Genomic DNA, 127,215 nt, shown 5'->3' with positions numbered 1-127,215 from the left:
TACCTGTGGTGCCCATCCGCATACCTGCTACACATTTCACAATCCAAGCTAGCATCCTAACCATTCTCACCTCTGCCCCATGCCCCTCCCGATCCCGGTTTCTCTTTCCCCAGCTACTCAGTCTCCTTATAGCCCTGGTATCCTTACCATGTTTCCTCTATTCTCTGACTCCTGCTATTCTTCCCTCTCACAGATAGCCCTGACCACGTTCTTCCTGTAACTCTTACAGATGCTTCTGGCTTTTCTCTCTCTACAGTAAAAACCTTCCTCTTAGCCTCACCGAGGAGCAGTCATGTCAGTTTAATCACAGATACACAGTGGGGCAAGGAATGGCTGGCTGTTCCTGAAGGCTAAAACTAGCCCAAGATAAAGTAGTTAGCCTGTGAACTTTCAAGATAGGCTCTCCGTGAGTTCTTGGGTTCGCGTTTCCCAGTATTTGAGTGAAGGGCTTCCCCAATTCGGGGGTCTTTCAAGTTCACAAAGTCAACAACCAAGTCTGTGAGGCCAAAAAGCCATGGAAAGGGGAGGAGGAGCCTGCAGCAAGAGTGGGGAAAAGGCATATCCAAAGCCTGGACATCTCATCCTGAGATCAGCAGTATTGATGCCCCCTGCCCAGGACCTACAAGACCTGGTACATAGCCCTGGGCCCCAACCTTTGCCCCACTGGATAAGGTCACACCAGGTTAAACTTCCTCCTCTTCCTTCATAAGGTCATTTGTTCAGCAGCACCTGAAATTCCTCTTTATACAAATGAGGCATCCCCAACACCCTGGTCCCAGCCAATGATGTATGCTCACCCCCATATTCCCTATTCACCCCCAAAAGTTTAAATAGACTTTGTTCCCCTGATTAAAAAGAGCTGTTTCACCGAAACTGCCTCCCAAGAGTCCGTTTTCATCAAGCGCCCTGCTGCCTAAGGCCTCTCAGTCTCTGTTCTGGCTCAATTCTCCACTCAGGTTCCACCAGTTGTGATCATGGTCCAGATGCTACTGAAAGACCCCCCGAATTGGGGAAACCCCTCACTCTAGTACCAGGAGAATTCGAACTCAAGAACTCACAGAGAACCTATTTTGCTGCAGGGGGGGGGGGGAAGACCAGAGCTCTGGGGGCCACACATATCTCACAAAGGAGATAAGGAGTCGACCCCGAACTCAATTAGGGGGACATATTTATAGGGAAAATTACATAAGCAGCAACAGGCGCATAGCAATTTCACTGGTTTATTCAAATTGGCATTCTCTGCTTTTGGATAAGATTCAACTCCAGATCACCCTGTTTTGGGGCACACTGACCTTCATACTTGTTTTTCTCAGGACTGCAGACCCAGACCTTATAGAGAACAGTTATAAGAGACCTTATAGTGGTCTGCAGTTTTTGTTCTCAGCCTTGAGACATACTTGTCCTCAAGGCAGGGTTAGTGGAGCCAATTTAAAATTTTAACTCTTTGACTACCAGTAGGAAAGTGTAGTCTGAACAGCAGGAGTTCAATGACATGTGCCTGTAATCCCACCCTCAAGGAAATAAATGAAAGGATCACTGGGGGGTCTCTGGCCTTTGAATTTGGCATAATTACTAAATTCCAAGTTCAATGACACTCCTTGTCTAAAACAAACAAACAAACTACACTAGATGAAGGGTCACAGGATATTCTTGTACCCAAGTAGCTCTGGCAAAAGAAGTGATTCTCCTAATGATTGAAGATATATTTCTAGTCATATATTTCATTTCCAATGGGATCATTATCCATGATTCTAGCATTTTGCCAGTACTTACCCAATATCTAGATATGTACTAGTGAGTCACATTCCTGGGAGTGTCCAGACCTGTTATCCTGGCAATCCAAAACATAACTTTTACCTAAATAATAAGGGTTGCTTATTATGAGCCAAATGTGAGTGACCATTGCACAGGAACAAGATCCCAACTTGCTCCAAATAATATGTTCCAATATGGCAGCAGTTAAAGGAGTACTTATTGTCACAGAATAAAACAAATTCACTAATCAACATTTTTCAAATGTTCAGATGGAAACTATCAGGTTACAAGTGAAGCCTGGGAAACCCTGTTATAGGTTTTAGATCTCAAGGTAATGCATTACAACCTGACATTTCTAAGGTTGTTAGGTCAATACAGAGGTTGGCTATAGAATAGCTGCTAAGGAAATGAATGATAACACAGATAACTTGGCTCTAGATCTCCAATATTCCAACTCTCCATAATTATGGAGCTTAATGAACCATGTGGAATCTTTAATACAATTGTTTAATTTTCCTGGAAATTTCTTAAGCCTCATATTTCAGAAGGATTTTCATCTGTATTTTTCTAGTATTCTTAGAAGTTTCTTCATTAGTGACTGATTATGAAGAGAACTTTAGATAGTAAGTTAAAAAAAAAAACAACAGTGGGAGGCTTAGTTAGGTATTCTGTGAGACATTGTCCTCATCTGCCATGAGCCCATTCGTAAGCTGAGGGAGATGTTTCTTATCCTCAGAGACTCAAAGGCTAACTAATTTCCCAGCCTGTTGCTAAGGTGGGTTTGGTTTTGCTCCGGGGGTTTCTTTGATTTTTTTCTTTTTTTTTTTTTTTCCCCCCGAGTCAGGATCCCGTGTAGTCACACTAATCTTATTAGATAGCTGAGAGTGACCTTGATTTCATGTTCGTCCAGCTTCCACCTCCCAAGTACCGTATTGCCAAGGTTCAAAGAGTTATGATTGGAAAAAGCAACAACAAACACCTGGTATTGACCTGAAATCAGGAATCCATGGTTCAGATAGCTCATGAATCGATAAGAAGAAAAGTAGAAGATGAGAATTAAAAGAATAAAAGAGAATTTGTTTGGGCTAGAGGGAGTTGTAATTCAGAAGTAGAGTCCCTACTTAATAATTTGCATTTGAGTCTAGAATTTCGAAAAATAAGTTATTTTGCTCATAAAAAGATAATAAAAGGAATCATACACCACACCATATACTTAGAAGTAAATACTCTAACATCCTAGAAGAAATTATTTTGATCATTTTTACTACAACACGATAATAAATGTTTGAAGAGGTAAATATGTTTATCTCACTTAAATATGGCACAATGTATGCAAGTGTGATAATCACATTGCCACACTAGCATATAAAATATTTATGATGACTAGGTATATAACTCAGTAGCAGACTACTTGCTATAAGGCCCAAGGCTTGAAACCCCCCCACTGTAAACAAGCAAGCAAACAATTTTCTATGTAAGCAAGATAGCTCAACAAGAAAAGGTTGCAGAGTCTGACAACCTAAGTTCAATCCAGAACCCACTTAGACGTGGGTGAGAAGTGAGTCCACAAAATTGTCCCTTGACCTCCACATAAGCTGTGGCAGGTAAGCCCTGTCCCCTCACAAATTAGTATAATTAGTTTTTTTTAAGGCCAGATAATGGTTGTGCATGCCTTTAATCTGAGTATTCAGAAGGCAGAGGCAAGTGGACCTCTGTGAGTTCAAGGCCAGCCTGGTCTACAGAGTGAGTTCCAGGACAGCCAGGGTTACATAGAGAGACCCTGTCTCAATCAAAATATTTTTAAGTTGGAAAAAAATAGAACTGATAGTCAATTTTAGTAAGGCTCTCTAATGAGGTCTTTTTTTCAAATGAGTCAATGCCTAGTAACACAGGATGGGTTACCAATACCTCCAGGAATTGGAGGGAGCCCTTTATTCAGCTTCCAGTAAATGCAATCCCCAGGTTGAAAGGAATGATATCTTTTTCTCAGGAGCTCTCCATTAAAAACTTGGATTTTTTTTTTTTTTTTTTTTTTTTTTTTTTTTTTTTTTTTAAGTTTAGATCTCAACAGAAGTAAAAAAAATACCTCCTCGGAGCAGTTTGCTCATGTTTCCTTATCCTAGGCAGATGGGCCTCCCTGTTATTATTTCTAAGGGGGAAAGTTTGATATTTTGCAAATGGATTGGAACAAAGGTTAACTAAGCAAAATCAACAAAGTAGCCTTTGGCCAGTCAAAGTTAAAAACTGCTGTTAACAACTGGGATTTATTATTATATTGTGTCTTCCACCCCTCCTTACCATCTAAGAGAATTCACTACATGTTACAAATGGACTGAACCATTTCTCTCACGAAACTAAAATTCAGGACCTCCTCAGAAGAGAGCAGTCTTTTCTGGTAAGATTTCCACTGCATTTTTGGCCATGGCTCTACAGCACAGAAATACCCCAATGCGCCTTTAAACCGGCAGTAGGGAGGTAGGCAGATCTCTGAGTTTGAAGTCATCCTGGTCTACAAAGTGAGTTCCAGGACAGCCAAAGCTACACACACACACACACAAAACCTTATTTTAAAAAGAAAAAAGAAAAAGAAATATCCCAGCCTAATAAGGAAGCAGTTTATGTGGTTCCAAAGAATTAACACACTAACATGTTGTAAGAAGGTAGGCTGAAGCACTATGGGAGAATTGGTTTGTTCTTTGTGCTACACCATAAGTTAGTTTCCAGTAAGGGTCTACCTGAATACAGTGGTATGTACCCACAATAGCAGCACTGATTGTGTGTGTATTATGTAATGCCTATGTGTAATGTGTGCATATGTGTGGTCTATGAATATTGTGTGGTGTGTGTGTGTGTAGTGTAGTGTGTGTAATGAATGTGTGTAGCATATCTGTATGTGTATGTGAGGTGTGTGTAACTTGTGTGTGTGGTACATGAACTCATGAACAGTCAGTGAAATACATCAAGTTTGAAGTTTAAGCACTGCCCTCTGGAATGGACTCACCCACTCATTTATCAAGAAAATGCCCATAGGTTAACCACAAGCAACCTGGTGGGGACATTCCTCAGTTGAGGTTCCCTCATTTTTAATGACGCTAACCTGTGTTAACTTGACATTTAAAAACTAGCTAGTACAGCAGTTAAAGCTTATGATTCGTTTTTAAAAGGACATATCTGGCTTTCTTTCTCTTGAAAGACTTTGTGAGTAATTAGTTTGGAAGGGGTTGGTCATTTGAGTAGGGGTAGTCACCAAATTAGATTGACATTTTCCATCTTCTCTTCCCTTCCCTCTCCCCCCCCTCCATGCCTGTGCAGTTCTCCAGATATGCATGTGTGGAGGCCAGAGCTACCTATTGGATGTCTTCCTGTATCATTTTCCATCTTATTGTCTTAAGAGTCTCTCACTGAACCAGACAGAACCTGTTTCTAGCTAGTGAGGTCTCAGGACCTGCCTGTCCCCACTCAGGAAGGTTAGGGAACAAAGTTACTGCTCAGGTTTTAAGGAGTTGTTTCCTGATCTTTTGTGACCTTATCTCCCTCAAATTGTCACCCTTGGGTTGACTTTCTCATTTCAGAACCCCAGTTACATTGCAAATGGGTGTTCAAGGTAACTAGCCTTTCTGTAGACTTTTCAGCTGAACCAAGGTCCATAATTCTTTTATGTAGGCAATTATTTCTAAACAAATTTTCCATAGAAAGGGTAGGTGCTGTGGCATCAGAAGCAATTGCTGTAGTTCATAGACAAATTATTTTTCTGTCTGTCTGAAGACTGTCTCAAATAGTAAAGAACCAAGTCTAAATAAAAGATATGCACTATATACAAAACATTGCCAGTAGCTTAGTCTCACTCTAACCAAATATCATAGTTTAGCTATTAGTGTATATGAAATGAAGACGTCATATGCAGTTTCTGTGTGGCCCTAAACAACTACTCCCAATATTCCCAGTCTTGAGTTATCTATAGGTTACCTTTTGTTTCGGGAATGTCACTTCTGTCATTAGATTATCAAGATTCTAGCTATGGTCCAGCTAGCAGTGTCTCTTGTTGCTTTTGTTGTTGTTATGTTGGGAAATAAAGGACAGCTTTTTATGGCCAACAGGTCATTAGGATTTAAGTTCATCAACCAAGAACCCTGAAAGTACTCAACAACAAACATAAAGCTTAAAGCCTGGTTTCCTTGGCTTCTACGTGGAGATGACAGCCTTTGCTGACACACTGGTTGTAGTCTCAGAAGAAACAAGGATTCAGTTAGCACATGTCCGGTTTTGCACAACAGTTAGGTAATGTCTGGAACAAGTATACACACACTCGTTTGTAGTGAGCTTCATACAACCCGTCTTTTACAATTTTTTCAACTGTATTGACGATTTTATATGTGTGTATATTTTTTAAGCCTTGGACAGGATAATATACTGTTTAGATACAAACACTCAATGGTCACTTACTAACACCCTGAGCATACATGTGTGTGTATACATACTTATTTCAGTTATATATGGAACTGAACCCAGGTCCTCTGTGTAAATGTAACAAGTATCCTTAACTGTTGAGCTATCTCTCCAGCCCCTGGGTAAGTCTTAATCCTGAGCAGCTAAGTTCTCTCTTAAGACATGTAAGAGGGAATCCTCTGAAGACCTGAAGGGGGAAAAGTACACATCACAAATATTTCTCTATTCATTTTATCACTTCATAAAATGCAGTGCTGTAAGCACCAAGGAACCTACCTCCCATTTATGCCCAGAATTATCTTTGAAAAGAATTTATCTTTAGCTATGTCTCTACCATCATTTGCGAAACTGCAGTGGATAAAAACAAAATTAATTGTACTGCTGTGTGGTGATATATTACCAGTAAAGCAAATGCAGCTAGTCCATAAGGAAACCACAACAGCAGCATATCTAAGGAAATGAAAACAATAGTGATACAATGGGAAACCCACGGATCTGTAACTGTCCAGTGGAGGTGACTTAGACACAAACATAAGGATAAAACTGCCTGTTAGTTTGAGCCGTCAACTTCATGCACAAAATATATTCCTAAGGGAATGGTGAATCTGTTGTGAGATCTTTAATAGCACTTACTTGATAATAAAAAGAAGGAAAATTTCAAATAATAGAAAAATGCATATTTAAATAATGAAATATTAAAATTTCTGAACAATACATCCCTTTTTGAAAAAAAATAAAATGCATCTTTACATACATCTCAATGCAGTATAAAACTAAGAATTTTTTTTTAATTTAGCAGGATTACAGTCAATAAGATGTGTGTATGTTTTACTAAATAAATGTTTATTTCTTTTATATTCAAGAAAACATTAAGGTCTATAAAAAATTTAAAGAAAAACGAAATATGTAAACCACTATTTAACAGGGTTAAGTGAGATGTTTTATGTTAAGCTGTACAAATAAAAGTTATAAAAAAGACAGTGATAAGAAACAAAGGTATTTACAATTTACCATCTCTTACATTCTGGAAAGTAAACTCATGTTTTAAGTAAGACCATAACCATCCTTTTCTCAAAGATACCTATTCTTGCTTTTCAAAATATAATAAAAATTGTACTTAAAACTACATGCTAGATTGGATGGATTAACAAGCCAAGTATTATAATGGCACCAGGATGATTTATGTTTTACAATTTAATTTTGATATAAAAAATTAATATCAATTCAATACAAGTGAAGCATTGAGTACATAAAAGAACCAGCAACAAAGTTTAAAGTTCAGGTACACACAGGAATTTGTAATTTAATACTTAGTAAGGTACACATCTCCTATTTACATTTCCTCACTCCCTTTTGATATTCTACAAGTTTTTCCCTGTATTAATCTAAACACTCAAAATCTTCTTCCCCTTAGTGGAAACATTTGTCCTTCTTAGATTGTTATATGGCAATACGTGAGCAAAACCCTTGGTTCTCCATAATGTCAAAGTTGAGAACATTGCTCACCATTTTACAGTGTCTTTATAAAATCATTTCTTCCATAATCAAAATGAAAGAACTGGAGCTGGGAATGTAATCCAGTGAGTAGACCTTTCCCATCATGCACCCGGGTTTGGTCCCTTGTACTGTAAAACAAATAAAAGCAAAAGGCACACACATACACATAGAACCTAAGTACACTTCTTAAGAAATGGGATGGAGCTGGGAGTGGCTTTAATCCTAGTACTCAAGAGGCAGAGGCAGACAGGTTTCTGGGTTCGAGGCCAATTTGGTCTACAATGAAGGTGCTAGAACAGCTAGGGCTGCTCAGAGAAATCGAGTCTTGAGAGACGAAAAAGGAATGAGAAACAGTGCTGTCACAGAGGTAATAAATTGTTGAATTAAAGGATGTCTTCTCCTTTGTTTTAGTGGCTATGACATTTAGAAACAAATCTATGGCTCTCTAGGAAGCTGTACCAAGTGCTCTGTGTAGATCGCAGGAAGTCCTCTTGCCTTTATGTTCATTTTTGCTCCTGACTATAATTTATTCCATTCTTTTGAAAACAGAAGCATAATAACCACCTTTCAAAGACAGCTGATTTGAGAATTAGATAGCAATATATATAATGTAATATCTGGACCATTCCAGGGACTAAAAATACTAATTTCCCATGACAGTTTTTTTTTTATTTTAATGTCTGAGAAATGGTGCTTGCACAATTGCCTAGTAAAACAACTTCCAAATATTCTCTTTGAAATAATGAAGATGACCAAGTACATAACCATATCAAAACTTAAATGAAAACTGAAATTACTTCAAAAGTGAAGGATAAAAGAAATGATCTAACTTTTAAATAATGACCACATATAATCAGATATCAAAACTAGAAAAAATGAAGTTGCCTCATACAGTGAAAGAAACTCCTAAATCATAATCAATTAAGGCCTCAGTTGTTTGAATTGATTTGTAACATCACAGCTTACCAGTTTTTTTCATGTAAAACTGAACAATGAAAGATGATACTTTCTATTTACAAATGGCTCAAGAAATTATTGTACATTTATCAATTTATAACAAACTTAATTAAAATTATGTTTCAAGTAAATCCTAAAGGACCTTGAAATGTCCCAGGGCTATTGAAAGAATACAACAGTGAAAGTGGAGAAGCTAACGCACAAAAGAGAACAGTTAACTCAACAGGATGTCATACTAAAACAGAAACAGGTTATATAACCTGTGTTCTCCTGAGTGCTTAAGGTGAGGAAGAAAACACTGTTTTAACTGTGCTGTTATTGATTATATTGATTATAATTATTAATGTTTCTACACCCTTGAAAATCTAGTCCATTACACAGGAAAACCTCACAACCATCAGTGCAAAAACTTTATTTATAATAGTTTGTTTCTCCTCAACACAATTTTACAAGATAGGAACTTATGCAATCAGTCATGTAAAATGTGGGAAAAACAAAAAAGAAAAAACAAACAAACAAAAAAAAAAAAACCCACCACCCCTCAGCTTCCTTTCCCCACAGCTACAGCAAATTTAAGATAAGTCTACAGCATTCGCTCACTTTAGCTGGCTCTGATACGGAGGCATACTTTTTTATTTGAGAATCAACACCTAAAGACTTGGCTAATTGTATAGCATTTGAATCATCACTGATAAGTGTCCCAAGAGCCACAAGGAGTCTAAACGTGGCTTCTAGGTCTTGTACAACTTCCAAGATTGTGCTAATTACTGACAAGCATTGAGCTTTCCCTTCAATGTTATGGTCTTTATGGAAACAGACAGAATAGTTCAAGGTCAATGTAGCCAGAGCAATATGAATGTTTTTATTGCTCCCGGATTTCAGTTCTATTGCATGTGACATCAGTGACTCCCTCTGGGACATCACAAGCTTTTGTCCTGCCTGACTAACAAAGCAATTGCAAAAAGTCCTAAGAGCAAGCAGTTGATTTGCTGGCTTTCCTTTAGGGTTCAGAAGGTTGATAAGGTGGCTGCTGAACTGGTCTCCTTTTTCATTGCAGAAATTCTCATTCACATTGGGATGCTTAATCGATAGCCGAAGAATATCAAGTGCAGGAAAGACAATGTCTGTTAAAAGGAAATATTCGTTAATGTGTATGAAAAAATCTAGAAAATTCCTTATAGCTATTATTCAAACTTACTTTATTTTTCCACTACCAAAGAATTATTTTTAGAATATATAAAAAATGCTATTTTTATATTTGCATAGTGTTGAGATTTGATCTGTTGCTATGTATTGTAATGCTAACTACTGGCCCTCAAGATCTGGTTGTCCCTAGTGAGGAGATCCTCATGTATACCAAGTGATGTTTTGAATTAGGCTCCTTAACTTAAAACTACTTGTTGAATAAAAATGCCTATAGCAGGGCAGAAGAGAGGTATGCGAGGCTTTGGATCCCAGGCACAGAGTCTGAGGCAGAGGTCACAAGGAAGGAAGGAAGAAGTCTAACAATATCAGGGGGTAGATCATGAAGCATGGCCATGAGGGATGGCCAACTGGAGTAGAAGAAGCCCAGGAGGAACAAGGCAAGTTGTATCTCAGGGATATTGACAGGAAGTAGTATAGGGGATTGACATCTGTCCAGCTCTAGCACCTTAAGGCTTAGTATAAATAAAGGTTTTGTGTCTTTCATTTGGGAATTAAATAATCTAAGATGGAATAGAAACCCCATATAATATTTACCACAATACAGACTAGATTTATTGCTATATATTTCAAAATGGAGGCAACTCTCTACATTGTCAAATAGTTTGACACAACTATCAGTAGAGTTGAATGAATGCTGCAAGAATTTAGTCTTAAATATCCCATAACTAGGCTGAAGAGTTAAAGGAAAGCTATTTAGAGAAGAATTTCAGTTAACAAATGCTGAAAGTATTCTCATAGGTTGGTAGAGCTTTGTATGAGGGAAATATAGATGTCATCTAAACATCTACTGAACAGTCCTACTGTGAGTCTAAGAAAATGTGACATCACATGCTCCATACAAAGACAAAAGGCATCATCATGTATAAAAGATCTTCACACAAACCAGAATAAAACAGCACTAATACACTAAAGTCTAATTGCCACAAGGGAAATACAGAGATAAGGGAACACAATAAGCAGTCAACTAAATCTTTAATGTGGTTTGTTTTGTAGGAAAGAAAAGCAACCTTTTTGCCCCCAATTAATTACTGACATTAAAATAAATCACAGGCTTGAGAGATGGCTCACTAACTTAGATCACTAGCTACTCTTACAGGGGATTGAGGTCCAACTTCCAGGACCCACAGGTGGCTCTCAACCATCCTAACTGGAGCATCTGGAGAATCTGTTGCCTTCTTCCAACCTCTACATTCATCAAGCATTCATGTGGTACACATGCATACTTGCAGGGAAACAGCCATACACATAAAATAGGCCAGAGGGTCTGAAAGTGCTCAGACACTCTGACAGAGTTCACAAAATGCTGTGTGTACAGGAATCACTGTAAAGTATAGGCTGACAACCCCAAGTACTAAAATCCCAAATGTTTTAGCATTAGATATCTAATTTGAAAATCCAAAATCAATCAGTAAAGTAAATGAAAATATTTTAAACATTGAGAAACTCCAAATCCTAAAATATTCCTGGTTCCTACGTTTCAGTTAAATACCAAACATACACCATTAGATTCTCATACATTATAGTCAAAGCAAAGACCATGAACTGTAGTGATGTGGCAAAGCCTTTCTATGCAACTGTCTATAATCTCAATGAGAAATATGCAAGTTAATTTCTATTTAATCTAGAAATATCAGTAATTGGCAGAAATAAAAACTTCCTGGTTAAGTTCTAAAGACCACTTACTTACCTTCAGGCCAGTTGATAGCTTTCCACAAACTCTGAAGTTGCTGGGTTGTTGGCTTTTCTGAAGAATTATTACAAATCAAGGACAGGATCTTTTCAAGAAGTACCAAGTCATCTTCAGTTAGTTTCTTCTCTTCAGGTGCCGTTCCATTAAGTTCCTTCAGTTTTCCTAGAAACCAAAACCAATCTTTCAAAATTCCCTAACTGGACTTAGACATTTTTCAGGAAAACTCTCTGCACATTCTTCTTGGCAATTATCAAAGACCATAAACTGAAGTCTATGAGTACTGAATTGTATGGTTAGGAATGGTGACCACATTGGCTTTGACTTTACCTGTCATCCCAGATACTCAGGTACTGTTCTGTAGCCATTCTCTCTTCCAAAGCAGTAGTGCATTATGTATTTTTAAGTGTGAAATCATCTCCTATCTTCCCCTAATTGACAATAAGTTAAAACATTCATCTATTACTCTTGGGTATGGTGTGCACGTGTGTGTGCGGATAGACACTCTTAAGGCATCAAGTCTCTCCTTCATCACATACATTCCAGGGAACAAACCCAGGTCACCAAGCTTGCACTTCTACTTGCCGAGCCATCTTGCCAGTTCCAGACTTACCAGTCTTTTAACAATCACAAATGGACTTTGGACCTATATCACTTGTATTTGGTACTACAGTTTTTAAGACTTGCAAATTATCAGAAACAACATTTAAGCAATGTTAAGAAGCAAGAAATCTCTTAGATTTGTAGTAGAATTAACAAATGTGTAAGTGTACATACACTTTTTGGTTCAAAGTATTATGGCCTATCAATGTTCCTGGTAACAATATAAAAAACAATAATGAAAAAAATACTTGCCTCACATCTATGTCTAGATACAAGCCTTATATCAATTGTCACCATCAGCTTTGTGGCTGAGAGATAAAGTAATTTATAGTCACAGATTTTTCTCTTTTTACTTCAATTTAAGAAAAACTAAAAGACAAGCAATCAAAGGGAACGTACTGTTTGTCTCCCACCAGCACCGCTCCCTAGCCCCTTTCTCATAGATGGTCTCAATACACATGTCAAGCTAGCCTTAAAGTTGGACTCCCGCTTCACCCTCCTAACTGCTAAGAATGCCTCCAGTACCTATTCGTATTCATCACTGTAAAGGCTTCAGGACCTCCACACATGCAGGCACAGGCTTCACAATAAACTGTTGACTCTGGACAGGTATGGAGGCCAAATCATACCTATCATTTTCTCTCCTCCATGTGGGTCCCTAGAACTGAACTCTGGCCCTCAGGTATGGCAACAAGTATTTTACACTGTCTCTGTCTACAGGATATTAAGTTTTCTTTTAAATTGAAAACATATTTTAAAAATAATGTATTCTGATTATGGTTCCCCTCCCTCAACTCCTCAGATCCTCCCTACTCTTCCACCTACCCCAATACCATATAAGTCAGTAATAATAATAACAACAGCGATACAACTAGATGAAAAGAAAAGCGATACAAATGACAAAACAAACAGAAAAGAGATGAAATAAAAGTTCAAGAAACATTTGGAAACAAGGATGACACATTTACAAATCCAAACACAGAAACACAACTCCAGGAACCATAATACATCTGAAAAAACTTATAAGGTTAAAGAAAAAAACAAAAACGCTGAGAGCGCATTATGAAACAAAGACCTCCAGAACAGCCATTGAATTCATTTTGTGTAGGACACTAATTTGTCTTTAAAGGTAAGAAGTGTAAAGCGGGTGTGGTGGTACAATGCCCGTAATCCTTACGCTCAGGAAGCTAAAGGAGAAAGATCAGGAGTCAGGGATCAGCCTGTGACACACAGTAAAAACCTGCTTAAAAACCAAAAAATTATGACCTTTATTTTTTTTAAATGCTTTATTCATTCACTGTCACTCCCCAAAACCCCAAACCAACCCACCAACCCCAAATGGCAGCAAGAGCTTGGGGGTAGGACTTTCATCTTTTATTAAGGATAAGACATTTTTCTTATATTGTACCAAGCTCCTGAGAATCCATTAAGGCCTATAGTCAGCACAGCTGGATAATAAACACCGTAAGGATATGGTGCTGGAGATGTGCGTGCAATAGTGAAGAGCACAACGGCTGTTCCCTTAGAGGTCCTGGGTTCAATTCCCAATACCCACACTGCAGCTCACAGCTCTCCGTAATCCCAACACCCTCACATGGAAATAAATGGAGACAAAACACAACATACATAAAATAAATTTTAAAATAAACATAAACTAACATCTCACTAGAAGTTTCTGTTTAAGTAGCTAAATCCTGCCATATGTCAGGTGGAAGAAGATTTAAGTCCTGAGAGCATCTCTAACGGTCACTGAATATGCAAAAAAAACCCATTAATATAGACTTACCTAATATTTGTGTAGGGTTTGCTTGGTCAAAGGTAAGAGCTTCTTTTTTGGGGAAATAGATATTCATTGTTTTAGATGCAGCTGATCGGTAGGCACTATTCCCTATTTACAGAAACCACAAAAATCATAAGGCATACTCAAAAGTAAGATTCTTCTAATCGTATGGCTACGTTCTTACAATTACTGACACACATAACACCTCAAGGCAATAACACAAAAACCATCTCCAAACCATTCACAAAATTCTATATGGTGTTTATATTTATTAGTGTAATAACTTCCGGGTCAGGAACCAGAAGAAGATTTAGAAAAGGTCTTTTTTCATCTCATACTTCCTAATTTGGCTCTTAATATTCAACCTAAGATATTCTGGTTAAAAAACAAAACCAATCATGAACCTTCATTCTTAATTTAATACTATGCTAACAACTCTTTTCTCATGTCTCTCATATCTATGTCAATGACACAGTGTGTTCCTTTTCTAGCCAAGTGTGATAGTGCACACCTTAATCCCCACACTCAAGAGGCAGAGGCTGGCAGAGTTCTGTAAGTTCCAGATTTCTCGGGTCTACATAGCAAGTTTGAGAGCAGCCAGGTTCCAAAGAGAAGTCCCAGAACTAACAAATCAAAATTTCAATATTTACTGGAAAAATGACTTCAAATTAAAATTTCTTAAATTAAAATTGTCTTTTGTTGCTACATAAGCTTGTGCACACCTTTAGTCCCAGCACTTGGAAGACAAGGGACAACAGAAAGAGACCATTTCTCAAATTAACAGAAACAAAACCGAAATTTTCTTGTGCAGCACAGGAGATCAAGTCAAGGCAGTGTTCATGCCAGGTAAGAACTCAAGAACTGGGCTACGGTCTGAGAAGTTTCAATGCAATTTAAATAAAATCTAAAAGAAGAAGAAATTGAAAGTAGCTACCTGTAAATGGATCAACTCCAGCCACGGCAGTACCCGTACCTGCAGAGCCTGGCATGTAGCGACCAGCACCTACAAGTGCAGTAATAATGAGCAAAGGCAAGTACATGTGGTAAAGCCTAACCCGCACCTTATCCTAAGGACGTCATCACTGGTCACATGTCCAAACAGCACGTAAGAAAAATGCCTACAGTGAGCTGCTTATTAGGAAGGTCCACTACATGTTTGCTAAAAAGTAATTCCTGGGGCTGGGTTTTCTTCCAGGGTACCTGGGCTTTCAATAAAATGGCTCATTAACAGCACCCACATGGTGACTCACAGCCATCTCTAACTCCAGCCCCAAGGGGTCTGCTGCACTCTCTGGCTGCCTTCTGAGTGTACTGCATACACACAGTGCATAGACATACATGCAAGCAAAGCACCCACGCAAATAATTTACAAAATAATACTTCTCAACTGACAAAATAAACACTAGGTATCTTCCATATCATAATTATAGTAGTTGAGTGAATTACAAAACTTAAATAGATTGAAAGGAAAATATGGCCTCTGGGATGATGTATGAATCCCTTATTCTAAGGGAAAAAAACAGGATTAGCAGCTGGCACGTAAGAGCATCCAAAAGACACAAGTGTCTCGGATGCTCTGACAATAGCCTGGTCACATCTTAGGTTGTACTTTTGACAGTGTTACTAAAGACAGACGTAGAGAGTCAAGAGGATTCTGTGATGTTCAGAGCCCTCTGTCAGCCAGAGGGAAGAAGGAAAATGAAAACTTCCCAAGTTTACATATAACCCGGTGGCACAAGCAAGGTATCACAGACAGTAAACGGATGTGTTGATTTCAAGTGTATGCTAATCAGAGTACTAAGTGCAGACTCACTCTAAAATCACCCCTTCATAGAAATAGGAAAGCTTACAAACAATGAAAATGACCCTAGAGTACAGCACTACCAACAGTATTTAATGGGATACCTTTGGTGAGGAATCAGGGCATAAGTTCTCATCACAGTAAGTCAGACTTGCAGGGGGTAGAAGACTGAAATAAGTAGCTTAAACAGGCTCCCCTGACCACCCTAATAAACATTACAAGTTTGACTGGGGCATAAATTAGTAAGGAAAAGAATTAAGACTCTTAAATTGTGAGCCACATAAGGAACTCTTTTAACCTCGCATCATGGCTAAGGCTGGAAGAGCAGCAGCAATACTAGCTTTAGTGGAAACTGCGTCCCACCTGTGAAAGGATCTGCAGTCTGTACTGTGCTGGAAGGTCCTGAAGTTCCAGGAACATAGCGACCACCACCTATGCATGCAAAACAATGGAAAAGCTGAGTACATGCAAACACACACTGCACAGTGCTCATGTGAAATAAATCCAAGCATGGGGAAAAGAACAAAAGCAAAGCGATCACGTGACAGAAACTACAGTCAAATGTCTTAGTGTTGCACAGAAACTAGAATTCCAGTGGTTTTCCAAGTATAGTTTCTTTCCTTTTTAATTTTATGTGTATGATATAGGCAAGGACATAAAAAATAATTTGGGTGGAGCGGCAGGAGGTAAAATTCTGATTAAAATATATTGCATAAATTTTTTATATGTATGTTTTTTCCCTACACTTATGTCTGTGCACCATGTGTGTGCCTAGGGTCCTTTGAGGCCAGAGGAGAGCATCAGAGTCCAGAAACTGAAGATACAAACCGTTGTGAGATGCCATATGGATGCTGAAACCAGAACGTGTTTATTCCAGTAAGTGTTCTTTACCACTAAGCTGTCTTTCCCATTCCTAAGCGTAGTTTCTTAACTCCTTTTTGAAATCTTAGCCCAGCACATAAACGTGGAAATAGCCGATATCAATATAACAAAGTTGACTCAACAATATACATATGTAATTCCTACCCTTGTTCCTGTACAGATTTACTGGGATTCCTGTGATTGCTGTTGCAGGAAAACCACAGGCATCAAATGTTAATCTTTTGGGGAAAGCACTGGGTCCCTTACCTCACAAGTCAATCTTCAGTACTGAGATTCTAGCCAGAATACTAACTACTTGTTACTTAATGATGCTACTACTTGACGAACAGAGGAAAAAATGCTATAGGAAATGTGTACACAAATGCAAATTCTTTTCAGTAACTTTGGAGGAAATAATTGAATATGCACACACACATGTCCCTTACAAAGTCAGAGTCTTAGAAGACCAAAGCAAACCAAGTATTTTGTTAATATTCTAGAAATAGCCAGGTGCTTAGTTTTTACAGTATTCAATATATTCATTGTTTTGTCCTATAACCTGAAACAACAATGAAAATATTCAGGCACGAAGCACACAGTCTCCCCCACCACTTCTCTTTGTGCTAAACCCAAGTATTTGGAGGGTTAAGCCATTTATACTAATAAGTAATTTTGAAATTTTTAATTATGATAATATATAGGTAAGATTAGTTCAAATATGCAATGTAATCTTACCCTAGAAGGAAAGAAGAGAATGTGAAGAACATACAGTATTTGTGAAGAAAAAGGGACCAGATCCACTTACTGTCTTAGTGTTTTACGCTGTGAACAGACACCACGACCAAAGCAACTCTTATAAGGACAACATTGAATTGGGGATGGCTAACAGGTTCAGAGGTTCATCGATCCATTATCACCAAGAGGCAGGCACGGTGCAGGCAGAGCTGAGAGTTCTACATTTGCATCTGAAGGCTGCTAGTGGAAGACTGATTTCCAGGCAGCTAGGATGATGGTTTTAAAGTCCATGCCCATAGTGATGAACCTATTCCAACAAGGCCACACCCAAATACTGCCACTCCCTAGACCAAGCATATTCTAACCATGACATCTACTATAGAATTTGAAAGAGGAAGGGGACATGAATTTTTATTAAAAAAAACAAAACAAAACAAAATTAAACTAAAAAGAACAGGAAAAACAAGGGTAAGAAATGAGAACGGGGCGTGGGGTTTGTTCCCACATGGCTGGGACTGGTGTGTGGAATGTCCCAAGCTGGTGACGACGTGTGCTGCCATTCGAGGCAAGACTCTGCTGCTGCCAGCCCGTTCAACTTCAGCCCAGAGCCATATGAAATGATGGTATGTTTATGTGTACTGTGCCCGCAGAATTCAAAAGAGGGTATTAGATTCTTCAGAACTGGAGTTATAGGCAGTTGTGAGCTGCCTGATGTAGGTGCTAGGAACTAAACTGGAGTCCTCTGCAGGAGCAGTAAACATTCCTAACCACTTAACCATCTTTCTAGCCCCACAAAGCTGTATTTCAAAAGATGGTAATTTAATTTTTAGATTTTATGTGCGTGAGTGTTTTGACTAAATGTATATCTGTATAATACATTCATGCTGGTGCCCAAGGAGGTTAGAAGAGAGCATCGGGCCCCCAGGTACTGGAGTAGCAGACGGTTGTAAGCCACCATGTAAGTGCCAGGAATTAAATCCAGGTCCTTTGGAAGGTCAGTGCTCTTAACCACTGAGCCATCTCTCCGGGCAGAGTAATTTTGTAATTGTTTCTGTAAAATATAAACTTGGTGTATACATTGAGGTTCACCAATTAGAATATGAAATAAACTCTGCCTATCCTAGTTTTTATTTAAAAACATAAAAATCACTAAAAGATAAGAAAAATTAGCAAGGGCTGGGTTATAGATTAGTGGTAAGAGTATGGATTTGCACATACATGACATTGGTTAATATCTCTACTAAAACAAAACACCCCACACACAATCCCCAATACTAATTTTAGTACATAAGACTTAGTACAAGTCTAAACTCACCTGTAAACGGGTCTGAAAAACTGGTATTCCCAAGTCCCAATGTTTGACCTTTTGTGTTATCAATAATAAATTTAGCCACCTGATCCAGAAACATGGGATTCAAATCATTTTTCTGCAAGAAGTTATATGCAACTAGCCAGGGATCATCACTGACATTATATGGTAATTTATATGATGGTCCACCTTCATTCACATCAATTGAGAAAACATAATCAAATTCCTGAAATGGAAACAGAAAATAAAAGATAATTTGCCTGTTCAAATATGTTGAAGACATACATAACATAATACAGGTGTTATACAGTTTTTAAAAATTCTAACCATTTCGATTTAAGACCTTTTTCTAAAATGCAACGATAAAGCTTTCTTTTTGGCAGATAAGGAACCAACGTGTGCATGTGCTGCAAAATGTCTCATTACGAGTGGAATAGGTGACAACTCAGGTGGGAACAGACTTATTAATTATTAATCTACTTTTTAATACTAGGTCCACACGACGATTCCCAGATGCCCGATCTTATGGTTAAAACTATGAGTTGTTAGGGTGCGCCAGTACCCAAGACATACTGGCATTATAGGCACAGTCCTGCAGCATCCCCCATGTGCCCCAAGTTTAGCAGAGACAGCTATTAAATGAAATGGAAGAAACTCCCAATCCAAAATGGCTGAAAATAGTTTCGTATGTGAAAATCTAAAAGACAGGTAACGGCTAGTTTGTCACATGCAGCTTCCTCTATATAGAAAGATCTTATATAGATATATATACTTAAAATACTTTATATCTTGATAAAATTTTAAATCTATTTTAAGACAAAAGATAATTTTCTTACAATTTAATTTGTTTTGCCAAAGAAAGTGTTATGAGCAGAGACAACTTTTAATTTTCTGTATAGTTTATAAAAAGTGATAATTAGAAAGCAGAAAGAGACATACTTTCCCTTCATATAAAACTTTTCCAGATGTTTGCTGATTAGCACCAGATGAGCCAACAACATCACCAATTTTTATCCACCTGCCGTCACTAACACTCCACTGATAGGCTTCAACTCTCTCTCCATCTCTGATTAGACGAGTCTGTCCTTCTCTAGTACCTTAAAACAGATTGTTTTGAGAGTCAAAGACTACAATGCAGAAATACTTACATACACTGTAACATGTTTTTTATAAATGCTTCCAAGTTCAAAATGTGAGAGCAAGAAGAACATGGCCTCTCTCATCAGTTATGTGTGACAGTACAAATCCTCACGTATCAGTATTCAACACTGAAAACAGAACATTAGCACCACATTTCCCTGTATTACTCCTGGTATTCCAAAAGGCAGTGTGGTGGGATTTTTAACTCCAATTGCATTATAATAAATAGTTACCTGGTTCGTTCAGATGTTCCCTCCCAGGAAGCTGCTCAGCATTAATGTCCCCCAAGTCACCAGTTTTGGAATCAATAGTTGCCTGAGAGAGCTCTCTCTCGAAAGCCTTGATTTCCTCAGCACTTGCTGCCCGCTCCTCTGACTCTGTAAACACTCTAATAATACCATCACTACAAGAAAAGCAGACTAATGTTAAGTCATAGCCACGGTTTACTAACATTCTATCATGTGAATAAAACCAAAATTATCTGTATGCATGAATATGAAAAAAATATCACTATGTACCGTGGAGAAGTAAGCTGACTATGACATACATTATTTCAGCTATTTAAACAAGTTGCTGGCAAAGGAGAGGGAAATACTTTAAAACACAATTTTCAATTAAAAAAAAATTTTAGCGACTAAACACAGCAGAAGTTTGTATCCATTAGGCTGGCGCCTCCCACTGAGTTATATCCTAACACTTGGTTTCTCTGAGACAGGTATTAGTAGTGAGCCACGACCAGCCTTAAAAATGATTTCCCCACCTCCGTCTCTCAAGCACTGAGATCACAAGTGTCACTGTGTGCAGCACAATTTTCAATTCTATGTTAAGTATTTACTGTAATAACTTAGAAATACAGCATTTACTTTTAAAAATCACTACCACACAGTTAAATACACTACCAAAAAGAGTTGGCTGGGCACTGGGAAATGTACAGTGAACCTAAGTCTCACAGCAAGACCCTATCTTTAAAACACAAAACTAAAAGAAGCAATCAATGTCTAATTTACAATCTTGTCCTAGATCAAATACCCCTTCATTTACTTTTTTTTCTGTAGAATTTCCCACGAAACTGTAACAACAGTAATAGGTAGTATGTCCTTCAGAATGAAACCATTGCTTTTCTACCGTTCCATTCTTGGACCACTTAGCGTTTTATGACACTCACATGAAGCTCCCTCCAGGCCTCTTTTCCACCTCCTTGAATTCTGACATCTAGACTCTTGTGGTTTTTTGGTTGCTGATGTGTTGTTTTTTAAGCCTACTGACCTTTCTATATCTAGAGTAGTTCACAAGATTCAGTTGCTAGTCTTCTGTCTTCTTTACTTGTCCACTTAGAGAAAGTTCTGTGTAAATCTTCAGTATCATCTCATACTGGAATTCAAACTGACTACTCAGGACCCACTGGCAGGGCGGTAAGACACTACTCAGATGCAGACGTCTTAAGCCAAAGGATTACTTTATGAAACTGAGACCAATTTAATCCACCCGTTTCTATTTTTATTAATTGGGATTACTACAAACTGTTCTTTAAGCTCTATCCTTTTTCTGTTTTCCTCTTAAGTCTCTCATTCACTTATCCCTTAGTGCTGTGAGGTCAGTGCTACCTCTAGGTGAACCCAATCTGCATAAGTTATAAATTCCACTTGAATCTGATCATGTCTTGTTCAAGATTTACAATCCTTTAATACTAAGCATCTAATCTAAAATAGACTTAGCTTGAATCTTAGCCACAGGAAGTTCAGCTTTACTATACACCAACCTTAATCCAGTATTTTCCTAATCTAAACAAAATATTCACTTCTAAAGGAAACTTATACTATCTCATTTATCTGAAATTCTAATTTCCATGACTGAACTTTCAAAATCCAGTTTTTCCATACAGATCTCTATTTTTTCTAATTTCTTTGGTATTCAGTGTTTTCACTATATAATTTATAATAAAGTACTATACCACAAAATAAGCACCAGTACTTGGAAAGTTATTATTGCTGTTTTACTTGATAACAAAAATGTGCAAGCAATCCTCCAATTCTGAAACTTCTATGGTTTACCTCTGCATACTCAAGTAGCTACCCACCACATGACACAAAACCGTATTGACGGACTAGAATATAAATACCTCGCACCAACCACAATGTCACCGTTGTCCAGTACACAGCAGCACCATATAGACTGAGCTGGAAGTCGGATAGTTTGTGCACATTCACCGTGCTTCCATATTCTTAGAGACCTGTCTTCTGCAGTTGTCACAAAATCTAAAGTTCATGAGAACAGAAGGATTTGTCAGAATAAAATTGAGTATAAACAATGTCTTTCTTCATATGTATACTAAGTTACAATTAATTTTAGATTTTGTAACTTTTTACAACTTCAAAATCATGTTTTTACTTATTTCACATTGTATACTCCACTCTTTGGACCAATTAATTATACAAAGTCTTTCCTCAATCACTAAAGAGCCTTTTTATTAATACTTGTAGCCATCTTCCCTGAAATAACGTGAAAAGAATTTCTCAAAAAATGGAATGTAACAGCAAAAATTTAAATATAGCATAAGGTAATCTTACCTCTACAATTTGGAAAGACAGATATGCTATAGATATAATTTGTGTGTCCATAGTACACTCCAAGACACTCTCCAGTGATCTGCCATCTTCTAATACTAGCATCATTTGCACAGGAAAGAAACTCTGTCTCACTTAGAATTGCCAAACCTCTTACACAGTCTTCATGCCCTAGATTTAAAAAGATACAGATCAATAAAATGCGCCACTTGGTTGACTGCACTATGCAGCTTCTTAACACCATTAAACTTATGATTATGAGTTTTAAAATCTAAATTTTCAAGTTATCAAGTTTATTTTCTCTTGTAGCAAGTGGCCTGGTAACTAGGACATTTAGCAATACACTCACACACACACACACACACAGACACACACACACATATGTGTGTGTGTGTGTATTTTTAATTTCCAGTCTTAGAAAGTTATTTTATATTTTTTTTCTATCTTCTTGACATGATTTCCTAAACTTTCAAGATATGTAGACCAGGCTTGACCTCCAACTCACAGAGAGCCACCTGCCACTGCTTCCTTAGCACAGGGAATAAAGGCATGTACCACCTTTAACCTTTAAAGAATACATAAAAAGGAAAACCAATAAAATTCACTCAAAATATTAATGGCCTGCAAAGAAATAAAGAATAGTGTGATATTCCTATCAGATAGTACAAGGGCTAATGATGTCATTCAGCAGTTAAAGGTATTGACTCAAATCCCCAAAGCTAAAAGTACATAAGTAAATAATCAGACAATGTACTCTTGACTATATCAGAAGCTAAATTTAACTCCATATCAAGAGTTACATACATTACAACATACACAAAATCAGACTCACCCAAATGACCTCAATTATACTGAGTTTTTAATTATCACTTTTCAGCTTCTAAACTTTTGAGGAAACAACTGAGCAGAAAATAAGCATATTGTACATCACTAAAGTTGTTAACCCTGACATTACCTGAAAAAGTCCTCTCACATCTTCCAGCCTTCCACAGTTTAATTGTTTTGTCTGCTGACCCAGTTAACATTAAGCCCTGTTCAGGTAAAATCTTCACTGCCCATACCGCAGCTGTGTGACCCTGTAAGTAAAATGGGTATCAACTTAAGATGCCACAGAATCTTCCCTTTCATTAATTATCTAAAATATTCACACAGAAACGATACCTGTAATGTCATCATGCATTTGTCATTCAGCCAGACTTTAGCAGTGGTGTCCCATGAGCCACTAAGTAATGTCCCAAATTTTCCAGAAGAAAGACTACAAACTAAGGGGGGAAAATGATTAGTTAGTACATTTTTATGTGAACAAATGCTCAACCTGGCAATCTTGTGAAATATTAAAAATGTTAAGTAAATCCATGAAGTGATGGTTTCTTAGCCAATAAAGTTCTAGTCAGTGGAGCTGCAAGGGAGCATAGAGATCAGGATTATAAGCTTTGGTGCCAGAATGTCTAGGGACAGGCCTAGCTGAGCCATTATAAACCGTGTGGCCCTAAGAGTCCAAGTGTTTTGAGATATTTAATTTATTCTTATTTTCATTGATATGTATACGCCTGTATGGGTATATGCCACATGTGCACAGGTGTGTAGAGAGGAGAGAAAGGCACTAGATATCCTGGGAGCTGGAGTTACAGGCAGCTGTGAGGCAGCCAATCTTCATGGGTGTTAGGTAAGAACTAGCAAATGGACCTTATCAAGGTTAGAATTCAAAGCACAAAAAAGACGTTACGCTTAGCAACTCAAAATACTCATTAGATAGCTGATAGTAAGAAAATATTGTTTGTTTGTTTTAAGTATAATTATGATACTATGGCTATTTCTTCCTATTAGGAAAAAGAGTTGGGACAAGGGAAAAGGGCCAGCCTGTAAAGTGTTTCCCTTACAAGGAAGCACAAAGAATGCAGTTCAAGCTGCAGAACCTATATAAAACTGCCAAGGGCTAAGAGAAGTCCAGTTTCTTATCCCAGCTATGGACGTGAAAACTGGCAGATCCCTTAGGCTATCTATCTAGCCAAGCAGCTTAGTTAACCTGACAAGCATCAGGCTACTGAGTCCTTTTCTCAAAACTAAAACGGTGAGGGTGGATAGAGGGTTCTATGAGGAGGAGGAGGACTGACTCCCGGGTGTTAGCCTCCCACCTTCCGTGTGCTGTGGTATACATCTGCTGAATATACTCCTACAGCAGTTTTATGGAGCCAGCCCTGGCTGGCCCCTAAACCTCTTCCAAAAGTGCTAGGGTTAAAGGATGCCACACCTGGCCCAGAGCACAAAAACAAACAAAGAAACAAACAAAACAAAAAAGTGATAGCAGTAGAGGAATATCACCCAAGGTTGTCCCTCCCTGTCCCCAGAGTCACTGTTTAGTAGGGTAAACAAACAAACAAACCAGCAAATGAATGTACCCAAACCACTGGCTTTTTTCACAACCCACAAAAGGCAACCGAACAATTTCACATTAAGCGGCAGGAGGATGTTAAAGCTATCTTTGGTGTTACATAAAAGCTACGAAAATACACATCTCAAGTGTCCATAAATATGATGATTAACTGTTGGAGCGGGTGCATAAGCCTATGGTCCCAGCCACCCAGGAGGCCAATGCAGGAAGATGACAAGCTGAAGGTCTGTGAGTCCAAGAGTACCTTGGGCATTTAGGACAGATCACTGATGAACACTTACCTATCACGTGAGAAGCTCTACAAATTTATTAAAAAAACAGACATTTTTGATTTATGCTTCTGAGTGAATTGAGGACTTATAAAAGCCATAAAATATTTAATAACTAACACCTTACAGAAAAAGTTTGCAAAGCTACATATTGAAGTACAGAAAAAAAATCAAAAATTTCATTTTAAGGGCTGGAGAGATGCCTCAGTGGTTAAGAGCACATGACCACTTCCAGAGGTCATGAGTTCAAATCCCAGCAATCACATGGTAGCTCACAACCATCTGTAATGGCATCTGATGCTCTCTTCTGGTATGTCTGATGACAGCAACAGTGTTCTTATATGTAATAAATAAAAAATCTTTTAAAAAAAGAATTTCATTTTAAAATAATACCATGGTAGAGTAAGAAAACTAATATAAGCCACAGATAATCCTTAAAGCTATGTAAATTTATGAAGGAGCTCTTTGTACTATTTGCTCTCATAAATAGTACACATTTATTTATAACTCACTATATAAAATACCAAGTCTATAATTTGTATGCACATTTAAAACTTTCCAAGACAAAAAAAGCATCATTCTGCATTTAAAATATTACATATACACAAACAACTTCACTCTTTACAGGAATTATCTTTGAGTGTTTATAAATCATGTCCCAAACATCTACACATATTAACAAAGTATAGGGGCTGTGAGATGCCCCGTTATTAAGAGTGCATACCACTTTTCCAGGGGTCCTGAGGGCTCCCAGACCTGCATCTAGTGGCTTACAACCCCAGAAGTGTTGTTGTCTCCGATCTCCTGAACACATGTGTATATACCCACAGAGGCACTCATACATCATTAGAAATAACAAAAATAAACCTTAAAATGATAAAAATGAGTATATAGGACCACAATGATTTAGCACATCATTTTATAAGGAAGCTGTGATATTTTTGAAGTATTTTCCCTTTAATAATATCAGATAGTTAAAACTATCTGATCCCAGAACAAAAGGGAAAAACTACTTGAACATAACAAGTCTCTAAATCTGCAAGCATATTCATAACAGACAATTTACGTAATTCAGATAGTCCAAAAAGGTTTTCACTAACAAACATAGCTAAAAATGAGGAGGAAAAATATGTGGGTTGTAATTCAAAGCAGTGAAACTTTTTCAAATACAAAATACCATTGTGTTATACTTACCAGTATCTTTGTGACCCTTTAAAATATAAAGTGGCATCGGACTGTCCAGCGTGAAAATACAAATATTGTGGTCATTTCCTCCAGTGGCAATTAGTCCATGAGGATACATGTCACTTGAGGGTATGATGCACACACAAGACACAAAATTAGAGTGTCCGCTCATACAGTGCATTTCTGTAAAGCCCCTGTTAGGACTGGAAAGAGAGGCTCATCAATACAGACACACTTGCCCCAGCTTACCAAAGGCATTAAACATAAAATGCATCCATTACTACTCAGTACGCAGGTTGAACCTTAAGAATATACACCATTCAATGGACATACTGTTCTTAATTAAACACTAAATAGCTATGCTGCATGAGGATTATACGTCAGATTGGGAAAAATCTGATTCGATTTCTCAGTAAGAGTATACTACTTAACAGGAAAACCAAGAAAGTAAAGGGCAGAGGATGACATTCCAAGTGCCCTTTTCTCAATCCCCACCATCTCTACCTGTCATGTACTAAGGAATCTTTAGGGAGCTGAAACAAAAAATGAGATAATAAAATGCATCTGAACTAAGAATGGCAATTATTTTAGTATGCAATAAAAACGAGCAACCAATGTACTATTTGGGGGAGCACATACATCAATAAGTGCCTTAGATTACAAATGATTGCCCACTTTTCAAATACATCAAACAATGATACCAGATACTATGTAGAAAATAAGTAGTAGCTAAGAGGCGCATGCAGTTATTGCATCTCTAGCAGTAAGAGTTTACAATCTAGGTGCAACAGCTAAGGCAAGTGCACATGAGATTATTCTCCTGAACAAACGTGAGCAGTGTCATTTCTTTCCCAAAGCACACTAACTAGTCCTCTAACTATAACAGCAGTTCATGGTTCAAGAAAAGCACTGCAGAGAGAATGAAGGTGAGCAAACAAACAAAAATACAATTTTCAATACTGTCAAAACCGCTGTGGAGTAGTAAAGGCCTAGACTTGTGGAAGATGACTTCTACAGTGGATGCACCAATCAGTCGTCTACCCAAAAGGACAAAACCGCAGAGACTGCCTTGGCAATCCTATCTGGCAGGAAGAACCAGGAATGTTTCTCCCCATTTAGACAGCAAATGCACTGCTTGTCAAACCCAGAGCCTTTGCACACCACATATCCACCCCACTGAAGCTAATTTTACTTCACTTCAGCAACTGGAACAGCTACTGATCCATCAGCTCTAACTCCGTGGTCGTTGACCCTTCACCTGTTCCTACAGTAGGACTGACTGCACACAGAAGCACAAGTCAAAGTGTGCATAAAAAGTGTCCTGTCCTCCACACAGCAGAGATCAGGTCTCTGATCATGGTTTGCTGTTCAAAAATAGTGGCCTTTGTTGAAATTTCCTGTCTTCCCTGTTGATGCTAACTGCCTCTCCAACTGGTGGTTTACAAGAAATTTAAAGGACGGATGGCCATTTTGCCCAGCATTTCTTTACTTATTTTTTGAGAGCCAGTAATAAAATCCTAGATACTAGTAGTCAGGTGTGGTAGTATATGTCTGCAATCAAACTCAGAGGATTTAGTTCAAAACCAGCTTTGGCTACACAGGTAGAGGCTGTCTCAAAATACAAACCACCTTAAAACAAGAATATTCAAAAGCCAATTGCATATACAGGGATGTTAGATGAATGTGTATGCCCAGAGAAAACACAGGTGAGGAAAGATCTAAGTGTACACATTAGGCTGGGATTTGACACAAGGACACTGAGCAACAAACCATCAACAAACTCTGGCCTATTCAAAGAAGCAAAACAAATCACTACAAGTGGTTCCCGAAAAAGGCCAAAAAAATCAAATGGCAGGCCTACTAGTCAAAACCAAACCAAACCAAACCAAATCAAAACAACAAAAAAACAAACAAACAACAACCCCAAAACTAAGAGGCATCTAAGAGACAGATCAGCAAGTATTGGTGCTTGATGATTTGAGTTTACTTAGGCCCACTTGGTAGAGAGCAGCAACTGTTGCAAGATGTCCTCTGACCTCCAGAGTACTGTGGAAAGTGTACCTTCCTATAGATACACAATAAATACAATGTAATGAAATATTAAAGAATTAAGATACCAGGCTTAGAAATGAAGTGGTGGCTCAGCCGACAAAGTGATAAAGTATCTACTGTGCAACCAGCACTGAGATGACCAAGTCTGGATCCTCAACATTCATGTAAAGCCAGGCAGAGGCCCATGTCTGTAACCTCAGCAATAGAAGCTAAAACAGGCAGATCCCTAGAGCTCAACTGAGCAGCCGAACTAAACAGATGAGCTCCAGACTCAGTGGGAGACTTTGTCTCAAAAAACGTAGATAAGGACTGAAGAAATCATCATGAACATCTACCTCTAGCTTCCACATGCACACAAACCTTACTCACAAAATGATGATAGGTAAGTTTCCCATGAGAAACAAAACAACAAAGCCTTTGGAGGTGTGGCTCAGCTCGAGAGCGCTCACGCACACACGCACACACATTTTAGAGCTTTCAGTTCCACCCCAAAATCAACTAAACAAAAGCCCTAAATAAAAAACTCTAATATAGAAAACAATAATAAGATGTATTCACTTCAAATATCAATGAAATAAATGCTCTAATCAGAAGACAGATTGGCAGGATGTCTAAAAATGTGATCTAAGTCTGAGCTGTCTTAGATCTAAACAAGAGTTTCAGTTTAGCTCCCCAAACACAAATACACTTGAAAAAAGATATTCCACGTAAACAATAAACCAAAAATAGCAAGGGAGAGCTATATAAATATTAAATCAAGCATCTTTGGTTAAAAACAGGTACAAAGTCAAATATATTATTACATATTAATAAAACTGCATAACAGGTGTGCTGACATATACCTGTGATTCCAGCAAACTGTAGGCTAGGTCATCCTAGATTACACGGCAAAACCTTGTACCAAGAAATTAAAACCAAAAAAGAATAACTACAGCAATAATATTCAATAATTATATAACCATGTGCCTAATATGATCACCAAAATGTAGCAAGTGAAAACTGACAGACTGAAAGCACAGTTGTGACATCAAATATCAAATCCCACCCGATAACAGGATGACAACACAAAGAGTAAGCCAAAGGTCTGGGGTACAGTTCTGCAGCAGACCATTTCTGCCCAGGTAATGCTGGGGGTCCGATGCTCAGCAAGGCCAAATTAAAAAAAAAAAAAAAAAAAAACAAAGAGCTTGAACAATACAGTAAGCCAATAGGAATAAGAATATATTCTATCCAAGAACAAGGCATTATAAAAGGCAGAGCAATTCTTCTAATCAGAAAATTAAGACAGAACTACCATATGATCTAGCAACTGCATTCTGATCCTATGTCCAACAGAATAAAAGCAGTCTCAAAGCGCTCCTTAAGCAATCATAATCATAGTAGCAATTTACAATAACCAAACCATGGAAGCCACCCAATGTCCACCATGAATGAACCAATCAGAAAAAATGTTTAAGTAAAAACAGAATTTTATCCAGCCTTAATGGGGAAATCTATGCCACTTTAAAATGTCAATGGATTAAGTACCCCAATCAAAAGACAGATTGGGGCTGGAGAGATAGCTCAGTGGTTAACGAGGACCGACTGCTCCTTTAGAGGTCCTAAGTTCAAATCCCAGCAACTACATGGTGGCTCACAACCATTCATAATGAGATCTGATACCCTCTTCTGGTGTGTCTGAAGACAGTTACAGTGTACTTATATATAACGAATAAATAAATCTTTGAATAAAGTATACTCAAAATAATAAATTAATCTTTGAAAAAATAGAAAAAAGATCAACAGAATGTCTAAAAATATGATTTAAGTGCTATCTACAAACAAGAGTATCACTTGTATGTAGAAATTCTGACACATGCCCCAACATGAACCTTTGAAGTTATTATGCTAAATGAAACTGGCCAGTTATAAAGTGAGTACTGTAGAGTCCACTCTATGAAGTACAAGTTACTTAAAATCAAGATCTTGCAGACATACAGAAGAACGGTGGTTGCCAGGAGCTAAGAGGAAGAAGGGAAGCTACTACTTTAACGGGTATATAGTTTCAGTTTTCCAAGAATTATGAAGAGGCGGCTGCTGAAGGTGGTACAACATTATGAGTGTAGTAAACACCACCAAACTATACACCTAAATTATTCAATTCTGTTGTTCTTTACTGTATTAAAAATTGGCCTGGAATATTGATGATGCTAAGTACACAAGCATAAGGACCTGTGCTCGGATCCCTTGTACTCATATAAATATATATTAGTCATATCTGTGAACACCTGCAATGTCAATGCTGCCTGGAGGGGAGTGGGCACAAGAGGATGTCTGGAGCCTGACTGCAAGCGATCCTGGACATGACACTCAAAGTCGTCTTTGGGTGACTGCAGAAGCATATGGACAAACATGCTTTGGTGGTTTGAATGAGAATGACTTATATGTTTGAATAAGTTCCCAGTTACAACTACTTGGGAAAGATTAGGAGGTGTGGTCTTGTTAGAGTTGGTATGATCTTACTGGAAGAGCTGTGTCATGGAGGGTTGCCTTTGAGGTTTTAAAAAGCCAAGCTTGTCCCCATCTTGTTCTCCAACTACAATTCGAAAATCAGAGATAAACTGAGACACTGCTCCAGGCCATGCTTGCCTGCCTCCAGCTGCGCTCCTCACCATGTCCCTGGACTCGCCCTCTGAAGCTGTGAGCAAGCCCAAACTAACTGCTTCACTGTATTCTGTAAGTCAGCTTGATCAGTGTCTCCTCACAGAATGTCTTTTTTAAAAAGCGGGATGTGTGGAACATGTTGAGGCTGCAAAAAGATCAAAGGTTCAAGGACAGCCTGAGCTACAGAGTAAGAAGAGAGGATTGAGAGGGTTATCCATTCAGTGCATCCCTTAAAACAGCAACAAAAAAGACCTTTGTAAGAAAGACTTTAAGATCAGTCAGAAGCGATCACAGAAAATGTTCTCCTAAGGTTATTTGGTAGTATGTAATCTTAGTTTATCTACTTTAATGGGATTTTAAAAATGTAATTTTTAAATAATTTTATTAATAAGCTTGGAGAAAGTTAAAACATTTTTTAAATGTCTCTGGGGCAGGAGTGACAGCTGGAAAAACGACTAAGACTGTGTTTGTTTCTGCAGCAGTGGTATAACAAGTTTAGCTCACTCAGTGTCTGGGCCATGCAACATCAATCCCAGCATAGCCTCCGGGGTTATGTACAACTGTTCCCACAGTTGTTTATTTGAGTTACTTACAGTGATCTATTAGGTTCTTAGTTGCAAATTTTGGTCTCATTTTCTTTTTTGTATCTTCCCAAGTTCCTACCACACTATTTTACAACGTAAGCATTAAGTCAATGACAAAATACATAAGAAACACTGGTGGGGGAGACAGTGACCCTCTTGTACCCCTTGAAAATCTGAAACGTTTGCTTTAGAAAAAGTCTTGAGGGAGGGAGGCAGAGCAGCACAGACACAAGAATCATTGAGTCTCAGAGTGCAAGGGCATTTATATCACAGCCTAAGATCATACAAAACAAAACACCAGAGGCCAGGCCAGCATCCTGTTGGCAGATCAGCAAATGAAACAGCTCCCCAGATAGTACTACTTAAGTAAAGTTTTCAGCCAACAAGCCCCACCCAAGGACATAGCTTCCCAGCTTTTCAGATTTTCATTCTCAGAACTGAGCACATAATAAAAGACTAACAGATACCCAAGGAAAACTTCCAGCTTGAGGTGGGAAAACAAAACTCTGGAGGAAGCAGACCACCAAGGAGAAAGTTTAACTTAAAAATTAAAAACCAGTACTGCAACCCTAGAGACACGCACGGGAAGGCACTGCAACTGTGAACCAGGACTTAAGCTCAAGTAAACTAGAAGGCAGCACAGGCGGGAAAAGAGGCACAGAAAACAAACTCAGCATCTGAATAAGAAGTTCCTAAGAGGACAGAAAAGAGGTGCAGAAAGAAACCAACCGATTAATTTGAGAACGTTTTGGGCAGGTTATCGAAATTAAAAAGCCAACTGATGATCCAGGAAAATGGATGAAAACAGACTCCGATTATGTGTACATGGGAGAGGGGAGGAAGGAGAACAGGTAAAAAAAAAAATCAGGATGGCTTAAGACTTCTCAACAACCTAACATCAATAAAAACAATGGAGCAATGCTGAAAAATCTGGATGGGAAATTACTTCAGGATTAGAATCATGTAACCACTACAAAGTCATGACTCTAGCAAGAAAGGAAAGAAAGTTTTCAAACTTGCAAGTCTGAAACAAAGACCTTTGTTATTGACAAACTACATTCAGGAGCGCATGGAGGATGTGCTCAAGTAAGGCAAGGGATGAAGAAAACCAAGTGAGAGCTAGTGTCTAAATAACAGAAATTGTATATATACTAGCAGTCTAAAGAAAGTGGCTGTAAAGTTACCCAGGACTACTTGTGCTCCAGTAACAGGTGGGAAAATTTCCCTGTTAGAAGACAGAAACCTTAGATTAGTCAATGTTTTTAAATATCAATTTAAAGAATTTGAAGTAGAATCCAGATAAATACATAGAAAACTCAGCAAGTGGAAACCCAAACCAGAGTGGGAAAAATTAGTCACACTGATTTAGTCAAGCTAAGCAAAGGTCAGCATACAAAAAAGAAGAGATGGAGGTGGTCAGAAAACAGCTAACACTAATCCCAATTGTTCCCTAGCAGAAACTAACAGATAATTCCTAAAGAAAAGAAAAAAAATTAACAAGGACTGGAGACGGCTTCATGGTTAAGATCACTGACTGCTCTTCCAGAGGTCCTGAGTTCAAATCCCAGCAACCACATGGTGGCTCACATGAAATCCAATGACTTCTTCTGGTGTATCTGAAAACAGCTACAGTGTACTCATATATAATAGATAAATACATCTTTTTAAAGAAAATCAATGCATAAATATTGCAACATTACAACTTACACTGACATAGGAATAAAACAAAACCAGCAGTTAGATAAACGTTGTCTCTGACTGAGGAAAGGGAATCTGGGATGGGATAGAAAAGAAGTTGGCTTTCCTAGCTAACCCCATAGAACCATCTTGATTTAGGACCCAAGGTGCTCAGTGTTAACCAGAGGGAGAAGTCACTTTTGTCCTAGCAGAGTCAATAAAGATAAAATGTAAGGTCACAAATTTAAAACTACATCTTCAAATATGGGGAGCTTTCAAGAAGCCAATCAATATAAAGACAAAGGTGCTGAAGCCATACCTCATCTCTCCCACCCCAGAAGTTTGTGGCATAGCAGTAGAAACCGATTTAGTGTGATGGCATTTTAAAGAGGTCTGAAGCCATGCTGGCTGGTCTAGTGCATAAGACAATGTTTTTCTGTTCAGCTGTACCTTTTGGTTTTTTTCAATGGACTTTGGCTAAAACCTGGCTGCTTAGTCCACCCTAAAATCCAGCTCTTTCTACCTCCTAAATTCTCCCACCCTTCTTCGTTCATCTCTTCACTTGGGATCATATCAACAATGGACATGGAAAAACAAATCTCATTTACTGCTTGATTCCCACCATGGTACAGTCCTTCATTAGCTCAATACTCCGTGAAACAAAAACCGTCAGTGTGCCTGCTACAGACTCCCGTTATGTCACGAAGTCTGTTGCTGAGATGCAGAGGCTAGTCACTGAGTGACTGAGGCAGTAACCTGAAGAGCTAGGAAGAACAGTCTTAGCTGCAAATACTGATCACTGTTAGTTGAAAATCCCGTAAAGAAAATTTGAAGAACAAAACCATCAAGAAGACCCAGTCAAAGAGAAGATCATTCCCGTCTTTAGTACCCAGGTGAAAACAGTGGTACCAGCTGGTCCACTCTGTCCAACCACCCTACAGAATGCAGTTTAAGGACAGCATTAACTGCACATAGGCACTCCGTAACACAGTGCTTTTGTCCTTGTAGACATCTGCCATGTACTGCATTTAATTTTATCTGTTGGGCACTGAATTCAGGGTCATATGGTCGGCTAGGCAGTGAGCCACATGCTATACCCCAATATTTCTGAAGTTAATTTATGAGAATGAGGACTCGATTTTAAAGGTACAATTGTCATTAATAATTATACTTAACTACATAAAAAGTTATTTGCTAGTTCTAGTAAGTGGTTTGGGATGTTAGACTCTTACTACTTGGAAGAGACTATGTGAAGTCATATCCAATTCAACACAGCAGTCTGCTCTGTAAGATTCCTCTTTACTATATTGCCCACTGGATGCACTGCAAACACCGTCAAACAAATCTACTTCCATGCTTTGCCTTTAGACTTTCCTTTTTTAAAAAAAGATTTATTTATTTATGTGTATGAGTACACTGTAGCTGTCTTCAGACACACCAGAAGAGGGCAACAGATCTCATTACAGATGGTTGTGAGCCACCATGTAGTTGCTGGGAACGGAGCTCAGGACCTTTGGAAGAGCAGTCAGTGTTCCTAACCACTGAACCGTCTCTTCAGTCCCTGCCTGTAGACTTTTCTACCCATGACAAAACAAGTTCTTAACGACTAAATTAAACCAAATCACTCCCCGCTTGAAACTCAAGTGTTTTTACTAATAAACACTACAGCCTGGCTCTTTGCTAGCTTTCAGGACCTGCGTTCACATCAGACTTTTTCTTCGGCCACTCTACCTACCTCTAAAACCGCCGGTTTTCCACTTCAAAGTTCCTCTATAAAACTTCCAAGATCAGTTCACTCGATCTAATTAGAGACGTCGGCTTCAACACACACACACACACACACACACACACACACCCCACACACACGCACGCACGTGGGAGGAATATCTATTTTTTAAAAAAAGCTTCCCACTAATGTCTTTTCCGGTCTAATTCTATATTCTCCCAAGAGATTGTAAGAAAATTCTGTAAACAGAGAGACCCTGTCAGGCTGTCGCTATCTTTCTTCCCAAGATATTAAAAAAAATTTTTAACATAACTCATCATCTAAACTCAGTTAACCTTCCTGAAAACAGAAATCCATTTACTGCCTTAAATTTTTCGACTAATCGGGACTTTAAACGCAACATATGATATTGATTTGGGCTGGATTCTAACTTTTTGGTTAACTTTTTCTTTTTTTCTTTTCTTTCTTTTTTTTTTTTTTTTTTTTGTGGTGGTGGTGGTGGGGTTGGAGGCAGAACTTCAAAGCAATAGTAATTCTTCCTCCTTAAGAAAATAGGACATTCCTACACAATAATAATTTGAGGAGGCCCCCCAACAGACTATAACCTGAACAACCAAGAGAGAAAATCATGTGTAACTAACTCTTTGCAAGGCAATTACTGAGAATTATAGTTTTCAAAAGCAAATCTGAGGTTACTAGAAAGCAACTCCCGAGATCGGGGCCAGGGGCAAGCCAGATGTTTTCACAGCACCGAAACTGGGAGGGCGCAAGCAGCCATAAATAGTAAAGTCTAAAGGAAACCTGAGCGGTGATCTGCCAACACTGAAGCCCCTAAGGGGCTTTTAAGAAGCTCATCCAAGGTCAAGTCACCCGTGAGTGGTCAAATTAGGACAGTCCTCCAATCCCACACTCATCCCCCCCGAAATCTTGTGGGTTTCGCGGACAGCGCCAGGGGTGCCTGGAATCGGCAGGGAGACGGGAGCGGTGCAGACTCCAGGAAGAGGGAGAGATCCGCGGCAGGGAAGGAGGGCCACTCCTCCCACGTGTCTGGAAGCCTGCGGTCCACCCGAGGGTGGCAGGACTTGCAGCGCTCACCTGTCTGGAGCCCAGAGGCGGGTGGTACGATCCCGGGACACAGACACAAAGGCTCCCGGCGGGTAGAGGCAGCACACCAGGCCCCTCACGTCCAGTTCGTGGCCCGGGAGCGAGCAACTCAGCCGGTATCTGGCGGCGCCGCTCGCCATGGCCAGCGTGGATCGGGAGCCCGGCTCCCGGGCACAGCGCGAGACTCGTCCACAGGCCCGAGCCGCCGTGCGCCAAGCTGCGGCCCGAGACCCGCCTGCAAGAGAGAGGCGCCGGAGACCGGAAGAGCCAGTCAGCCGGTGCGGAAGGGCCTCGGGGGAAGGGGCGCGCCCGGCGGACTGAGTGACACAGCAACCCTAACACACACACCGGAATTCATCATCCGCTGCAGCCCGCGGTGACGCAGAGTGTGTGCGTCGGGCTGCGAGGCATCACAGACCGAGGCTCTCTCCCGTTCTGCGCCCTGGATCGCGGGCCGAAGGGTCGGTGAGACCCGGAACGCTGCCTAGGCGTCAGAGGTCTGGGTCCTGTTAGGACCCGGATCATTTCCGAGAACAACCGAAGCCTTGTATTAGTTTAAGAGGTAAATCGGAACTACAAATCCCACAATGCCGCGTGTCCCGAGTGACTCGCCGGCGCTGAATCCGGTTGTTTTAAATCTGGGTGTTCGCCTTGACTACTCAAGAGTAGTAGAACAAGATTGCTGGTTTTCTTGGGTCACGATTTGTTTACCCATTTTTTGCATGTCTCTGGAGTCTCCTAAGATTTTCATCAGTTAATTATTTTTTCATTTAAAATGTCCGAATCTGAAGCCAAAGTGGGAACTTTCAATCAACTGGACTTCACCTCACGCTACCCCAACGTTCTTACCTATAGAACCATAATTTGCAAATAAATACGAAGGAAGGTCCAGGTCCAGTCTTCCCTAACGTGATCACTGCCCGAGGTTTGGCTCAGAAGTTCTACAGTGAGGCAGAGACTGCCTTTATTTAAAGGGTCCTACGGTAGGTAGCTCAGGCTAGTCTCAAAACTAGTGGTTTCTTGCTCCAATCTCTGAGAGCTGAAATTACAGGTGAGAATACGAAATTTTAGCCAAACCTCGATGGTGTTGCTAGCTGTCTCACTACATTGTATTCAGTGTCAGTCTACATTGTAGTAAAGTTAGCCTTCCGTATTGTTGGACATCATTCATCATACCACAAACCTTTGTTAAGTTGCCAAATCCGATTTCTGTAGTTTTTTTTATTCTTCTTAAAAACTTCATTCTAGTCTTGAAATCACTATTCGTTGTGTGTGTGTGTGTATGTTACTCTTAACTTTAGTTCTGAAATGAATTATTCCCTTTGTTAACCCCAAAGGGTTTTTTTCTTTTCTTTTTTTTTTTTTTTTTTTTTGGACTATAAATTTGAATTTTATTGTAGCATTCAGTACATAATGATTTTGATTAGATATTCTCTGTATTTACATTTCAGATGCTATCCCCTTTGCCCCAGTCCCATTCCCCCCTCCCTTCTCATTGCCTCCATGAAGGTGCTTCCTCTAACAACCACCCTCTCCCACCTCAGCACCTTGGCATTTCCCTACACTGAGAAAACAAGCCTTCCTTGGACCAAATGCCTTTTCTCCCATTGATGCCAGAGAATGCTACCCTCTGCTGCATATGCACTTGGAGCCATGGGTCTCTATGGGAACTCACTAGTTGGTGTTTTAGTCCCTGGGGGCTGTGGTGGGTTTGGTTAGTTGATAATTTTGTTCTTCCCATGGTATTGCAAACTCTTTCAGGTCCTTGTCTAGCCCTTTCATTGGGGTCCCTGTAATCAAACTTATGGTTAGCTACAAGCATCCTCCTCTGTATCAGTATGGCTCTGTCAGAACCTCTAAGGAGGCATCCATATCAGATTCCTGTCAGTAAGTAAAATTTGGCATCAGCTATAGTGCATGAGTTTAGTGTCTGCATATGGGATGGATCCCCAAATATACTGTTATATAAGGCCTTTTCAATTTTCCTAATTTATTTTACTGAGGTTATTTCCTTTAGGTGTGTGTTCGCCATGTTGAATTTCTCACCTTTCTCTAAACACATCAAGTTTTGTTTTCTTACAATTTTATTTTTAAAAAAACACACATATACACATTTTAAAAAGCATTTTGGCATAAAACTGTATGAATATATTTTGTCAGTACTTGATTTTTTTTTAAGGTTTGATAGTATGCATTGAAATCTTACAATGATTCTTACTGTGTACTTACAATGATCATAAAGTACATTTAAAACAAAATGTAACATGGAAATACTCAAATTTTTCTTGGTGTATAAAGATAAAACAATGATTTTTAAATACTCAAAATTGCCACAAGGCTAACTTCTTAGCTCTTGAGTTACTAATGATTTAAGGTCTAGGTGTACCCGAATCTGACTTATTGTTTTGTTTTGTTTTTCTGAGAAGAACTAAGACTTCCACTTTTGGGCCTTTTTTTTTTTTTTTTTTTTTTTTTTTTTGATCTTCATATGGTCTGTGAGTTGTTTCTTGGGTATTCAGAGCTTTCTGGGGTTAGTATCCAATTATCAGTGACTACATATTATGTCTGTTCTTTTGTGACTGGGTTACCTCACTCAGGATGATATTCTCTAGATATATCCATTTTCTTAGGAATTTAATAAAATCATTATTTCTAATAACTGAGTAGTACTCCATTGTATAAATTTACCAAAATTTCTGTATCCATTCATCTACTGAAGGACATCTGGGTTCTTTCCAGTGTCTGGCTATTATAAATAAGGCTGCTATGAACATTGTGGTGCATGTGTCTTAGTTGTATATTGGAGTGTCTCTGGGGTATAAGCCCAGACATGGAATAGCTGTATCTTCAGGTAGTACTATGTCCAATTTTCTGAGGAACCACCAGACGGATTTCCAGAGTGGTTGTACCAGCTTATAACCCCACCACAGTGGAGAAGTGTTCCTCTTTCTCCCCAGCATCTGCTGTCATCTGAGTTTTTGATCTTACCCATTCTGACTGGTGTGAGGTAGAATCTCAGGGTTGTTTTGATTTATATTTCCCTGATGACTAGGGATGTCAAGCATTTCATTAGGTGCTTCTCAGCCATTTGATATTCCTCAATTGAGAATTCTTTGTTTAGCTCTGTACCCCATTTTTTTAAAATAGGATTGTTTGATTCTCTGGAGTCTACCTTCTTGAGTTCTTTATATACCTTGGATATTAGGCCTCTATCTGATGTGGGGTTGGTAAAGATCTTCTCCCACTCTGTTGGCTGCCATTTTGTTTTCTTGACATTGTCCTTAGCCTTACTGAAACTTTTCAATCTCATTAAGTCCCATTTATCAATTCTTGATCTTAGAGCACAAGCCATTGGTGTTCTGTTCAGGAAATTTTCCCCTGTGCCTATGTGTTCTAAGGTTTTCCCCACTTTCTCTTCTATTAGTTTCAGTGTACCTGTTTTAATGTGGAGATCTTTGATCCACATGCGCTTGAGCTTTGTACAAGGAGATAAGAAAGGGTCTATTTTCATTCTTCTGCATGCTGAGTGCCAGTTCAGCCAACATCATTTGTTGAAGAGGCTGTCCTTTTTCCATTGAATATTTACAGCTCCTTTGTCAAAGATCAAGTGAGCATATGTGTGAGAGTTCATTTCTGGATCTTCTGTTCTGTTCCATTGATCTACCTGCCTATCTCTGTACCAGTACCATGCAATTTTTAACATAATTGCTTTGTGATATAGCTTGAGATCAGGAATGTTGATTCCTGAAGAAATTTTCTTGTTTTTGAGAATAAATTTCACTAATCTAGGTTTTTTTTTTGTTATTCCAGATGAATTTCTAAATTGTTCTTTCCATGTCTATGAAGAATTGAGTTGGAATTTTAATGGGGATTGCATATAATCTGTAGATTGCTTTTGGTAAGATGGCCATTTTTACAATGTTGATCCTTCCAATCCATGTCATGGGAGATCTTTCCATCTTCTGAGATCTTCAATTTCCTTCTTCAGAGCTTTGAAGTTCTTGTCATACAGGTCCTTCACTTGCTTAATTATGGTTACACCAATGTATTTCATATTGTTTGTGACTTTTGTGAAGGGTATCTTTCCCCTAATTTCTTTCTCAGCATGTTTGTCCTTTGAGTAGAGGAAGGCTACTGATTTGTTTGGGTTAATTTAGCCACTTTGCTGAAGTTGTTTATCAGCTGTAAAAGTTCTCTGGTAGAATTTTTGGGATCACTTAAGTACACTGTCACATCATCTGCAAATAGTGATATTTTTCCTTTCCGATTTGTATTCCTTTGATTTCTTTTTTGCTGTCTAATTGCTCTGTCCAGGACTTCCCGTACTATGTTGAGTAAGTAGGAGGAAAGAGGGCAGCCTTGTCTAGTCCCTGATTTTAGTGGGATTCCTTCAAGTTTCTCACTGTTTAGTTTGATGTTGGCCATTGGTTTGCTGTATATTGCTTTTATTATGTTTAGGTATGGGCCTTGGATTCCTGCTCTTTCCAAGACTTTTAATATGAAGTGGTGTTGAATTTTGTCAAATGCTTTCTCAGTTTCTAGTGAGATGATCATGTGGGTTTTTTTTGTTTTGTCTTTTTTTTTTTTTTTTTTTTTTTTGAGTTTGTTTATATGGTGGATTACATTGATGGATTTCCATATATTAAACCATCCCTGCATCCCAGGGATGAAGCCTACTTGGTCATGGTGAATGATCATTTTGATATGTTCTTTTTGGTTTGCAAGAATTTTATTGAGTATTTTTGCATCAATGTTCATGAGGGAGATTGGTCTGAGGTTTTCTTTCCTTGTAGGGTCTTTGTGTGTTTTAGGAATGAGGGTTATTGTTCCTTCAAAGCATGAGTTGGGTAGTGTTCCATTTGACTCCATTTTGTGGAATAGTTTAGAGAGTATTGGTAGTAGGTTGTCAATAAATGTCTGATAGAATTCTGCACTGAACCCATCTGGTCCTGCGCTTTTTTGGTTGGTACACTTTTGATGCCTGCTTCTATTTCTTTAGGTGTTATGGGATTGTTTAGATGGTTTATCTGGTCCTGATTTAACTTTGGTCTCTGCTATCTGTCTAGAAATTTATTCATTTCCTCCAGATTTTTCAGTTTTGTTGAGTATAGGCTTTTGTGGTAGGATCTGATGATTTCTTCAATTTTCTCCGTTTTTTGTTGTTATGTCTTCCCTTTCATTTCTGATTTTGTTAATTTGGATACTCTCTCTGTGCCCTCTAATTAGTCTGGCTAAGAGTTTATCGATCTTGTTAATTTTCTCAAAGAACCAGCTTTTGGTTTTGTTGTTGTTGTTGGTTTTTTTTGTTTGTTTTTTTGTTTTGTTTTTGGTATGGTTTTTTTTTTTTTTTTTTTTTTTTTTTGTTTTGGTTGATTTCTGCTCTGAGCTTGATTATTTCCTGCCATTTACTCGTTTTGGGTGTGTCTGCTTTTTGTTCTAGAGTTTTCAACTGTGCTGTCATTCTGTTAGTGTATGCTCTCTCCAGTTTCTTTTTGGAAGCACTCAGAGCTATGAGTTTTCCTCTCAGTGCTGCTTTCCTTGCATCCCATAGGTTTGGGTATGTTGTGCTTTCATTTTCATTAAATTCTAGAAAATCTTTAATTTCTTTATTTCTTTTTTGACCATGCTATTTTTTAATAGGGCATTGTTTAGTTTCCATGTATATATGGGCTTTTTGTTGTCTTTGTTGTTATTAAAGACCAGCCTTAGTCCATGGTGTTCTGATGGGATACATGAGAGTATTTTGATCTTCTTATATCTATTGAGGCTTGTTCTGTGACTGATTATATGGTCTATTTTGGAAAAGGTGCCATGAAGTGCTGAGAAGAAGATGTATTCTTTTGTTTTAGGATGAAATATTCTGTAGATGTCTGTTAATTCCAATTGGTTCATAACCTCTGCTAGTTTCACTGTGACTCTGTTCAGTTTCTGTCTCCATGATCTGTCCATTGATGAGAGTGGAGTATTAAAGTCTCCCACTATTATTGTGTGTGGTGCAATGTATGTTTTGAGCTTTAGTAGGGTTTCTTTTATGAAAATAAAGTTGGGATTAGTATGGCCCAAAGCTGTTAACTCAGGACAAATTTCGCCAACCTTAAAAAAAAAGTAAATTTAGCAATTAGTGGTGACATTTGGTGTTTCATTGGTGTGTACATGTGTATGAAATTATGGTAATAGAGTGTAGGTATGTGGGGAACTCTGGCCTCTACCCTGTTTGCTAGCATAAACTGACAAAAAAAGTATATGGGCTGCATACACAGAAGCAATCACGTAGTATAAGTAAATGCTCATGACCCCTGACTCACAAGTGGTCAGTATTTTGATGTCGTAAGAAATGCCATCTGCAAATCTATTGGGGCACATGGATGCTATCCTGTGGCCCCTGGGCACATGTTGGCCATACGTAATAGATGTTGATATACCTCATGTCTATAGGTACTTTGAATTTTTGTTTATCGTTTTAGGAGTTGGACCCAGTGTTCACATGAGCGTAGTAAGCACGTTCCCAACCCTCTTCATGTCTAAAGGGAAAAGAAATTTGGAGTTTTGGAAAATAGAAAGTGGCTCTAAGCAGTTTTTGTAAAAAGGAAGTTTGAAAACCATACAATGCTGGGACAAAGTCTGGCTGACTCAAAGAACAAACCTCCATTTGTGGGTGATTCTCTAAGGGACAGTTGTTTGTAACAAAACTACGTCCAGCTATGCTGACCAACTCTGGCCTTTTTTTTCTGCAATGTGAATTTAGTCCTCTCTGGTTAGTGAGACTTTTCAGAGTGGAGACTCAGGATTTATGTTCCTCTTGGCTGCTCTGGTCAAGTTGAAAGGTAACCCTGCTGAAAGTTTCCTCCTGCACTGGGAGTGGGGCAAAGTGCAGGAAGTTCAGAAGGACTTCAATTTTAAGGTGGTTTTAATTTAGCAACACACTATATTTCAAGTCAAAGGTGTATGGAGAGCTGTCTGGAGATGTCCAGAGAAAGCAGATCAGAGAGAAAGAAAGCAGAACAGAGAAAAAGCAGGCTGGCAAGCTGTCTCCAGCAAGCATAGGCCACCAGCTTTGACCCACGGTTTGACTTCAAGTCACTCATTTTCAGGCTCCCAGATACCTCTGAGGAACCCAGACCAGCTGAGGCTGGTCCTTGTTAAAGGCTGGGAGTGGACATTGTCAATGACCTGGTGACCTGTGCTATCTATAGTGCCAGACCTCACTGAAATCCCCTGAATGTTTATCCCAGGTGCTTCCTCCCTAGACCATTATCTATGGCCCTCAGTAAACAGAACTCTTCCTTAGGGGAGATGTCACCAGTACTTCATAGCCTGCAGACCTCTATGCTATCTCGGTCAGAGACCACAGCAGATCCTAGGCCTTTAACCTATATAACCCATCTTCATGGTAGTCACATGGACTATGCAAAGGAGTTCCTATATAGTCACGCATTAAATTTTATAGTACGACTAGAAGTGGAATGATTGTTGCATGGAAACTGTGTTTGAATATGCTGATAATAAGCGGCCTGGCAGCAGACTCTCTAGAAGGTTGATCCAGCTTGACTAACAGGTTGAACCAAGATCTCTTCCTTACTGCACACAGTGTCCTCCCCAGCAGTAGAGCTTGCAAGGACCCCTGCAGTGCTTAGTTCATTTTCCTATAACAAATACCGCGCAAATGAGTAACGCTGTAAGGTTTCTTTTTTACGTGTGTGTGTGTGTGTGTGTGTGTGTGTGTGTATACAGGCGCGCTAGTGCATGAGTGTAGTACCACTATAATCCAGAAGGAGTCAGACTCCCTGGAGTAGAGTACCAGGCAGGCAGTTTTGAATCTTTGGATAAGGATGCTGGCAACCTACCTCAGGATTTACAATATCTTTAATTTCAAGTGTTTTACAGAGTTGGTCAATGTTTTGATTTTATAACTCTTTAACATTATGTAAACAGAATAACTTTTTTGCATAAACACATTATACAAAATGGCAGAAATATATTAAGGGCCCTCATAGAAAATCTGTCCTAATTCCAGCCAAAATTCACTTGGCAATTTTTTTCTGAAATTCAAGTCATCAATTTAAACAATTTTTAAAATCAATCATTCTGATGCAATAAAATCTAATATACCAATTTGATGCTTAAATGTTTTTTCTCTGACTTAATTTTAATTTTTTGAAGAAACATATCATATGTACAACAACCCTGTTTGCATATTAAATGGCATTATATTGGAATGATCTGATACACTTTTAAACATAAATGGAGGAAAAAAAAACCCAAAACCTCAAGTTCTAAAATATTGTGCCCCCAAAACCAACTAAACAAAAACTTTAAAATTAGTCAGTGTAAAAATATAACCAGTGACTGATCATGCCTAATGGAATTCAAAAGAAAGTCCAGCTTTTAAAATCACTACCTCAAGGAAATAATATATGTTGGATTTTGTAGCTTGTCTTTTCTGCTTTGTGGGTTCGTCTTTCTTCCACCCTTCTCCACCCTTTTTTCTTCTACACTTTCAACCCCATAACACCAGATAAGAAGGAAAAATAAAAGGACAACAGAGAGAAAAGGAAAGAGATCCCTTAGTAAGGTCAGGGGTCAGAAAGGGGTAACATTGTTATTAGGGTCCTTCCTGCTGATTTGGGGCTTTGAGTTCCCTGGGGCAAGTTGGGCTTCCCTGTTAGGATACATAATTATTTCTTGTTTCTTTTTTGCACTTGACAAACCTTGATAAACAATGACCAACTAACAACCCACCCTGCCTCTCAGGGTCCTAGCTTTTATATACCCTCAGAAAAGTCCCCAGAATTCTAAATGTCACAAACTTGCAGAAATATCTAGAGCTGGCAAAAATCACACACCCCTGCTAGAGCATGAGGTAAATCATAGTCTGCTGCTGTGGACAATCTGAAGCAGCCCATAGCCTATACCTAAGATTAAAATAAAAACTTTCTTATATTTTTGTGTTTTTAAAAGAAACCAAAATTCTAGAATTCTTATTACAGGATTTTATTGGAGTGTAAAAATGGTTCTTGCTACTCCAGTACCCAGAAAGTTTGTGTTTTTATAAGACTAGAGAAATTATATAGCAAAGACATTACAATTCGTAGCATTCAGTAGCCTGAATCTGAGCCAAGGTGTTTCAGCTAGCACTGGTGTGCTATTAGCACTGGTGTGCTTTGACGTACTGGGAATGCAGATGTGTTTAAGAACCAAAGCTTTAGTGAAATCATGAGATGCAACGTGAGTGTTGCCAGAAGCTCCGGATTGATTACCATTTGTTTCTGATTTACTTTTTGTTCACTGAGTATTCAAAGTGTTTTTACTATTATAAATTTGAGGGGAACCCCCACATTCAATTAAAACCCATGAGAGTTCATGATCTACAGTTTAAGAAGATGAGGTCTTCAGACAGAAGAGAACTTGACACAATGTACACTTAAAAATACTCAGTTATTTGATGAAGCCTAAGTAAGTTCCTATTAAAAAATAAAACAAAACAAACTCTTGGACTGTGGGTGTTGCACTGTGGTATAGTGCCTAGCATCCAGTACCACAAAAAGCCTCAAACAAAGACAGGATGAAAATGACCAAAGTCAAATAAAGTAGATTCCTTCCCTCTGAAAGCTGAGAAGCTATTAAGTGAGATGCCCTGTTCTGTATTATTTTCATCACATAAGAGATGCAGGAACAGGAACACTTCTGACAATCCAAAGGATTTATAGTGACTTACTTAGTCTATTTAAAATTGGGTCATGAACAGCTGTCCTGCCAATTCAAACTGTTACATTTGTCAGAGTTCTTAACTGAAAGGCACAAACTGTAAAGTAAAAGTAAAGAAATGAACATATTAGAGTTTATTAAGAAGCTGGGTATGGTCATCGAAGTCTTTAACTCCAGTTTTTAGGAGAGGCAGGACTGATAGACTATCTAATATTAAAAACAAAACAAACAAGTAATAACAAAATGCTACTGAGGAATCTAGCAGAATAGGCTACACGTTTCTTGATAACGATATTGCAGCTTGCTGTTGATAAGCCTTCAATCTTAAAACCTGGACATAGTTACTGGGACTGGCATGCCTTACGGTTCACATTCATTTTCTGGGTGTGCATAGGGTTAGATTGGAGCTGGCAGGCCATAAACTCGGATTCCACTGTTGAGGACAACTGAAGGAGCCAGTGCAGCCACTCTTATTTCCTATAGAGGAGTTGGCCTGGGTGAGTTAAAAAAAAAAATCCGTCAAATGTTAATTAGTGAAAGAAACAAAAACAAACAAAACCAAATCCCCACTAGGAAGTTCCATGAATCTGGGCTACTGAGTGATTTAGAAGTCAGCGCCCTTATTTTAAAACAAATTCTTTTAAAGACATTCAAGTCACTTACATAGTGTTTCTCATTGAAAGAAAAACTTCTTTCTAGAAGTGTGCTGTGATTTGGGAAAAAGGATAAGAAAAGAAGAAAGAAAGGAGGGAGGAAAAAAAAAGTCCTCAAATCTCGCGAGACTTCCCCCTCCCTTTAAGTGTTGTGCCTGCTAATCACGAGGAGCGTTTTCCGCGCGGTGACTGTTGCTAAGATACGCGGCGTCGCACGGGACTCACAGGCCTAGCGCCCCTGCTGCGCACTGGTGAGTGGTGACGATCGCGTAGGCTCCTCCAAAAGAAGTTCGCGTGGTGGGGTCCTAGCGGCGCCCCATTCGCACCAGGCAAGGTGAGAAATCTCAGCTCTGTGCCTTCTCTCTGCGTAGGTTATGGTTCTGTGGCGACCCTGACTCTCTCCAAACAGAACGAACTCGAATTCGTGGGCTCTTTGGCTGTTCTATAACTTGGGGTCCGAGGCTCGGCCTGGGAAGTTCCAGGGTACTGCTGGACCGAGAGGATGCTCCAACCCGGGGAAGGATACAGAAGCCTCAGAAGTCACTGCTCTGAGGGAAGGGACTTAGCAACTTTTCACCTAATACAAGTCAGAATAGTTGGCTTAGGGAAGATAATGGTAGTGATAACAAGGAAAACAAAACGATGTGATGTTTTCCATGTAAGAACTAAACTTCACAACAACTCTGTAAAACAAGGACTCTTGGTCACGCTTTTGTTTTAGAGACAGAAAACACATCCCAAAGGCATTGTGTGTCAGGTTTATGTAGTGGTTAGTGTCAGGTAGACTTTGTATCCTAAACACTTGTATAATCAGGGATTGTGTGTGAGTACTGGCCTTCCGCGATGGTGTGAATATGGGCCGAAGAACCCAGAGATGGGGTATATTTGTTTTAAGAGTCCACCCACCTCCCCTTTCTCTTAACACAAGTGGGACTAACATGAGTTAGGCATTTCCCACTAAGTAAAGCAATGCTAAACATTTTTTTTAAATCTTGTATATTTTCTCAGTCAACAGGAAAGCTAGAGTAACAGTGATTAATTGTGCTGAGATTACTGGATTTTTTTTTTTTACTGCTTTTTAGGTTTGACTATAGGACCTTTCTTTGCATAAATACTGTTGATGTCTCTGTATAGTTCAGAACCATAGGGATATAGCAGTACTTGATATAGGAAAATTCTAAGGTTGACACTTTTTTTTCCCAGCATGAAGAGATAATGGTGTAGTGTAGGTGTCCAAATGGAAAATTTCAGTCAATAAATGAACATTCAGAATTGGTGCCTGGTTTGAATGATAGAATTATAGACATTTATTTATGAATTCTCACTACAGTTGAAACTAAAAAGTGTGTAAGATTGTAGAAGTTGATGCAAAGAAAAGCCAAGGTGCTGAACTTGAGGTGTAGACCAGTTCAGTGCATGTTTTGTTTTTAGTCACAGTAACCGCTTCCTTCCTTCTCCCTTCCTTCCATTCCAGGCATGTACCACCATACCTGATTTATTATTAACATTAAAATTGTAAATCAAGTTAAACATATATCTTCTCAAAATTTTGAAGACATCTTAATTTTTTTCTCTTAGTGGTGATGGAGGACAGCTGATCCCAAACATAGTATGCTTCTGTAATTGGGAATGCCTTTGATTAGGAGGGTATCAGGAGATACACAAACATAGTTTCTGTTTGCCACTGAATCAGATGCTAAAGATTAAAGATACGAACTAATTCTTGTTCTCAAGGGAAAGGAATATATAAGCAGATTTTTTCAGCTACTGTGATAGGTTCTGGGACAGAGATTTGCAGGATATACAGCAGCGTATACAGCAGTCCAATAAGCCCTCAAGGTGGAGGTGCTTAAGAACAGTCATGGAAGAATTCCAAGAAAAGCCAGTGTGCAAGATGTCCATTGGGCAAGGAGACTCGTTAAGAGGTTGATGTAATAGGGCCACCTGAACTGTGAGGCTCTACACTGGACACCAGAACTGTAACAATGGGAAGGAAAGTCTGTGTGTTATGCATTGAAGGAGTTAATAATTCCCACAATAGGAAGTGGGAGAGGAGAAATCAAGGACCACATTTCTGACTTGTATGAGTAGAAGGTAATAATACCAAGAGGAAGGGCAGATTTGGGGGATATGATAGATTCTCATTAATTAGATACATGTTTGTCTCTAAAACAATTAGACTACATCTGAGTGGAGAAATTAATTATTTGTATATAAAACCCTGATGTTAAGTGTTTCAGAGAGATAAGGAGTTATGAATCGGATCTTTATCTTATCTGCAAAAACCTTGAATATGGATGTAATGGTCCAAGCAGAGCTTTGAGAGAAAAAGAAAATGAGACTGTGGATAGCATTGTATATCACCTTTAGAGCATATAAACCAAACTAGTACTTCCTGCTTCAGGATCAGCAGCCAAGTAGAGGATGAGGGCTACTGAAGAGAAGGGTAGGCAAGTGCCATGTTGATAATCTCACATAGAGTCAAAGATGTCATTACATCCCTGTCATACTGACAGGGCAGTAACCTCAGTGGTAGAAATTTAAGGTTGTGGAAATAGGCGACTGGGGAAAGTTTGATTACATAGGAAGACTTTCTCCCAGGTCGGAGGAGTTTGCAGGACAAATTAGTTTCTGTGGTTAAGGAAAAGAATGAACCTGACCAGAGAATGAATAGTTGGAGCCGTGGGGGTAATACCTTGAAGGATATGTGAAGTGAATGACCCTGTAATGGGTTAAATGAGGCAAATCAGAATAGAGTTTACTCTCGAGTAACAGAGGGACTGCTACGGATACTGGAGCAGGATGAACTCGTCTGAATTATATGCTCTAAAGGCGATGGAGTTTTATGTCCTAATTTTCTCAGATTTCTAGGAAATCAAAGTATTTAATGAGTGATAGGAACACACGAGACATGATTAAGGATTGTATACACCAAGAAGAATTAAGAGTGTCTTGCCTGTGTAGAGATGGAATATTAAGGTAGGGATATTATAATGTTGAATTGTACATGTGAGGTCATAGGACAAGTTTGTAGTCAGTCTTTTTCTTCCACCTCTACAAGGACCCAGGAATTGAGCTCATATCACCAAGCTTGCATGACAAGTGCTTCTACTCAAATGAGCCATTTTACTGACTGCAATTCCATAGCTCTAAATAGACTGTTAAAATAAAACTTGAGTAAAATTAAAGTTAATTTTGACTTGCAGTAATATCTAAGAATGGCAGTGTGCAAGAAGAAAAAGTCATCTTGAACCGGGTATTTGAAAGAAGGATATAATGAACTACTAGTATTTTGGTGTATGAGACCTCAAAGGAAAATTGAATTATTTTTTGTTTCCAAACAGTGGTTGAAGTGAACAATGGCCAGTAACAAGTCTTCAGCCCCTCGCCCTATTTCTCGGGGTGGGATAGGACTAACAGGAAGGCCTCCTTCTGGAATAAGACCCCCATCTGGGAGTGTTCGAGTGGCAACTGCAGTAAGTTGGAAATCTGCAATAGCAGATTTTTCTTTATTGTTCTTTCATTCTTTAAATAATATCATTGAATGAAAAATGGTTTGGAAAGATGTAAAACTATAATGTGGAAGAATAAGGCCATTATTAAGGAATTATACTTACTGATAATCATATTTTAAAGCTATTAGAATTTGCTTTTGGTGGTGCTGGGATTAAATACTTGTACATATTAGGCAAGAGTAAGGCTAAAACTAAAGAGTAAAGAATAAAGTCTGGCTATCATCAAGCTGCCTCAGAACAGGGCCTCGAGGTCACTGCTCCTGATAGCAGCCCCGTGGCAGCAGTAGTGAAGGAGAAGATGACAGCTGGGACTTCAGCACTGGTGCTAGGTCTTGGGAAGCTAACTATAGAACGTACTCTAACGTAACAGAGGAGCTTCCACAACTCACCAATGCCAGTTTCCCAGTGGACCCACAGACGATGTCTGCGGAAGACCACAGAGCTCTGATTTGTGCTTTGAACACTCCTGGAAAGTACAGGTCTGTGTCAGCATCTGCTCCAATGTGCAACCCTGTGCTCTGTCCTTGGGGCAAAAAAGCTTCTAATGGATATTTTGGACCAGATCAGAGTAAATGGAAGGCATATGATGTGACCTGTCTCATGAAGTTTATCCAGGTTCCCAGATTGGCATATTAATTGGTTGAGGAAAAGATGAGGAGATTCTTTCAAATGGGCCTGCACAGAAAAGAAAAACCCTGTAGTTTTCAGGCTACAAGAAGGTTCTGACCATAGCTACTTCATCGAAACCTTCATCACCAACCGCAACAGGCATCATGCAAAGCACCTGAGTCCATGGGCAGCTTCAGACCAGAGAACCTCATCAGGATGATAAAAGTTGGAACCGACAGGATTGCTGACTAAAAGATTTTGGATTTCCTCTCAAAAGATCATGCTCCTGCAGTTCAGTCACTTTTCTGAATAAATATATTAAACTTTAAAAAAAAAAGAGTAAAACTAAAATTGTGCAGTGTGCTTTAGGATTATAATCAAATGAGATAAAATGGACAAGAGTCAGAATCAAGTTTTTGTAAGATTTTTATTAGTAATGTGGCATTTCAAATTAGTTAAAAAAACAAATAGAATATTCTTAAGACTCTGCTCCCAACCTAATGAATTCTTAAAGCAAATTATTGTTTCTTCTTGTGTCATTTATTAGGCATACAAAGAGTGTAGAAACTTGATGTTTTTAGACAGTTTATTTTTTAAACAGGTAGAGGAAAATATTTATAATTTATAAAAACTTAATAAGTCTGAGGGCTTTCTAATGGTGATAGTAAAACCAAATACCTGAAAATATTTTTAGTTTTTATATTTTAATTTTCAAAAATTAAAGATTCCATAAAAATAGAAAGAAATGATAAACTGCTAACTTTTTGTATGTATGGCTCATAACTTTTTAAAAATTGAGACAAAAGCCAGCAGTGCACACCTTTAGTCTCTGCACTTAGGAGGCAGAGGCAGGTGGATCTCTCTGAGTTCCAATCTAGCCAAGCTAGGATACCCATGGCTACACAGAGCAACTATGTCTCAAAAAACCAGAGAGGGGAGCAGGGGACAGGAGACACAGGACACACAGTGGGCTGGGGAGACATATATGTGAAAAAGTATGAAGTTTATAAACTGATCATTCTAAGATAAATAGTAACTTACAAAGATTATTACATTTTTATTATTAAAATATTTAAAGACTTATTTTACATGTTGTTAGAAATGGAATGAAGAGCTAAGACACTCTGGAGGCTGAAGCAGGAGAACCATGAATTCAAAGCCAGACTGGGCTACATAGGTTCCAGTCATTCTGGAAGAAGAGCAAGGTCTAATCCAGGCCAGGATTGGACAATAGCAGTACTGTGTCTCAGAAAGGAAAAGAAAGAAAGAAAAACCCACCCTTTTCTCTGTTGTTTATAATACGGTTTTGAGTAGCTGAGAAGTACAAAGCTCTGGTATTCAAGTTCTAGTAATAGGCTGATTATAGAAGAAGCTTAATACTGAGTTCTGTATTTAAAGAACAGCATCTCCCCCCGCCAACTTTTATGATTTATCTAGACTTTAAGATAATGGTATCATATCATTATAACCTAAAATGTAAATAAGTTTCTTTTTCTCTTGTTCTAGAAATAATTGATGTTTTTGGTGTTTGTTAATTAAATACTTGTAAGGTAATCTGACAGTTCATTGTTCAACTCCTGTTTGCCATGTACTTGTGTGATGTCTGTGGTTTTGAAATGAATAATGTTCACTGTAAAACAACCAAACAGTGGCTGACTGGGGAGCATCTTCGTATTCTAGGCATTGTCAGTTGCTTGGTATATTTTTATCAGACTTTTTTGTGCATTTACAGACATAAAACCGCATGTGCATATGTAGCTTGTAGTCTGATTCAAATCAGGATAGTATTCTATTCCTTGTTAGATGCTCTTGCCCCTTTCAGTAGTATCTTTTGAATATTCTTCCAAGGGATTCCATGGACTCACGCTTCATTCCATCTTACTTTCCTCTATCCCGGTCCGGCAAGTGAGAAAGGAGAGAGCTCTCCCAATTCTGCTTGCTTAAAGCAGAAGAAACCATTGTTTAGAAAGTTCCCAAAGCAGAAACTTATCCATATCTCTTAGAGACCACTGTGGGTAGCCCTGAAGTTTTTAATTTGAATTATAATCATTTCTGATTTTTCAGCATAGTCTTTGGAATCTGTGCCAGTGTTGGCAACTTATCTAAATAGTATGCAAGTAATTCTGAGTCACTTAAGAAGTGGTAATTTGGTAATAGTAAAGGCTACCAACAGAACAAAAATAAAAACAAAGTAAATGATAAAAATTTAATAATTAAAAAAATTTACCCTATATTTAATCTGCTCTTGTATACTAGTCTTTGGCAGAGGAAATTTTTTTTTAAAGGATAAAAAAGATAGAAGATGCAGAGAGATTTTGGAATACTTTCATAAGGAGAAAAATCAACTGTAATATCATTATGTAGAAATAACAATACTTTAATTTTTTATATTTATCTATTTATCTGGGTAGAAGTGGGGACACATGCCATGGTGCCCAGGAGAAGGTCAGAAAACACCCTGTGGGAGTCAGCGCTCTCCTAGTATGTAGGACCCAGAAATCTAATGTAGATCAACAGGGATGGCAGTAAGTGTTCCTATCTAACTGCCCGATTTGAAAAAAATTCTTATAGGTAGTTTTTTTTCTATGTAATCTAAGCTGGCCTTAAACATGCAAATTCTGTAGAGTTTTAATTTTTATGAAACTTCTCTTTATAATCTTATGCTAGTAGGTATATACTGGTTTTCTTTTCCTGGTTTAATAAAAGTGAAAAATTTTTTGTTGTTGTTTAGATGCCACCAGCAACAGCAAGACCAGGTTCCCGTGGTGGTCCCCTTGGGACTGGGGGAGTTTTGTCATCTCAAATCAAAGTTGCTGATCGTCCTGTAACCCAGCAAGGTTTGAGTGGAATGAAGACTGGCATGAAAGGTATTGATTTTAGAAAGATAAATATATTTTCTTCCAAAACTATTATAGCACATCTTAATAAGTGAGAAATGAAGCTTGTAGTTCTTACTTTTTGACTTGTAGAATTGTTAGATACCAGAATGCATGTGGAATACATTGTGAATTAGAAACCTATGTGCTTATGTATGAATGACATATGTATGTATACATATATATGTATATATATACGTACATATATATACATATATACATATATATGTGTGTGTATATATATCTGTATAAATATGAGACACACTTTGATCTTTTTTTCATGGAGTTTTGCTATAACTGGAAGAAATTTGAAGAAAAGTTGATTATTGAAAATTAGATTTTCAATATTATGTAAAAATATTTTGAAATTTGTTTAATGGCATTCAACTTAGAATTACACTTACTGGGCCTTTGAAATGGCTCAACGGACAAAAGCTCCTGAAGCCAGGACCTATGTGATGGAAGGAGAGAACCAACTTCTACAAGCTGTGTGCTGACCTCCAAAATGTTTAATTTAATAAAAATTTAAATGGTACTGTTAAAATATTTATTAGGAGTTAAAGACTATCTCAAAAATAGTGGTCTTCATGCTCCCTATGCAACTGAGGATAGTCCTGAACTCCTGTCTTCCTACCTGTTGATATTACCGTACTTGGCTTAAATTAGTTTCACAGATTCTTTCCTTTTTGGTATATTACTGGAGGTAGAACCTGAGCCCTGTACAGAGTAGGCGAATGTCCTACCACCAAGTTATTCAGGAATTTGGTCCGTGTCATGTATAAGGCCAGTTAAACAATAATTACATTTTTAAAGGATTTTTCTTGTTCTAATAATTTATGAGGCCTAAAGATAACCCTGAGTGACAAAGTTAATTCCAATTACAACATAAATATAACAACAGTGACATAAGTGCACAACACTGATAAGAAGTTGTCAGTCACCTGGGTGGTTTTAAGTGGTGTAAGGTGACATACACACATCTGTGAAAATGCTGCAGGACTGTAGTAGGGACTGGAACTTTGTGTCTGTCGCAGTCTAGTCTGGTAACCAGTTCCCTTTTTATACCAAGGAACAACTGTTCTTATTACTTATTTTATTATTATTATTTGTGTGCTTGTGTGTGTGTGTGAGAGAGAGAGAGACAGAGAGAGAGAGAGAGAGGAGAGAGAGAGGGTAGGGGGAGAGAGAGAGGAGGGAGACAGGAGACACACACACACACACACACACACACACACACACACGCACGAGGTTGGGGAGACACCTCTGAGTCATAGTGCATGTGTGAAAGTCAAATGACAATTTTCTGGAGTCGGTTCTTTGCTACTGTGTGTGGGTTCCCAGGATCAAACTTAGGTTGTCAGGCTTGTGTGGCCATTACTTTCACCCACGGAGCCATATTGCTAGTCTAACTACTTTTTAACCTTCCTGGCCACTGTACTTTAATAGTATGGTATTCCTTTTAGGAGACTTAATTTTTTTATAATTACATATTGCTTACCAGGTAGAAAAACCTTTGATTACTTAGAAGCTTTTGCTTAATTATTAATAATGTAAAAAAATAAGTCATTTATTATGTCTTTGGCCTTCACATGTATGTTATGACACATGTATCCCCATACATATTGTACAATCTAATGATAATGAAATAATATTTTTTAAAAAGTCCTTTTGTATTGCTCTGTTCTAGGCTTCCCTAGGTCTACTTTCTATTTAGTTACTCTGTCCTGTGGTGACTAGTTTCTTTTTTAAAATATTGTATTATCATTTTAAAATTATGTGTGTGTATGTGTATGTATGTGTGGGTTTGTGCCCAGAAGTACAGTGCCATGGGAACCAGAAGAGGCTCTCAGATTCCCTGTAGTTAGTTACTGGCAGTTGTGAGTTGCCCAGTGTGGGTGCTGGTAATTGAACTCGGGTCCTCTGGAGAAGCAGAGGTTCTCTGAACCACTGAGCCATTTCTCTAAACCAGAGTCTTGTTTCTCCTTTTTTTTTTTTTTTTAATTTAATTTTCTTGTTTTTACTTACTTTATATCCTTCTCACTGTTCCCCTCCTGGTCAGCTCCCCACAGTCTTTCTCCCATCCTCCCCTCTTTTCCCATGAGTAGGTGGTAGACTCTCTCCCTGGGTATGGCCCCACCCTGGCACTTCAACTCCCTGTGAGGCTAGGCGCATCCTCTCCCACTGAGGCCAGATAAGGCAGCCCAGTCAGAAGAACACATCCCATGGACAGGCAGCAGCTTTTGGGATCGCCCGCTCCCAGTTGTTCCAGACGCACATGAAGACCAAGCTGCACACCTGCTACATACGTGCAGGGAGGCCTAGGTCAAGCCTGTGTGTGTTCTATGCTTGGTGGTTCAGACTCTGAGCCCCAAGGGTCCAGGTTAGTTGGACAGCCTTGTTTGTTAACAGCCTCTTTTACTCCCATCTTCGAGGTCTACGTTCTTCCTTCCTTTTGTCATGATTCTAGGATACTAGTTTTCAGTTGTTAGTCATGTATTGTGGCATTCAAGATGGAGGTCTGAGAACAGTGGCATGTAATAGTGATTGTGCTTTGGATTTGTTATTTGTTATATTGGTTATTAATAATCACATCAAAACCATTTTTTTAGGTCCCCAGAGGCAAATTTTAGACAAATCTTACTATCTTGGACTTCTTAGGTATGTAAACTAAGCATTTTTTTAATGCATGACCTTGGCATTTTAGTTGTATTTATTATGATAATTAGTACCCTTTTGAATTCTAGGAATAATTATGTATTGTAACACAATTTCTAGTTAATAGGCTGCAATGCATGACAGTACAGTTAGATTGAAACTTGTGTGGTACAGGGCTGTGCATGTATGTGTGCGTTGTAGTATTCATGTCTGGACTGACACTCAAACACTGATGTGGGTGGATGTGGGTGCTGGAGGACAACCTTGAGTGTCACTTTTCAGATGCTGTCCACTTTTTGCTTTTGCGACCTTGGAGCTTACTAAGGAGGCTAGGTAGGATGCTGGCTATTGAACCTCGGTGACCCCTGTTCCTTCCTCCCAGGGCAGGGTTACAAGTATGGGCCATCAAATCCAGCTGTTTACATGGGTTCAGGGAATTGAACTGAGGTCCTAGTGCTTGCAAGTATGTTACCAACTAAGCTGTCTTCCTAGCCCTAGACTGAGATTTCATGATTTTATGTAGTTTCGTGTATGGAAAGCTATACGTTTTGTCTCAGTCTGTTTGTGTTGCCATAATAAAATACCCTAGACTGGTTAAGTTAGAAATTGCAAGAATTTACTTCTTATACATTATAAAAGTTGGGAAATTTTACAATTAAAGTGCTAGAAGGTTTGGTGTCTGTTTAGAGTCTGTTCCTTATAATTGGCACATTCTTATCTTTACATCATGGAAGAGAAAAATGAGACTCAATTTATTTCACACATGTGCATGTGTGTGTGTAGAGACTGGGTCTTTCTACATAGCCCTGGCTGTCCTGAAACTCACTTTGTAGACCAGGCTCACCTCAAACTCACAGAGATCTGTCTCCCTCTGCATAGTAAGAGCTAGGATTTGAGGTTTGTGCTACCACACTTGCTAAAGGGCTTGATTTCTTTAATACTGTTAAGTTGATTCAATTTCAATGTGAATTTTAGAAAGAACACAGACATTTAGATCATATATTCATTTTTTTCAGGAGCTAATAATAATCTTTTATGCTTTTTAGGGTTATTCTAAGTATATTATTCATATAATTGAAATACTACTGATTGTAGTATTAAGAAAGGAAGTATATATTTATAATACATTAATTATTACAAAACATTTATATAAGTATGTATTTGGTCATTTGTTACAAGCTTTTTTGATTTTAATTAGTTTATAAGTCTTTTTTGGGTAATTATTTTGATTCAGTATCTCATTGTATAGTTTCATCTGTCCTGGAACTCATTTGTAGACCAGGCTGGTCTCAACTCACAGATTACCTGCCTCTACCTTTCCAGTGCTGGGACTAAAGGTGTGTCCCCATGTCTGGCTTTATGCCTTATATAAGATCTCTAAATTGAAGACCTTTAAAAGAAATACACCATTTTAATTTTATGTATTTGAATGTTATAAATGCATATATGTAATTACGACACACGTATACCCTTTGCCTGTGGAACTCAGAAGATGTTATTAGATCCTCTGGAACTGTTCTTACCTACTAAGCTACCCCCAATCCCTCTATAAAGAACAAAAAATTAACCTCTACTTAATATCTTTCCTTAGCTGTCCTGGTGATGTATCTCTTTTTTTCTTTGGTTTTTGGTTTGACTTCTGTTTTTTGAGACAGTGTCTCATTCTGTAACAGTAGCTGATCTGAAACTCACTGCATGGGCTAGCTGTCCTCAGAGTTGCGTTGATCTTCCCTGCCTCCCCTGCATGCTAAGATCAAACTGTGTACTACAGTGCTTGGCCTGTTTATCTTTCTTAACTGGAGACTCTATGCCACTTTTATTTTCTTCGTTTGCTCAGTTAGATAAGATGAAATAGCTCCCATTCTTAGTCACACAAGTTCCAGAATTATTCTTTGTAAGTGAATTTGGTATTGTTAAACATTTAGGAAAAATTAATTTATTAGGCATCTTCTTAGTTAGATTCCTGAATTTCTTCTTTCCTTTCAATCAGGAGCAAAATAAGTGAACTTACAACTGAAATTAATAAGCTTCAGAAAGAAATAGAAATGTACAACCAAGAAAACTCAGTGTATTTGTCATATGAAAAGAGGTGAGTAACCTTATAGTTAAAACATACAGGATCTTTATTAGGAATGCATACCTCTGAATAACAATTCAGTATCAGTTCAGTATTATGAACATAATTTATTGAATATGTGTACACCATCCACACAGTTCTTAACATTTATCTGTTTATATATTAATAAATGCATTTGTTTTTGTTTCTAGGGCAGAGACATTAGCTGTTGAAATTAAAGACTTCCAAGGACAACTAGCAGACTACAACATGGTATTGCCTTTTTCTCAGGGAATCTCTCTTTCTTTCTCTTTCTCTCTTTTTCCTTTCTTTCTTTCCTTTTTTTTTTTTGCTTGACACTTAATATATTCTCTAAGGGGTCTGGAGAGATGGCTCAGCAGTTAAGAGTACTGACTGATCTTCCACAGGTCCTGAGTTCAATTCCCAGCACCCACATGGTGGCTTACAACCATCTCTTATGGGATCCACTGTTGTCTTCTGGTGTGTCTGAAGATAGTGATATAAAATAAATCTTAAATTTGAAAATACTAAATAATACATCAATATATTTATTCTTGTGAAAAATTGGGACTGTAAGAATACAGAAATTACATTATTCATTTCATTTCTCCTTTAATTCTTCCCCCAGAAATAACTTGACCATATTGATAGGAATTCTTCCAATTTTGTTTGCATCTTAAAAAATATTTTAAAATACTTTTATTTTACTTACAGTTTAATTATTTACATGTCTGTGTCTGACCTCCAGAAACATTCATGGGGGTCGGAGGACAACTTGTATGACTCACTTTTCTTCTTCTGTATGGGATACAGGAATCAAATACAGGTCACCAGCTGTAGTAGGCAGGATCTTTACCTGCTGAGCCGTCTGGCGCCCTACCCCGTGCCCTTTAAAGATGTCTATAAATTATATATAATAGTAATTTTTAAAAATCATTGCAATTTATTAGTTATGAATAATTTTGTTGCTTTTAAAACACCTTTTACCTCACTATGGAATGTGGTCATGAAACTTAAAATATTTTTGTAGCATACTGATTACCTCTGTTTTTGTGTTTACATTTGTGCACATGCTTTCAAAATACAGTATTTGTATAAAAATAGTTCCATGAAGGATGTTTTTCACTTTGGACGGTCATCTTGGTAATGCTGATAATGTTGGCCTGTCCTTGGAGTGAGACTACCTCCAAGGAAGTCCTAGTATCAGAATTTTCTTCTAATTTGTTTGGTACATTAAACAATTATAGTGCCTTGAGTTGATAAAGGGGCTAATTTTTGTCTTCGACTGTTGATTGGGCAAATTATGATATAACTAGTTGATACTGATAATACTTTACAATGAAATGTTGCTAATTAGAGTACACTGCAGTTCTTAAATTTGCTGAGCACTATATTCTATAACAAACTCAATATTAATTAGGATATTTTTATCTTCTATTTTATAATATTATTAATTGTGTTATAGCTCTTGTTTTACATTAATTATGTGTACACATATTTATGCACATGAGTGCAAGTACTCTCAGAGGTCAGAAGAGGATGAGGCTGAAGCTACGGGCAGGTAAAGCTGCCTGATGTGGGTGTAAGGAGCTGAACTCACATTACTGTAAGAGCAGTGCATGCTTTTAACTGTTGGGCTATCTTTTTAGCACCTGATGTTCTATTTTAAATGAGAAAATCAGAGATTTTTTTTTAAAGAAAACTTAATTTCATAAAATATTTAAAATTTTATTTATGTTGGAATCTATTAAGTAAATAAATATAAAATGTCAAAGAATAAATTAAAAACTAAAATAACATGTAAAAGATGGTATTTATGAGATTAATGGGCTAATCTTTGTTGAATGGAAAGAAGTTAGTGATCTGATATATCTACATCAGGTGTTTTAGGTCTTACTACCACTAATTTATATTACAAATACAAAAAAGAAGTATTACATTTTAAAATATAAAGTGTAGATTAGAATGTTATAAATATAACAATAAAGCTTACTAGTCTTTATCTTCATCTATATCTAAGTAGTTTTTGACTATTTTGATTAGTTTTTTTAAACGATTTTTAAATATTTATTTTATGTGAGAACACTGTTGCTGTCTTCAGACACACCAAAAGAGGGCATCAGATCCCATTATAGATAGTTGTGAGCCACCATGTGGTTGCTGGGAATTGAACTCAGGACTCTGGAAGAGCAGTCAGTGAGTGCTCTTTACTGCTGAGCCATCTCTCCAGCCCTTGATTAGTTTTTTTAGACTAGTTTGATCTTTAATTTAATAGAAGCCAACCAACCGCCCCCCCCCCAAAAAAAACCCATAAGAATCCCACAGTTAAAAACATTCCTTAAAAACAACAAAATTCTGCCAAAGTGCCTCAGTTCCAGTTCTCTGAATTCCAGACTAGCCTGCTCTGTATGGTAAGTTCCAGGACAGCCAGGAAGTGAGACCTGTTTCAAAGAAAAGTACACATGCACGCACGCACACACACATACACACACATACACACATACATACATACACACATACGTACATACGTACAAAATTAAATTCTGGCTCTGCTACTCATTTTTTTTTAAACTGTGAACTATACCTTAGATTATTGTGAAAACTGAACTAATATAGACACCGGTTCCTGAGCACTGTTGGGACAAGACAAAGCTGTGCTGTTACTCACTGATACAGTTTTTTTGACTTAATGCTTAGGCTTAATGTACTGTTCATTCTTTGTTCTATTGGGGGTTTTTCATTTTTAATTTTTAGAGTAAGAAAGTTGATATTTTCGCTATTATAAATTTGCAAAACAGTTAATATTTTCCAGAAAGAGGAAAAATACGTACAAGTGGCAGATAATTTCCAAAGCTGATTCTTTTCTGTTTTAGTTTTCTTTATAAACTTGGTCTTTCCAGAGCAGGCAAAGCTCTTCAGTGTATGGAATAAAAGCACAGTATTTCATTATTTCTCACTTTTCTACCCCAAACATTTAGTTTACTTATTGGCCAGATGATGAGTGTGTGTAGTTTTTCATTGTAACTTACTATTTTTTCTTAGAAAATAAGATATGTGAATGAATTAACACTAAAATGACTAGATAATTATGAAAAAGTATGTATATTAAAACTTACCTAAAACATTAAGGCTGACAAAATGGTGCTTTTTTTTAATGTATTTTTTCTTTTAGTTGGTAGATAAACTTAATACCAATACTGAAATGGAAGAAGTAATGAATGATTACAACATGGTAAGAAAATATAAAAATATAATCAGTAGCTGCATATAAATCATATCCTCTAATATAAAGCATTTATCTAGAAGTAATTCAGTAAAACTGCCTTCTAAGCAGTTATGACTCTGATCATAAATGTCACGATCATTAATCATCACCCTTCATTGTTCTCTTAAGTCCCTGCTGGTGTTAGAGTGAGTGTTTAATGTCTTTATATAAAGCACCATTTCAACTCATCTTGCACTAAGGAAGTTCCATCCTATATGGCTTGGATATATATTAGTTAACAATATTCTGGTTTTATTTATTTTTTTTTTAGTGTTTCTTTAGGTTTTATTACCTTACAAATAGAATTAAAACTCAATAGAAATACTATTCTTAAACATCTTATGTTTTTTTTAAAAAATTAGTTAATTATTTAAGGAGTGTGGATATCTGCATATATGACTTTGCCCCGTGCCCTCAGAGGCTAGGAAGAGAGATCGCATTGTCTGAAACTAGAGTAACAGATGGTGTGAGCCTCCGTAAGTGCTGGAAGACAAACACAAGTGTTCAGAAGAGCTGCCTCCCCACCTCTCACAGTTTTTATAACAAGAAGGAAAAAGAATGGATTTGATAGCTACTAATACTGTCTTTGGTAAATGAGAATTTGTGTTTAGTGCTCATGTTAATATTTTATCTAATGTATTTTCATTTTAAACATTGGATAAAGTATAACAAGATCTATAGCTTATTGTTTATTTACATGAAAGACTTCTATGAAAACAATATTTTAAAAAAATTTTTTTTCAATACATGGTTTTCTTATATAGCCCTGGCTACCCTGGAAGTTTGCTCAGTAGATCAGGCTGGCTTTGAACTGAGAGATCTGTCTGTCTCTGCTTCTTGAGTACTGAGAAAAATGATAGGCCTCACAACAGCCTACTAAAAACAACACAGCGCAACAACAACAAATTGTAAAACCCCACAATTTTTTAAATGACTATATTTGGGGTTCTAAAATAATTTAGTAAATTATTTTTATTTTCAAAAACTTAGAAATGAGTATTATTGCTAGAAATAAATAACAAAAACTTTGAAAAGTATTGGTCAGTTGTTTGTGGTATTTCCAGACTCAGGTCTGTGGATGTACAGTCAGCTAGGAGTGAAATCATAAAGGATTTAAAGTAAAATCGTATTGATTCTAAATTAGCATATAGCCAATCAAGTGTATATTTATTTATTTAATTATTTATTTAGTACTTATGAGTGCACTGTAGCTGTCTTCAGACACACCAGAGGACATCAAATCCCATTACAAATGGTTGTGAGCCACCATGTGGTTGCTGGGAATTGAACTCAGGACCTCTGGAAGAGCAGTCAGTGCTCTTAACCTCTTAGCCATCTCTCCAGCCCCTAATCAACTATTTTTTTGAACATACAGTATACTGCTGAACTGCTTCTTACATAAATTAAGTTTAAATTTAATTGGACAGATCACTAAAGAAAAATGAATTATTTTGGTGTGAGCTTATTATGATAATACAAGGACTAATTTATCTATTTGGTAGTGTTCTTTGTTAGAGGAAAGTTATATTTCTTTCTAACTTTTGTATGTGGCATTATTACTTTAGAGTAATCTTTACTGAGAGAGTCTGGTTTGATGTTTATCATTTTTTAATGAATAATGTCTTGTTAACTGTTTACACAGCTTAAAGCTCAAAATGATCGAGAAACACAAAGTATGGATGTCATATTTACTGAAAGACAATCGTAAGTTCATATGATTAAATGAGTTTTGGTAGGTGGTTTAACTTGTGAATCATTTCCTTATAAAATTTTAACTTTTTCTCTTATTTTGCTTTTTCTTAATTAATTGTTGATTACATTTTTACTTATTTTTATTTCATGTGCACTGGCATTCTGCCTGTGTATATGACTGTGCAAGGGCATTGGAGCCCCTGGAGCCACAGAGAGCTGTGAGCTGCCGTGCGGGTGCTGAGAACCGAACCTGTGGCCTCCGGAAGAGCATCCACTGCTCCTGACCACTGGACCATCTCTTCCTATGAGTCAGTATCTTACCCAATAGCATAGGGTATCTCACACTCAAAAGGTTGCTCTGCCTCAGCCCCCCAGATGCTGGGACTACAGACAAGAACCACACTGGCATCTTACATCTTATGTATATATATTTCTTAATGTACCATAACACCTTAATATAAAATTTATCTAAATGTCAAATATATACTGTCTTATTTACTGCCAAGGAGCTAAATTACATATAACTATACAAAGGAAAGGACTATCCAGTTCTATAAATATGATCTCTGCTTCTAAAGACTTAAACTCTAAGATAAAGTATGTCTTTATGTTTGCCACTTAGAATTCTAACTTGGGCTTTTAACAAGACTCGGTGTGGTCTTTTAGGTCTACTTTAAGGGGAGAAGTGATCGATCAGTAGGCTTTGTGCATTGTCATTGATGAGCAGTGTTTGTGAATTATGAAAGTAAGAATTATGTTAGTCTTTTTTTGTTAGAGGGTGTCAGGTTCATTCTTCTGAATATCTTTATTAAAGAGAAATTGTAATGTCAGAGCATTGTATACACGTGCATGTGTTTCAAGTTCTGTCATCACATTTCTAGCTGTGTTTCATCTTCAACTTGGCCACTAGTCCTTTCTATGTATGCTGATGAAGAGAATCAAAGAAAACGTGTTACCCTACTCTATCCAGTAGTGTAGTTGAGTGTTTTACAGATAGCCTCATTTCTTAAACATGCAAGAAAATACTTAAGTTTTTCCACACAGAGAATGATAAAATATAGATTTTGCTGGTTTTTAACTCCACTCTTTAAACTGTTCAGTTGTTAAAATCATATTTGCAGCTAAGCTATTATAAAAGAATTGGTAAGCATCTCAATTTAGATAGGCCCTTTTTATCTTAAGGCTAAGTTTTTCCAAAATGTGTCTTTTGATCTATTAATATGATGTGAACTATTAACTATTCTTCCAAGAAAGGCTTTGTTTATCAAATATTTTGACACGTGTGCGTGTGTGTGTGTGTGTGTGTGTGTGTGTGTGTGTGTGTGTAACACAGGGAGGGAGGGTGGAGGAAACCCAGTGAGTTATCAGAGAATGCCTGAGCTTAGTAAAATCTGTATAAGTACTAAGGGAAGAAATCTTTCACTATGTTTAGATTTATGTTCTTCAGTAATTTGACCAGGTACCTTTTTCTTTCTCTCTAAATGCTTGTCAGTGTCACTGTAGAAAATCAGTGTTTTAGAAAACAGCTTGGGAAACGTTGCTCTTTGTACTGAAACAGATAGATGTGTGTGAATTACTTAAATATTCTCAGTTCTAGCTCAGAATGATTTGAAACTTAATCTCTCAAAAGAAATAGAGAAATGTTTTTTTCTTTTAAAGAAAATTTATAATTAGTTGTGAGGACTAGGTTAGGAGCTATTGTAATATTAAATAGGGCAATTGTATGTGGAACTCTTCCTAACAGTCACTGTCAAATACAATAGTGATTAGTAGGGATTTTTCCAAATCATTGTACCCGTGCTTTAAATTACTACAAATTTTTGAGGAAATTTTGTTTCTTAAGTGTAGGCAGCATTAGAAAATATTCTCTAAATTTGTGAATTCATTTGTGAACATAAGACCAAATTACATAGTTAAAGCTTCCTGTTCCTCACTTTGAAGATCTGAGTCTAAAATTTACATTTCTTTATTGATTAAAATTTTTGTATAATTTAAGACATTGCAGCCTGTGTATTTGTCAATACCAGAATTTGCTCATTTTAGTTGATAATTGTCCTTTGACCTTGTTTTTAGCAGTCTGTAGTTTCCTGAACACTACAGACACTAGTAAATGCTGGTAGTATAGATAAATTTAGCTAATCAGTGTGTGAGTTATTGGATTTGGACTTTCTTGTGTAATGCAGTACAAATAATAAGTTATTTACATAAGGTACTAATTAACATAAAGGTCTGCTGGTTGTAGTTTTGTTTGCCAATAAAAATCTTTGTCTAAACTATAAATAGACTGAAAGTATTTTTCAAATTTTCAACACGCTAAAGTTACTTTTCTTCATGTACCTCATTGACATCTATGTATCTGTCTTCAATAAACCCATCATCATCCACCACAAAGGAATGCAGCTGTTCAAATATTATTGTGTTGTCTTCAGAGTTTGTATCTGTCATTTGTGAAAGAGAACTTGGGTTTCTTGTAAGGCCATTTTCATAGGTTTCTGCTTCGTGCTCTTCCAGGCGATGGTGGTTGTAACTCAGCAGAATACTGTACCATGCCGGGCACTTGATGGCCGTGAAGATGAGCAGTGACGTTAGCAGCACAGTGACGACAACACCAACCAGGAAAGCCCAGCTTTTCCCACGAGGCTCATGCTCTTAAATAGAGAGAGATTTTGTTAAGTTGACAGGAGTCAAGCAGTATTGGAAAGGATCATATTTTATAGTTTTCTGTGAATAAAATTAGTCATACACTAAAGACAAGTGTGGACAAGGAACATCATTTTCCAAAATGACTAAAGGTTGAGCATCCCTAATTAAAAAACCCAAGATGCTCCGAAGTTTGTAGCTAAACTTTTGAGCCCTACCATGATTTCACAAGTGGAAACTCATAGAAGGCATCAACAGACCAGTCACGGTAAATAGACAGATGCCCAAAAAGTATGGAATAGATTATCTTCAGACTACATACATGTGGTATTTTTGACACATAAGTGAATTTTGTGCTTAGACTGGGATCTCCTCAAATATGCAGTATTCCATATTAAAAGAAAACTAGGTATTGTTAAAATCACTAATTTACACTTGTGAAGTATGGTGTCTAGTAACTAGTTAGTTGATTAATATTTATATCATCTGCATGATATCTAATTGAGCATGGGTTAGAATCTCAATATTTTATAAATTTTTGTTCAGATGAAGAATTACTCTTTTACATTCTTCCTTGAAACTCAAAAGACCAAAAGAATAGTGTGTTTAGAACTGATACCTCAAGTAATAGTAATACTCAGAACCAGTACATTACCTGAGTTCAGTGTTAAGTTGTTTAAGGAGTTATTAAAATCAATATGAAGGTCTTCAGCGATGGTGGAAATAAACTTAGAATGGCATTCAGTTGTAAAGGGTGCCGACTTGATGCTGTAGTGCTTTAGGTCATCTGGATAGCTACACGTGGTAATGCTCTCATTTTCTGGTAAAGAAATAAAGATGTATTATAGACAATAGAGGTAGTTCATAACAGTGCTGATTTAGAATTTTTATAAGTCTGTTTCATTAGATGGTAAGACAAGCTGGAAAGATGGTTCAGTAGTTAAAGGCACGTGGTACTGTTGGAGAGAGTCTGCATTGATTTTTCTAGCTTCCACATGGTGGCTCATGATCATCATCTTTAGTCTAGTTCTGGAGGATCCAGGCCCCTCTTCTTAACCCTGCAGGCATTAGATATACACATGGTGCACATACTTGCAGGCCAAATACTTATACGTATAATTCAAAATAAATGAACCAATGATTTTATCATAAGAAAGCAATTCTTGATATATTTGCACGTCAATGTGAGTGTTGATCTATATTCCTATTATGTAGATTAAATGCAGTATGTGTTTATCATTTAGTTTTTATGTTGGGAAGTTTTATGATTATGATTTTTGTTATAATCTGGTTTCCAAGTGGAGCATGATGAGTAGTGACAAAATAAGACAGTCCATGGAGTTCAGTCCCCAGTGCTGGAATTAGGCACATCTTGTGTATTTAGTTATAAATTACCCTAAAGAATATATAGGAAGTTCTTGAACATCTTTGTTTAAGCTAGGGCCTTACTGTGTATTCCTGGCTAGTCTGGAACTCACAGAACTCTATCTCCCTCTGCCTCCCAAGTTCTGGAATTGAAGGTATGTCCTTTCACAACTGACGTAAAAATTAATGTTTTATAACGACTCTTCATGTTTAATACCACCTTTCGTGCATATATCAATCTTTAAATTATCACCCCCTACAATATTCTGAAGTTTATTTCATCAGGTGGTTTTGATTTTTTTTTTTTTTTTGTTTTTGTTTTTGTTTCCCGGAGGTGGCGGGGGGGGGGGGGGTTGTTGTTTGTTTGGTTTGATTTTGGTTTAACTGTTGTAGAAATGTAGTTCAAGGCCTGTGTCTACCATTGAGCAGTACTCCCAGCTTAACTGTTTCTTTTTATGTTCTGACAAACCATTGAAGCTCAGTCACATTATCTTATGCTTGACTTGGAGTAGGGTAGCTTACCTAATGTCACATTAGATGTGTTCAGCCAGTTCTGCAAGTCAAGTAGACCACAGGTACAGTTCCATGGATTTCCATCTAGAGTTAGTAACTCCAGATGAAATAGCTGTGGTGCGTCAAAGAGGCTTATCAAATTGCCTTGCAGATTCAGAACTTTCAGGTTGCTTAGAGGCACAAGTGTATCGGGATTCAGTTCTAATATTTTGTTTTGGCAAAGAAATAATTGTTTTAGTTTGTTTAAACCAACAAATGAACCCTGTTGAATTACACTAATTGAATTTCCACAGATATTTAAAATTTCTAGGCTGAATAGATTACTGAAAGTGCTGTTAAGTAAGGCCGTGATGTTATTCTCCATCAGGTAGAGCTCAGTGAGTAAAGAATACATCTGTAGCATCCTGGTGTCTGAAGCATTCAGAGTAATTCGGTTATAACTGAGATCGAGGATGGTAACATTGTTACTGATACCCTCTGGAATCAAGGCATAATTCCTTCTGGTGAAATTACATTTGACTTCCTAGAAAAGAAAAGAAAGTAGAAATGATTTAATCAGAAAAATATTCTACCAGAATTGATCAAAATTACATATCCAAGAGGAGATATTGGATTATTCTGGAAAAAGTTATTCCTTGACATAAAAAAGGAAGAGCAAATGTGTTTCTTTATGCAAATGGAATACTAAACGATAAGGAAATTCTGATATAAACACTTGCGATCCAAAGATATCTTCCACCTGTTAACTATATAAACATTACATAAAGAATATTGCAATATTTCTCTTATGGAAATACAAGGCAAATACAATTGTGTTTACTTTATACTAAATATTGGCCTATGCCTGTGGTCTCAGCGCTTGTTGAGTCTTAGGCAGGAGACTAACAAGTACAAGAACAATTTTGGCTGCACAGTGAGATGCTTTCTCAAAAAAAAAAAAAAAACAAATAAAACTTTATTTGATGTTTTAGCATATAAGGTAGATATATATGGGAGAATTGCTTAAGAGTAAGTATTTTGAAGTTTGTGGTGATATCATTGCACACCTAGGAATATTAAATAATGCAAGCCAATACCCAGCATCTCTGTTGGTATAACAGCTTAAACATTTGGTTTTTTTTAAGTAATTAATTGCTTTTATTTGTGTGTGTGTGTGTGTGTGTGTGTGTGTGTGTGTGTGTGTGTTTTAAGACAGGATACTCTATGCAGCCCTTGCTGTCCTGGAACTCACTCTATAGACTAAGCTGACCTTGAACCTGTCTCTGCTTCCCAAGTACTGGGATTTCAGGTGTGTACCATCACCACCCAGATGCTCTCCATCAAATACAGAACCATCCTGGTTGTGGTGATATAAGTTTCTAATTCTAGGAAAATGCAAATGCATTTCTATAAGTTCAAGGACAGCCTGGCTTACATAGTTGTCTCAGAACAGCATCAAATTAAACCATGATTGTTAATGAGCTATAATACAAGAAATGATTCCCATATGTAGATATACATTGGAAGGCTAGCTCTGCTGCTGAAATAATAACACAGCAGGTGATGATAAGCTGTCAGTGAGTTTTTAAGTTTCTTATATTGTACGGTTTTCAGTGATTGACATAGGTTGTTGTTGTGTTAATGTTGATGTTTATTTGCAATAGCATGTTAGTCTTGAGATGGCTAACGTGATTATCCAGCCCCAGTCTACACATGATGGATTACAGATTTATGCTAACACAATTGACTGAGTTGCTGAAAAACTTTTTTTAATTTTATTTTTGTAGAACTAGGGATTGAATCCAGGGCAGTATACAAAAGCTCTCCCACTGAGCACTATTTCCAACCTATATTCTATTTGCTTACATTATTATTTTGTAGAGTGTGTGCTTACCTATGCATGGAGGAGCAGAGGTCAGTGTTAGGTGCAATTTAGATTCTCGTGCTTACACTAAACCCGTTCCTCTCCTTTCTTACCCCATTGTATGACTTGATGTGAACTGAATTTTTTAAACTGAATTTTTTTGGAGGAATCTTGAAACTAATCTCTGATTTTATAGCTAAGAATTTTCGATTGTACTTTATTCAGCTTTTAAATTTTTTTTAAAAAAAATGTATGTGTATGTTTGAGTTCCTCTGGAAAGTATGAGCATTATGTGTCTGCTTGGTATCTGTGAAGGCCAGAAAGGGCCTCAGTACTCTGGGTCTGGAATTACAGGTACTTATGAGGCAGTATATGGGTTCTAGGAAAGGAACCTGGGTCCTCTGCAAGAGCAAAAAGTACTCTTAACTGCTGAACCATCATTTTAGTACCATTTGGTCAGTTTTTATAAAGATTAAACTTCATAAAACAAAGACTGCTTTGTCAAATTAGCCTTTTCTCAGAGGTTACAGAATTTTAGTATGCTTAGGTAAGTAAATAATTTTTATTTTATTTTAAATGTTATTTATTTTTGTACATGTATGTTTGTGTGTGTGTGTGTGTGTGTGTGTGTGTGTACATGCATAACTCTCCATGCAAATGCATGCCACAGCACATATGGAGGCAGAAGACAGTTTTCAGGAGTTCTCACTAGGGTTTGGACATGGCACTCAGATTGTTAGGCTACATAGTACAGAATCTCACTGGCTCACAGAATTAATTTTTAATAGTTTGTCAGTTGTGTTTATTTTTTGTTAGTCTTTTGCTTTTATGTTTTTTACTAGATTTTTATACAGAATGTGTTTGAGAATGTTTAACTATTGGTCGGAACTTACAGTTTCAGAAGCCTGGCTTTTGACGGATAGTAGTAGCATGGAGAAGAGCCACCACATGAAGCGTGTGACTTTCATATTGAAGGCCTAAGAGAAAAGAGAATCATTTCATCTCAAAAGACACTAGAATTTTAGAGGTTGAGGACATACTGATTTCCTTTTACACACACACACACACACACACACACACACACACAGATTTATTTAATGTATATGAGTACACTGTAGGTGACTTCAGACACATCAGAAGAGGGCATCAGATCCAATACAGATGGTTGTGAGCCACCATGTGGTTGCTGTGGATTGAACTCAGGACCTCTGGAAGAGCAGCCAGTGCTCTTAACCACTGAGCCATCTCTCCAGCATCCTATTTCTCTTTTAAAATACATAAAATATGAATCATTCCAGTTGCCTTTCATTATCCTGTTACTAACCTTAACAAACCAAACAGCCCTCGTAAACACTGAGAGTTTTCTAGGGTGTCTTATTAGCTTCAGATCTAATTAAAAAAAAGTTTGTGTTAAAATTTTTTCAGCATGTATGTACATGAAAAATCTCAAAGGAATGTATGTATTATATATGATGTATGATTATGTGCATACTTCTTTAGATTGGTGCTTCTTGGTATTTTAAATTTGAGTATTATATTAATATCATTGACTGATTTGTAGTAGTTGAAGATAAAAATCACTAGTTTTCATTTAAGTATTCTCTACCATAATTCCCAGCACATTGACCCATCATGTTTTTACAGATACTTAATGATTTTTGCCAGATGAATATTAAGGGTTTCTAATGTCATCACCACATATAAATTATTGTTTACTGAACCCTGAAAATAGCATGATTACTTTCTCCATTTAAACTTTTTTTCTGATAAACTCAGCTTTTTTCCATGTGTTTAGTTTCTGTTTGGTTTTTTTATGCATTTATTCCCATGCTCTCCCCTAGCAAATTACTGAGTACTGAGTAAGTACATAGTAAGTGTTCTCTCCGTGTTAGCTGCATGAAAAGCCTCTGCTGGAGCCGCTTCATGTGCTTAGTCCAGATGTGGACTGAGGACCCCACAGCTGTTCACTTAGGGTCTTTCATGTATACATTCTCTGTTGTCTTTGTTAGACATTCCTGTTTTGTTTTCTAGAATTCCTACTAGTGTTTTATTGCTTTGGTTTTGTTGTTTGTTTGTTTGTTTTGTGGTGGGGGCATCATAACATCTAAGAAAGACCATGGGAAGGGCCTTTTTATTGTTCTTTAAGAGAATTTGGCTAGAAAGTTGATTCTAGGTAGGGAATAATTTTCCTTCAAAATAGCAGTGGTTATTGCCCCACGGTTGTTAAGTTTCAGTAGGTATGTGTCCCTAATGTTTTGTCATCTTGTATAATTTGCCTCTCCCTAACCCTAAAAGTCAGTATTTTTAATTTTGTAATCCTGTGCCTTGTGGAGTTTGCTTTTATCAATCCAGCTGGGTACTTGGCTGTCCTTTTCAGTCTCAGTGCTGAGAAAATTACTTTCTGAATTCCATTGATTGATAATATTATTTTTCGAACTGCCTAAATTGAGTACCATCTGAAACAACTTTCAAATAATTATTTTGCTAATTTTCTTAGTAGTTTTGCTATGCTTTGTGGAGATAATTTCAACTTTACCTTTATAGTTCATTTTCCCTGCATCCTTTAGATTCTAGCTCTCTTAGTATTTTTTTTTTCAGTAGATCCTGATGTGTGGCTCTTTTTTTTTTCTTTTTTACTGTTCTCTTCCTATCTACCTCCTTTCTTCCTTCTCTCCCTTTTTTCACCCTTTGTCCTTTTTTGTTCTTTTTTTATGAACAGCTTTGTGTTCCCAGATTTTTTCCCTGTTTTCAGCATATGGAAGCTTTTTTTTTTCATGAATCTTTTAATATTTTGCTTGGGGGTATAGTGGTAAAGTGGAAAACGTAGGTGACTAATAGGAAACTGTATGTCCATTCCTGTAGAATGACTTGCTGTACTTGGGGAGAATACTCAAATGTCATTACCTTTCTTTCAGTTTAGTTGAATTCCACAAAATAACTTCTCTAAATTGTTTTCTTTTTGTACAAGGCTTTGTAGCCACAGTTTTAAGAACTGGATGAGTGAAAAGGTGATTTAATACTAATATTTGGTGTATTAACTATAACTTAATCTAATAGTGTTCCTCTATTTACTTAGGCCTAGGAGCCATAATGTCTTTTATTCCTCTTTCTAAAGGCAGTCTACAGATTGAATGCAGTCCCCATCAAAATTCCAACTCAATTCTTCATAGAGTTAGAAAGTACAATTTGCAAATTCATTTGGAATAACATAAAACCAGGAAAGGGAAAACTGGTCTCAACAATAAAATAACTTCTGGGGGAATCACTATTCCTAATCTCAGGCTGTAATACAGAGCAATTGTGATAAAAACTGCATGGTATTGGTACAGGCAGGTAGATCTGTGGAGTAAAATTGAAGACCCAGAAATGAACCCACACACCTATGGTCACTTGATCTTTCACAAAGGAACTAAAACCATCCAGTGGAAAAAAGATGGCATTTTCAACAAATGGTGTTGGTTCAACAGGAGGTCAGCATGTAGAAGAATGCAAATTGATCCATTTTTATCTCCTTGTAGAAAGCTCAAGTCTAAGTGGATCAAGGACCTCCACATAAAACCACATACACTGAAACTAATACAACAGAAAGTATTGAAGAGTTTAGGACACATAGGCACAGGGGGAAATTTCCTGAACAGAACACCAATGGCTTATGCTCTAAGATCAAGAATTGACAAATGGGACCTCATGAAATTGCAAAGCTTCTCTAAGGCAAAGGGCATTGTCAATAGGACAAAATGGCAACCAACAGATTGGGAAAGGATCTTCACCAATCCTACATCTGATAGAGGGCTAATATCTAATATATACATATAATTCAAGAAGTTAGACACCAGAGAACCAAGTAACCCCGTTTAAAAAGTGGGGTACAGAGCTAAACAGAATTCTCAACTGAGAAATACTGAATGGCTGAGAAGCACCTAAAGAATTGTTCAACATCCTTAGTCATCAGGGAAATGCAAACCAAAAGGACCCTGAGATTCCACCTTATACCAGTCAGAATGGCTAAGATCAAAAACTCGTGACAGCAGATGCTGGTGAGGATGTGGAGAAAGGGGAACTTTCCTCCACTGTTGGGATTGCAAGCTGGTACAACCACTCTGGAAATCAGTCTGGATGTTCCTCAGAAAATTGGACATAGTTCTACCTGAGGACCCAGCTATACCACTCCTGGGCATATACCCAAAAGATGCTCCAACATATAACAAGGACGCATTCTCCACTGTGTTCATAGAAGCCTTGTTTATAAAAACCAGAAGCTGAAAAGAACCCAGATGTCCTTCAGCGGAGGAATGGATACAGAAAATGTGTTACATAAATGGAGTACTACTCAGCTATTTAGAACAATGACTTAATGAAATTCTTAGGCAAATGGATGGAACTAGAAAATATCCTGAGTTAGGTATCCCAGTCACAAAAGAACACACATGGTATGTACTCACTGATAAGTGGATATTAGCTCAAAACTTCAGAATACCCAAGATACAATTTACAGACCACATTCAGCTTAAGAAGAAGGAAGACCAAAGTGTGTATGCTTCAATCCTTAGAATTGAATGCTCAAGGAACTAAATACGGAGATAAAAAGTGGAGCAGAGACTGAAGGAAAGGCCATCCTGAGATTTCCCCACCTGGGGATCCATTCCATATACAGACGCCAAACCCAGACACTATTTCGGATTCCAAGAAGTACATGCTAACAGGAGCCTGATATAGCTGTCTCCTGAGAGGCTCTGCCAGATCATGACTAATACAGAGGTGGATGCTTGCAGCCAATTTTTGGACTGAGAATGGGATCCCCAATTGAGGAGTTAGAGAAAAAAGGACTAATGGAGCTGAAGGGGTTTACAACCCCATAGGAAGAACAATATCAATCAACCAGACCCCCCAGACCTTCCAGAGACTAAACCACCAACCAAAGAGCACACATGGAAGGACACATGGCTCCAGCTGCATGTGTAGCAGAAGATAGCCTTGTCAGACATCAATGGGAGGAGAGGGCCTTGGTCCTGGAATGCCCCAGCGTAGGGAAATGTTAGGGTGGGAAGGTGGGAGTAGGTGGGTGGGTGAAGGAGCACCCTCATAGAAGCAGGGGGAAGGAGATGGGATAGGAGTTTTGTGGAGGGGAAACCAGGAAAGGAGTAACATTTGAAATGTAAATAAATAAAATAATAAAAATGTAATAAGCTTAGTAGTTATTTATTTCATCATTTTATTCATGTTGATGTATCATATTTTGTGTGTCTATCTGTTTTCTAAAAGACATCACAGCAACCTTTTTACATACATAGGTGTTTGAAAGGATATTTATCTTTAGGGAGTCTTCTAAAATTTAAACTTTTATAACTGAAAGCATTTGCTATAAATTCTTACTGAAGATATTTTTTCTCTTTCAAATTTTATTTTTTTTTTAAAAAAAGAGAGACATGTACAGACTTTTAAAGGCATTTTGGCATAACACTATATGAATATATTTTTGTCAGTACTTAATTCTTTTAGAAGTTTGATAGTATGCATTGAAATCTACTGGTTACCATAAGCATAAAGTACATGGAGAGCAGAACATAACATGGAAATAGTTTTCTTGGTGTGTATAGATTAAACAATGATTTTAGAATACCAAAAACTGCCACAGGGGCATATTCTTATTGAAGATTTTAAATAAGATTATTGAATTTAAACAAGAAGTAGAAAAACCAAGCAGATTAAGAAGATTCTTTTTGAGTTACTGAAATCTGTAGTAAGAATTTATTATTTTCTAATGGCAGTCTTGTTCGATTATTCACTGCTTTCAATTTGTTGATCTGTTTAGTGTAATTTCCCCCTTTTTTGTTGTTTTTTTTATAGTCAAGCTTGCTAGACAAAGGCACTTTGCTTCCTAGATTTTATAAAATATGTATTTTATATGACATATAATTATGTATTCTAGGAACTGACTGAAAAAAAAAACAAGGAACAGATGAGGAATAAAGTGGAGTCGGGAGGGTTTAAGGGAGGAGCTAGAGTATCCTGTTACATTTGTCATCTAGTAATTGCTTTCCATTGTGTGCTAAAAAAATTATGATGTTAGAAATGTCTTCTCTTTGATGAAGTTTAGAATTAAAAGCAGCATGTAGTCAAGGCTTTACACTTTCAACCTTTCGTCAGCAGTGCTGTGTTTAAACTTTTAATCCACATATCTGCAGGCTTTTTCACATAATGCTTATGGTTTTTTGTTTTGTTTTGTTTTGTTTTTGCTAAGAGGAGATCAACAGAAAGTGAATGGTAACAACTGTGATGCTACACAAATCCCCAACATAATCATTTCCGCCAGAAAATAGATTTTTAAAAGAAAACAGTTAAATGAGGCTATTTCCTTTAAAGTTTTTCTCAATTTGAATATTATTTTGAAATAATTTTGTGTCTTTAGGGAATTAATAAAATTAGAAGAAATTAGAGCATCGGTTCTTGTTAGCTGGTTTATGGATTTAAGCGCTCTTTACACAGGAAAATGAAATCTATACACAAAGGAATGATGCTGATATAGAAATTGTGTTTGCTAAATGAAATTTTCAGTACAACTTTAGGAATTTTAGGTTATTTTGATATGATTTAATATGTTCAGTGACATAAAAAATGATGCTGCATTTATTTTAGTTTTGTTAAAGTTCAGAAGGAATTTTGTTGTTCAGTATTTTACATGTTTATACCATAATACAGTGCTTTTGGAGTAAGGTGTTGATTCAGTTATAATTATTCCTCTGTCTAACTACTTTCTGATTTTTATATTTTAAAACTTAAATAACTTATTAGAAATCATTTTTTAAAACTGTTTAATAATAGTAGTAATCATTCAACTTCAGTTTCAACTAATTATTTTAATTTTGTAAATTTGTTTTAAGGCTAAAGTTACTTCACACTTCTCTGATTAACACATAAAAATAAAAACATTTCAAAAATCCTGATTATTTAGATGAGAACTTTTGTATTCCATTACAGCTTTATTGGTAAGGAGCCGTTGGCTGCTTCTAAGGTTGACATTGTTTCTGCAGTAGATAGTGTGGAAATACGATCATGTTCTCTCTTTAGTCTTGGCAAGGATTGTTCTACAGAACTGACAAAGTTAGCAACAACTAGGCCGTAAGTACGTAAGTGCTTACCTTTACTTTCTCCTTATGTGTCTGAGACAGGTGTGTTGGAGGAGTTGACTCTGCTTCTTCTACACCATTAGAAAAGCCTGTGTCAGACGGTCACATTTCACTGTTTTAACCTTTGTACCCATAAACAAGTGATTAAGAAGCTGGACTTCCTTAGCAAAAGATTGACTAGAACCTAGTTTCTTAAAGACATCTTTGACTTTTTAAGTATAATAAATAACATGGTTTATTTAGTTTTTGTGTTTCCCTTCAAAATTTTATCAAAATAGTAACAATTTTATTTTGTGACTTAAAGTGTAAAATATTGAAAGTATTTTGAAAAATGTTATTGTCTTGGTCAGGGTTTCTATTCCTTCACAAGCATCATGACCAAGAAACAAGCTGGGGAGGAAAGGGTTTATTCAGCTTACACTTCCATGTCGCTGTTCATCACCAGAGGAAGTCAGGACTGGAACTCAAGCAGGTCAGGAAGCAGGAGCTGATGCAGAGGCCATGGAGGGATGTTACTTACTGACTTGCTTCCCCTGGCTTGCTCAGCTTGCTTTCTTATAGAACCCAGGTCTACCAGCCCAGGGATGGCACCACCCACAATGGGCCCTCCCCCCTTGATCACTAGTTGAGAAAATGCCTTACAGCTGGATCTCATGGAGGCGTTTCCTCAACTGAGGCTTCTTTCCCTGTGATAACTCCAGCTTGTGTCAAATTGACACACAAAACCAGCCAGTAATGTTACTAAAGAAATGGGGGTTAATTTAAAGCTATTTTATATTTTGTTAGATTCAAATGAAAAATACATCACCAAGTTTTATATTCCACTGCCTTCCAACAGTGTTGTTTGCTCATTTTTACGGCACTGTGCTTTTATTAGTCACTTTACTGCCAAGTTACTACAGGGGCAAAGTGCTCAAGCCATTTAAAGACCTGGCAGCCATTATATACCTTCAGAAAATAAGATATCTTCCTTGTGATGTAATCTTAACCCTCTGTAAATCGAATGCTATACAGTATTAGCTCCCACCAATCTACAGTGAGAACAGCAAGAAACAGTTTCTTCTCTGTTGAGTAATGAAATAGAGGTGAGCTCATGTAAATTTTAACAGTAGAATCCACATGCTAATTATTGGTGGTCAGAAGAAAAATAGGACTGCCAGCTCAGTGAAGAAAAAGAAATTCCTGTTTGTCTGTTTGATATTCTGAGCTGCCTGTAGGAAATGTTCTAAGTTTAGGTTTCTTTTGCTAGTTTTAGGTTCTAAGTATACAGAGGGTATAGAGTATGTGGCCCTAATGGACTTATCTATTAATTGGTTGAATACAGTAGAAGTTATCCATGAGTAAAAGACAGTAACTGATGATACATTTTAAATCAGATTTTTGAAAAAACAGTGAAAAAACTCCATGACATTGGTACTAAAATTTATGCTAAATCAAACTTACTCTTTTCTCTTTTTTCTTTCTGTGACAAGCTCTCACTCTGCCGTAGCTAGCACAGAACTCCCTATGGAGACCAGGTTGTTTCTGAACTCAGACATCTGCCTGCCTCTCTGGCTCACATACTGTGATTAAAGTCATGGGACACCATACCTAGCAAATAAATTCTCAGATTTTTTTTAATGATTCCTGGTAGGTCAAACATACTACAAGGCAGGCCTCATTCCTAAGAGAATTGTATAGTGCAAACGGCACTGGACTAGGGGCAGGAGAGATGACTCAGAATGCTGAGAGAGGCAGCTATATGACTCTAGAGAAGGCAGATATGCCAGAAATGAGATAAGTATCAAATACATTATATTAATTTTTAGAGAGTTAATAAAAATACTGTTTCTTTAAAAATAACTTTATTTTTTCTACTCTACTAGTATTTGATTGTAGATTGTCCTGAAGCTGTTTGTATTTTGATGTTAATTTCACTACCCCAAGAAGGGCTGCGCAGTCATGTACTCAAGAGGTGACTTCATCTGAACCTTTCCACTTTAATTAGTAAAATAAAGGAAAGCCTGTGACTGGATGGGGCGAGGGAGAGAAGAGAGGTCAGAAGACTAGGAGAGGTTGTAGCAAGGTGGAGGTTCCCAAGGACCAGCTAGACCCAGGTGATATTGATTGGCATTAAATTGCTATGAACATTAATGATTTTATAGGTCTAGTATCTCATATAGAAGGGCAGTTTGTATCTTTGTCCATTTGATTCAGTCTTGTGTAGAGGGTTTGTGAATTGAGAGTTGAATATATAAACCTGTATGAAATGCTATCGGGCTGTAAAGTTGTATTTATGTGGGTGGGATATTGGGGTAAAGGTGCGCCAGGGAAGGGAGTTGTGCGGACAAGTGGGACAGGCGGCTCAGGCTGAGCGACAGAGGAGCGCACCTCTCTGTCAGGGTTGGGCCTGAGTTGTGAGACCTCAGGGCCAAGGGAGAGATAAACCATAATTTTTTATGTTTTAATATTTTCTGCAACAATTGATTATGTAGAAAATAAAATACAGGGCATACTAGTGTTATTTCTTGTGAGTATATTGTGATTACGTGATTAGGGTAATCATTGTTATTATGCAGTAGTTATATTTTCCTATGAAATTAATGTGTTATGGTGCTAAAATGTTTGTTAAATCCCTATTGTATTTAAAGCAATGGGTAAAAGCAAATATAAGCGTATTATTGACTGTAAGGTATAATTTGGTTTTAAGTTTTTATAGAACATCATCATTGTCATCATTATTATTGTGTGTGCACACGTGTATATTGGTACTCATGCGACATGATGCTTGCGTGCATTTGGTTCTGTCCTATGATTCCATAGACTGAAGGATAACAGGCTTGTGCAGCAAGCATTAGACCCACTGAGCCATCTCACCAAACCGTGATGCTGGTGTGACCGCTCGGTGGGTTAAGACAGTGTTCTTGCACAGGACTAGGGGTTGGTTCCCAGCATCCACATAATAGCTGACTACTCCCTGCAACTCCAGTTCCAGGGATCTGAGAACTCTGCAGGCAGTAGGCTTGGAGCTCATACATATGTGCATGCAAAACGCTCATTCACATAAAATAAATAAGTCCTAAAAATAATTCACATTTTAATGTAGCTTTCTGTATTGGCTAGTTCAGTCGGCTCCATTGCTTGACATGATTTACATAGTAACTTTCTATACAGACTTTAACTTGATCAAAGAATGCTGTGATTAACATGTTTGAAAACCACTGTTTTAAAACTAAAATTTATTTGGAATATATCACCAAAAGATTAAATGAACCCTCAGAAGTACAAGGCCTGAGAGATTACATGTGATAATCTCTCTGTTTTCGTCATACATTTAAAATTAGATAATAAATATGTTGGATTTGAAGATGCAGATGAGAAGAGTATATTGTCTGAGCTGCTATGATCAAGTTTTATATGGTTGATTTTTCTTTTAAGTACCTCAAAATAATTTGATTTTCCCCCTCAGTATGCTAACAGGAATTTGTCTGTTTTCCATTTCAGGAAGGAAAAACAAATGAGAACTGTAGAAGAAGAAGTTGAACAAGAAAAGCAAGCAGCAGATGGCATCATCAAACATATGTCTCCTGAAAAGCAAGTCAAGTACATAGAAATGAAAACCACAAATGAGAAACTGCTGCAGGTGATATTCCTCTGCACTGTATGCTAGCATGGAGCACCATACTATCCAAAGTGCACTTTGAAGGTCAAAGCCAGTGTCTCTGAGAACTGAACTGGGCCTACTCATCAGAACCCATTGTAACAAGGTCCTCCACTAATTCCACAGGCCCTTAATTGTCAGACACGGGATTCACTTTCTTATGCTGCACAGTGCTCAGCTTTCAAGAAAGTACAGAATAGTTTAGTTCTCTGAAGACACTCGTATGTACTTACTTATTTGAGACAGGGTCTCACAATGTAGCCATGTCTGCCTTGAAACTTGTTCTGTAGATGGGACTAGTTTTAAACTCACAAAGATCCTCCTGCCTCTGTCTTCCAAGTGCATGCACACATTATCTAAAATCTTGAATTTCTATGGATTTCTAATGGAAACATTAAAGGGGCTTGTAGGCCAGAGCCACATGGATATTAATTTTCTTTCATTTTCTTCCTTGTCTGATAAGCAACAAGCCTTTTAACCTGTTATGTCTCTGGTTTGAATGGTTCTCTAATCATGCTGCTTAAAGGAACAGTTTAGGTACCTGGTGAAATCCTTCCAGTTAAACATCAATGACCCAAAACTGAAGGATTACCAAAAAATTAGGTCAATAACTGCCAGTAATTAATATTATTTATTTCCCAGATGTTGCTTTATTTAATTTTATTAGAACTTTTTTTATCTTGGACAAATTTTTTTAGATGAATGAATGAGTCATTGAAGAAAGCATGTTGTAGAAATGCCCAACTATTACCAAAGTATATTAAATTTTGTACAGGGTTTATGAATGAACAATGGTTCTTTCTCTTTCATCTCTCCTTCCTGTCTTCTTCGTCTCCCTTCTCCTTTTTCCCCCTCTGTGGCCAATTGTCTTCTCCCTTCCTCTCCCCTTCTTCTCTCCCTCCCTCTTTGCTCTCTCTCTCACCTATGTATAAGTCTTTACTCTAAAAGTAGTTAGGCAAAAGATGTGAACATGTGGCTAAAGATTATTAGAGTTTTAAATCTTTATTTTGAACAATGACATCATTAGTTTGAAAGTCTTCGGTAATTAGTATGATCAAAATACTGACATAATAATTGTGATAAACATATGAGGTTTTTGAAGGAACATGAGAAGGATTTTAGAACTGATAAAAGAAGCTGTTCCAAGTAGGGTAAAAAACCTTGGTAAGTTCTAGTCAATATGCAAGATAGAAATTGAATATATTTACAGAATTTCCTTTATCGTATTCATATATGAGATGTTAAAAATGAGAAAAAAGTTATACTTTATTTTTTCATTTTAGGAATTAGATACACTTCAGCAACAACTAGATTCACTGAACATTAAAAAGGAGAGCCTAGAAACTGTGAGTATAAAGTCATGGGCATGTTCTCCTGTGACTGAGCTCTGAAAAGTTATTCAGGGGAGCATTAGCCAGAACCAGGCACTCTGCAGTTTATTAACGGAGTTTAATATGTTTTTCTCCCATTCTGGACCACAAAGGTCTCAGATTGGTAAGAAATAGATTGGGTTTCTTGGATGTGATTGTTATTTTTCTTTGATAACTATAGTATACAAAACCAATCCTTGTCCTACAATACTGTGAAACACACACACACACACACAAATACACACACACACACACACACACACACACACACACACACACAGCAGTTTAGATAAACCATAGGAGACGAAAACCAGTAAAAAGGCATGGGGGACAAATCATTTGGGGTGTAACACTTCCATTCTTCTATTTTTTAATTAATTCATTAACTTTACATCCCAATCAACGCTTCACTCCCTCCTGTTCACCACCCTCCCTTTCTCTTCTGAGAAGGGAAGGCCTCCCCTGATATCAACCAGCCTTGGAACATCAAGTTATAGTAGGACTAGACGCTTCTTCTCCTATTGAGGCTAGACAAGACAGCCCAGTTAGGGGAAAGGGACCCAAAAGGCAGACAAAAGAGTCAGAGACAGCCCTGTTCCTGCTGTTAGGGGTCCCACATAAAGACAAAGCCACACATCTGTTATATATGTGTAGGGGTCCTAGGTCTATCCCATGCATACTCTCTGATTGGTGGTCCAGTCTCAGTGGGTACCTGTGGGGCCAGGTTAGTTTTCTGAAGGTTTGCTTGTGGTGTCTTTGACTTGTGGTTATGTCCAATGCTTCTTCCCTTCTACAAGATCCCGGAGCACTGCCTAATGTTTGGCTGTGGGTCTCTGCATCTGTTTCCATCAGGTGCTAGGTGAAGCCTCTCAGATGACAGTTATGCTAGGCTCCTGTCTGCAGAATATCATTAATAGTGTTAGCGCTGGGCTCTCATGGTATGGGTCTCAAGTTGGGCCAGTCATTGGTCAGCCATTCCTTCAATTTCTCCTTTCTCTTTATCTGTGTACATCTTATAGGCAGTTTTTGTGGCTAGGGTGGTGTCCCCATCCTTTCATTGGAAGTCCTGCCTTGTTACAAGAGGTGGCTGGTTCAGGTTGTATATCTCCTATTGCTAGGAGTCTTAGCTAGGGTCACCCTCATAGATTCCAGGGAAGTTTCCATTGTCCTAGGCTTCTTGATCCTCCCAGGGATGCTCTCCTACCAATTTTAGTTCTCTCTACCTCTGTTCTCTTTTTAAAAGAGATTTAGTTCACAAAATAAAGGCAGGTGTTATGGTTTTAAAACTGAAAAAAAAAAGGCATTAACATTTTCAGACATAACCAGTTCTTGGATTCCTTGATTCTTTCTTTGTATTATTCTCTTTGTTTCTGGTTGATTGATTTCTGCCCTGAGTTTGATTATTTCCTGCCTTCTACTCCTCTTGGGTGTGTTTGCTTCTTCTTTTTCTTCTTTTTTTTTTCCTAAAGCTTTCAGGTGCCCTTTTAAAGCCTGAGTATAAAACTCTCCAATTCCATTATGAAAGCGTTTAGTGCTATTTACCTTCCTCTCAGCACTGCTTCCATTGTGTCCTTAAGTTTATGTTTGTTGCACCTTCATTATCATTGAAGTCCTCGAAGTCTTTAATTTCTTTCTTTCTTCACTGTCACTTGATCATTGAGTAGGGAGTTGTTCAGTTTACATGTGTATGTAGATTTTCTCTTATTCCTGTTGAGTCCAGCTTTAGTCCATGGTGGTGTGATTGGGTACAAGAAGTTATTTCAGTCTTTTTGTATTTGTTGAGGCTTACCTTGTGACCGAGTATACAGTCAGTTTTGGAGAAGGTTCCATGAAGTGCTGAGAAGAAAGTACAATCTTCTGTGTCTGGCTGGAATGCTCTGTAGATATGTTAGGTCCATTTAATTCATATAGTCTGTTACTTTCGATATTTCTCTGTTTAGTTTCTGCCTTGATGACCTGTCAGTTGGTGAGATTGGGTGATGACATCTCCCACTATTAATGTGTGGGGTTTGATATGTGATTTAAGATTTAATAATTTTTGTTATACAAATGTTGGTGCCTTTGCATTTGAGGCATAGCTGTTCAGAATTGAGACATCATCCTGGTGAGCCTTTCTTTTGATGAGTGAGAAGTATCATTCCATATGGCTTTTGGTTGCTTTAGGTTAATAGTCTATTTTATTTTATTAGATATTACAATGGCTACTTTAGCTTGTTTCTTGGGTGCATTTGCATAGAATACCTTTTTCCAGGCCTTTAATGGCTAACTTTGTTGCTGAGGTGTTTCTGGTATGCAGCAGAACAATCTATCTTATTTATGCATCATTAGCCTGTGTGTTTGTGTTGGGGAATTGAGGCCATTGATGTTGAGAGATATTAATGACCAATGATTGTTAGTTTCTTATTTTGATGTTTGTGTGTGTGTGTGTGTGTGTGTGTGTGTGTGTGTGTGTGTGTGTGTGTGTTTCTCTTCTTCTGGTTTTGCTGTTGTGGAATTAATTATTTCTTGTGTTTTCGTGGGTGTGTTTACCCTCCTTGTGTTGGAATTTTCCTTCTTGTATCCTCTGTAGGGGTAGATTAGTGGAAAGATTGTTTAAATTTGTTTTTTCATGGAATATTTTGTTTTCTCCATCTGTGGTGATTGAAGGTTTTGCTCCTGGATATAGAAGTCTGGGTTGGCATCTGATCTCTTAGAGACTCTCTCTCTGCTTAGGCTGTACTGTGTTTTAAAGTGTCCGTTGAGTATGACCAAGATTCTCTCTTCCACCTCTTGTATTCCGTTGCTAATGCTTGTGTCTGTAGTTCCTGTTCCTTTTCCCAGGTTTTCCATCTCTAGGATTGCCTCATGTTGTGTTTTCTTTATTGCGTTTATTTACAATTTTAGGTTGTAACAGTTTTATTCATTTCTTTCACCTGTTTGATTGTTTTTTCCCTGTAATCATCTATATTTATTTGTTTCCTCTTTAATGACCTCTACCTGTTTGATTGTATTTCTTTAAGGGATTCATTCATTTCCTCTGTATAGTTCTCTCTCATATTCATAAGATCAGATGTAAGTTCATCTTCTTGTGATTTAGGTGTTAGGAGATTCAGGTTTTGCTGTCATTGGATAGCTGGGTTCTGGTGTTACATGGCGCTCTGCCTTGTGTTGATTGTGTTCTTATGCTCAGTTTAGCCAGTTGGTTGTTCCTAGTGTTGGCAGGCCTGGTAGCCCTGGTGGGAGGAGGTCACTGGGAGTGCAGATTTAGGTGGTAGTTTCTGATGTCAGCAGGCCCCTTGAATTTCAGGTAAAGCTGGTTGTTTCTGGTGGCAGCAGCCTTCCAGGGATGCAGGCAGAGTTGGTAGACTCTGATGGCTTCAGGCTGCTGGTTCTCCTGGGGACAGGCCTCCAGGGATGTAGGTGGAGTTGTGGCCCAGGAAATGGAGTGCATAGGTGGCAGGGTGGAACTTGCTGCTGCTGGGTTTGCCCAGAAGGGCCAGCAGGCAGAGAATTAGGGTAGGGTTCTTACCGGTGCTGATGCCTGCAGGTACCTGGTAATTAGGTTAAAATTAGCCCAGAAGATGTAGTTTGGAGCTTGGGGAAGTCACCTGGTTGTCCCTGTCAGCAGCTGGCCTTCAGGGATACAGGCAGAGCTGTGGCTAGCAAAAACTTATGGATCTTTTTATCTAGAAGAATTTTATCACATTTCATCTTATAGATGATTGTTGTGAAAGTGGAACTGTGCTAAGTGCACAGTAACTGTTCAGCCTGCATTGGTTTCCCAGCTCCTGTAACAAAGGGTCACAGCCTAGGTCAAAGCAGTAAACTGTTTGTTTGTTTGTTTGTTTGTTTAGTGGTTGTGGAGGTTAGATATCTACAGTCAAGGTGTGTTTTAGCAGAGTGTGTTTCCTATGATACACTGCAGTGTTCTGGCTTTTTCCTAGTCACCAGTACAGGTATTTCTTGAGGCAGCTTCTTCACTGATGTTGCCTGTGCGGTCAGTTTACATTCTCAGTGTGGGCTCTAGCATCTGTCTAAGTCAAGTTGATCACTGAGCATCATGTCTTTATCTTTTCTGTTTTTCCAGAAGACCGACTAAAGTTTTCCTTTTCGTTCTTAGGAAATAGCTCACTCCCAGGTGAAACAAGAGGCTGTATTGCTATATGAAAAACTTTATGAGTTAGAGTCCCACCGAGATGAGATGATTGCAGAAGACAAAAGCATGGGCTCCCCAATGGAGGAGAGAGAGAGACTGCTTAAGCAGGTAGGGAAGAGTGTTCACTGCTTTGTTGTGTTTGTTTGTTTTGGATTTTTTGAATTGGTGTTTGTGTGGCCCTGGCTGTCCTGAAATTTGCTCCAAAGACTAGGCTGGCTTTGAACCCAGAGATCTGTCTGCCTCTGCCTCCTGAGTACTGGCACTAATGATGGGTGACAGCACTCCCTGGCCATTTACTTGTTTTAATAGCTGTGAATTGAGCAGAAAATCAATGTGGCTATTATCCAAAAAAAAATAGTTAGCTTTACTTCAATATGAAATATGAGCCAAGAAAATGTAGAAAAATCTTACTTTCTTAAACAATTTATTTTTGGAGTGAATCCTTATTTTATATTTTTTGTTGGATATTTTAGTCATTATTTCATGGATACTTTTTTATTGGTGATATAACTAGTTAGATAATCTTACTGAAAATAAATTCCATTATTTGTGTCCCGAGTCTAATGACCTTGGCAGTTAGCTTCAGTGCCTTCATGAGGAGAATGAAATTTAAATGTCATATGAACTTATATATGACGTAATTACGTGCCATGTACTCCATAGTTTTTACACTACTTCTAGTCTGCTTTAATTTAGCCCCAAGTCACAGTGAACTTGTTTATGCTGAGATGTACTAAGTCCAATACCCTTGGGAGAACTGCATCTTTGTATGGGCAGAGATTCTCCTGGAACTCCTTTGAGGTTTTTATGTGCATGTGTGTATGTCTGTGTGTGTGCCTAGTGGGTTTTTGGAACCTTAAGGATCAATTAAGAGATTGCTAGAATTGACCTTCCTAGAATGGTCTTAATAGACTTTAATATTGGTTTGTGAGATGTCTCCTCAGGTAAGGCACTTGCTGCTAAACCTTGGTGGCCTAAGATTAATCCTAAGAACCCACATGGTAGAAGGAAAACTAGTTTCTGAAAGTTGTTTTCTGACTTCTACACTTGCACTGTAGTGAACCCTCCCACATACAGTATATAAATTAAAATACAATACAATTAAAAATACTCTAAAACTTCAGCCATTCTTTGCAAAGAAAAGATTAGGGGCAGGGAAGGAGAGAATACTTTAGATATTAAATCTAGTTAAATCTGAGTTTAAGCAGGGCTTGGTGGCACACACCTTGGAGGCAGAAGCAGGTGAGTTTTCACACTCTGTGAGTGTGGAAACCAACCTGGTCTAGACAGTGAGTTCTCAAACATCTGGTGCTACAGAAACACCCTGTCTCTAAGCAAAGAAGGCCTTAGCCTGTTATGGATGGGAACATCCAAGCAAGCCCTGGGGAGTAAACCAGTAAGCAGAATTGTTCATGGCCTCTGCATCAGCTCTTGTCCTTAGATTTCTTGCCCTTAGATTTTTGTTCTTGACCTAGCTGTTTTTCATGATGAACTGGGATATGGAAATCCAAGTGAAATAAACCTTCCCTTCTTCAGTTGCTTTTGATCATGCTGTTTCATCAGAGCAATATAAACTCTAAGTAGGACACTTAGCAGGTTAACATATCTTTCAAAATGAGTCAGTTAATTAACAGGAGGTATCTTGGATTTCTGAGTCTTCCCTCCACATCCAAGGGTCTGGCTACCAGATTTGGGAAACATCAATAAAATTAAATTTCAGATGAACAATGAATAATTTTTAGGGTACATTTATACCATGTCATATAGTATTTTCCATATGTGTAATTCCATATCCTATATGATATATATATCTATATACATATATATGTATATGTACATATATATACATTTATTAATCCTAGATTATCTATAATATTTTTAAGATAAAATCTTTCTCTATAGCCCTGATTATCCTGGAACTTACTATGTAGTCCAGGCTGGATCAAAACCTGCCTCTGTCTCCTGAAATCTGGGATTTAAGGTTTATGCAACCACACCTGATGTTATAGCCTGATTTTGTGGAGACATTTTTCTAATTTACATTTCCTCTCAGATGACTCTAGTTTGTATGAAGCAGTCATAAAAACATAAGGACAGTAGGTAAAAATATATTTGAGGAAGAAGTAAGGAATCTGTTAATAGTTTCTGAGTGAAGTTCTCTTTCAGATAGTCTATTCAAGTGAGTTTTTCTTTAAATACTACTTTCTTTCTATGCCTGCATAGGTTAAAGAAGATAATCAGGAAATAGCCAGCATGGAGAGACAGTAAGTACCTTTGAATCAGGACATTTTATATCTGTTTTTCTTCCAGATTACATCCTAAAGTTAGAATAGCACATGATTTTCTAGGCATTTTCAGGTAGCTCACATGTTAATACATATCGAGTTTTCAGTCTCCATGTTTTAATTCTTTGTCATTGCCTAGTATAATTTCTTTTTAAAAACAGCTTCACCAAGAGAGGGCTTGTATACATTATGTATTTAAAGTATACTATTCAGAGCTTTTTGTCAGATTTACAGTTGGACATCCCACGCTCCCGGTTCAGTTACTCCACTCCAACTGCAGGGCTCATAACCATTGTTCCCCTCTCTCCCTTCACTTCAGACTGGACTCTGTTCTGTTATCTGTTTGCCTATCCTGGCATTTCATATGTGAGGCCAAACAGCTTTTGGTGCTATGTGGCAACATGCTTTTATTTAGCCTAACATTTTCAAGGCTCATCTGTGGTGTAGTATACACATCAATATCTCATTTATTTTTAATTCCAATTAATATCTCAGTGTATGCTTTTTATTTATTCATCAATTGATAGACTTTGCTTGTTCCACTTTTTTTTAAATGACTTTATTTTACAAAACAAAGATAAATGTACAGATTTTAAACATTTTTTGCTTAAAATTATACATTTTTGTCAGTACTGTTTTTTCAGACATTAAAATAATTTTTACATAAAACCATGTGAATATATTTTTTAGTCAGTACTTGATTTTTTTCAAGGGCTTGACAGTATGCATTGAAAACCTAATAGTTACAATAAGCGTAAAGTACATGCAAAACAAAACGCAACATGGAAATAGTCAAAGTGTTCTTGTTTTGTAAATATATGTATATTTTTTTGTTTTCTTTATTTCTTGGACTTCATACAGTCTGTGAGTTGTTTCTATGGGAGTGCAAGCCTCTGGGGTTAGCATCCCACTATCAGTGACTGCATATTATGTCTGTTCTTTTGTGACTGGGTTATCTCACTCAGGATGATATTCTCTAGATGCAGCCATTTTCTTAAGAATTTGGTTAAGTCATTGTTTCTGGTGGCTGAGTAGTATTCCATTGTGTATATGTACCACAATTTTTGTATCCATTCATCTACTGAAGGACATCTGGGTTCCTTCCAGCTTCTGGCAATTATAAATAGAGCCGCTATGAACATTGTGGTACATATATCTTTGTTGTGTATTAAGGTGTCTCTGGGGTATATGCCCAGAAGTGGAATAGCTGGGTCTTCAGGTAGTACTATATCCAATTTTCTGAGGTATCGCCAGACAGATTTCCAGAGTGGTTGTATTAGCTTGCAACCCCACCAACAGTGGAGAAGTGTTCCTCTTTCTCCGCAGCCTCGCCAGCATCTGCTGTCATCTGAGTTTTGGATCGTGGCCAGTCTGACTGGTGTGAGGTAGAATCTCAGGGTTGTTTTGATTTGCATTTCCCTGATGGCTAAGGATGTCCAGCACTTCCTCAGATATTCGGTGTTCCTCAACTGAAAACGTTTTGTTTAGCTCTGTACCCCATTTTTTAATAGGGTTATTTGATTCTCTGGTGTCTAGCTTTTTGAGTTCCTTGTACACCTTGGATATTAGGCCTCTATCTGATGTGGTATTGGTAAAGATCTTTTCCCATTCTGTTGGTTGCCGTTTTGTTTTCTTGACGATGTCTTTAGCCTTACAGAAACTTTGCAATCTCATTAAGTCCCATTTGTTAATCTTTGACCTTAGAGCTTGAGCCATTGATGTTTTGTTCAGGAAATTTTCTCCTGTACCTATGTGTTCTAAGGTTTTCCCTACTTTCTCATCTAATAGTTTCAGTGTATCTGGTTTAATGTGGAGATCTTTGATCCACTTACACTTGAGCTTTGTACAAGGAGATAAGAACGGGTCTATTTTCATTCTTTTGCATGCTGAGTGCCAGTTGGACCAGCACCATTTGTTGAATAGGCTGTCCTTTTTCCATTGAATGTTTACTGCTCCTTTGTCAAAAATCAGGTGACCATATACATGAGGGCTCATTTCTGGATCTTCTATTCTATTCCATTGATCCACATGCCTATTTCTGTACCAGTACCATGCAGTTTTCAGCACAATTGCCTTGTAATATAGCTTGAGGTCAGGGATAGTGATTCCCGCAGATTTTTTTTGTTGTTGAGGATGGATTTCGCTATTCTAGGTCTTTTGTTATTCAATATGAAATTGCACATTGATCTTTCCAATTCCATGAAGAACTGGGTTGGAATTTTGATGGGGATTGCATTGAATCTGTAGATTGCTTTTGGTAGGATGGCCATTTTTAAGATGTTGATTCTTCCAATCCATGAGCATGGGAGATCTTTCCATTTTCTGAGATCCTCCTCAATTTCTTTCTTTAGAGGTTTGAAGTTCTTGTCATACAGGTCCTTCACTTGCTTAGTTAGAGTCACACCAAGGTATTTCATAGTTTTTGTAACGATTGTGAAGGGTACGTTTTCCCTAATTTATTTCTCCACATGTTTGTCCTTTGAGTACAGGAAGGCTACTGATTTGTTTGAGGTAATTTTGTATCCAGCCACTTTGCTGAACTTGTTTATCAGCTGTAGGAGTTCTCTGGTGGAATTTTTGGGGTCACTCAAGTACACTATCATGTCATTGGCAAAGAGTGATGTTTTTATCTCTTCCTTTCCGGTTTGTATCCCCTTGATCTCCTTTTGCTGTCTAATTGCTCCGGCCAGGACTTCCAGTACTATGTTGAACAGGTAGGGGGAGAGTGGGCAGCCTTGTTGAGTCCCTGATTTTAGTGGGATTGCTTCAAGTTTCTCGCCATTAAGTTTGATGTTGGCTGTTGGTTTGCTGTATATTGCTTTTATTATGTTTAAGTATGGGCCTTGGATTCCTGTTCTTTCTAGGACTTTTAACATGAAGGGGTGTTGGATTTTGTCGAATGCTTTCTCAGCGTCTAGTGAGATGACCATGTGATTTTGGTCTTTGAGTTTGTTTATATGGTGGATTACGTTGATGGATTTCCTTATGTTAAACCATCCCTGCATCCCAGGGATGAAGCCTACTTGGTCATGATGAATGATCGTTTTGATGTGTTCTTGGATTCGGTTTGCAAGGATTTTGTTGAGTATTTTTGCATCAATGTTCATAAGTAAGATTGGTCTGAAGTTCTCTTTCCTTGTAGGGTCTTTGTGTGGTTTAGGTACGAGGGTTATTGTAGCCTCAAAAAATGAGTTGGGTAATATTCCATGTGATTCTATCTTTTGGAATAGTTTGGCGAGTATTGGTGTTATATCCTCAATAAAAGTCTGATAAAATTCTGCACTGAACCTGTCTGGACCTGGGCTTTTTTTGGTTGGGAGGCTTTTGATGACTTCTTCTATTTCTTTAGGTGTTATAGGGTTATTTAGATGGTTTACTTGGTCCTGTTTTAACTTTGGGACCTTGTATCTGTCTAGGAATTCATCCATTTCCTCCAGATTTTCCAATTTTGTGGAGTATAGGTTTTTGTAGTAGGACCTGATGATTTTTTGAATTTCCTCAGTTTCAGTTGTTATGTCCCCACTTTCCTTTCTGATTTTTTTAATTTGGATACTCTCTCTTTGCCCTCTAGTTAGTCTGGCTAGGGGTTTATCAATCTTGTTGATTTTCTCAAAGAACCAACTCTTGGTTTTGTTGATTTTTTCAATGGTTCTTTTTGTTTCTATTTGGTCTATTTCTGCCCTAATTTTGATTATTTCTTGCCGTCTACTCTTTTTGGGTGTATCTGCTTCCTTTTGTTCTAGGGCTTTTAGCTGTGCTGTCAGGTTGCTGATGTGAGTTCTCTCCAGTTTCTTTTGGAAGCACTTAGGGCTATGAGTTTTCCTCTCAATACTGCTTTCATTGCATCCCATAGGTTTGGGTATGTTGTGTTTTTGTTTTCGTTGAATTCTAGAAAATCCTTAATTTCTTTCTTTATTTCTTCTTTGACCCTGCTATCCTTTAACAGAGCATTGTTTAGTTTCCATGTGTATGTGGGCTTTTTGTTGTCTTTGTTGTTGTTAAAGACCAGCCGTAGACCATGGTGATCTGAGAGGATGCATGGGAGTATTTCTATCTTCTTATATCGATGGAGGCTCGTTCTGCGTCCAATTATGTGGTCAATTTTCCAGAAGGTGCCATGGGGTGGTGAGAAGAAGGTGTATTCTTTTACTTTGGGATAGTATGTTCTGTATATATCTATTAATTCTAGTTGGTTCAAAGTCTCTGCTAGTTTTGCAGTGTCCTTGTTCAGTTTCTGTTTCCCTGATCTGTCCATTGGTGAGAGACAATAAAGTCTCCCACTAATATTGTGTGGGGTGAAATGTATTTTTTGAGCTTTAGTAGGGTTTCTTTTATGAATGTGGCTGATTTTTTATTTGGAGCATATATGTTAATGATTGAGAGTTCCTCCTGACAGATTTCCCCGGTAATGAGTAAAAAGTGTCCTTCCTTATCTTTTTTGATAACTTTTGGTTGGAAATTTACTTTATTCGATATTAGAATAGCCACTCTAGCTTGCTTCTTGGAGCTGTTTGCTTGGAAGTTTTTTTCCCACCCTTTTACTCTGAGGTAGTGTCTGTCTTTGTCTCTGAGATGAGTTTCCTGTATGCAGCAAAATGCTGGATTTTGTTGATGTATCCAGTCTGATAGTCTATGTCTCTTTATTGGGGGAGTTAAGACCATTTATGTTAATAGATATCAAGGAATAGTTGTTTCTGTTTCCTGCCATTATTGCTTTTTTGGGTTGAGTTGTGTCTGTGTTTTTTTCTTCTTTTAGTTTTCTTGTTTAGGAGTTTTCTTGTTCTTACTAGGCTGTATTTTCCGTCATTGTATTGGGTTTTCCACCTATAATTTGTTGTAGTGCTGGGTTTGTGGTCAGATATTGTGTGAATTTTGATTTGTCTTGAAATATCTTCGTCTCTCCATCGATGGTGATTGATAGTTTTGCTGGGTATAGCAGCTTTGGCTGGCACTTGTGCTCTCTTAGGGTCTGCATGATGTCTGTCCAGGCTCTTCTAGCTTTCATAGTCTCTGTTGAGAAATCGGGTGTGAGTCTGATTGGTCTGCCTTTATATGTTACCTGACCTTTTTCCCTTACTGCTTTTAGTATTCTTTCTTTACTTTGGGCGCTTGATGTTTTTACTATTAAGTGTCGGGAGGTATTTCTTTTCTGGTCCAACCTATTTGGAATTCTGAAGGCTTCTTTTATGCTCGTGGTCATCTCATTCTTGAGGGTAGGGAAGTTTTCTTCTATGATTTTGTTGAAGATATTTACTGTGCCCCTTAGTTGATACTCTTCTCCCTCTTCTATTCCTATTATCCTTAGGTTCGGTCTTCTCATTGTATCTTGGATTTCCTGGACATTTTGGGTTAGGAGCTTTTTGTTTTTTGCATCTTCTCTGGCTGTTTTGTCTATGTTTGCAATGTTGTCTTCTGCCCCCGAGATTCTCTCTTCGATCTCTTGTAATCTATTGGAAATGCTTGCTTCTGTGACTCCTGATTTCTTTTTTTGGTGTTCTGACTCTAGGGTTATCTCTTTTAGTGTTTTCTTTATTGTGTCAATCTCTGTTTTAATTTCCCTCTTCCATTCCTTTATTTCTTTGGTTCTGTTTTCCTCTAGTTCTTTGAGTTCTTTGAGTGTTTTTCTTGTTTCTTCTTTAAAAGCTTCTGAATCTTTTTGCTTTTCCTCCCTTTCTTGTTTAAGTAACTCTATCAGCGTCTTGAGGCGTGATTTCAGGTCTGTGTCTTCTTTTTCTGGAGTGTTTGGAATTCCGATGTTTGCTGTTATGGGAGAGCTGGGCTCTGGTGTTACTAGATTGTCTTGGTTCCCTTGGGATATACTCTTTCTCTTTCCTCTTGCCATTTTGTTGTCAGTGATATGTTCTTACCTTTCCCTTGTATCTGGTCTGTGTCCCTGGTTCTCCACTGGTTGAGGTGTCAGATGGGTCAAGCCCTGTTTTATGCCTCAGAGTCGTCGGGGTGAGCAGAAGTTCCAACGTTCTGTTTCTGTTTGCTGGATCAGGCACGGCAGGGCAGGGCAATGCAGGGGGTGCACTTTCCTGGTGTACTCCACAGAGATCTTTCTGCTCCCCTGCAGCCCAGGTCTCCCACCCACCAGTTGCTCAGCCTCTATGAGCCTCCGTTCCGGGTGGCAGATGGGCCAGGCTCTGCTCTGCGTCCTGAAGTCGCCTCCGGGCAGAAACAGAAGTTCTAATTTTTTGTTCCGAATAGCAGTTGCTCAACCTCTATGAGCCGCCGCTCCGCCGGAAGTCGCCTCCGGGTGGAAACAGAAGTTCTGATTTTCTGTTCCCAATCGCAGTTGCTCAGCCTCTATGAGCCGTCGTTCCACCTGGCAGGTAGGCCAGGCTCCGCTCTGCGTCTTGCTTGTTCCTCTTTTGTGGCTATTAGGAATCATATTGACACGAACAATGGTGAGCTGGTTTCTGTATGGACTTTTATTTCTACTTCTCCTATATAAATATTCAAGAATGAAATTACTGGTTGGTGTCTTTAGACACACCAGAAGAGGGCATCAGATCCCATTACAGATTACAATCCCATGTTGAGGATTGAACTCAGGACCTCTAGCAGGGCAGTCAGTGCTCTCAACCACTGAGCCATCTCTTTCAGCCCTCAAGTGGTTACTTTATATTTTACATTATAAATTTGGAGTCTAGTCTAGATGAAATGGCTACATACTAGGCACTGTATTTTCTATACAAATAGACACTTTACATTTTTGCCTGCAGTGTATGAGAGTCCAGGTTTTTATAATCTTCATTACTTAGCATCATTTGTCTTTAAAAAAACTATATCATCTATGATTTCATTACATCCATGTCAGCGAATGTGAAATCGTATTTTCTTTATTATTTCATTTTGCTTTCATTAGCAATTTCTTTTTTGTTGTTGTTAATTTTATTGGATATTCTTTGTATTTATATTTCATATGTTATGACCCCCCACACACACACACTTTTCTCCCTCCTCCCCCTCAACTTGTTTCCATGAAGGTGCTCATTCTCCCAATCAGTCTCTCCACCTCAGTGCCTTGGCTGATGATGATGTTGTTCTTCTCGTGAGGTCCAAATCTTTAAGCAATTTCAGTTCTTTCTCTAGCATTAGCAATTTCTTGATGGCTTATGGTGTTGAATTTCTTTTCATGTGCTGCTGGCTATGTGTATATCATCTTTGAAGAGATGTTTATTAATGTCCTTTGCTCATTCTCATGAATTTATTATTGGTGGTATTGAATAAAATAAATTATTCATATATTCAAAATAGAATTCATTCACCAAATCCATGACTTATAAAATTCCTCACATTGCATTAGATATATTTTAATCTTTTTTTAAAATTATTTATTTATTTTGTTTATGAGTACACTGTAGCTGTCTTCAGATACACCAGAAGAGGGCATCAGATCCCATTACCGATGATAGTGAGCATCTGGAATTGCAGTCTGTGCTCTTAACCACTGAGCCATCTCGCCAGCTCCTATTTTAATCTTTTAATGATGTTCTGATAGTAGAAAAGTTTTCAGTTTGATGATGCTCATTATGGTTTTTTCCTTGTGTTGCTTCTAAAGTTCACTAATATTTTAACAGGTTAACAGATATAAAGGAAAAAATAAATCAACTTAGTGAAGAAATTAGACAACTTGACATGGATTTAGAGGAACACCAAGGTAATGTTTGTGGTATATTTTTGAGCTTTTAAAAATGCAGCTAATATATATCTGAACATATGCATATTAGTTATAACCTTAGTGACTTTTTAGTATTTGTTATTTAATATAATACTCTATGATACTCCTCTATTTAGTTAACTGAAATATATATTCTGAGTATTATAAGTAGTGTTAAATTAATTACTTGATTAAAATTTTAAATAGTCTAGCGATTGTGTAAGATAAGTACCTAGTTTTTCAAAGGATTCTTTTTTTTTCTTTCTCTACTAGAGGAGATGAGAGTCAGGTAAAAACACCACAAGCAGCCCAGATGCCATGACTTACTGGTCAGGCTCAGCTCTGAGGAAACAAGCACTGTTGTCTCATGTTTTCCCAGCCAAGGGTCTTAATGGTAAAACTTCAGTGTGTATGGGAGAAGTGTGGGCATCATAGTTCCCAACCAGATTATTCTTGGTACAGGTTCCCCATTTAAAGAATTCATGGCTTAACTTCAAACTAATAAATGTGTTCATGCACTAACAAGGATCAACTATATGTTATCAATTAGTAGAGGAAAATCAGGATTATTTACTAATGGATGATAATAGACATTCACAGTAGGGAAGAGTATTTTTAAACTTTGTTTTTTACTTTGATTTTTACATATTTACTTATTGAACAAATCTTTAAACACATTTTATTTATTAATTTTATGTGCATTGGAGTTTTGTCTGTCTGTCTGTCTGTCTATGTATATTTGTGTGATGGTATTGGATCCACTGGAACTAGAGTTACAGACAATTGTGGGCTGCCATATGGTTGCCGGTTATTGAACTGTCCTCTGGAAGAGCAGTGCTCTTAACTGCTGAGCCATCTCTCCAGCCCTTTACTTTGATGTGAAAGATAGTATTCATGCCTTTGTGTATCATGTAAATAATATTTGTTTTGTTGATTCATTACCTACTTGTATAAGAAATCTTTGAATACTCTATAAGAAATCTTTGAATACTCTATAAGAAATCTTTGAATACTAGATAATCCATTTTATAACTGAGAAAGCTCAGATCAATTAGCAATTTGCTAATTTTCCCAGGTGGTAATAAAAACTAGACTTAGACCAGAGGTTTTCTGATGGTAAAGTCTTAGTTCCACTGCCTGAACATAAGCTTGACTTTCTGATTCAAAGTATTCCATTTGTGAAATTAAAATATGTTCGTAGAAACATATAGTTATATTTATATGTGGTTACTAATGGCTTTAATAAGACGTGTAGAGGCAGAAAAACACTAGTTTCGGGAAGGAAGCTTTCTGGTTGGGAATGAGCGTCATGGCAATGTCTCACTAAAGGTTGTATTTTCAGTGGCATTTTGGACAAAGGCTTATAATAAATACTAAGGTCACACTCATTTTAAAATGTATTCCCTTGTTTGTTTCCTTGACAAGATATATATATACTTATTGTTTATAGCATGTTCTGAACTATGTATATGTTTAAATGGCTCAGTCAAGCTAGCATATGCATTACTTTATAACTTTATATATTGTTCACTGTGAGCAACTCAAATGACCCTCAAGCATGTGCCACCTTGTTACTGGGCATGGTAACACGCATCTTGAATCCCAGCATGGAAGACAGAAACAGGAGTGTCTCGGTGAGTTTGAGGCTTTCCTAAATTATATAGTGAGCTCTAGACAGCCAGGGATACACAACCGAGAAACTCTGTGACAAAAGATCTAGGGAAAAGGAGTATTTATACTAATCTTGTACAGTGATTTTTGTCAGTTGATTCTTATGGAATTTTGTGTCTTTTCTCTGTGTTATTTCCTTTTGGTTGCTTTTCATATATGTAGAACTATTTTGAGAAATCTGATGTTTTTATTTTAGAAATTTTAAAGGTTGCATCATCAATAATTTTCTTCCTAAATTATAATGTATAGTGTTTAGTTCCTTCTCCTAAAACGATGCATTTGGGAGGTAAAATTTATTTATTAATTGTGCTTATAAGGTAATTAGAATGCAGAGTGCTTTGGTTTTTGCTTCTGTTTTTTTTTTTTTTGTTTGTTTGTTTCAAATATTTGTTTTTTATTAATGTAGAATAAGATAATCATAATTGTATAAGTGATAACAGGTCATATAAGCATATATAAATATATAGACATAGGTGTGTGTGTGTATCATCACAGGTGAGTATATTAATACATTAGTGATTGTTGTTGCCACTGCTCTGCTGGGATTGTTCTAATTCCTGCAACAACACAGGGGTTGTGTAGACGGTAACTTGTTAGAAGGTTACTTGTTAGTTCAGGACCTCGTCACTTTCTGCCTGAACTAGTGCAGTAGCCTCCTAACTGGTTATCCCACCTCCACTCTTACCCCTTCTAAGTCTTTTTCTGGTATAATACTGTAAGAATGATTTGTGTAAAGTATGTCATAGTGTCCTTGTCCTGCTTAAATATGGTTCACCATGATGCACAAAATTTGTATTTCATATTAGTTCTGTAGTCTGCCTCTGTCAGTTTCCATTTATCCCATAGTCATCTCTGGGCCCTGCCGCCCCTTTAAACCAGGTCTTACAGTGTAGCTCGGGCTTGCCTAGAACTTATTGTACAGCCCAGGCTAGCTTCAAATTCACAGCAATCCTCACACCTGTTCTCCAAAAACAGGGATTACACACATGATTACCATCATGTCCAGCTCTGTAGTAATCTAATAATAACAGCCTACTTCTGCTACCGTACATTTCTCCTTATCACCCTTCATTCAACGGTTTGATGCTCTAACCGTTTGCTTTTGTTGTCTGCTATTTAATTGACTGTTTGTTGTTCGTCTGTTCATCTGACTAAATTCTTAGCCCTTAAGATTTAACTTGGGGTCCTCCTACTCAACATAACTCTGAACTTCCTTCCCTAACTAGTTTCCAGGTTTAGATGAGTAATTGTCCTTCATGTTACGGGAGCACAGTATGTATTGCCGTTGCCTACTTAATTTGTCTTCCTTCTGAGGCTGTCAGGCCTCAAGGGCAGGGACTGCTCCTTTACTCACTTTAGTAATTTAGTTCAGCAGCACTGCATCTGGGAGTGAATGCTTGTGGGTACCCTAAACAATCCACAAACAATAAACTAAAGCTTAAAATTGAGCTCTAATCTGTTCTTTGGGTCCTCTCATTTTAGGATATAGGTGTGCACTTACTAGATTTTATTAATTTACAGAGGATCCCTTCCTTGGATTCATGTTTTTTAATAAAGTGGCAGATATTTTTTGTCTCTATCCACATCTGTACCTGGGATGGTTAATTAGATTTTCAGTCTGATTTACAAAGCACATAATGGCATATCTATGAGATTGTTTTCTGTGGTGACTAACTTAGGGGATAAGGTCAACTGAAGTATGGGTAGCAACATTCCATAGGCTGGGATCCCAAGCGTAGACGTTGTCTCTGTCTGCTTTGTGGTTTCCATGACGTGAGCTGTTCTGCTCTCCATGCTCTTGTCATGATGGATGGGAACTACTGAAAAGGAGTCAAAACAAATCTTCTCTCTCTTAAACTGATGCTGAAGGTAAAAGGAAACAAACAAAGATAGTATGGACAACTGGCACCTAGCTGATTGGTACAAGCTGATAATTCCCAGGTTAAGGAAGGAGGATTGTTCCAAGTTCAAGGGTAATTTAGGCAACATACAGAGTTCAATGACAGCCTGAGATACAGTATCTAAGTTCCTTTTTTAAGAACAGCTTAGCAAAATAAAATTTTTGGTTGTTTCACACATACATCAGGCTGGCCAAATAAACAAACAGCAACTTTATAGACAAAAAAAAAAAAAAAAAAAAAAGGAAAAAATCCTTTTCATCTTTGGCCTTTTCCCCCATAGGTATAATATAATTTGCCAATATAGATAAGTCAAATGATCTTCTACAATTCCATCTCTTATAAAACATTCATAACAACCTTATTTATGAAGAAATGTGCCAAGAGAAACATACACATCTGCCTCCATTTCCTTCAATCTCCGCCTACTGCCTCCTCTTCTGTTTACTAGATCTTTCCCCACCTACCTCTCTACTGTCCAATCATGTATCTTCTTAACATAAATCTAAACATCACCCTTTCTGTCTACTTTAAAGAAAAAAAAACTTTACCTTTAAATATAAGCTGTGTATAACTATTACCACTTGAAAATATTCTAATGACTATGTTTTCTCAAAGTTAATTAGCTTGGGTAGGCTCTAAAGCTAAATTAGTCTTCAGCTCTGTCAGAAATCTGAGAATGGCCAAATATCTAAAAACATAGGAAGCCTAACACAATTTCCAGAGCAGAGACAGGCTGTAGAGACAAATCTCCACTAGCAGTCCCCTGTTAGCAACATGTGAGAGTAAGTCTTCGGCCTCCTGGCCCAGGATCACTGACAGACTTTGAAATTCAGAAATCTTGAAGGGCTGATAATTTTGTCTTGGCAAATATTATCAGTCGACTATTCTGCATAATGTGTCTTTTTCAGGACAGTATTAGTCTGTAGATGAAATAGGCAGTTTCTGTCCAGTGGCTGCCTAGCCACAAAGTATTCCTCACCTGTAGGTAGAGATGCTCAATTCCTTCATTAAATCCACCAAAAGGGAAACTGTAAGGAGCAGATATATCTCAACAAAAGATAAATAACATCAAATGTCATAATTTATTGATTTCTGATGTTTTTGAAAACCATCTAACTATGAAAAGTATTTCTGAACTGTTAAACCTTGACTACTCTTAGTCATTTTTAATTGAAATGTCTCCAAAACACCCATTTAATTGACTCAGAGCCATGAGTTTGCTATCCAGCCCTTAACTAGTAATGTTTAATCAACTAAAAACACTGTATAATAGCAGTTATAAGATTGGGTTTAAGCCTTCATTCCCAAATGTAGTATATAGATACAATACCTATATTAAAGTAATAATATTAATCTCAATTTTAAATCAATAAGAAATTATACCACGGAAAACCATAAAAACAAAACTTTGTATCTATTAGAAAGATTTTTACCAATGTGAGATATGACTTTAGCTTAGTTACCAAATGAAGATTATGGCTGTATAAATCATTCTGGCTAATTCCTCCCTGTTAAATTATGACCATTTCTAAATTCTTCATTAAAAACAACCTTGCAATAACCACCTTCACCCCCCCCCCAAGTTCAGAGAATCAGGGTGATGACTCTTCATAGCTTCTTCAAGCTGAATATATGGGCATTGAGAATTTAGAAAGGGGTAGGGGACAGGCCTCAAGAAGGAAAGCCACACTGACGATTGTTGTCCCTGATGTCTGGAATCAGGCCAGTTCAGCATTCTGATGACAAGCTTCATCATAGCTGCACATTCTTTAATATACATAAAACTCAACAGAAAACATTTAGTATTGAGATATATTTTGTTTGATCCTCTTGAATTTAGTTTTTCAGGTGGTCTGCCTCTATCAAATCTAATCCATATAACTCTGGAAGACACACAGACCCAAATCACACTTTTTAAAAACACAAAGACAAAACCTTTCCTCCAAAAATAACGTGTCCCTTAGTCAGCAACTAGAATATCTGTGTCTTGTATTCTTTCTCAGAGAAATAATATAAACACAAAACTCAACATCACACATTTTGAAATTTTAAAACATGAAAAACAAATGAATGACCTAAAAAAATCTGTATGATCTTATTCTTAGGCCTCTAATAATCTGTCATGTCAAGAAATCAACTCAAATCCTAGTGATCACATGTTAAGAGAATATGAGCCTCTGTGGTAATTTTAATAAGCACAAACCCTCATTAGCAGGCATCTGATGAGCCATGTGGCCTTAGTGGGATAATTGACAAACAAACTAACTTACTATCAATTATAAATCTATAAGTAAGCAATTTGTAAAACCAGGACTTTAGTTCAAAGTATTTTCATCGGCCCAGCTCTCAATCTGGAGTGTGACATTTTCACTTATTAATAACTTCCCTGGCATATTTCTGTGTTCACTCTGCCTAGTGTACATCTTGGTTCCAAACTGCGGCTGAAATTCCCACGTGATTCGGGTGAGCTCTATACTCCCTTCTAACTTGAAAAACGAACTTGACTTGTACATTAATGTTTTATACAATCCTTAAAACAAAAAAAATTTTATTAATTTTCTAAACAATTCTGTCACAGAATCAAGTAGCTTTCAATTTTTCAGTCTGTGTTAACCTACCTTCTCGCAGCAGGACACCTGAAGCCTACCAGCAGAGGCTGACTCTCTCAAAAGCCTCCCAACCAAAAAAGCCCAGGTCCAGACGGTTTCAGTGCAGAATTTTATCAGACATTTATGGCGGACATAACACCAATACTCTCCAAACTATTCCACAAGATGGAATCAGATGGAATACTACCTAACTCATTTTTTGAGGCTACAATAACCCTCGTTCCTAAACCACACAAAGACCCTACAAGGAAAGAGAACTTCAGACCAATCTCACTTATGAACATTGATGCAAAAATACTCAACAAAATACTTGCAAACCGAATCCAGGAACACATGGAAATGATCATTCACCATGACCAAGTAGGCTTCATCCCTGGGATGCAGGGATGGTTTAATATAAGGAAATCCATCAATGTAATCCACTATATAAACAAACTCAAAGAACAAAATCACATGGTCATCTCACTAGATGCTGAGAAAGCATTTGACAAAATTCAACACCCCTTCATGTTAAAAGTCCTTGAAAGAACAGGAAGCCAATGTCTATACCTAAACATAATAAAAGCAATATACAGCAAACCAACAGCCAAAATCAAACTTAACGGTGGGAAACTTGAAGCAATCCCACTAAAATCAGGGACTCGACAAGGCTGCCCACTCTCCCCCTACCTATTCAACATAGTACTGGAAGTCCTGGCTGGAGCAATTAGACAGCAAAAGGAGATCAAGGGGATACAAATCGGAAAGGAAAAGGTAAAAACATCATTCTTTGCAGATGACATGATAGTGTACTTAAGTGACCCCACAAATTCCACCAGAGAACTCCTACAGCTGATAAACAAGTTCAGCAAAGTGACTGGATATAAAATTAACTCAAACAAATCAGTAGCCTTCCTATATTCAAAGGACAAACATGTGGAGAAAGAAATTAGGGAAAAGGTACCCTTCACAATCGTCACAAAACTATGAAATACCTTGGTGTGACTCTAACTAAGCAAGAGAAGGACCTGTATGACAAGAACTTCAAACCTCTAAAGAAGGAAATTGAGGAAGATCTCAGAAAATGGAAAGATCTCCCATGCTCATGGATTGGAAACATCAACATCTTAAAAATAGCCATCCTACCAAAAGCAATCTACAAATTCAATGCAATCCCCAACAAAATTTTAACCCAGTTCTTCATTGAGTTGGAAAGATCAATGTGCAATTTCATCTGGAATAACAAAAGACCTAGAATAGCGAAATCCATCCTCAACAATAAAAAAACATCTGCGGGAATCACTATCCCTGACCTCAAGCTATATTACAAGGCAATTGTGCTGAAAACTGCATGGTACTGGTACAGAAATAGGCACGTGGATCAATGGAATAGAATAGAAGATCCAGAAATGAGCCCTCACCTATATGGTCACCTGATTTTTGACAAAGGAGCTGTAAACATTCAATGGAAAAAGGACAGCCTATTCAACAAATGGTGCTGATCCAACTGGCACTCAGCATGCAAAAAGAATGAAAATAGACCCTTTCTTATCTCCTTGTACAAAGCTCAAGTGTAAGTGGATCAAAGATCTCCACATTAAACCAGATACACTGAAACTTAGATGAGAAAGTAGGGAAAACCTTAGAACACATAGGCACAGGAGAAAATTTTCTGAACAAAACACCAATGGCTCAAGCTCTAAGGTCAAAGATTAACAAATGGGACTTAATGAGATTGCAAAGTTTCTGTAAGGCTAAAGACATTGTCAAGAAAACAAAACGGCAGCCAACAGAATGGGAAAAGATCTTTACCAACTCCACATGAGATAGAGGCCTAATATCCAAGGTATACAAAGAACTCAAAAAGCTAGACACCACAGAATCAAACAGCCCTATTAAAAAATGGGGTACAGAGTTAAACAAAACATTCTCAATTGAGGAATATCGAATGGCTGAGAAGCATATAAGGAAGTGCTCCACATCCTTACCCATCAGGGAAATGCAAATCAAAACAACCCTGAGATTCTACCTCACACCAGTCAGACTGGCCAAGTTCCAAAATTCAGATGACAGCAGATGCTGGGGAGGTTGCGGAGAAAAAGGAACACTTCTCCACTGTTGGTGGGGTTGTAAACTGATACAACCACTCTGAATATCAGTCTGGCGATTCCTCAGAAAATTGGACATAGTACTACCTGAAGATCCAGCTATTCCACTTCTGGGCATATACCTCAGAGACACTCCAATATACAACAAAGATATATGCACCACAATGTTCATAGCAGCTCTATTTATAATAGCCAGAAGCTGGAAAGAACCCAGATGTCCTTCAGTAGATGAATGGATACAAAAATTGTGGTACATTTACACAATGGAGTACTACTCAGCCATCAGAAACAATGACTTAACCAAATTCTTAAGAAAATGGTTGCATCTAGAGAATATCATCCTGAGTGAGATAACCCAGTCACAGAAGAACAGACATAATATGCAGTCACTGATATTGGCATGCTAACCCCAGAGGCTCGGACTGCCCCAGAAACAACTCACAGACTGTGTGAAGTTCAAGAAAAAAAAAAAAAAAAAAAAAAAAAAACAAAAAACATCCTGCTCAATTTTTACACACCAAGAAAATGTTGACTAATTCCAGGTTACCTCCTGTTTTGCATGTACTTTTTGCTCATTGTAACTAGTAAGACCTTAATGATGAGTATCAAACCTTAAAAAAAAAATAGAAAAGAAAAAAGCCAAGCAGTGACACAATTGTATTTGTATACATTTATGCAAAAATGTTTAAAATTTTTTTCTTTTATCCTTGTTTTTTAAAATAATCTTTAAAAAAAAAAAAGACTTGGAAAGAGCAGGAATGCAAGACGCATACCTAAACGTAATAAAAGCAATATACAGCAAACCAATAGCCAACATCAAACTAAACAGTGGGAAACTTGAAGCAATCCCACTAAAATTAGGGACTCGACAAGGCTGCCCACTCTCCCCCTACCTATTCAACATAGTACTTGAAGTCCTGGCTGGAGCAATTAGACAGCAAAAGGAAATCAAAGGGATACAAATTGGAAAGGAAGAAGTGAAAACATCACTTTTTGCAGATGACATAATAGTGTACGTAAGTCACCCCATAAATTCCACCAGAGAACTTTTACAGCTGATTAAACAAGTTCAGCAAAGTGGCTAGATATAAAATTAACTCAAACAAATCAGTAGCCTTCCTCTACTCAAAGGACAAACATGCTGAGAAAGAAATTAGGGGAAAGATACTCTTCACAATAGTCACAAACAATATGAAATACCTTCATGTGACACTAACTAAGCAAGTGAAAAACCTGTATGACAAGAACTTCAAGACTCTGAAAAAGGAAATTGAAGAAGATTTCAGAAGATGGAAAGATCTCCCATGAACATGGATTGGAAGGATCAACATTGTAAAAATGGCCATCTTACCAAAAGCAATCTGCAGATTCAATGCAATCCCCATCAAAATTCCTACTCAATTATTCATAGAGTTGGGAAGAACAATTTGCAAATTCATCTGGAATAACAAAAAACCTAGAATATTGAAGTCTATTCTCAACAACAAGAAAACTTCTGCAGGAATCACCATCCCTGACCTCAAGCCATATTACAAAGCAATTGTGTTAAAAACTACATGGAGCAGGTACAGAGATAGGCAAGTACATCAATGAAACAGAAGATCCAAGAATGAACTCTCACACATCTGGTCACTTGATCTTTGACAAAGGCGCTAAAAACATTCAATGGAAAAAGGACAGCCTCTTCAACAAATGATATTGGCTCAACTGGCAGTCAGCCTGCAGAAGAATGAAAATAGATCCTTTCTTATCTCCTTGAACAAAACTCAAGTGCACGTGTATCAAAGATCTCCACATAAAACCAGGTACACTGAAACTTTAGAAGAGAAAGTGGGGAAAACCTTAGAACACATAGGCACAGGGGAAATTTTCCTGAACAGAACACCAATGGCTTGTGCTCTAAGATCAAGAATTGATATATGGGACTTAATGAGATTGCAGTTTCTGTAAGGCTAAGGACACTGTCAAGAAAACAAAACGGCAGCCAACAGATTGGGAAAAGATCTTTACCAATCCTACATCTGACTGAGGTCTATTATCCAGTATATACGAAGAGCTCAAGAAGTTAGACTCCAGAGACTCAAACAATCCTATTAAAAATGGGGTATAGAGCTAAACAAAGAGTTCTCAATTGAGGAATATCGAATGGCTGAGAAGCACCTCAGGAAATGCTCAACATCTCTAGTCATCAGAGAAATGCAAATCAAAACAACCCTGAGATTCTACCTCACACCAGTCAGAATGGCTAAGATCAAAAACTCAGATGACAGCAGATGCTGGGGAGGATGTGGAGAAAGAGGAATACTCCTCCACTGTTGGTGGGGTTTTAAGCTGGTACAACCACTCTGGAAATCAGTCTGGAAGTTCCTCAGAAAATTGGACATAGTCCTTCCTGAAGACCTAGTTATTCCACTTCTAGACATATACCCCAAAGATGCTCCAACATACAATAAGGACAAATGCACCACAATGTTAATAGCAGCCTTATTTATAATAGCCAGAAGCTGGAAAGAACCCAGATGTCCTTCAGTAGACAAATGGAAACAGAAATTTTGGTAGATTTAAACAATGGAGTACTACTCAGCTATTAGAAACAATGACCTATGAACTTCCTAGTAAAATGGATGTATCTAGAGAATATCATCCTGAGTGAGATAAACCAGTCACAAAAGAACAGAAATAATATGCAGCCACTGATAATTGGATAGTAGCCCCAGGAAGCTCTCAATACCCAAGAAACAACTCACAGATCATATGAAGCTAAACAAAAGAAATGCCAAAAAGTGGAAGCCTCAGTCCCTTTTAGGAATAAAAACTAGTAAGTGTATAGCACCCTCTCAGAGTGGGGTACACCTAGACCATAAATCATTAATAACTCAAGAGCTAAGAAGTTAGCCTTGTGGCAGTTTTTGGTATTTAAAAATTATTTTGTTTAATCTTTACACACCAAGAAAACTTTGACTATTTTCATGTTACATTTTGTTTTACATGTACTTTATGCTTATGGTAACTAGTAAGATTTCAATGCATTAAAAAAAATTAAGTACTGACATAAATATATTCATACAGTTTTATGCCAAAATACTTTTAAAAGTCTGTAGATGTATTCTCTGTTCTTCAAATAAAGTTGTAAGGAAAAAAGCAGATTTCATGCATAAGCCCCTTTATATATTATATGTTTTGTATATAGTGGTAATATATAGAATAAATATAATGTCTACAAATGAAACAAAAAAAGAAATTAGTTTGAGCACTTTGGCGGGAAAGCTGTTGGAGGAGGCGGTGGGTGGCTGCAGTGATTGCGGAGCAGGACCGGGCAACATCGCACAGATGGCTTTTCGGAACAGCCAGTCCTCAAGTACCTTTGTGTTTCATCGCCTCCCAAAAGAAAATTTATATCATAGAAGTATATTGTGGCTGTGACTTACAAAAAAAAAAAAAAAAAAAAAAAAAAAACTTAGTATTTGCTCTTTAAACCTTTGGAATTGATTTATAGGAGGGATTTTTAAAATTCTGAGGGATTTTAAGATGTTTGAAGAAATGGTCCAGCGCATTTGAGGAATACTGTAACTCTGGTAGGAATTAAGAGCGGGATGCCTGTAGGAATCCAGATAGTAAAGAGTGAACTCATGACGTTTTAATTGGGAACAGGAATTAGATCATGTATGTCATATTCTGACAGTGAGTTTGTCTGTGTTCTGAGACTATGTGTGGTGCTGAATGTTAAAGGACTGACTTGTTAAATGGGGAGAGGAAGTTTTGGGAGAGCTCAGGATTCACAGGCAGTTGTGTTGAAGATGCTAGCTGCTTTTGCCAAGTTGACAGAACTGTGAGCAAAAAGCAGAGCAGAAAGATCTGAAAACCTACCCAGTCTCCAGAATAACACATAACTTTAGGGGTAGGGGGTGTGGCCCTTCTAATCTTTGCAAGATTAGAACAGCTTGAACTACCAAGTAAAAACATCTTTTATTGCTACTTTTTAATCTTTAACTGAGTGCTTGCTACATAGCCCACGCTGCACTCAAAATCTCAGTAATGTTGGTAACACAGGCTCATAGGTGTGAACCAAATGATTACTTTCTGAAATCATGCAGTTTTGAGCTTTATTCATAGGCTGAAGCTTTTTTAGTTCTGATAAATTAGTTATCAATTACTCATCTGTTTCTGTTTTCCAAAATTTCCAAATTTTCATTTCTTCTCTTTTTTCCTGTTCCCATTTCTTTAGAGTTTGTACTTCAAAAGGAAAGCTAGCAAACAAATAAAAACAGCAACTTTATGTTATAGTTTTAAGAAGGCTTGGAGAAGAGTCAGTATTAGAAGTGGGTATTCAGCTACCCATAGTAGCACACGCCTTTAATCCCGACACTCTGGAGGCAGAGGCAGGTGGGTCCCAGTGGGCTGGAAGCCAGCCTGATCTATAAAGTGAGTCCCGAGAAGGATGTGTGTTGAAGCCATTACCTTTACTAGTTATAAAATGGACCTAGAATTTGTGTACATTCATGTGTATTATACAGAATAAATTTTTACAACTGAAGTTTTAACCAGAATAAATCAGTTATTCATCTTAATTTTGTTAATTTCAAACAACGATTGAGCCATTTTCTACAGCTAAAAGTAGTATGTAGATATTGTTTCTCACCAATACAAGCTATGTAAATGCCTAGTTTTTGTTAAATTAATATACCCACTCCATGACAATTCCAAACTCTCTAGCCTGTGGACAAAGTCCCAAATATGCAGTTTTACCAATATCCATAAGGTGGGGCTAATTCTCTGAGAATCTGTTTATGTAGGATAGGATTGACACACTTAATACAGTGCAGTAACATTCACATACTTTCCCATGATGAATGTTTGAGTGTAGTTACTAAAAACTGTACCTTCATTTGTAGAATCCAGTATTATCCCAGTTTTGGATTAGACAGTATGGCAAATAGTATCTGATTATTAATCTACTATAGACATCAATATCTGGTAATGGCAGGATAGTAGATATAATAGATGTGCACGTAAAGTATTTAAGACCTCCAAATCACTGTCCTAACATGAGGTAATTACTTATAATTTATATGTAGCTTTGAATATATCAAAATAAACTTACTCTGCCTGTAGGATAGTCTTTTTGTATACCCATGTCTCTGTAAATTACATAAGATATTTCTTTTTTTACTTTTTAAAAATGTATTATTCATCTTACATGCAGATCACTGCCCCCTCCGAGCCCCCCTTCTACAGTCCCTCTTCCCATAACCCCTTCTCCCCTGAGAAGACAGAAGCCCCACTGGGTATCCCCTCACCCTGGCACATTAGTCTCTGTGGTGCTAGGCACATCCTTTCCCACTGAGACCAGGCAAGGCATTCTGGGTAGAAGAACATATTCCACAGACAGGCAACAGTTTTAGGGATATCCCACATTCCAGTTGTTCAGAACCTACATGAAGACCAAGCTGTACATCTGGGTATAGCACATTGTGTTCTTTGGTTGATGGTTCAGTCTCTGAGAGCCTCCAAGGGTCCAAGTTAGTTGACTCTGTTGGTCTTCCTGTGAAAAGATATTTCTTACACAGATAGTTCATAAGGTTTGCTTTAGGAATCTTCTCTTAATGGTGTACAGTTAAAATGAAAAATTAAGACAATATTTTTATCCTGCAGCTAAACACGTCTTGACTTGAGTCCACACAGTGCTATGTTAACTATTTGGTCTTGGACACTCTCTTTAGCTGCACCCAATCCAACCTCATTTCTTCATATTAAAAAAATTTTTCCCATGAATTTATTTATTTTACATCCTGATCACTAGTGTGTGTGAGTGTGTGTGTGTGCACCTGTGTACATGTGTGCAAAGTGCCAATCTCAAAAGAGATTGTTGTAATTTTTGAAGTTAGGTAGTTCTAAGCTAGCTGGTGAGTACTAGGAATTCTGATCTTTCTGAAGAGCTGCATCTTAACCGCTGAACCATCTCTCCAGCTCCAGAAACTAATTTTTTACTGAGAAGTCACAACACAGAACCCTAGTTCACTAGTGTTCTGAGTTGTCTTTGTCTCAAGATATGCAGGAGCTCTGTTCTATTTAATCATTGTGTCCAGGTCTGTAACTCAAGATGCTGGCCAGATATGCCTTCCCATTGAATTAGTTGGCAACAAGAAGGGTGAGTTTGTCTCAAGTGGGGGAAAGGACTCCAGGGTTCCTGACTTAGGTGATAGTAGGTGGTGAGGATATTCAAAGTAACAGAAAATGAAGAGGTACAAATTTTGATAGGGAATGCTGAAGAGTTTAATGTGTATACTGTATTTTAGGTTCCCAAAAGTACATCTAAATACTAATCTAGTAAGCAGTTGGATGAAAGAATTTGAAAAATTGGAAAACGATTAAATTAAGGGTTCTTAAATCACAGGACTGATTGAGATTGTCATCAATACGGTATAGTTTAGAAGTCAGTTAAGGACTAGAGCATAGGCTCAGAAGAGAGACGCTTGCCTACAGTATGTTCAACATTTCTATATGCGACGTCTTTATCATCCTGTCCTCCCTTTGCAGCTAAAGCAGCTGTCTTTTCAAGTTGCCTAAGAATCTTGAGGATTATCCTCAGTTTCAGTTTCTCTGTTATTGATTTGCTCACTCTGGCTCTTGATACCTGAGATAAAAATTTACTAACTTCCATCCTAATTACAGGAAAATTTTGACAGTTTTCCTCATATCTAAGTGATTCCTGTTCATTCTTTATAATGTAGCATGAATATCAGGGGGAAATTTTCCACATGAATTGTATTAGCTTAGTTGTGCATGTCTATGTACTGTTTTCAAATGAATTTAACACACAACATGTTAAATTCCTAGATTCTAAGCTTTGTGAGGTAAGAATTGCTGCTGTCATGCTTATGCAAACTTTTCAAAGATGGGGTGGACGTGCCTGGGAACCTGTCTTTCCCGTCACTCGTACTTTTCACATATAGGCTGAACAGCTGCAGATTTGGAATGGAAATCTGTAAGTTGGTTCCAGTCAGAATAATACGTTTCCTACTTGTAAAGGCACAAAGAGTGGTTTAAAAGAGTTTTAAAGAAAGTCCAAGCAAATTTCTCCAAATTAAAATTCTACTAGACACTATTAAGTATTCAGTGACTAATAGCATAAAGAAAACCCAAGAAATACCTTTACATTAGAATATTATGATTAGAATTTTTAAAATTAATGCTTTACATTTCTTATAGGTGAAATGAATCAAAAATACAAGGAGCTTAAAAAAAGGGAGGAAAATATGGATGGTAAGTGAGGGTCTTAAAAAGTAAACATTAGGTTGCTATTCATCTGTACAAGGCACTGAAAACATTTGCCGCATTGAATCACTTAGAAAAAATGATATTTTAAAAATTTGGTTTTACATGAATGGGTTTTAGAACCTGAAAATTTTCTTCTTTTACTCCCATTTGAAATGCTATCAAATGATTATCTATTATAATGTCATATAACATGCAAATTAGACTGCTATACATTTGTAGGGTTCTTTTTTTTAAGTTAGAAAATATATGCTACACTATAAAGCAACCAAAAAAGAATTGGTACAAAAATTATAATGGAAACACATTAGAGAATGCATGCAGTGTTGGTGCCATTCTCTCACTTGCTGTAAAATTTTAACTTTTGTTTTTAACTTTGGACATTCCATAGGAATAATTAAATGCAGAAGAGCAAAAGTATATATGAGTTATATACAAATGCTGTACAAATGGGCAGTTTCTTATATTTGTTTGTAATCTGAAGAAATGATAAAATTTATTTTCTGACTAAGCCGTTATTTGATTAATTTAATAAAAAGTCATTTTCAGATAAGATAGGTATATAGAAATACCAATTTTAGAAAAAAAACAGTGGCCAACTATAAGTATTAATAATTATAGTTGTATCAAGGAGGTCTTTTTTCTGATTTTATGGGATCAGTTATTTCCTTTGAGCCTATATAACTCTCTGGTTTACTTATATCAGACTAATAACAGACTTTAAGTATTTGAAAGTAAAATAGGTTAATAGTTTAAATTTTATATTTACTTGAGACTTCTGGAAAATAGTCTGAAGCTCTAAAACTCCAAGTTTGCTTAGCACTGTCAACAGTCTGTCTTCCCATGTTTCCAACGGGCAGCTTTCATAGAGACTTTTGAGGAAACCAAGAGTCAGGAGTTAGAGCGGAAGGCACAGATGGAAGTCAGCATCGTCACACTCTTAGAGCACTGCAGTCGGGTGAGTGCGGGGCCGCTCTCAGTGTGCTCTGTCTGCCCACTCTGTTTCCTTTCAACTCCCTTCTCATTTCTCCAAGCTGTTAGTGCTTATCTCTGTAGGAAATTTTTAGCTAATTAGGATAATGTGGGAAAGGATGGGATATATATGATCAGTATTATTGAGTATACAAAGCTGTGATTTGAATAAAATTTAAGGTTTTTCTTATTGATAATTTATCTGAATTTACTAATAAGATTCTAAAACCTAGACATTATTTTAGAAGATGTTAATGTATTGTACACTGTAATTTGTATGGTAAACATTTTCTTCTAGATATACCTAATAAAGTTTTCAGAAAGTGATTATTGAGAATCTACTATGCATTATGCTAAGAAGGAAAAACATATGCTCCCTCTTGAGTATTTTTAGTGTTCTAAGTTGCATAGTTTCTCAGATTATGTAACTAATTTTATCTACACTTTAATAAACCAAGGGAAAACATGACAAACTTACTGCATTCTGTAAAACATCAAAATTGAATAAGTATTCAAAGCTTCACATCCTTTGTGTTTTGTGGTGGTTTTATAGAAAAACTCAATACTGTGCTTACTTCTGCACACAGAATATAAACCGTATGAAGCAGATGTCCTCCATCACCAACCAGGAGCTGAAGATGATGCAGGATGACCTCAGCTTCAAATCCACTGAGATGCACAAGTCACAGACAACAGCTCGGAACCTGACCTCGGGTAAGAAGGCTATGGTTCATACTCTTCCTCTTTTTCTCCTTTCTAATGACAAATTGGAACTTCAAAAACTCATCTTCATTGTTTCCTGAGTTCTTTTCAAAGTCTCCTAAGGAAGGACCTACTGACGAATGCCCTCATCATTGGCAAGTTGAGAATCCCATATGACATCACCCAGGAACTTACTAGTAGGGCATTGGCATATTCTCATTTATTTAACTGTACTTATCGAATACAGGCCATTCCTAGCTTATGAAGGGTTCGTGTACCATTTGTGTCTGTGTGTATGTGTGGTGCCAGCGAGCTGCTCTCCTGCCAGCCTACATTCCCATGTCTGTAAGTTTTCTCACTGTTCAGTGGTGCAAAGTGACTTGTGGAACTAGGAATTCAGGTTCAGATTTTGAGGCTTGGTCGTTTTACAGGGTAATTTCATGTAGTATGTGTAGTATAATGTTCCTTCATAGTACTTGGTAGTAGCCACAGCCATGGCTTCCAGTAGGCAGTGCCATTATGAGGTTAAGCAGTCACCTCTTACAGTGAGGCTTAAATGAAAAGAGTTCAGAGACTGACTGAGTTTGGTCATGGAGAGATGTTCTCAGTATTCAGAGTTTTTCTTTAAAATAAGTCAGATCTGTTTTCTCAGGAAACTTTCATCCTGGTAGAAGGTCAGTTATAAGGCAGTGAAGTAATGATTTTATAGACATAAATGTGGAAATGAACCGTGGTCACACATCAGGCCATCAATAATTAGGAGCTTCTGAGAGTCAGTGGCGTTGAAATGGTTCTAGCCATGCTCAGCAGCACAAAGCTGACCAAGGAGAATGGCATGCACCTAAGCATGCCTGCTGAGTGCACCTAAGCATGCCTGCTGAGTTGTAATTCTTTCTTTGTCATGCTTCCAAATCCGAAGAGTGACAGATGAACTTTAATTCTAGTGACCCGATGTATCCCAGAAATTGATATGCCAATCTGTATTCTATAGAATGGTAGACATTTTAGTTGTAAATTATTTGAATTTAGACTAAACCTATTTCAGGTAATAAAAAAAGATTTACATGTCAAGTGACAAAAAGTTCATATGGAATTTGGGGTTTTTATACTGACAGATTCTGCAGGTGTTTTATGGTATGGAGTGATTGAATTTGTTTATTTTATCTACTTGGCTTTACACTGGCAGGTAGTGAGTTTAGAGAAAATTAACTTAATGTTTACTAATTCAAAATACTTACAGATTTAAGCTGGGGAGATGATTAAGTCAGTGAAGTGCTTGCAAGCGTAAGGGACTTAGGGTCCCTGCCACTTACACTGAAGCTGGGCATGGTGACATGCTTGCAATCCCAGTGCTAAGGTAGTGGAGACATACAGACATGCAGTTAAAGGCGAGCCAGCCAGCCTTGCCAAAGTTTTGAGCTCCAGATTCAGTGATAAACCCTGTCTCAAAAATAAGGTTGAGAGTGGCCGAGAAGAGTGCTCTCTCACTCCCCCCTCCCCCTCTCCCTCCCTGTCTTTCTCCTTCCTTCTCTCTCTCTGAAATGTTTGGGTATCCCATACATGGAATAACTAAATTTTATAGGATTCACAAAACCTAAAATGTTGTGAGTAAAACTTACCCTGACCTGAACTGATTCGTGGATGTGATAGTTCAGTACTGTTTCTGATCCTGTCGCAGCGGTTACTCAGTTAGTATGTGAACTATGTTGTGGATCTACATCTAAGAAGTTTGTATGTTTGGAGGTACCGTTGCCTGGGAGTTGGATAGGGAGTGTCGAGCTTGTAAATACATATTGAATAACAATAAGTTGCCAGTCAATCAAAAGTGAGAGTAGAAATAGAGAGTTGCTGTTATTCTATGTTTAAAAAATATTTTGTACCTAAGTTGTTGAGTTTGCTGCCATAGGAATACTAATTCCTGTGATTTATATGCTGAGCAACTAGAAGAGGTACATTCTGATGCTGGTTTATATCTGTAGTTACTTTATACTTTTTTAGCATGTTAAAAATACACTAAATTTAGTATTTTAGCCATTGTTCACTTTAGTTTTTAAGTTTATATTCAAAGTAAATGTGAGTCGTGATGGTGTGTGTTTATGCATGTTTACACGTATGTTGTACTTTTGAATCTCCAATGCTCTGTCCCACTTTTGTTTGTTCTCTTCCTCACCCCAAATATTCCTGCTCTCATGACACATGTATCCATTTCCCTGTTTCCTGTCTATCCCCCTCATTCCTTCCCCTCATTGTTCCCTTTACACTTTTAAGACCTACATGTATATAAATGTAAACTTAGCATTTGTGAGAGTAAATGTGGTGTTTGTCTCTCTGAATTTGGCTTATTTTGTGAAACATGTGATCTCTAGTAGGACTCATATTTCTGGCAGATGTAGTGTCTCATTCTTGATGGCTAATCAAAATTCCATTGCATCACATTTTCTTGTATCTCTTCATCTGTTGATTGGCATCAGGCTGGTTCTATTTTTTAGTTGTTGTAAATGGTACAGCAGCAAACATGGATGTGCATGCAGTACATTTGTGATTGTTGACTTGGAGTCTTTCAGGTATGAAGTTTTTGAGGAACTGTCACACTGATTTTTGTACTGAATCCAACAGTTTACAATTCCTGATGATCTGTCGTAATCAGTTTAAGATGTACAGGCTGATAGTGCATGTTTACAGTAGAGCTCCAGAACTTCATCTTGTAAAACTGAAATTGGTCATTCAACAACTTCTTGTTCCCTCTCTTCTAACTCATGGCCATCACAATTCTACTTCTGTTTCCTGAATATGCCACTTAAGAAATGTGGTCGTAATTTTGCCTAGCATAGTAGGTATTTTATCCACTCTAGCATGGTAGGTATTTTATCCATTCATCAATACTTAGATTGCTTCTCTGTTGATGATATGCATAAAATTCTGTAAAAAAAAGGGGGGGGGGCTGCAAATCTCCTCAAATTGCTATGTTTAGGTTCTTGGGCTAGTGTGAGCATTTAAAAACCGTTCCTCTTCTCTATAAACTAAGAAATTACATTAATGCATCTGTATAGTCACTTATCTAAGATTGACGTTAATTCAACAACTTTTTCCTTCTTTGTTATCTTGGTGCCACAGCCACTGAAAACCATTTTGTAAAGGCAAAAATATAAATACCAGGAAACGAAGTCGGTGACTAGGACCCCGTTTCTTACATACCTTTATGCTTTGTGTTTACATTTCCTTTTAAAAACTAGTTGGTGTGCTGTCTGTATTTGTACATTTGTAAAAGAAAGAACTGACTTTCATGGGGTGAAAAATACAGTTTGTCACTAAAGTAAACTTTGTCTGGAAATTTTATTAAAATTTGAATTAAATAATTTATTTCATCTATGGGTTCTTTTGTTTATTTTAAACTATAGCTTTTTATTCCTTCTTTTCTTTATAGTGTTGCTCACATTTAAGAAGTTTCTTTTCTCTGAAAATCAACAGAGGCTCATGATAGTCTTGTTGGCTCTGAGATAGTGCATGGTATAGTGCTCTTGTGTCTCTGAGATCGTAATGGAACCCACCTGACTCTTCTCACTTCGTTTCTTAATAGAGTACTCTTACCTCTGCGGCAACATTACTTCCTAGAGAAAAGGTGAAAGAAGTTATACCGAGTGAGTGAGATTGTGATGAGGAGAAAGGCAACAGCCACAAGGGTGCCTCTGAACTAATCATAGGAAGACATTGAGAAACACTGCACTGCAGGGTAGAGACAAGCAATCTTTCTAGCAGTAGTTTTTATTTATATTTTTAGAAAGGAAACTCTGGGGAGTAAACAAATGTGCTGATGGCAGAATGTTTCAGAAACATTTCCCCAGGTCAAAGTGGCTCCTCCTGAAATTGTGCTACTCTGTACACACTGCCTAGTAAACTTCGCAGCTTCATAGCATATCAGAAGGAACTAGACTGCTTCCTCTTCCTGTCTCTTCCCTTGGAGAAGCTCTCAGCTTTTCACAAGGACCTGATGGGGAAGGGAGATAAACCTTACTCCATACCAACCAAACATCTGCTCCTCTTCTCTGGAAGAAAAATCTGTTTGTATAGTTCTTAAATGTACTTACTGAGTACCAGTCCAAATTACATTTGCAGTTAAACGTATGTAAACACTTGTTTCCGTTAGCTAAGCATGTCTCCTACCTGTACTGTCGAGGTGATATGATACGCCTTGGTGACATGCTTAGCACTTTATTCTCATAATTGTTTGTAACCTTAGTGAAGATAGGACTCCAAATGAAGCACTTTATGGTTTTGGATTTCTGAGATAGTCTTACTGTATTTCCCATCTGGCCTTGAACTCAGAGACCTCCTGCCTCAGCCTCCAGGTGCCAGGATAGGACACATGTACCTAGCTTGAAGTTTACACTATAATATTTACATCTTGTTACACATATATAGATATATACTTGAACACATATATTTCAGTATGCTTAAGTTTATAACTCTGAAAGGGGTAAATGCAGCATTCAAGGAATAGCAGCTTAATTATATCAACTTTAAATATTTGGTTGTATAACAACTCCTTTTAAAAATCATTTTTGTATGTATGTATGATTGCATGTGTATGAGTACAAGTGTACATATGGAGGCCCAAAGCTGATGTTAGGTATTTTCCTCAATCCCTTTCTACTGTTTTTGAATAGGGTTGGTCAGTGCACCCTGAATTTGCTAATTCTGATCATCTAGATATCCAGTTTGTTCTGGGATTCCCTTTCTCTGCCTCCTCGGTGCTGGAATTATAGTAGGCTGCCATGGTTACCCAACACTTTTGTGGATTCAGAAAATCCAAACTCTGGTCCCCATTCTTGTGCTTGTAAGGACTATTGAGCCATCTCACCCACAGTCTACCTTTAAAACCCGTGACTTTCTTAAAGCACAACTTTTCTTACTCATATTCATTTTAAATGAACACTAAGTGGAATAAATATCCAGTTACTGAATTTCTGCTCTTGTTCTAGGCTTCCAAGTGTTACCCACTGTTTCTCTGAGCACTGACCTTCTCACTTGTTCAGTTATAGTGTAAGAATTAGTGTTTTTCTGGGTGTTTAGTACTATGTCCTATACCGCTCCCTGTCCCTTTCCTCTCTCCCTCTCTCTCACTCTTTTCTCTCCCTGATTATGCTGGTTAAAATGTTCTGCATTCAAAGTGCTAATATGCTGTCTAGTGTGTACCTAAAGACACATTTATTATGTACCTTGAGAAAAAAATGCACATTAAATATGCTCCATTCACAAATATAGTGCTGTTCACTGTGCATTATTAGTTGTTAAGTCATAAACATATACTAAGTAAGATGACCTTAAAAAGAAATATATATGGTAAATTGTATATTGGACAAGTAACTAAAATATTGTGACCAGAAGCTCTAGGAACCTAAGCTAGTTATATGAAATGTAGATTTTAATTGTTGCCTTAAATTCTTGCACTTCAGACAGTCAGCGTCTACAGCTGGATCTACAGAAAATGGAACTTCTGGAAAGTAAGATGACGGAAGAGCAACAGTCTCTGAAAAACAAGATTAAGCAAATGACTGCTGACCTGGAGACATATAGTGACCTGGCAGCTTTAAAATCGTCAGCTGAAGAGAAGAAGAAGGTACAAGTTTAACAAAACCTTTAAAAAGTATCACCCAAATGTCTCCTTCCTTCCTCCTCTTTTTTCTTTCTTTCCTTTCCTTTCCCTTCCTCCCTCCCTCCCTTTCTCCTCCTCCTCCTCCTTTTTAAAGACAGGCACTTAAGTAGTTCACTTCAAACTTGCTCTGAAGTTTGTGTGCCCTTGCACATCTGATCTTTCTGCCTCCTCTCTGAATCCTGGGATTATAGGGTTATGCTACTATGCATGGTTTACCTGGGGCCAAACTAGGGCCTCATATGCTAGGTAAGCCCCCGACCAAGCAAGCTCAGCCCCTAGTTGTTTTCCTTGATTAACTTTAATTCACATGTACTTTATATGACTTCCTACTTTTAGTATACTATTTGACATACAAGCTAAAAAGAAGTAATAAATTGGTTATATGTATAGCTGGAAATTAAAAAGATTTAGTGGTTTAAAGAGAAGGTACAAGTTTAACAAAACCTTTAAAAAGTATCAACCAAATGTCTCCTTCCTTCCTCCTCCTTTTTCTTTCTTTCCTTTCCTTTCCCTTCCTCCCTCCCTCCCTTTCTCCTCCTCCTGAACTCCTCCAAAGATTCAGAAGCAAAGTTACCCCCTGATACAGAGCATTCTATCCTGTGAGCCTTGCAAAGGCCTGGTGTGGGTGATAGGTCTCCTCTTCAGACTCATCAGTTTCTCTCCATTCCATTTTTAAATTTAATCCTAAATTTTTGAGAGTCAGTATTTATTGCATTATTAATATAGTTCTTGTTCAAAAAATACTTTTGTAAAGAAGTCTTAAAGTGATTATAACTCTGCTAGAAGTTTACAAAATAAAACTTAAAATTTCTAAGCCAAATGGGGTTTTATGTTGACTTTCTAGACATTTGTTATAGCTTCTATTTGGATCTATCTAGAAATTACATCAAGAAAGAACAGTATTATCAACCCATAGAAATGCCTTTAAAAAAATAATGGAGAAGCTGACCGCAGATTATGAGGCACTGAAAACTCAACTTCAAGACAATGAGACACATGCTCAGGTGAGAGCACTCAGAGCTGATTGGAAATTTACTCTGTGCTTTATGTTGTCTGCCTTGTTCTCAGCCTGTGGTTTTTACTTCAGACAGCTTTCTTCTTTTTTCTTGTTTCATTTTGGTTTCAGACTTGCCTTGTAAGCCTTCCATACTCTTTTAGTTTTGAAACAGTGAGACTCTGTACTTTAGTATAAATTTTGTTTGTCTTACTCCTTCAGTAGACCTGTGTGAAAGGCCAGTGTTACAGGCCATACTCTCTTGGGCATGACTGTTATGCTACTCTGGGTGATTGCTTTAAAATTTACTGAAAGTAAACAGAAACTTTTAACTTCTGTTGAAGCCCCACATAAATAACATAAAGCCCCTACAAATAACATAAACTCCAACGATAGACAGAATTCTTGTCATTTTGAAATGAGTAAAACACACATGTATATGACACACACATACACATTTTGATGTGCACACACATACGTGCACATCTGCATACATGTCCTGTGTATTTAGCTTGAGACTTTCTGTTGTTACCCCATTTACTTCTCTTCAGTTCTTTCATACATGTATATATGGAGCTTTCACACACCCACTTCCTTTCCTCCTCCCCTACGGAATCTCTCCTTTTCACTAATTCCTGTTATACTCTGATAATTTTTTTGTACCCACTGAGCTTAAGATTGTTCACATGAGAGTGGGCATTATTTACTAAAGATTGGGCAACTCGATTTATTTTTATTGAAAATAACTTTTTTTCATACAGTGCTCTTTGATCCTAGTTTCCCCTCCCTCATCTCCTCCCAGATCTCCTCACCTCCCCTCCCAAGTCCACATCTTCTTTCTCAAACAGACAAGTAAATCAGACAAGCCAAAATAAAACATAATAAACAGGAAAAAAGACATAAGAAATTCTTATATGCTTTTGTAACACACGTGTGCATGCATGTGCACACATAAGCACACACATAACCCATAAAAACACAAAATTGGAAAGCAATATATAAGGAAAAGACCAATAAGATAAAAAAAATGCTCAAACAAAGCATTATGATGCAAAAACTCTACAACATTTTTGAGTTTGTTTGGTCTTGGCCATCTACATTGTACCTGCCATTAAATGTGGTTTGTGTACTCAGTGAGACACCATTGGGAAAAACTAGGATTTTTTGGGGGGTAGGGGGCTGATAACACTTGGAAATAGCTTCTGAGTTAGGAAAAGGGGCTCATGTCTACTTTCCCTCTCCATCTTGAGACACCATCTTCCTTGGACCCGTGTGGGCCCTGTGCATGCTGCTCAGTGTCTGTGAGCTCTTGTGTCTGCAAGGAACTGTTGCTGCCTTGGTGCTGCCCATCCCCACTGCTTTTAAAATATTTTTGCCCCTCTTTCTCACAGGCCTGGGAAACTTATTAATGGTTCCACTACTCTTAGTGCCCATTAACTGTGCCCATAGTCCCTAGTTATGGGCGGGACCTAATGAATCCATGTTGAAGGGACCAGTCTTGAGCACATAGCTGTAGTAAGCCCATGAGTCAGTTGTGTCATTTCCAGAAAGCATTGCTTTTCAGCACTCCTCCATGACCTCTGCATTTATTTTTTTTCCAATCCTTCCACAGGATGCCCTGAGCCTTGAGGGGATGGGTGTAGGCTTGAGACATTGATGCACTGTTGGGGCTGAGCATGCCCTAGGCACTTAGTCTCATCATTTTGTCCATTTGTAAGTCTTTGGACTAACTGCAGCCCCAGTTCAAGAGGAAGCTTTTCTGATGAAGGCTAAAATCAGGACTAATCTCAGAGTACAACTGTCATTATCTGTCTGTCTGTGTCTGTCTATCTGTGTACTTAGTGTGTGTATGCGTATATGTGTGCCACAGTGTGCATTAGAAGATCATATGTAATATACTAGTATGTGATAAGGCTTAGTTTATAGACCCAGTCTCTAAAGGACCTTTAGATAATTTCTAAGCTTAAGCTGTTTTAATAGCATTATGAAGAGCAGTCCTGTTCTTGAAGCTCTTGATTCATATTTCTATAGACACATAACTACAGTAACTTCACATCATCCATCCTCTGTGACATTCTCTGAACAGTGTTTGAGGTATTATAGATTATGGGCTCTTGGAGGATGCACTGTCCATCCAGTTTACTTTGTCTCTTGCACCATATAACTAGTTTGTAGATCTATAGTAAGTATTTTCTGAATACCAAATGAAACAGATGTGCTGTATTCAAATCGAGTAGTTAAAGTCAGGCAAGGATTGATTATGGTCATGTCTAATCACCTGCAACTTAAAGTTCTGAATGTATGAAATTCCTCAATCTACAAAGCCGTATGGTCAGGGTATAACAGCCAACATCAGGCCGTGTTACTTCCTCTTACCATCACCTCGTATTTTTACAAAATAAAAATTCTTTTAAAAACTGTCTTTAAACAATTTCCCAGGAAATAAAAATCTCATGAGTTTGCTAGAAATCACTAACTTATGTATCTTGTTTACCTCTCAGTTTGTCTTTACTTCGCAATGTAAAAACCTAAAAATAGACTTGAAATTTAGTGTAAAAACGTTTTGAGTGTGGATGAGTGCTAATGAAAGTGTAAGAAAAGTGTGTCACTATATTTCATTGTCTGAATGGGTTACAGGGAAAATGATGGCTTTAAAAAAAATGTTGGCATTCTTCTACTCCATAGATGATGTAAGACACCATTCGGACACCTTTGTTGTTGTTTTTCCAAATCATAACATAAGCCACAATTTTAGATATATATCTGTATTTTTGTATTTTGCCAATCTTTGCTAACTAAATCAAATATTAGTCTCAATCTTAACAGTTTTCTTAAAAAGTGTTCTTCGATCTATAAATAATTCCATGTGATATGATTTGAATAAGCTGTAGAGAGAAAAGGTTTTCAAAGTTGGCATTTATCTCCTGGTAAGGAATTTGACACGGTGTGACTCCTCTGTCATCTGTACAGTACTTAAGAGGCCTGTTGCCATGAGAACAGAAAGGAAGCGTGTCTGGTACTTGACTTTGCCAAAGGTTATCAAAGATTTATTGCCAAAATGTGCTGACTGCTTCCTTAGGGCCATCCTAACTTCCAGATCTTATTTGGGGCAGATCTGATTTCATAAGGGCTCAAGGACCATATATTTTACAGTTAACTATGATTTCATCCTAATATCCAAATTTATCTCTCTGGAGGAAACAATAGGATAGATACGTGTGCCCTGAGGACAACTTTCATGAAAATAAGAAGAAACATTTTTATTGCTTCTTCAGTTATTATGTTCTTTTAAATGATCATTACTCTTTTGAAATAGCCAGGGAGAAAATTATTTTAGTGTTTCATTTTTCAGACAGTCCTTTGCTTAGGGAAAGCTACATGACTCTTAAGAAACTAGAGTTACAAGGTTAATTAAATCAGAAAAACAGTTTAATTCTATAACAGTGAAACTGTCTTCTGAGGAAGCAACCATCAATATAATATCCACATTAGTTTCCTGTTGATGCAGAACTTGCTGTAACAATGCCAGCTTTGTACAGACTCCTACAATCTTCCCACTGCAGCGCTGCTCTTATCACAGCCCGTGAAGCAAGACAGGAAACTTAGCACTAGAAAGAAGGAAGTTTTTCCTATATGTCTGAACCTTTGGCAGTGGTGGAATATATATTACCTTTGTAGCATTCAATTCCAGAGTTCAGGGAGAGAGTCCCATCACATCCCAGTTTATTTTTTAAGTTACTTTACAAAGAGTCATAAATTGACTTTCAATTTGTTCATTGGCATAATAAACATTTTTACAATTTTTTAAATTAAAATAAGCATAGTAAAACCTTTCATAGATTTTAGCATTGTCCTAAATGTCTATGCTGTTGTGTGATTTCACCGAAGTTCCTTCTCTGGTGACCCTCACTTTATTTAGAATGCAAGCAATTGTCAAGATTTAAAATTGGGTATTTTTTCATACCCTCTCAAAGGGATATGTAATGTTTTAGAGTGTGAGAATCAGTTAACGTTCACCTTTTGTGTTTCTAGCTTACAAATTTGGAGAGGAAGTGGCAGCATCTGGAGCAAAATAATTTCGTAATGAAAGAGTGTATCCTTTAAACTGACCTGACATGTCTTTGCCAAATGCTTACTGTGTACAGAACTCTGAGCTAAGTATGTGGGGGTCATAAAGTGTTAGTTGTTTATAACGCTACTACTTGGCTCTCTGTAGAGCAAAGGGTGCTAACCAGTCAGGGCCATAAGAAATTTGACCTCTGAGTCAGTTGTGTTGTACAGGATTCAACTGTATATTATTCCTACCCAATGAGGGCCTGCATTGTAGAGCTACTTCTGTCCAGAATTTATTTCCTCATGTTCCCTTTGACTTATTCCAGGACATCTGTCCTCAGAACAAGATGGCTCTCCAGGCTCCTTTTTAGGGCGTCTAAACTTGATCTCAGAGGCAGCACACACCTCAGCTTACTTCTAGATAGGATGCTGTAGGATCTTCATTCATAGTATTAGAACAACTCAGCTTAAAAGCTGACTGCTATTCACAGATGCTTAAAAGTCCAGCATTCTAGCTTTATGCAACATACATTATGTGACTCTGAAGTAGGGAAGTCTAGAGACTTGTCTGAAATTCCGTGTGACATTATAGAGATTAATGATTTTCTGAATGTTGGTTGATCTGAACGTGCAATTAGATTGAGCAACTTGACATTAAAACATTAGGACTGGGCTGGAGAGATGGTCAGTGGTTAGAGGCACTGACTGCTCTTCCAGAGGTCTTGAGTTCAATTCTCAGCAACCAGATGGTGGCTCACAACCACCTATAATGGACTCTGATGCCCTTTTCTGGTATGTCTGAAGATAGCTACAGTGTACTCAATATAATTAGGACCCGGGAAAAGGGGAGGGAGGGGGGCTGTGATCAGGCTGCAAAGTGAATGAATAAATAAATAACTTAATGAGGAAAATTCAAAAGTGATTCTTTTGAAACAAGTTTTACTTGGCCTTTTAGTGTCAATTTATGCTTTGCTAAAATAAGGTTAAATCTAAAATTTATTCTAGTACTTTTTCTGCACTGTCTACATTCACTGTGACAAATACCTGTCTGCTTTAGTTCCTTTCTGAGTCACAGATTGCTGTTTTTACTGACATTGTTCCTCCTTAACTCTTGCAATTAGTCATAGCAACCAAGAGTCAAGAGAGTGATTACCAGCCAGTGATTAAAAATGTGATGAAGCAGATTGCAGAGTACAATAAAACCATCATGGATGCCCTACATAATGCCAGCAGAAGCTGAAACTGAGTTGACTGAATCTAGAAGCATCCTCAAGCATGCTAAAAGTAAATTAGCTTCCTGTTGAAGAGTTAGACCCAGGGTTTTGAATGCCATGGTTTTGTGATTTCCTTGAAGGAGAGATATCTTGCATAGTTAAATAATTCAATAAAGTGTATGCATATAACTCCTTTTCCTGTGATGTTTGTGCTTATAGTAACCAAAGCTGCCTATTCTCTTATTCTTTACAGATGACCCAGGTTCAGTTTACCAGCACCCACCTAGTGGATGACATTTGTAACCTCAGTTCCAGGGGATTTGGCACCCTCTTCTGGTCTCTGTGGTCACCAGGCATACATGCAAGCAAAACAGTCATATGCATAAGAATAAATACATTAACTATAAATAAATAAAATTACTTATGTGCACTGCCCAGCAAAAAGAAAACTAGCTAATACCCTTGAGACCAGGAGCTGAACCCTCACAGTCTCTCTGATGGATTAACTTTCCTCTGCTAATTGTCCCTTGAATTTTTTTTTTATCTTTACCTTTGCCTAAAATTCTAATGAAAAAATGCATATGTAAACAATTAAGATATTAACTGCTAGAGATGGCTATCTGGTTAAGACAGTTACAGGACTTTGCCCAGTTCTGAGCACTGGCTTGCTGACACCTGTGTTTCTTCAGCTGTCTTCATGAACACTGGAGTTGGAATTATGCCATTTCTACACTATTAGAGCCTATTTGGAATAGTAGTATATGATATTGTTTTGGATCAGAGAAGGAATGTCTTGAAATGAGTCCTGAAGACAGCATTGGTTGAAATTTAATTCACACCATCCAAGGTGGGATGCATATAGAATTCCTAGAAACACCTTTGGTGGGAGAGTGCAGGAGAGGAGACATTCTAAAGGGATGTTAGCCAGGGTAGGGGTTACCCAGGGGGCCCCTGTCTGCTCAGAGGAGAAAGGAGGGGTATTCAGGGAAAGATTGTGGGTACAGATGAATGGGATGTAAAGTGAATAAGTAAAAAAAAAAAAACTCCCTTTGCCAGTCAGACTACTGAAACGAAGGACTTAAAGGGATTTAGAAATCTCATTCTGGAGGAGGAGAAAAGCTGGAACTTGATACTTAATTTTAAAGTGCTTGACAGCTTAACAGACCACCTGGGAGAACAGAGCCAGTAAAAGATGGGTCAGTAATGGGTGAGACCACTTCTTGACTGGAATTAGTTGATTATCCATACCTCGTGACCTCTATTTAAATCTAAACTTCATGCAAATACCCCAAAGTGCCTTTGAGGATTTTGGGCCCCATTTTCTTACTTCTCTATACATCTTGGACACATTGAATAGCTCTCCTTTTTCTACTTTTCACTATTAGCTGTCTTGTTTTTATTATTATATTAATTACATATTAGTATGTAATATTAGTAACATTAATTTTACACAGTAGACTTCATGAAGACATTTTTGTACATGTGCATAATATGTCTGAATCATAGTCACCCTTCCCTTTCATCCTTGTCTCCTGCTGAGTTAATTTCTCTTCCCAACTTCCTTCCCCACTAATTTCTTTCTTTCTTTTTTTTATATTGAGACAGTGCCTTACCCAGACTGGCCTTGGCCTTATGGTCTTCCCACTGTAGCCTCCCAAGCAGCTGAAATTACAGGTGTGTGTCACCACAGTGGTAACACACACATGTATTTTGGTGTTTTCAAAGTTGTCTGTGGTGTTTGTGTAGTACTTAGAGATGCAATAAAAATTGAAGTAAATTAAATATAGCTATTCTTCATCTTGTCTAAGAAATATATGACTATTGCTACGGTTTGGATGTGCTGTGAATGTTCTCGAAGGCTTTGGGTATTAAAATTTAGCCTCTGACATTAGGGATTATATTATAACATTATTATATATTATATAATGTTATATTGTTATATTATATTATATTATATATTATATTATATTATATTATATTATATTATATTATATTATATTATATTATATTATATTATATTATATAGGTGGAAACTTGATCCAAGTCTGATACCTAAAGTAGGGTGCTCTGGGAAATTATCAGATTAATTAGTATTAGACAAAGTTATTAGGGTAGAGCTTTTGCTTCAATCTTAGTATCCTTTAAAGAAGAGAGTCGTCAAGTAGACATATGTACTCCCTGTGTCTTGCCCTGGCCTACTCTATGTGACTTGGAACTTTGCCAGTAAGGCTTACCAGATAAGGTTCCTAGATCTTGCAAATCCAGAACCATGCGCTAAAATAACCTTTTGTTTATAATGTACCTTGTCTCAGGAAGGTTGTCACAGCAACGAAGGCTAATTTGGATTAGTAAAAACCAGTTTGGTGTTATCTATAACTCAACCATTAAAGATTAGCAGGTAGGTAGGGGTGTGTGTGTGTGTGTGTGTGTGTGTGTGTGTGTGTGTGTATGTGTGCATGCTCACAAACACATAACAATAG

General features: G+C 37.6%; 3 protein-coding genes and 1 pseudogene across 5 annotated transcripts; 2 read left to right on the top strand and 2 right to left on the bottom strand.

The window, feature by feature from the left end:
• Positions 1-9,050: 9,050 nt before the first annotated feature.
• PLAA (phospholipase A2 activating protein) lies at positions 9,051-36,278 on the bottom strand. 2 transcript variants are annotated; one of them, XM_080920640.1, is made up of 14 exons: positions 35,965-36,278; positions 26,197-26,390; positions 23,503-23,603; positions 23,297-23,417; positions 22,345-22,512; positions 21,897-22,032; positions 20,011-20,180; positions 19,577-19,734; positions 18,644-18,863; positions 16,096-16,164; positions 14,866-14,934; positions 13,938-14,039; positions 11,549-11,713; positions 9,051-9,779 (listed from the first exon to the last, which is right to left on the bottom strand). In XM_080920640.1, the coding sequence occupies exons 1-14, from the start codon at positions 36,111-36,113 to the stop codon at positions 9,217-9,219; spliced, it is 2,385 nt and encodes a 794-aa protein (XP_080776766.1). In that variant the 5' UTR covers positions 36,114-36,278; the 3' UTR covers positions 9,051-9,216. The 2 variants fall into 2 exon arrangements, with proteins under 2 accessions (XP_080776766.1, XP_080776767.1); XM_080920641.1 differs by lacking the exon at positions 16,096-16,164.
• A 10,257-nt stretch (positions 36,279-46,535) lies between these two features.
• IFT74 (intraflagellar transport 74) lies at positions 46,536-124,872 on the top strand. The gene is made up of 20 exons (XM_080920659.1): positions 46,536-46,665; positions 49,676-49,807; positions 53,187-53,322; positions 55,941-55,989; positions 57,977-58,075; positions 58,255-58,315; positions 61,236-61,295; positions 62,971-63,032; positions 79,992-80,130; positions 81,432-81,494; positions 85,618-85,761; positions 87,877-87,917; positions 95,525-95,604; positions 111,082-111,135; positions 112,008-112,105; positions 112,707-112,833; positions 118,275-118,438; positions 119,353-119,478; positions 123,501-123,561; positions 124,643-124,872. Exons 2-20 carry the CDS (start codon positions 49,691-49,693, stop codon positions 124,759-124,761), a joined length of 1,800 nt encoding a protein of 599 aa, XP_080776785.1. The 5' UTR covers positions 46,536-46,665; positions 49,676-49,690; the 3' UTR covers positions 124,762-124,872.
• LOC308424893 (S-formylglutathione hydrolase-like) lies at positions 49,883-50,675 on the top strand (annotated as a pseudogene). Its single transcript has 2 exons — positions 49,883-49,897; positions 50,058-50,675. The product of its transcript is annotated as an S-formylglutathione hydrolase-like (transcript).
• LRRC19 (leucine rich repeat containing 19) lies at positions 65,340-70,349 on the bottom strand (the record flags this gene model as incomplete). The annotated part of the gene is made up of 4 exons (XM_080920660.1): positions 65,340-65,668; positions 66,316-66,480; positions 67,548-68,061; positions 70,275-70,349. 4 exons carry the CDS (start codon positions 70,347-70,349, stop codon positions 65,340-65,342), a joined length of 1,083 nt encoding a protein of 360 aa, XP_080776786.1.
• Positions 124,873-127,215: the final 2,343 nt, after the last annotated feature.

This window comes from Micromys minutus (assembly GCF_963924665.1).
Source record: "Micromys minutus genome assembly, chromosome: 9".
Classification (NCBI taxonomy): Eukaryota; Metazoa; Chordata; class Mammalia; order Rodentia; family Muridae; genus Micromys; species Micromys minutus.
Note: the sequence above shows the minus strand (reverse complement) of the source record. Positions and strands in the feature narration are given on the sequence as shown.

Excerpts from the sequence above, each read along its gene's own strand:
- IFT74 (XM_080920659.1), top strand. The coding sequence starts at position 49,691 with ATGGCCAGTAACAAGTCTTCAGCCCCTCGCCCTATTTCTCGGGGTGGG. Across the intron at positions 81,495-85,617 it reads AAAAGGAGAGCCTAGAAACT|GAAATAGCTCACTCCCAGGT; the intron begins GTGAGTATAAAG and ends TTTCGTTCTTAG. Across the intron at positions 112,834-118,274 it reads AGCTCGGAACCTGACCTCGG|ACAGTCAGCGTCTACAGCTG; the intron begins GTAAGAAGGCTA and ends CTTGCACTTCAG.
- PLAA (XM_080920640.1), bottom strand. The coding sequence starts at position 36,113 with ATGGCGAGCGGCGCCGCCAGATACCGGCTGAGTTGCTCGCTCCCGGGC. Across the intron at positions 22,513-23,296 it reads ATGTGAGAGGACTTTTTCAG|GGCATGAAGACTGTGTAAGA; the intron begins GTAATGTCAGGG and ends TTTTAAATCTAG. Across the intron at positions 19,735-20,010 it reads GGAACATCTGAACGAACCAG|GTACTAGAGAAGGACAGACT; the intron begins GTAACTATTTAT and ends ATCTGTTTTAAG.